Source organism: Enhydra lutris, unplaced genomic scaffold, assembly GCF_002288905.1.
Source record: "Enhydra lutris kenyoni isolate GAN:26980312 unplaced genomic scaffold, ASM228890v2 scaffoldscaffold17, whole genome shotgun sequence".
In the NCBI taxonomy this organism is placed as follows: domain Eukaryota; kingdom Metazoa; phylum Chordata; class Mammalia; order Carnivora; family Mustelidae; genus Enhydra; species Enhydra lutris.
In genome coordinates, this window is record NW_019154101.1 from 12334930 (window position 1) to 12458044 (window position 123115).

Genomic DNA, 123115 nt, shown 5'->3' on the forward strand with positions numbered 1-123115 from the left:
TTAGACCTTCCAACCAAACTGGAGAGAAGCCCTGTCAGAATTTATGCTGCCATAAATGAATATACAAGCAGACCCTTAGACCTTCCAACCAAACTGGAGAGAAGCCCTGTCAGAATTTATGCTGCCATAAATGAATATACAAGCAGACCCTTAGACCTTCCAACCAAACTGGAGAGAAGCCCTGTCAGAAATCTCTCTGAAATCCTGAGGGATATCACTAAATCTGTTGCTACGGCAATAGGCATCCAAGAAAAATCTTTGGACTCCCTTGTATGAGTTGTATTCGTTAATGGAATTGTTCTTGTTTCACTCTGAGCTAAACAATATGGGGTTTGCTCTGAGGAAAACATCTCTGGTTGTACTTGGGCAAACAGCTCTGACCAAGTAGAAATAGAGCTAGATAAAATCCAGGTGCAATCCAAGTGGCTAAGTGCAGTGTCCACTGATTCTTTTTAGCTGGCTGCCCTCAGGAATTGCTTCCTGGTTTAGGTCAATCCTCCAATTTGGAATCAGCATTTTGATCATTATTATTGGAATTTTTATCATTGTAAAACTTTGTGTCCTCTCTATAGCTTAATTTTATAAGGATACCACCCAGGTAATGGTCACTCAGCATTTTGCAATGATTTCTAAAGGGTCTGAGACATTCCTGAGGAAGCTCCAGAAACTTCAGAAGATATTTAGCTTTGACAGTAAAGCCTTCCTCTGCTCTCGCACTGATGTGGAACAGGGGGAAACTTTTCAGGCAAAAGAAATAGGATGTGCAATTGCGCTGAGGTAAGAAGGAGTATGGAACATTTCAGTGAATGAGAGAAAAATCAGGGTTACTAGGTTGCTGACCAGAAGGGAGAGCAGCTCCAGATGAAAATGGAGAGGTAAGTAGGCCAGGAGTTTTGATAGTTATTCTAAGAACGAGAAGAAACTTTAGGATTACTAGAGTCAGAGTCTAGATAGCTGTTTGGGCTGGAAATAAAGCAGGAAAACTAATGGACATTTTCTTAGGTCATTCTTTTCAGTTGCCCTTCTCCCCTAATATATCACTCTAGTTTTTCTTTCATTTTTGAGTCTATTCCAACGATTCTAATCTGAAGAGTTTGACTTCAAGGAGTTCCTGAACCAGCGGAAATTATATGAAACATTTTGTGTGCACAGACACATATATTTTGTGAAGGGTAAGGGTGCACAGATTTATGGAAGAGCTCTGAAATTCTCCCACCAAATTCTCCCACCAAATTGGGAGTGGGCAAGAGCTAAGGATTATGTTCTTCCATGAAGTTAGAAGTAATGACCAACATCTTACTAATTGGAAGTTACATCAATGTATAATACCAAAAACCAAGTAATCATTTATTTAAAAAGAGAGATACAGAACAAATGAACATTAAAGACTAACGAATATTCAGTTTATAGTCCAGACCATTTATGTCCCATCCTTTATACCTTCTTCAAGTTGGAGACTGAAAAATCTGCATTAAGTCATAGTCATTGTCATAGTCATGACCTTAAAATATTGCAGAATTATGAATTCACACTTATATTATCAAAGAGGGATTATATCATGCCAAAATAGTTTTAGAGTTCATTTGAATTTCAATCATTAGAAAACATGTAACCCATGAGCTGTATTATTTATGTAACATAACCTTCTACATTGCCTTCACTTTCAAGCTAATAATGTTGCCTACCCATCTGGCATATTCCATAAGAGGGGGAAGAATAAAAATCAGGACTTCCTTGTTTATCCTCCAAAGCCTCTCGAGTTTGGATGGCGCAGATGAGACATCTTTGCCTTCTAAGTGTGAGTCTTGGACATTCCTGGTCTGCACACTGGCTTCTCGTTCGCACCTGCATCTCGGGATTTCCAAGGTCTGTCGGTGTCTGTGTCTCTTTCTGTAGCACCACACACACACACACACACACACACACACACACACACACACACACACCCCACATTCACTCACTCACTCACTCGCTCACTCTGTAAATGCATTATTTCTCTACTAATGCCTGACCCACCCCTTTCCGCGCGACGTGAATCAAACTATCAGACCCTGAATGTTCTTCCGCGCTGGATCTCAGTTCCCGCCGCTCCTCTTCCTTTGTTATTTTGTATCCGCGGCGCCGGACCAGTTCTCAGGTTTCCAACCAAGACTGGTCAACTGCAGGTCCGATTGGCTGTGGCAGGAAAAGGAGCAAGAGGCTTCACCAAATCACAAACCTAGGGTTTTCATTTCACTTGGTCTCCTCCCTAGAATCCTGGCAACAGATGTGCGTAGTTTCTCTTCGAGGAAACCTTGCCTGGGGTTGCTATGGAGATAGGACGCTGCAACTTGCGGAGCCGCTAGTGCCCAGAAATCGCTTAGCCGACCTCAGCAAAGCGGCTACCCTGCCTTTCTATATCTGCATTCCCCCTTCATCCAGAACTTCGTTTTTCTTGACTCCTTCCATGGAAGATTTGACATCCCCGAAGCAAGACAAAGAAAACCAGGAACTGGGGGAAGCAAGGCGGCCATGGGAAGAAATAGCAGCTTCTTCCCAAGATCCCGAGTCTGGGTTATCTGAGCCCCTGGAATCGGAGCAGTGGCTGGAAACTGGACCCCAACCGAGAAGCAGCCCTCCGCAGAGCCCGCAGTCTAGAGCCAGCCCTCCTCTGGATGACGTCAGGGGACCAGGTGCACCATCTCCACCTTCCCCTGCTCCAGAGGCTTCTTTCATTCCTTCCACGCTGGCTCTGGCCGGACAGCAACTTGCGGCTCCGTGGCAGTCAGACAGAACCATTGATGTGAATCCCAAAGCTGAGACACCTCGCTCCCACCATTTGGAACAATCTGATCAAGGAGAATCGACTGCTCCTCAAACATGCCAATCAGAGGGAGACACTTTTCAACAGTCTCAGCAAACCGAACGTCACCTGTATGGACCAGAAGATGTGAGCGATAACAACTCTAAACAAAAAGAGCTGAGATTTAACATCTTTCAGGAGGAGGACTCAAACAGTAACTATGAACTGGATCACACTGAGTCTGGGGTCTCTGAAGGGGCCCCCAGCCTGCTTGAGATTGCCATTCAGAGTGCTAAGGCTTACCTGCTGAAGACCAGCAGTAAATCTGGCTTAAATCTGTAAGTCTTAAAGGGAAAACGGAGGGGGCAGTTGGCAAGGAAAAGGGGGTGTATCTTTGTGTGAGACTGTGTTTCTGTGGGTGAATGGAAACATATTTGAAAAGTCTGCATGAGTAGGAGAGTTAGTGGCTTATTAACTCTTTGCAACACAGAACTCAAAATAGGTCTTTGGTGGGGATTCTTTTAACTTCTTTAAAGACCCTTGGCACACAGAAATAAAACCTAGGAATTACGGAATCTTGGGTTTAAAAGAGATCATGAAGATAGTGAAGTCCGAGCATCTCTCCAAGGTGCTTATAAAAAGCAATTGTCTGCTAGTGATAGGGAGTTCCTGGCGTCTCATCTGGGCATCCTGGTGCTTGTCTGGCTTGATTTTGAGCTATCCCCTGTCCCCGCCCGAGGCCAGTGTGGGGGTGACCCACTATCTCAGGCACCCAGAACTGTCCTGATTTGAGCACTGGGTGTTTTGCATTCTAAAAAAAACCCTCAGTCTGGGGCAAACTAGAATTGGTCACAATAATTTTCATACAATAATTAGTTTTAATTTTAAAACTAGTATTTAATGTTAGAAATCTTCCACAAAACCTGAGATTGACAATTCAAAAGATTATTTCTAAAGTCCTGTTTTAAACTACAGTTTACTAAGCTTCAATGATGTGATTTATACTCAGTAGTGGATTCTACTTGAATTTGTCATATAAACTTATTGTCATAATTCTCTGGGTTAGATAATAAGCATGAATTTATAAATTGTGTTAAAATCCCAGAGAAGCTCATTATAAATACTTGAGAGTTCACTAACAATTTAAAACTGAACACAAAATATGAAAACAGAAGAATTTTCTTCACTGAATTATTTTGTAACTGATATTACTTAAATATCTAAATTTAATTTTTTTTTCCAAATGCTAAGTCTCTGAGGTCAAAAATTAATATATTCTAGAATATTCACTATTATCTTCTAAGTACTTTACAGCCTGCCTTTAAAAACTGCTCAGTAAAAACAAAAACAACAAAAAAAAAACTGCTCAGTAACAGATGACTTTAACACTCTTATATGCATATCTTATTTGACAGCCATGAAAAATATTTTTTGTTGTAATTAAAAGTCTTTTATTAAAATACAAGATCTGATATTGGTTTTACTCTGTTGAATAAAAAGTCTACAGAAAGAATTACTTCCTCATTTTCTGCCATTCTATTAAAACAAATTATTAAAACTTCCAAATTAAAAGCTATAACTATGCATTAAAATCTAATAATTATATTTTATATTTTGATACAGAGGCATTTTCAGGTTTGGAATTCTTAAAAAATACTGACAATATCTTGCTGGAAGAACTATAAATAAAGCAAATGCAGACATTATATTAAAATCTGAAAAATAAAATGAAAACTTGGACTTGGAGCCCTCCATTTAATGGCATGTGTGGCCTCTATTGGAGCAAATCAAGAAATCTAGTTGCTGTAGTATTTTTTCTTTTAGTAAGTTAAATATTCATATCACATTGGAGGCATTTCCTAAGGGAAGTTCTAGGGTAGGTTCTTTGTGGCAGTGATGCAGTTACTGTATTTCTCCACTTAAAATTTCTGAAGGCTTTGAGTTGTTGAAGTTTCCTAGAAACCAACTAATTGAGTCTGCAAGTAATGCTTCTTCAAAAGCTGTTTGACATGCATATTATCTGGAATTTTCTCTTTTCTGGTAGATATGATCATCTTTCTGATATGCTAACTAAGGTCTTAGATGAGCGTCCTGAAAATGCTGTGGACATCATTGAAAGTATCAGCCAAGATGTGAAGATGGCACATTTTAGGAAAAAATTAGATACACTCCAAAATGAGAATGAGATGCTTCCAATATATGAAACAGCAGAGAAGCAAAAGGCTCTTTTTCTCCAGGGAAATTTGGAAGGAGTCGACCAAGAACTGGAAGATGAAATAGTAAGTCATGGCTATCAATTTGAATAGTTTGATTCTAGGGTTTTATTTGAGATGAGTGGGTGTGGCTTGAAATTCTTATGGACTATCTTACATAGTTTCCTAAATAGTGTTTGCAACCTCATTTTGCACCATTCATTTCCTTGTTTAGAGTTTCTTATTTTTCACATTGCATTTAGTATTTCATAGGCTTGGTTGTTTGTTATATGTATGTGGGGTTGAGCTCCTTGATATCAGAGGAAGTGATTCCTTTATCTTTTATACTCTCCAAAGTACCTGGTATAGATGTGGGTCTAAAGCTGTTTCTTATTAAATATTTATTGAATGAATGAATTAACATCAGATAGTTAAAAGCTGGGCTTTAAAACAAGTTGCCTATCTGCCCCTTTAATTAACTAGAGCAACTGGAAGTATCTCTAATGTTATTTGGATTCTTTTCCAAGGTGACTTCCTCATATTACATCTTGATATTGTGCATATTACATCAATGGGGTATCATACAAGAGGAGAGGGATAAAATATTTCTTTTAATCACTATAGACAAAGTGTTGAAAATATTTACAGAGAAAGTTGGTGTCAGAGATAGAAAGCTATCATGAAAGAATAAAATTAGTTGTACCACAGGAATTTTTGCTCCAAATATCTTAAAAATAGCATCAAGTATTGTTTCCTGAATGCCCGCATGCTTGTAATTTATACTACCGAGTGATTTATACTATACATCTACTGAGCTTCCATGTTGTGTTACCACTAAGACCACTTAAAATCTGTCTGTATACTTGCAAATTTGATGTTTGGTGTAAGATATTTTCAGAAACCAGCAGAAAGTTCAGTCAAGAAAAACATAGGAGGGTAAGGATCTAGACAGCAGATTAATCTCTAGGGCTCCACAACCTTTGTGGGGAGACCAACCTGACACAGTGGGATACAGAGTACTCAGAAGGAGCAGGTGATATCTTGAAGAAACCTTCACAAAGTCACATAATTAGAAGTGTGTATATTTCTTTTCCTTTTATAAACAAGATAGAACAAAAAAAATCATCAGAATCATTTCAGCAAAAAAGATTTTTCTACCATTGTGGCAAGTTAAAAAATATATATAATGAAATGGAAGACACTTTAAAACCTGTTGAGTTTTTGTTTTTTTTCAATCTGTTTTTTTCAATTTAGTAACACCTCAGACGTGGAGCAGTCTTATTTCCAGGATCATCTTCCTCTTTGAGGGTAGAGGCTCTCTGGGTCTGGAAGGCTGCTGCTTCCCGTCTTGGGACTGGATACAAAACTGGCTGGGAAACCTGATCATGGACTCCCAATTAGAATTAGACATCTCCCTTCCCTGCAAAGTCTAGAAGCACCAAAATGCTTCTAGAAAGGGGGAAAGGGCAAAATGGTGAAGGGGAGTGGGAGTTACAGGCTTCCAGTTTTGAAATGAATGCCACAGAAATGAAAGACACAGCATAGGGAATACAGTCAATGATATTGTAATGCTGTCATATGGTGACAGATTGTAGCTACACCTGTGGTGAGCACAGCACATGCATAAATTTGTCCAATCACTATGGGTACACCTGAAACAAATGTAACATTGTGTGTCCACTACAGTCGAGTAAAAAAAAAAAAAAAAGAAAGAAAGAAAGAAAAGAAAAGAAAAAAGAAAAAGAGAAAGGAAAAAAAATACTGAGGGGTGCCACAAATGCCAAGCACGAAAGAGATGAGGATTGTAAACAGTCATTGTGCTTATTTTTGACACCAACATTATAATATAAACAAGAGCAGATCACTTTTAACAACAGAAAAGTGCTCTCAGTTTCTCTATCTTCAAGGTCTAAAATTAGTCTAAATTTATCTAAAATTTGTAAGTGATCCCTATCCTACTTAAGGTTAATCTCTACTTTCTCACAGATGTTTTCTTAGTGTTCACTTGAGACTTTGCTTTTTCACTTCTATTTCCCTTATAGAAACATTTTTTTATTTTCTTCCTTATGGTAAATCCAAAAGCATTTATTATAAGTAGGGGCAAACACCTGACTAAATTATGTTTTCAAGAGAAGTCATGTATGAGCACTTATTTTATTATATCTTCCTTTTATCCTATAAATTACCCTATATAGAGGGCCATATTGATTTTTATTCACCCTGTATTTTATCATATGTACATAATATTTATTACTAAGAAAACTATGGTAATATGTGCAAACATATATATACTTTCTTTAAATATGTATAGGGAGTTAGATTATATTTTATTATGACCACTTAAATATTTTTTATAAAAAGATGTTCAATTTTTATTATTCATAATAGCTAGTAAATTATCCTTAAGATACACACATACAACAAGGCAACTATTATATTGGTAAGTATAAGACACAATAGTAGAAGTTACATTTTTGGGTAATGAGAGAAAAATTGGAATACAGGAATTATTAGATCTAAACCTTTCAAGAAATGTCAAAGACATCATGGAGAGACGTAGAGCTAATACCAAGATGTTGAAAAAGGAAAAAGGAAGCAAGCAGTTTCTAACATTAACCACAGTGTTTCTATCCCTAGGCAGAAAACTCTCTCCCAAATGTAATGGAGTCAGCTTTTTATTTCGAACAAGCTGGAGTTGGTTTGGGTACAGATGAGACTTATCGCATATTTCTTGCCCTCAAGCAGCTTACTGACACCCATCCAATCCAAAGATGCCGCTTCTGGGGCAAGATCTTGGGTCTGGAAATGAATTATATTGTAGCTGAAGTAGAATTCCGCGAGGGAGAAGATGAAGAAGACGTAGAAGACGAAGATGTAACTGAAGAGAGGGATGATGGAGACAGCGACGCTGAGGAAAATGACGAAGATGAATTACCAAGGACGTTTTACAAGACCCCACAGGTTATACCAAAAGAGGAAAATAGAACGGGGGCCAACAAATACGTGTATTTTGTGTGCAATGAACCAGGAGGACCATGGGTGAAGTTACCATCGGTTACACCTGCACAAATTGTTACTGCAAGAAAGATCAAGAAATTTTTCACTGGGCGTTTAGAGACTCCCATTGTAAGCTACCCACCTTTCCCAGGAAATGAGAGCAATTACTTACGAGCACAAATTGCCAGAATTTCAGCAGGGACCCACGTCAGCCCTCTGGGATTCTATCAATTTGGTGAAGAGGAAGGAGAGGAGGAGGAAGAGGTAGAAGGCCGGCGAGATAGCTTTGAAGAAAACCCAGATTTTGAAGGCATCCAAGTGATCGATCTCGTGGAATCCCTTTCCAATTGGGTTCATCATGTGCAACACATTCTCTCTCAGGTAGGGGTTTTTCAGTTCTCAATCTATCAGCCAATCAGCAAATTTTTATTAAATTCTCTCTACAATGCACAGATATATACAAAACAAAGTTCTTCAGATCCTAGACAAAGAAACCATTGAAAAATCAAATAAAAGTGCAGAGGACTATGAAATTGCCAAGTCATGGAGATCTGGGATCTTTGAACAAATGTTTATTTCCAAAAAGAAATAAAATCAGTATTTCTATGGAGAATTTGACAAGTTATGTGAGGATTTAGATTAATGTGTGTTGTGAAATTGCATTTTATATGTTAACTATAGATAGGTGCATTCCTATTTTGGGAACAGTTCTTTTATTCTATTTCTATAATACATGGAGCTTTTATACCAAGAAAAATAAACTATTATAACCAAAACGAAAACAGGTAGTGCTGTATAGCATTTATTTTGCACCCCTTCTGCCAGGTACTCTTAATAGCACTTAATCGAATCGGTATTATCTCATGTAATCCTCACAACTGCATGGAAGACTAATATTATCTTGATTTTACAGATGGGGAAATCGAGGCAGAAAGCTTAGAAAACATGAAAAAGGGAATATAGCTAATAGGAAACAGAGTCACATGTGAATGGGCAGAATGGATCCTCTTAATCACCTGCTATTCTGCCACATCTGCAGGTAGAAAATCATTACACTTTGATCTACGGAAGAGGGACTCTTCTATGTCTCTGGATGAGGGTTACTCAAATGAGAAATAACTCCAAACCTAACTTTATTATCACATTTAAAAATTTGTTTTTGCTACTAATAATAGTACCTTACCACTTTCCCATAAATTATTTGTTACAAATTAATAAAGTGCATTATTTTTTTCTACTAAGGTTTTGCTGATTTCAAAATATAACTGTTCTGTAACTTTAGGAAGTTGGCAAATTTATGAAATAAATTATACCATTTTTTGCTCAAAATAAGCTAGATCAAAAACCTTGTACTTGGGATGTTGAATGCATAAGTGATTGATGAGATTCCCATACAGTAGGACTTCCTACAAATAATCGCTTTAATCCAAACAAATAGTCCAATATTTTAAGGTCCTCATTTGATTATTAAATCTTGCAATATTCATTTCCAGGGTCGCTGTAATTGGTTCAATCCCATACAAAAAAGTGAGGAGGAGGAGGAAGAGGAAGATGAAGAAAAAGAAGAAGAAAAAGGAGAAGAGCCTGAGTATATGGAACAGGAAGTGGGGCCTCCTCTTTTGACACCAATCTCTGAAGATATAGGTAGTTTTACACAAACTACATAATATATGCCATGTATATTATATACATATATAGATATTATGTGTATATAATACATATAGTATATATACTGTAGTGTATTTTTCATGTACATATGCTATACTATATATAGTATACATATATATTATAGTTTTTATGCTTGTATGTATAATATACTGTATATATTATATGATTAATAAATGGGAGTCGGAAACCTATTAAAAGTGAACGGGAGCCAAAATTTCATCCCCTTTCCCTTTCATGTGTTTTGGGAGAGTGGGAAATGAGAATATAGCTGGCCTCATCAGCAACTTTCTCAGACAGAGGGTGAAGGAGTGATGCTGGGAAGAAAAGTAAATTGGCTGCAGCTCTTATTGGAAATGCTGACAGCTGTCTTGTGTATCATTCTTGTCTTGCATTCTGCAGACCATAATCTAAAGCCATAAACATGTAAAATAGTTATGTGTTTTTTTTTTTTTAAAGATTTATTTATTTATTTATTTATTTATTTGACAGATCACAAGTTGACAGAGAGGCAGGCAGAGAGAGAGGAAGGGAAGCAGGCTCCCTGCTAAGCAGAGAGCCCATGTGGGGCTTGATCCCAGGACTCTGGGATCATGACCTGAGCTGAAGGCAGAGGCTTTAACCCACTGCGCCACCCAGGCGCCCCTAGTTATGTGGTTTTTTAACCACATAGGTATTGTGGGTTTTTTAAGTCCTCTCTTGTCCTCCTAGACTTGTTTCTTCCTATTCAGTTTTGGAGCAGTTTTGCTTGTAATCTTTGTTCTCTTTCATAATAATAATTTGATCTTTTATTTGGTCATTAAATAATATCCTCTCTACCACATAGTTCTCCTCTCCCTTAATAAAACTTTTCTGTTGCACAGATGGACACACCCATGCACACATACATGCATATAAATAATCAAATTTGTTGTTCCACAGGGTTCATAAATTATCCTTCTGACTTTATGTTAAGCTGCTGATGCTTGATTTTTCTTTATATGTCAAATTTGTGTGTTTTAAGATTTGTAAAAAGAAGTCTGATACATAGTATATCCTTGTCTATACAGGAGTTAAACTTTTGAATTTCTCTTTGGTTTGCAGAAATCCAGAATATACCACCTTGGACAACACGGCTGTCCTCAACTCTCATTCCTCAATATGCTATTGCCGTCCTTAGATCCAACCTTTGGCCTGGAGCATATGCCTTTTCCAATGGCAAGTAAGTATACAAAGCCATTATCAGGATTATTTAAGTGCTGGAAATTATAATTATCACTGGAATGTTCTGTTCTGTTTTTTTTTTTTTTTTCTTTTTTCCCTCCCTCACCTGCTTCCCCAGGTGATGCACAAGCCTGGGTGAGGCAGTTAGAGTAATCCCAGAGTAAGAGACAAGGCTGCCCTGGGTGGTTGTTCAGGGGAGCCACTCACAATAACCTGGAGTGAGGTCCCAGACCAGGATGGGAGGGGAAAAAAGAGTATGGGCAGTCTACCCAGATTAAGGGGTTGGGGGAGAGATACCTAGGAAGGACCAGCCCATGAGCCAGAAGTCATGTTCAGCACTTGTACTTACATCTTCTCCATGAGTTCTTATCACTACTCTGGGGAGAGATGTCCCCCATTTCATAGCTTAAAATGGGGCTGAGATAGAGAGCAAGAGGCTGGAGGCAGATGATAAAGTCCCCAGATTCCACAGTGGGTAAAATGTCACTGCCTAGGACGAGCTTCTTCCTGTTGCCAAGTTGACCACTCCCAGGGAACCTATGTCACCACAATCAGATAAGCTGTTTTCTCACTGGACCAGTTTTCCAGTGATGTGTTTTTGGAGCCAAGTCTGGTGCCAGGAATGCTAAGGAAGGAGGAAGGCGGGTAACTCATCTTGGCATGTCAGGTGTGTGTGCTGTAAGGTTCAGTCAAACAACATTTATATTACATAGTGAAGCATCAAATTTAGAACACTAGAGTAATTCAGACTTCTGTCCTAATATAGTTTTTATTCTGATTATTTGAGCAATAGACTTACTTATTTTCTAGGATTAATGGAGGTAGTTCTATGCAGTGTTTAGTTTGAATCTCACATAATTTTTCTTGGCTATCTTGATAAAAAGTAATTTAAAGTATGTATTATTTAAGCTATCACATTCAAGAGAATTAGGATCAAGAGGATACTCGATGTCCTTTTATCCTTCACCCAGAACATACACTTCCATTTGTCTTATGCTTCCATTTCTCATCTAAGAACCCAGTGTCAGAAGCTCAGCTAAGCTGGAGAGAGAGCTGAGCTGCCAAATGTGAGAGTTGCCATTGTAGCCACAAGCCAAAAGTGAGTTGAGCTTTTGATCATTTACTATGACAATATAAGGAGGAGAAAACTCTGACTGCTCCTGTCCCATTTTCCTTCCTGGAATGGCACACTGATGGAAGGTCATCTCACTGGGGAGTCCCCAAATATCAGGCTTCTGTAGTTTTATGGCCTGGAGGGTCCAGGAAGCTGGCAGAGGGTAGGGGGAAGGGCTAAAGTGAAAAAGCACTGAGTACTGAGAGTAGGGAGAAGTGTCTTTAAGGTATCCCCCTTCTGAAACTCCATAAGGAGGCCTTCAGCAGAGGCACCTGAAGACCTCTGCTGAAGGCCTCCGATAAGACCTAGAATGAAGGCAGCTGTGCCAGGAACTCAGCTATGTGAAGAGCATGGCAGGCTGGATGGGTCAGAGTCCTTGACTAGAACCTTCCTTAAAGACTGCAATGCACTGGCTGGGCATCAAGTATGGCACAGTGACAGCAGTTTTCCTGTGACGCCTTCCAGGTAAAGCCTGACAACTGTGTATATGTGGGCCCAAAAAACCACACAGAGGTTTGTAACCAATCACAAGCACCGTCTGCCATACCAATAATTTGCTAAATTGGCAACATTTTAGTTCTTCTTAATGCTGAAGAGTAACTGTTTAAATTAGTTGTTTTGTTTTTTCTGAAAATAGCAATTAAATGATTAAAGATGGTGGTCTAGGTGTAGCGTACATGTTGACAGTTTGGCCCACCTCTTAGCCAGCTTAAACGGTTTGGATCACAGTAGTGTGTCCTGTAGTAAAAGAATCATCGAGGGCTCTTTCATCCCTAGCACTTAAAATGTAATGTTTTGAAATTATGGGACCATAACACTGAGAGTGATCAGCTTTTACAGAAGAGAAGGATCCATTTTTCTTACTGAAAAATGATATAATGATCATCAACTTTCTTTTCAAATTTTATAGAAAGTTTGAAAATTTCTACATAGGCTGGGGTCATAAATATAGTCCGGACAACTACACACCCCCACCTCCACCACCAGTTTACCAAGAATACCCCAGCGGGGCCGAAATTACAGAAATGGATGATCCTAGCGTGGAAGAAGAGCAGGCTTCCCGAGCTGCGAGGGAAGCAGCGGTTCTTCCTGTTGCAGAAATGGGAGAAAGTGAGGAAGATGAAGATGAGGACGATGATTCTGACCAAGAATAGTATCAGCCCAGCCTTGTGTGAGACTGGTACACATATACTGTGTGTGGACTCTTGGTTTTACATATATAGTATATAGTACAGAATTACATAAAATTGGCAACTATTCATGTACAAAATGTTGTTCCTTGAAAATGTCCAGTTTGGGATTTCTTATGTTCAACCACTAATATGTACCTCTAGAAAGACATTCAATGGAATCTTCAGAGGCTAAATAACACGTTCCTGTTCTGTTGGCTACAGCTAATAGAATAATGTGCATTCTTAAAAAAAAAAAAAAGAAGTCTTAGGTTTAATTTCTAATATGGCAAACATGAAAAGATGTAATCCACAAAATCCTCTTAGGGACTTGAATATTTGTCAGCAGGTACTGGGACCAAAATTATTGATAGTCCCTCAATCAGAGCATGTATTTTTAACCAGTCTGTGAAGCTGTACACAAATACTGTGTATGTATGTGTGTGGGAGGGCTTGTTTTTTGTTTTGCTGGGGAGAGGATTTATAATTCTATCACCTGCTCAGAGACTGCGAGCACTCAAAATTTTTGACACTTTCGTCACTTTTTTTTTTTAAGATTTTATTTATTTGACAGAGAGAATGAGCACAACTAGGGGGAGAGGCAGAGGGAGAGAAGCAGGCTCGCCGCCAAGTGGGGAGCCAGACACTGGATGCAGGCCTGGATCCCAGGACCCTGGGATCATGACCTGAGCCGAAGGCAGATGCTTAACAACTGAGCCACCCAGGTGTCCCGCCTTGTTACTTCTTAAAAAATGTTCTCAATCCTGGAATCCAATCCTCCATCTGGCTCTTTGCTCTGCAGGAGCCTGTTTCTCCCTCTGCCTGCAGCTCCCCCTGCTTGTGTTCTCTCTGACAAATAAATAAATAAAACTGAAAAAAAAAAAAAAGTTCTCAGTCTGACTCCTTTATTCTACAGAGATTGGTTTGATCTGATTAGGGAAAAATGATCTGCACAGAGATGGCTAGCTGGGATATCCAAAGACTTCAGACCACTATTTTTCTACTACTGTTTCTCTAAAACTAGTTATTATCTCCATTCATTAAAAAAGTTTTTTTTTAAGGCCTCTATGTGTCAGGCACTCTGAAACTACTATTAAAAAGTAGGCATTGCTCCTGAATCCATTCAAGGAGGGAAATATGAAAAGGGAAATAGAAAATCAGAACAGTTTGCAACTTAGCAGGTATTGTGATATAAATGTCACAGGGTACCATAGAACAGGGTTTCCCACAGTCTGTGGCATACCAATTTAAAAATAAAAATTCTCATCCAATGCCACTATTTTGTGAAATAAAGTTATCACAACAATTCTGATTTCTGTAATTATCTTGTCACGGACTGGCAGTTGTCAGATCACTGATCTATCTATACTTTGAAAAAGACTGCTATCAAATACTTAAAATGTGCATTTAATCCAGACATGAGCCTTGCAGAAAGCATTTCCAAGAGGTAGAGAACTATGGGGAGATGGGTCAGAGGCAGCATCAACTGTTTTTTGGCAAAGGACTTTAGGCTGGAAGGAGTAGAACTTTGAGGGTGGTGGGAGATGAGCCTGAAGAGGTAAGCGGGGCCCAGGTTGTGTGGAATGTCTGGACTTTATCCAGTAATGAAACAATGAAGGCTCAACTAGGAAGTCACAAAATCACATCTGTATTTCAAAACATTTGGCCTATTTGTGGAAGACTGACTGACACAGGATCAAGACAGGGAGACCAGTCAGGAGATTATTATATTATCTAGATAAAAGGTAACGATGGCACAAAACAAGATAAAGTAGAAATCTGTAAAGTAGATCTAAAGTAGAAACAAGATAACATAGGTTACCTGTCTGAGAGATAGAGTATTAGGAAAGATGACTTCCAGAATTTTCCAATTGGCAGTATTGTTCACTCTTGGGAGTGCAGCTTTTACTATTTGATGGAGTAGCTAACATTTATAAAACCTTATTCAAGTATGTTCTTTTTTCATCGTGTTGCTTTTTGTTGTTGTTGTATAATATCCATTTCCTTATCTACCCTAATTTCAAGAAACTGCCTCTATCCCATGGCATAGTCTCATGCCAATCAGATGTGGCCTTTCTAGAATCTGAATTTTTTTTTTTTTTAAAGATTTTATTTATTTATTTGACAGACAGATCACAAGTAGGCAGAGAGGCAGGCAGAGAGAGAGGAGGAAGCAGGCTCCCCACCGAAGCAGAGAGCCCGATGCGGGGCTCGATCCCAGGACCCTGGGATCATGACCTGAGCTGAAGGCAGGGGCTTTAACACACTGAGCCACCCAGGCGCCCTAGAATCTGAATTTTGAACAGAGACAATTGACTTGGCTCCTAACCAGATAGTTCCACTATAAATCAGACCACATTCTCGCCTCCAGAATCGCCTTTGTTCCAGAACAGTTTCCTAGTTACCTGTGTATTCTCTGAGCTTCTGATGATCCTTCAATGAATTCCCTTCTGCTCAAATTGGCCAAAGTAGGATTCCTGCTTGCAACCCTACTTGACACATCCAACATGAATCTGAAAGTTTGCTTCCTACAGGACATGTGAAACATAGGTTCTAATTCACAATTGCATGGGTAAGAGTATAAATATTTAACAAAAGCAAAACCTCTTTTTAGAACTATACCTGTTAAATATTAAGGTAATTTCTAAGTGATGAGGAGGGAATTTCATTATATACGTTTTATAACAAAAGAAAGCAGAATGCTCAAATGTAAGAGCTTGGAAGTAAGACAGCCTGGGTTCATACCCTTGATTACAATCATTTTCTTGGGTGAATTATAAACTTTGCAGAGCTGCAGCTTCCTTCCAGGACTAACAAAATCTGTCTCACAGAATTGAAGATTACACTAATTAAAAATGGAAAAATACTAGGATACCTAACAGAAGGACCCAATAAATATTATATAGGACTACTACACAAAACCAGTTTCTAACACATATGAGGAATATGAGGATATGAGGAAACACAGAACTCATAATGCAAACAAAATAGTTTATTGAAATAGTTACTAAACAGTGAGGTACTTGAGGTATGATTTAGATGTTTTAGACATTAAATTATAAGTTGAATATTTAAATAATTTAGGTTCATAGCTGTATTAGGGACTTCAACATATGAATTTGGAAAATAAAGTAAAATTCCATGATCATTGAAATGCTTAATTCTTCAAGGAATCTTCTCAGCTGTGAAGACTTGAGAAGCTTGTCTCCTGGCCTTGAAAAGGAATTTTAAAGAACTGTTAATTTTAAGAAGTCCATTATTTAGAATTTATATTAATTATCTAATATAAAAAATAAAATCTAGAAAATTTTTTGAAGATAATGAAAATTCCTTAAGAAAAATTACAACTTCAAACTTAAGAAAATTAGAAATAAACTTTTTTTTTTTTTAAGTAGACTCCTCACCCAGAGTGGAGCACGATGTGGGGCTTGAACTTTGGACCCTGAGATCAAGACCTGTGTGAGAGCGAGTTAGATGCTTAACTGAGCCACCCAGGCACCCCAGAAACAGACATTTTTAAAGCCAAACCAAAAAAGAAAAAGAAAAAAAAAAAAAAAAGAAATTAAACAAAATACCAGGTGAAGACAAAACAGAAAAAAGTAAAAAGAAAATTCTATGTTTTAAGGAATAATGAGTCAAAGTAAAAATGATGGCTCACAGTCAGAAAGAGACATGTATAAACACAGAGGAGAGAGAGAGGGCTGTGAACAGAGAATCTTTAAGAAAATTATTTCCTTCATTATGGCCTTAAAAATTTCACTTTTAAAGACCTAGAGAGAGAGGGCATGCACAAGAAGGGGGAAGAGGGAGGGGAACAAGCAGACTCCCCACTGAGCAGGGAGCCTGAGGAAGGGGAGGGGAGGGTGGCTGGATCCTAGGATCCTGAGATCATGATCTGAGCTGAAGGCAGATGCTTAACTGTCCAAGATACCCACGTGCCCCTAAAAGACTTTTAAACATTTCTTCCATTTTCACAACTTGTGTTTACAAGTCAAGACATATTATACCAAGCTAATTTAAAACAAAGTTAAATCAAGTTAAGAGTACAAGGATTACATAATGGAAAACAAAGAATGCAGTGATACAATTTAACTACAACATGTCAACACATAAAAAGAATTGAGGAGAATGGCTATTAAATAGGTTTGTATCCATTACAACTGAACTGTATTAGGAGATACCTTCCAGCATAAATCCTTTCACCTAAACAAGTGGTCCAAAATCTGTAACAGTTTGGAATTATTAGATACTCAAAATATATTTATGGTAGAAATGTATTATGGTAATTACAGGACAGCTGCCAGGATGAAAACAGTTTTGTGAAAACCGATTCCTCTCCTTGAGTAAGAGCTGCATGATTATTAAAATATAATTAATTAACTCCAAATATGAGGAACAAAACATAAGATGCAGTTACAAATATCTACATTTTACAATACTTTAAAATACCAAATTTGTTCTGAAATTCCTACAATTAAAATTATAGTTATCACTTAGGAGGAAAAAGATATTTTAAAATGAGATATAAGAAAACCACCACCTGAAATAAAAAGTAAAGTCATTAATGCGCCCTTAGTTACAGACGCAAGTTTCTATCTGGTGATATGCAGATCACTCAATACATCAGTATTTGCTGAATTCCTATAATGTATAAAAGCATTGTTAAAAATGGCAGAATAACTATAAGACACAGTGATTAAAAAAAAAAAGGAAAAAACAAAACCCTGGGCTTGCAAGTGATATATGGAAACAATATTAACTGATGATTTTTCGTTTTTCAAAATATACTGTCCTATCTTTCCAATAAAAGTGAATTGTTCACATATAAGCTTACTTAGCAAACATGAAATGATGAGACTTTGTATCCTCCCAGAAGAAGCAATATAGAGGACGCTGGATGTAGATGGACTGAACTGGAATCCTGCCTCATATAACTTAGCAGCTGCATGACTTTAGAAATATAACAACTTATTGAACTTAGGTATCCTCATTTGTAAAATAGTGCCTACACTATGGGGTAGATTATATTAGTTAATATCTGTGTAAAATGCTTAGGATGGTGCCTAATACAAAGCCAGCATTATAAAGTACTACTTTATTAATATTACAATTATAATCACTAATCATATTGTTATTTCTTCTCTATCTGGCGGTATTATACAGTTAGTCAAGTCCTGATTCTTTTGGTTAAAGACACAGCTACCCTCCATGACTCAAAAAAAAAAAAAAAAAAAGTACAGTAGCATATTACATTTTTAGTATTCTACTAACACCAATGTCTCAGTTTCCAAAACCAGAAAGTTAACAACTAAAATGTTCAGCTAGGCTCCATGATAATATTTAATCTCACCTATGCTCTGCTGATGAACATTTATAACTACTAAAACTAACCTCTAACAAACAAAAGCAGACTCTTAATTATAGAGAACAGATAGCTACCAGAGGGGAGGTAGGTTCAGGGATGGGTAAACTAGGTGAAGGGGATTAAGAGAACCCTTAACTGAATAATGTATAGAATTGCTGAATCACTACATTGTATACCTGAAACCAATATAATATTGTATGTTAACAACACTGGAATTACAATAAAAATATAGGGACGCTTGGGTGGCTCAGTTGATTAAGCGCATGCCTTTGGCACAGGTCATGCATGATCTCAGGGTCCTGGGATCAAGTCCCATATTAGGCTCCTTGCTTAGTGGGGAGCCTGCTTCTCCCTCTGCTTGCCGCTCCTCTGGCTTGTGCTCTCTCTTTGACAAATAAATAAATAAAATCTTTAAAAATAAAATAAAATAAAAATATAGGGGCACCTGGGCAGCTCAGTCAGTTAAGCAACTGCCTTCCACTTGGGTCATGATCCCAGGATCCTGGGATCGAGGCCTACTTGGGGCTCCCTGCCCAACAGGGAGCCTACTTCTTCCTCTCCCTCCCCCTGCTTATGTGTGCACGCATGCTCTCTTGAATAAATAAAATCTTCTAAAAAATAAAATAAAAATATAAGTCTTTTTAAAAGTAATAAATTAAATAAATAAATAAAATTACTCTCTAACTTTGTGCAGCCAAATCAATGATAGGGTGCAAAAATTAATGTGATTTTGGCATTTATACACAACAAAGAAACCTTTAAGATGTAATTAACTGAAGAACTTCTGAAACAATCTTCACCTTTATAGTCCAAGTTGTAAGGCTGAAAAGATGAACTCTAGTTCTCTCTCTCATTTCAAGTGATTTTAGTGCTTTTTCTTGTAATCCTATTACTCTTCATAAACGCTCCTCTCTAGTCCTCTCTTTTCTCCTCAGAGGGAAACAAATCATGTGGAGTAGTCTGGTAGGGAAATTTCTTAAGATACTGAGAACTGTATTTTCTAGAATTGATATAACATTATGTAACTTCAGTTTATACCAAGTGGAGGGTTTTCTATACCTAGAAATTCTTCTGAATGTACCAGTCACCACTTAACTGTAAAGGATAAAGAGGCAACTGTATGAAGTTAAATTCTAGAACTGTGTCGTATATCCAGTAACTGCAGATGTGTAAGATAGAGCCACAATAATTATAAGAATCATACTTAATAAACCATAATTATTAAGACCAATACGCATTAGGTCTCCTGGGATTGAGTTAGGTTTTCTTACCACATATGTTGCCATTTTTCATCATTTGCCTGGCATTAACAATTACATTATATAAGATTAAACATTTTTATGAAGCTGAGTAAAGTATTTGAAAGTCATTAGGTAGTATTTGAAATTTAAAGATGTCCACTCCAGAAATTAAATGATACAAAACCAAAATAATGCAGAATGAGATACAAAGGGATAACACTGATTTTAACTAAAAATCTTAAACTTGTAAGTTCAACTTGTTCAAGCTTCACATAATCAAATATGTAGATACTTACAACTTTCTCCTCTGAAGAAAGGACACCCTCTACTGCCACTATCTGGTATTGCTTATGTTTTAAATTTCCCACAAATTTCCGAAGTTGCTTGAGATTGCTAGCCTCCATGTCTTGCTTTAACAGTTTCTGCATTTCTCGAGAAGGACATCCAGGATCAAATATTAGTAAACATAATGTTCGATTTTTTCTCTCTTCAATTCCAACAACTGTGCGACTATGACCTATCAAAAAAAAACCAAAAAAACCAGCTATATATGTATGTGTCCTATCTATTGCTATACATATAGACATGTTACTGAACATACACACACACACAGTATATATATTCTCTGCAGTATGTGCACATGTGTGTTTAGAATAGAAATACAGTCAGTCCCTGTAACAGGTACTCTCTCTCTCTGAAGACACAATAGTTTTAGTTCTATTTCCTAGCCTTCAGTTTTCATTTACTCAATTTTTCTTTTCTTAAAAGTTTCATTACAAAAAACTCTGTGTCTACTGTGCCATATTATTTTAGTTTTCCTTTCCTAATCCCTTGATCTTTCTTATCCAAATTATCTCACAAGAAAGCATTTGAAAATTACCTACCACAGAACAAAAACTCTCATGAATCCAAAAGGTTAACAAAAGTAAATTTATATATACTAGAATTTCAATGGAAAGGGCTTAACTTTTACAGCATGTATTCCTAAATGATGAAACTCCCAACATTTACTTCTCCTATTTCTGTTGCTTCAAATCATCCATTCAACAAAATTTATCAAATGTCCATGTGCCAGGTACTATTCCAAGCAGTTAGCTTATACAGAAGCAAATAAAACAAACATTCCTGCCTTCATGGAGTTTTCACTCTAAAAGGAAGGAATATAAACAAAGTAAATAAATAAGCATATTATTATGTTAGAAGCAAAAAAATAAAGCAGGGAAGAGAAACAGAAAATGCCAGCAGTGAGGGGTGGATAACAAGATGGAATTTCAAATAAGGTGATCAAGGAAGGCCTCACTGAAGTCTTAGGTGAAGACCTAAAAAAGTAAGGGATGAACAAGACAGAAGAGTGAACTGGGTGGCCCTGAAATAATATAAGGGATAGCACCCTTCACTACCCAGGAAGGTACCAATCATAAGGACAATGTAGCTCTGAAAATCAGACTAATGTCACAATACTCTCCTCTTCCCTATTACCTGAATCTTAAAAGAGCAAAAGTCAATTAGTTTTCCTGTAAAGGTATAAGCTATACTTATTATCTATGAGTTATACCAACCTTGATGCTGAAGATAGATTGGAGGTTTAGATGTACACATTACTTTTGGACTCCCTTCTCGGTCTGAAGAATAATAGTTCAATATCCATTCAAATAAACGAGGATGTGTACCCAAAGGACCAGTTGACTTATGAAAATCAACTATGTGGCACCTATAAAAAAATTAACAAAATGGACTGTTTGTAGAAGAGTTTTTAAAACTTTCACCAATTGAGTCATCAAATACAAAGAAATTTTAATTTAGAACTAATTTTATCTCATCAGTATTTTCTTTTTTTTTTTTTAAAGATTTTATTTATTTGACAGAGAGAGATCACAAGTGGGCGGAGAGGCAAGCAGAGAGAGAGAGAGAGAGGAGGAAGCAGGCTCCCTGCAGAGCAGAGAGCCTGATGTGGGACTCGATCCCAGAACCCTGAGACCATGACCTGAGGCGAAGGCAGAGGCTTAACCACTGAGCCACCCAGGTGCCCCCATCTCATCAGTATTTTCTTAAGAAGAAAATAAATATAAGCTCCATTATGTATCCAGAAAAATGTCATTTTATGACGAAATAATTATTCAAATAATTTCATAAGACTGATCACTGATCTAAAAGTTACATTTTCTGACACACATAATCCCCATGAACAGTAAATAAGGACCATACTTGGTTTTTAAAAGTCATCTACATGTAATGTGAGACACAACTTTCATTCTAAATTCTCTAAACCTGATGATCAATTAGAAGCTGACTTCTAATTTTAATTCCACAATAGCCATTCACATCTATCAAAAATATCCTGAGTATTTTTCCTGTTGGCTCTCACAAATTCCAATAACAGACAAGAAAAGAATACCTACAAAGATCTCAAAAAACCCTGTATGGACTTCCATCTATACATCTATCTATCTGCTACTTGGCACTAGACTACAGTGGTATTCCTTCCACAGAGGAAGTCAACCTTGAATAAATCAAATTATTTTAACCAGAAGCACTATTGACAGTTCTCAGCAACTATTTTTAAAAGGTCAGGTATAAGCAAGGGGCGCCTGGGTGGCTCTGTGAGTTAGCGTTCTAACACTTGATTTCTGCTCAGGTCATGCTCTCAGGGTTCTGGGATCAAGCCCCATGTCAGGCTCCCTGCTGAGTAAGGAGTCTGCTTGAGATTCTCTCTCTCCTTCTGCCCTTCCCCAACCTGTGCATGTATGCTCTTTCTCTCTCATAAAGAAATAAAATCTTAAAAAAAAAAAAAAAAGCTCGGTTATAAGCAATAGCAATTAAAAAGTTTTTCTTTCACTTTAAAGTATAGGACAGATATCCTGTCCTTCCTTGTCTCTCTTGACAAAAAAAGTCTCCCAATACACTAAAATTATAATGGTTGCTATCCTTAGCCTCAGCAAGTTTAGTGTTGAGGCTAACTTTCAATTGATTACTATTGAGTTTTATTTTTTTAATTTTAATTTTTTTTTAAGATTTCATATATTCATTTGTCAAAGAGAGAGAGAGAGAGAGAGAGAGCGCACACAAGCAGGGGTAGCAGCAGGCAGAGAGAGAAGCAGGCTCCCCGCTGAGCAAGGAGCCCAATGTGGGACTCGATCCCTAGACTGCGGGATCATGACCTAAGCCGAAGGCAGACGTCCAACCGAGCCACCCAGGTGTCCCTACTATAGAGCTTTAAACACTGAAATGAACTTCTGAATAAATTTTTTAAAAAGCAGGTACCTTTCAGGTTAGAAATTGACTGCATATTTAGATTTAGAATCTGAATAGTACCTACAAATATAACTCAGAGAGTGAAAGACATTTAAACAAGTAGTAAACAAATTCAGAGCACAGTATTAAAGAGGCTTTACTAAAAAATTAAACTGTTTCAAGCACCAACAGAAAAAGCTGGATATTACCAGGTATTTTAGACAGATATTTTCTTTTCCTTAAATATTATTTGAAAATTCAGTATATGATATATAGATGTAATCTGAAAATGTGAACAGACTGGCAAGAAGAAAAGAAGAAATAGTAAAGTTAGAAGACATTAAAAGTCCTTTTGATTTAAATAATTCAAGAAATTTATTAGACAAGGTTTTCCTATTTGTTTTCTTTTAAAGATTTTATTTATTTTGAGAAAGAGAGCATGAGTGGAGGAAGGTAGAGGGGCAGAAGAGAGAGAGAATCTCAAGCTGAGACTCCACACTGAGCAGGGAGCCCCATGTGGGGCTCAATCTCACAACTGTGAGATCATGACCTGAGCTGAAATCCAGAGTTGGACGCTTAACCAACTGAGCCACCCAAGCACCCCCAAAGTTTACCTATTTAAAACTTAAGAAATAGTTTTACCTCTGAACCTAATCAATTAATGTGATAAAAATGATATAAAACAAATATAAAGGAAAACAGAGCCATGAAGCTTAAAGGCAAACTTTCCCTTAAAAATGATCTTAAGCATCTATCTCCATTCCCTCTTGAAAGCCCAACATCATCATACTGAAGGAGAAAATGATTCAAACAGCCAAAGACAAAGAGAATGGAGACAGCCCAAATTGTCCTGTATTTTTGGGAAATGAAAAGCAGAAAAGGAAACATAAAAGTGAATGGAAAAAACAGACAATTGTCTTAAAATCCAAGAGATGCTGGAAGCTCAGAGGCACTAGTTATTGGGGAGAGTAGTAATGGGGCTATAACGTCAAAGGAATTGAAAACTTGCATAAGAAAGGCAAATTACTGCTTAACTAACCCACTCCATCAATGCAGGAGCTCCAGGCACGAGAGTGGAGAACTCTTCTCTGAATGGCTCCAAGAAAAGATCTCTACCTATATTAAAATTTCTGGAGTTCCCCAAACAAATAGCAAGCTTCCACCCAAAACTCTATAAATGGAGTCTGCTTATCTGCAAGCTCCAAGTAATCCTATAGGACCGCTGATCTTTTAGTGCTTCATCCTCACTCTAGGAATGGACAACTAAGGACTTAAAAAAAAGTTAGAAGAAAGACTTCAAAAGACTAAAATAAATAGATGTGAAAACAAATTAACATGGAAAAAACCCACAAAATGCAAGGAACAGAAAGAAAGAAAATGTTGGGAAAAAATTTGCAACCATAACAGACTATGATGCTATGAAATTACCCCTTAAAATTAAAAACATGATTGCTAAGATACAAATTTCAATAAAATAGTTGGGAGATAAAGCTGAGAAAATCTACATAGTAGAACAAAAAGCAAAGAGAAAAAAAAAAATGACCAATAAACTTAAAAAGTCAAAGGAGTTCAGTGGCCAACTACCAGAAGTTCAGAAAGAAGAACAAAGAAAATGGAGGGATTGTATTATCATTAACCTCTGAGCTCTAACTACATTCCAGCCATAGTTCTAAGCTCTTGATCATCTCAATATCACTGCAACTCTATGGAGCAGTTACTATTTACATGTTCTTTTTATCAATGGTGGGACTAGACTACAGACAAATTAAGTCATACAGCCAGCCAATATGCAGGAAAACTAGAATCAGTTGTAGGAAGCCTGACTCCGAAGTCTAAGCTCTTAATCACTACACTAGGATCTTACAACTCACAATTCTAGATTCAAAAGGAAAAACAAATGCCTAATACAATGAATCAAAGCCCCATGGTGAAATTTCATAATAGCAGGACTAAGAGATGATGCAAAAAACTTTCAGAGAAAATAAATAGGTTATACAAAAAGGAATGAAAATCAGATAACATCTTACCTTCTCAATAGTAACACTGATTGCTATAAGTTAACAGAGCAAAAACTTAATTTGATATGAAAATGATTTTAAATTTAGAATAACACAGCCACCCAAATGATCATTTAAGTATTAAGGACCAGGCACCTTTTTTCAGGAAGCTTATTAAAGATGTACTTAAGCAGGAGAACAATCCAAAAAAGATAGACATGGAATCCAGAAAAAAGTCCAGGCTCCACTTCAAGAAAAAAATGAAGAAATGCCACATGGTTATAGCTTTGAAGGGGATTTAGGAGACCAGAGCAAAGACAATAGAGAGCTTCAAGGAAGAAGTGTCCAGGATAGGAGTGCCTCAGATTACATAAGCGGAGGTTGTGAAAAAGTTTGAGACCATGATGTAGTCAAAGAGGAAAAAGGAAAGAAAAGACGATTCTTAACTCAAGGAAAAATTTTAAAAGCTTTTCGGGAAAGTAAATAAAATTAGCAATGAATAATATTAATACAGTCATGATGTAAACTCTGACTTTAGCAAATAAAAAGTGAGATTTAACCAAATTATAAGGACTGAGGGTGAACACAGGTGGGAAACGTGAGGGAAATGGAACAATGTCTAAAACTAATAAACCAAGAAAAGAAAAGGAAGAAAAGCCCTGAAAGCACATTATTCAGAAACAGTGGAAGTAACAGCTGCCTCTGAGAAATCAGACTTGAGAATAGAGAAGAACATGAGATAGGGACTGAATTGGTTTTTAGCATAAGCCTTTCAGTGCCACTTAAATTTTATTTTTTAACTATCCTTTGATAAAAGAAAAAAACAACATGGAAAACTTCCCATATAGGACAATAACCTTAACCTGGGTTTTCAGGTACATACTTTACCCTTAGGGAGGTCAGGAGTGTGTATACTTCACATGCTCCGATCCAGGCCTTTGTTCCCTGTAACCTGTTATTAAGTTGAGAGGCACCCTGAGGATCAAAACCTTCCTTCCATGCATCTTCAATCATAGACTGAATTTTTGGAATGCAAGGAATTGACATACCTAAAATTATACAAGCAAACATATTACATGACAGTTACTGAAGTACTATATATTACTTCATTCCATATTATATGTACAGTTGATCCTTGAACAATACAGGGGTTAGGGACACTAATTGCCTGCAGAGTCAAATATCTGCTATAACTTTTTGCTCCCCCAAAAACTTCAAACCTACTGTTGACGGAGAGCCTTACCAACAAACATAAAATGAAGAGTTGATTAACACGTATTTTATATGTTATACATATTGTAAACTGTATTCTTATAATAAAACTAGGAAAAAGAAAAAAGAAAAATTATAAGGAAAATACTTTTATATTAGACTGTAAAAAATCCATGTATATGCAGTGCACACTCATGTTCTTCAAGGGTCAACTATGTATCAGCAGACAAGTTAAGAGAATTATACTTCACATACCTTTCAGGCAATCGTCATAGGCATCATTTTGTAGTAATGATGAAAGTAGCATCTGGAAATTTCTATAACCACAACCCCAACCTTTGTCACCAAAAGATGAATGAAAGTGATCCACCCCTGTGGAAAGCCAAACGCGCCTCACATCTGTAGCAGCATTCTGATAATATCTATAAAGTGCTTCAATAATTCCTAAAATAAAAAAGAGACTTAGAAGATTTAGAAGGATAAGCTATCATCTTTTATGGCTGTCTCATATATTTCTAATATTAGTCTCTTCCTCAAGTGCCCCATCTAAATCCTGTCAATTCCATCTTCTTTATCTTTTTACTGTTATAACCTTAGTTCATGTCTTGTTACCACTATGCAAGTTTTCCTAACACTAGTGTATTACTTATACTAGGACAATGGTGCCTTGCTGTCTAAGTAACATGGTCTTAGCAACCACATTATATAATTATATAGGTTAGAAATCTTCCACAAAACCTGAGATTGACAATTCAAAAGATTATTTCTAAAGTCCTGTTTTAAACTACAGTTTACTAAGCTTCAATGATGTGATTTATACTCAGTAGTGGATTCTACTTGAATTTGTCATATAAACTTATTGTCATAATTCTCTGGGTTAGATAATAAGCATGAATTTATAAATTGTGTTAAAATCCCAGAGAAGCTCATTATAAATACTTGAGAGTTCACTAACAATTTAAAACTGAACACAAAATATGAAAACAGAAGAATTTTCTTCACTGAATTATTTTGTAACTGATATTACTTAAATATCTAAATTTAATTTTTTTTTCCAAATGCTAAGTCTCTGAGGTCAAAAATTAATATATTCTAGAATATTCACTATTATCTTCTAAGTACTTTACAGCCTGCCTTTAAAAACTGCTCAGTAAAAACAAAAACAACAAAAAAAAAACTGCTCAGTAACAGATGACTTTAACACTCTTATATGCATATCTTATTTGACAGCCATGAAAAATATTTTTTGTTGTAATTAAAAGTCTTTTATTAAAATACAAGATCTGATATTGGTTTTACTCTGTTGAATAAAAAGTCTACAGAAAGAATTACTTCCTCATTTTCTGCCATTCTATTAAAACAAATTATTAAAACTTCCAAATTAAAAGCTATAACTATGCATTAAAATCTAATAATTATATTTTATATTTTGATACAGAGGCATTTTCAGGTTTGGAATTCTTAAAAAATACTGACAATATCTTGCTGGAAGAACTATAAATAAAGCAAATGCAGACATTATATTAAAATCTGAAAAATAAAATGAAAACTTGGACTTGGAGCCCTCCATTTAATGGCATGTGTGGCCTCTATTGGAGCAAATCAAGAAATCTAGTTGCTGTAGTATTTTTTCTTTTAGTAAGTTAAATATTCATATCACATTGGAGGCATTTCCTAAGGGAAGTTCTAGGGTAGGTTCTTTGTGGCAGTGATGCAGTTACTGTATTTCTCCACTTAAAATTTCTGAAGGCTTTGAGTTGTTGAAGTTTCCTAGAAACCAACTAATTGAGTCTGCAAGTAATGCTTCTTCAAAAGCTGTTTGACATGCATATTATCTGGAATTTTCTCTTTTCTGGTAGATATGATCATCTTTCTGATATGCTAACTAAGGTCTTAGATGAGCGTCCTGAAAATGCTGTGGACATCATTGAAAGTATCAGCCAAGATGTGAAGATGGCACATTTTAGGAAAAAATTAGATACACTCCAAAATGAGAATGAGATGCTTCCAATATATGAAACAGCAGAGAAGCAAAAGGCTCTTTTTCTCCAGGGAAATTTGGAAGGAGTCGACCAAGAACTGGAAGATGAAATAGTAAGTCATGGCTATCAATTTGAATAGTTTGATTCTAGGGTTTTATTTGAGATGAGTGGGTGTGGCTTGAAATTCTTATGGACTATCTTACATAGTTTCCTAAATAGTGTTTGCAACCTCATTTTGCACCATTCATTTCCTTGTTTAGAGTTTCTTATTTTTCACATTGCATTTAGTATTTCATAGGCTTGGTTGTTTGTTATATGTATGTGGGGTTGAGCTCCTTGATATCAGAGGAAGTGATTCCTTTATCTTTTATACTCTCCAAAGTACCTGGTATAGATGTGGGTCTAAAGCTGTTTCTTATTAAATATTTATTGAATGAATGAATTAACATCAGATAGTTAAAAGCTGGGCTTTAAAACAAGTTGCCTATCTGCCCCTTTAATTAACTAGAGCAACTGGAAGTATCTCTAATGTTATTTGGATTCTTTTCCAAGGTGACTTCCTCATATTACATCTTGATATTGTGCATATTACATCAATGGGGTATCATACAAGAGGAGAGGGATAAAATATTTCTTTTAATCACTATAGACAAAGTGTTGAAAATATTTACAGAGAAAGTTGGTGTCAGAGATAGAAAGCTATCATGAAAGAATAAAATTAGTTGTACCACAGGAATTTTTGCTCCAAATATCTTAAAAATAGCATCAAGTATTGTTTCCTGAATGCCCGCATGCTTGTAATTTATACTACCGAGTGATTTATACTATACATCTACTGAGCTTCCATGTTGTGTTACCACTAAGACCACTTAAAATCTGTCTGTATACTTGCAAATTTGATGTTTGGTGTAAGATATTTTCAGAAACCAGCAGAAAGTTCAGTCAAGAAAAACATAGGAGGGTAAGGATCTAGACAGCAGATTAATCTCTAGGGCTCCACAACCTTTGTGGGGAGACCAACCTGACACAGTGGGATACAGAGTACTCAGAAGGAGCAGGTGATATCTTGAAGAAACCTTCACAAAGTCACATAATTAGAAGTGTGTATATTTCTTTTCCTTTTATAAACAAGATAGAACAAAAAAAATCATCAGAATCATTTCAGCAAAAAAGATTTTTCTACCATTGTGGCAAGTTAAAAAATATATATAATGAAATGGAAGACACTTTAAAACCTGTTGAGTTTTTGTTTTTTTTCAATCTGTTTTTTTCAATTTAGTAACACCTCAGACGTGGAGCAGTCTTATTTCCAGGATCATCTTCCTCTTTGAGGGTAGAGGCTCTCTGGGTCTGGAAGGCTGCTGCTTCCCGTCTTGGGACTGGATACAAAACTGGCTGGGAAACCTGATCATGGACTCCCAATTAGAATTAGACATCTCCCTTCCCTGCAAAGTCTAGAAGCACCAAAATGCTTCTAGAAAGGGGGAAAGGGCAAAATGGTGAAGGGGAGTGGGAGTTACAGGCTTCCAGTTTTGAAATGAATGCCACAGAAATGAAAGACACAGCATAGGGAATACAGTCAATGATATTGTAATGCTGTCATATGGTGACAGATTGTAGCTACACCTGTGGTGAGCACAGCACATGCATAAATTTGTCCAATCACTATGGGTACACCTGAAACAAATGTAACATTGTGTGTCCACTACAGTCGAGTAAAAAAAAAAAAAAAAGAAAGAAAGAAAGAAAAGAAAAGAAAAAAGAAAAAGAGAAAGGAAAAAAAATACTGAGGGGTGCCACAAATGCCAAGCACGAAAGAGATGAGGATTGTAAACAGTCATTGTGCTTATTTTTGACACCAACATTATAATATAAACAAGAGCAGATCACTTTTAACAACAGAAAAGTGCTCTCAGTTTCTCTATCTTCAAGGTCTAAAATTAGTCTAAATTTATCTAAAATTTGTAAGTGATCCCTATCCTACTTAAGGTTAATCTCTACTTTCTCACAGATGTTTTCTTAGTGTTCACTTGAGACTTTGCTTTTTCACTTCTATTTCCCTTATAGAAACATTTTTTTATTTTCTTCCTTATGGTAAATCCAAAAGCATTTATTATAAGTAGGGGCAAACACCTGACTAAATTATGTTTTCAAGAGAAGTCATGTATGAGCACTTATTTTATTATATCTTCCTTTTATCCTATAAATTACCCTATATAGAGGGCCATATTGATTTTTATTCACCCTGTATTTTATCATATGTACATAATATTTATTACTAAGAAAACTATGGTAATATGTGCAAACATATATATACTTTCTTTAAATATGTATAGGGAGTTAGATTATATTTTATTATGACCACTTAAATATTTTTTATAAAAAGATGTTCAATTTTTATTATTCATAATAGCTAGTAAATTATCCTTAAGATACACACATACAACAAGGCAACTATTATATTGGTAAGTATAAGACACAATAGTAGAAGTTACATTTTTGGGTAATGAGAGAAAAATTGGAATACAGGAATTATTAGATCTAAACCTTTCAAGAAATGTCAAAGACATCATGGAGAGACGTAGAGCTAATACCAAGATGTTGAAAAAGGAAAAAGGAAGCAAGCAGTTTCTAACATTAACCACAGTGTTTCTATCCCTAGGCAGAAAACTCTCTCCCAAATGTAATGGAGTCAGCTTTTTATTTCGAACAAGCTGGAGTTGGTTTGGGTACAGATGAGACTTATCGCATATTTCTTGCCCTCAAGCAGCTTACTGACACCCATCCAATCCAAAGATGCCGCTTCTGGGGCAAGATCTTGGGTCTGGAAATGAATTATATTGTAGCTGAAGTAGAATTCCGCGAGGGAGAAGATGAAGAAGACGTAGAAGACGAAGATGTAACTGAAGAGAGGGATGATGGAGACAGCGACGCTGAGGAAAATGACGAAGATGAATTACCAAGGACGTTTTACAAGACCCCACAGGTTATACCAAAAGAGGAAAATAGAACGGGGGCCAACAAATACGTGTATTTTGTGTGCAATGAACCAGGAGGACCATGGGTGAAGTTACCATCGGTTACACCTGCACAAATTGTTACTGCAAGAAAGATCAAGAAATTTTTCACTGGGCGTTTAGAGACTCCCATTGTAAGCTACCCACCTTTCCCAGGAAATGAGAGCAATTACTTACGAGCACAAATTGCCAGAATTTCAGCAGGGACCCACGTCAGCCCTCTGGGATTCTATCAATTTGGTGAAGAGGAAGGAGAGGAGGAGGAAGAGGTAGAAGGCCGGCGAGATAGCTTTGAAGAAAACCCAGATTTTGAAGGCATCCAAGTGATCGATCTCGTGGAATCCCTTTCCAATTGGGTTCATCATGTGCAACACATTCTCTCTCAGGTAGGGGTTTTTCAGTTCTCAATCTATCAGCCAATCAGCAAATTTTTATTAAATTCTCTCTACAATGCACAGATATATACAAAACAAAGTTCTTCAGATCCTAGACAAAGAAACCATTGAAAAATCAAATAAAAGTGCAGAGGACTATGAAATTGCCAAGTCATGGAGATCTGGGATCTTTGAACAAATGTTTATTTCCAAAAAGAAATAAAATCAGTATTTCTATGGAGAATTTGACAAGTTATGTGAGGATTTAGATTAATGTGTGTTGTGAAATTGCATTTTATATGTTAACTATAGATAGGTGCATTCCTATTTTGGGAACAGTTCTTTTATTCTATTTCTATAATACATGGAGCTTTTATACCAAGAAAAATAAACTATTATAACCAAAACGAAAACAGGTAGTGCTGTATAGCATTTATTTTGCACCCCTTCTGCCAGGTACTCTTAATAGCACTTAATCGAATCGGTATTATCTCATGTAATCCTCACAACTGCATGGAAGACTAATATTATCTTGATTTTACAGATGGGGAAATCGAGGCAGAAAGCTTAGAAAACATGAAAAAGGGAATATAGCTAATAGGAAACAGAGTCACATGTGAATGGGCAGAATGGATCCTCTTAATCACCTGCTATTCTGCCACATCTGCAGGTAGAAAATCATTACACTTTGATCTACGGAAGAGGGACTCTTCTATGTCTCTGGATGAGGGTTACTCAAATGAGAAATAACTCCAAACCTAACTTTATTATCACATTTAAAAATTTGTTTTTGCTACTAATAATAGTACCTTACCACTTTCCCATAAATTATTTGTTACAAATTAATAAAGTGCATTATTTTTTTCTACTAAGGTTTTGCTGATTTCAAAATATAACTGTTCTGTAACTTTAGGAAGTTGGCAAATTTATGAAATAAATTATACCATTTTTTGCTCAAAATAAGCTAGATCAAAAACCTTGTACTTGGGATGTTGAATGCATAAGTGATTGATGAGATTCCCATACAGTAGGACTTCCTACAAATAATCGCTTTAATCCAAACAAATAGTCCAATATTTTAAGGTCCTCATTTGATTATTAAATCTTGCAATATTCATTTCCAGGGTCGCTGTAATTGGTTCAATCCCATACAAAAAAGTGAGGAGGAGGAGGAAGAGGAAGATGAAGAAAAAGAAGAAGAAAAAGGAGAAGAGCCTGAGTATATGGAACAGGAAGTGGGGCCTCCTCTTTTGACACCAATCTCTGAAGATATAGGTAGTTTTACACAAACTACATAATATATGCCATGTATATTATATACATATATAGATATTATGTGTATATAATACATATAGTATATATACTGTAGTGTATTTTTCATGTACATATGCTATACTATATATAGTATACATATATATTATAGTTTTTATGCTTGTATGTATAATATACTGTATATATTATATGATTAATAAATGGGAGTCGGAAACCTATTAAAAGTGAACGGGAGCCAAAATTTCATCCCCTTTCCCTTTCATGTGTTTTGGGAGAGTGGGAAATGAGAATATAGCTGGCCTCATCAGCAACTTTCTCAGACAGAGGGTGAAGGAGTGATGCTGGGAAGAAAAGTAAATTGGCTGCAGCTCTTATTGGAAATGCTGACAGCTGTCTTGTGTATCATTCTTGTCTTGCATTCTGCAGACCATAATCTAAAGCCATAAACATGTAAAATAGTTATGTGTTTTTTTTTTTTTAAAGATTTATTTATTTATTTATTTATTTATTTGACAGATCACAAGTTGACAGAGAGGCAGGCAGAGAGAGAGGAAGGGAAGCAGGCTCCCTGCTAAGCAGAGAGCCCATGTGGGGCTTGATCCCAGGACTCTGGGATCATGACCTGAGCTGAAGGCAGAGGCTTTAACCCACTGCGCCACCCAGGCGCCCCTAGTTATGTGGTTTTTTAACCACATAGGTATTGTGGGTTTTTTAAGTCCTCTCTTGTCCTCCTAGACTTGTTTCTTCCTATTCAGTTTTGGAGCAGTTTTGCTTGTAATCTTTGTTCTCTTTCATAATAATAATTTGATCTTTTATTTGGTCATTAAATAATATCCTCTCTACCACATAGTTCTCCTCTCCCTTAATAAAACTTTTCTGTTGCACAGATGGACACACCCATGCACACATACATGCATATAAATAATCAAATTTGTTGTTCCACAGGGTTCATAAATTATCCTTCTGACTTTATGTTAAGCTGCTGATGCTTGATTTTTCTTTATATGTCAAATTTGTGTGTTTTAAGATTTGTAAAAAGAAGTCTGATACATAGTATATCCTTGTCTATACAGGAGTTAAACTTTTGAATTTCTCTTTGGTTTGCAGAAATCCAGAATATACCACCTTGGACAACACGGCTGTCCTCAACTCTCATTCCTCAATATGCTATTGCCGTCCTTAGATCCAACCTTTGGCCTGGAGCATATGCCTTTTCCAATGGCAAGTAAGTATACAAAGCCATTATCAGGATTATTTAAGTGCTGGAAATTATAATTATCACTGGAATGTTCTGTTCTGTTTTTTTTTTTTTTTTCTTTTTTCCCTCCCTCACCTGCTTCCCCAGGTGATGCACAAGCCTGGGTGAGGCAGTTAGAGTAATCCCAGAGTAAGAGACAAGGCTGCCCTGGGTGGTTGTTCAGGGGAGCCACTCACAATAACCTGGAGTGAGGTCCCAGACCAGGATGGGAGGGGAAAAAAGAGTATGGGCAGTCTACCCAGATTAAGGGGTTGGGGGAGAGATACCTAGGAAGGACCAGCCCATGAGCCAGAAGTCATGTTCAGCACTTGTACTTACATCTTCTCCATGAGTTCTTATCACTACTCTGGGGAGAGATGTCCCCCATTTCATAGCTTAAAATGGGGCTGAGATAGAGAGCAAGAGGCTGGAGGCAGATGATAAAGTCCCCAGATTCCACAGTGGGTAAAATGTCACTGCCTAGGACGAGCTTCTTCCTGTTGCCAAGTTGACCACTCCCAGGGAACCTATGTCACCACAATCAGATAAGCTGTTTTCTCACTGGACCAGTTTTCCAGTGATGTGTTTTTGGAGCCAAGTCTGGTGCCAGGAATGCTAAGGAAGGAGGAAGGCGGGTAACTCATCTTGGCATGTCAGGTGTGTGTGCTGTAAGGTTCAGTCAAACAACATTTATATTACATAGTGAAGCATCAAATTTAGAACACTAGAGTAATTCAGACTTCTGTCCTAATATAGTTTTTATTCTGATTATTTGAGCAATAGACTTACTTATTTTCTAGGATTAATGGAGGTAGTTCTATGCAGTGTTTAGTTTGAATCTCACATAATTTTTCTTGGCTATCTTGATAAAAAGTAATTTAAAGTATGTATTATTTAAGCTATCACATTCAAGAGAATTAGGATCAAGAGGATACTCGATGTCCTTTTATCCTTCACCCAGAACATACACTTCCATTTGTCTTATGCTTCCATTTCTCATCTAAGAACCCAGTGTCAGAAGCTCAGCTAAGCTGGAGAGAGAGCTGAGCTGCCAAATGTGAGAGTTGCCATTGTAGCCACAAGCCAAAAGTGAGTTGAGCTTTTGATCATTTACTATGACAATATAAGGAGGAGAAAACTCTGACTGCTCCTGTCCCATTTTCCTTCCTGGAATGGCACACTGATGGAAGGTCATCTCACTGGGGAGTCCCCAAATATCAGGCTTCTGTAGTTTTATGGCCTGGAGGGTCCAGGAAGCTGGCAGAGGGTAGGGGGAAGGGCTAAAGTGAAAAAGCACTGAGTACTGAGAGTAGGGAGAAGTGTCTTTAAGGTATCCCCCTTCTGAAACTCCATAAGGAGGCCTTCAGCAGAGGCACCTGAAGACCTCTGCTGAAGGCCTCCGATAAGACCTAGAATGAAGGCAGCTGTGCCAGGAACTCAGCTATGTGAAGAGCATGGCAGGCTGGATGGGTCAGAGTCCTTGACTAGAACCTTCCTTAAAGACTGCAATGCACTGGCTGGGCATCAAGTATGGCACAGTGACAGCAGTTTTCCTGTGACGCCTTCCAGGTAAAGCCTGACAACTGTGTATATGTGGGCCCAAAAAACCACACAGAGGTTTGTAACCAATCACAAGCACCGTCTGCCATACCAATAATTTGCTAAATTGGCAACATTTTAGTTCTTCTTAATGCTGAAGAGTAACTGTTTAAATTAGTTGTTTTGTTTTTTCTGAAAATAGCAATTAAATGATTAAAGATGGTGGTCTAGGTGTAGCGTACATGTTGACAGTTTGGCCCACCTCTTAGCCAGCTTAAACGGTTTGGATCACAGTAGTGTGTCCTGTAGTAAAAGAATCATCGAGGGCTCTTTCATCCCTAGCACTTAAAATGTAATGTTTTGAAATTATGGGACCATAACACTGAGAGTGATCAGCTTTTACAGAAGAGAAGGATCCATTTTTCTTACTGAAAAATGATATAATGATCATCAACTTTCTTTTCAAATTTTATAGAAAGTTTGAAAATTTCTACATAGGCTGGGGTCATAAATATAGTCCGGACAACTACACACCCCCACCTCCACCACCAGTTTACCAAGAATACCCCAGCGGGGCCGAAATTACAGAAATGGATGATCCTAGCGTGGAAGAAGAGCAGGCTTCCCGAGCTGCGAGGGAAGCAGCGGTTCTTCCTGTTGCAGAAATGGGAGAAAGTGAGGAAGATGAAGATGAGGACGATGATTCTGACCAAGAATAGTATCAGCCCAGCCTTGTGTGAGACTGGTACACATATACTGTGTGTGGACTCTTGGTTTTACATATATAGTATATAGTACAGAATTACATAAAATTGGCAACTATTCATGTACAAAATGTTGTTCCTTGAAAATGTCCAGTTTGGGATTTCTTATGTTCAACCACTAATATGTACCTCTAGAAAGACATTCAATGGAATCTTCAGAGGCTAAATAACACGTTCCTGTTCTGTTGGCTACAGCTAATAGAATAATGTGCATTCTTAAAAAAAAAAAAAAGAAGTCTTAGGTTTAATTTCTAATATGGCAAACATGAAAAGATGTAATCCACAAAATCCTCTTAGGGACTTGAATATTTGTCAGCAGGTACTGGGACCAAAATTATTGATAGTCCCTCAATCAGAGCATGTATTTTTAACCAGTCTGTGAAGCTGTACACAAATACTGTGTATGTATGTGTGTGGGAGGGCTTGTTTTTTGTTTTGCTGGGGAGAGGATTTATAATTCTATCACCTGCTCAGAGACTGCGAGCACTCAAAATTTTTGACACTTTCGTCACTTTTTTTTTTTAAGATTTTATTTATTTGACAGAGAGAATGAGCACAACTAGGGGGAGAGGCAGAGGGAGAGAAGCAGGCTCGCCGCCAAGTGGGGAGCCAGACACTGGATGCAGGCCTGGATCCCAGGACCCTGGGATCATGACCTGAGCCGAAGGCAGATGCTTAACAACTGAGCCACCCAGGTGTCCCGCCTTGTTACTTCTTAAAAAATGTTCTCAATCCTGGAATCCAATCCTCCATCTGGCTCTTTGCTCTGCAGGAGCCTGTTTCTCCCTCTGCCTGCAGCTCCCCCTGCTTGTGTTCTCTCTGACAAATAAATAAATAAAACTGAAAAAAAAAAAAAAGTTCTCAGTCTGACTCCTTTATTCTACAGAGATTGGTTTGATCTGATTAGGGAAAAATGATCTGCACAGAGATGGCTAGCTGGGATATCCAAAGACTTCAGACCACTATTTTTCTACTACTGTTTCTCTAAAACTAGTTATTATCTCCATTCATTAAAAAAGTTTTTTTTTAAGGCCTCTATGTGTCAGGCACTCTGAAACTACTATTAAAAAGTAGGCATTGCTCCTGAATCCATTCAAGGAGGGAAATATGAAAAGGGAAATAGAAAATCAGAACAGTTTGCAACTTAGCAGGTATTGTGATATAAATGTCACAGGGTACCATAGAACAGGGTTTCCCACAGTCTGTGGCATACCAATTTAAAAATAAAAATTCTCATCCAATGCCACTATTTTGTGAAATAAAGTTATCACAACAATTCTGATTTCTGTAATTATCTTGTCACGGACTGGCAGTTGTCAGATCACTGATCTATCTATACTTTGAAAAAGACTGCTATCAAATACTTAAAATGTGCATTTAATCCAGACATGAGCCTTGCAGAAAGCATTTCCAAGAGGTAGAGAACTATGGGGAGATGGGTCAGAGGCAGCATCAACTGTTTTTTGGCAAAGGACTTTAGGCTGGAAGGAGTAGAACTTTGAGGGTGGTGGGAGATGAGCCTGAAGAGGTAAGCGGGGCCCAGGTTGTGTGGAATGTCTGGACTTTATCCAGTAATGAAACAATGAAGGCTCAACTAGGAAGTCACAAAATCACATCTGTATTTCAAAACATTTGGCCTATTTGTGGAAGACTGACTGACACAGGATCAAGACAGGGAGACCAGTCAGGAGATTATTATATTATCTAGATAAAAGGTAACGATGGCACAAAACAAGATAAAGTAGAAATCTGTAAAGTAGATCTAAAGTAGAAACAAGATAACATAGGTTACCTGTCTGAGAGATAGAGTATTAGGAAAGATGACTTCCAGAATTTTCCAATTGGCAGTATTGTTCACTCTTGGGAGTGCAGCTTTTACTATTTGATGGAGTAGCTAACATTTATAAAACCTTATTCAAGTATGTTCTTTTTTCATCGTGTTGCTTTTTGTTGTTGTTGTATAATATCCATTTCCTTATCTACCCTAATTTCAAGAAACTGCCTCTATCCCATGGCATAGTCTCATGCCAATCAGATGTGGCCTTTCTAGAATCTGAATTTTTTTTTTTTTTAAAGATTTTATTTATTTATTTGACAGACAGATCACAAGTAGGCAGAGAGGCAGGCAGAGAGAGAGGAGGAAGCAGGCTCCCCACCGAAGCAGAGAGCCCGATGCGGGGCTCGATCCCAGGACCCTGGGATCATGACCTGAGCTGAAGGCAGGGGCTTTAACACACTGAGCCACCCAGGCGCCCTAGAATCTGAATTTTGAACAGAGACAATTGACTTGGCTCCTAACCAGATAGTTCCACTATAAATCAGACCACATTCTCGCCTCCAGAATCGCCTTTGTTCCAGAACAGTTTCCTAGTTACCTGTGTATTCTCTGAGCTTCTGATGATCCTTCAATGAATTCCCTTCTGCTCAAATTGGCCAAAGTAGGATTCCTGCTTGCAACCCTACTTGACACATCCAACATGAATCTGAAAGTTTGCTTCCTACAGGACATGTGAAACATAGGTTCTAATTCACAATTGCATGGGTAAGAGTATAAATATTTAACAAAAGCAAAACCTCTTTTTAGAACTATACCTGTTAAATATTAAGGTAATTTCTAAGTGATGAGGAGGGAATTTCATTATATACGTTTTATAACAAAAGAAAGCAGAATGCTCAAATGTAAGAGCTTGGAAGTAAGACAGCCTGGGTTCATACCCTTGATTACAATCATTTTCTTGGGTGAATTATAAACTTTGCAGAGCTGCAGCTTCCTTCCAGGACTAACAAAATCTGTCTCACAGAATTGAAGATTACACTAATTAAAAATGGAAAAATACTAGGATACCTAACAGAAGGACCCAATAAATATTATATAGGACTACTACACAAAACCAGTTTCTAACACATATGAGGAATATGAGGATATGAGGAAACACAGAACTCATAATGCAAACAAAATAGTTTATTGAAATAGTTACTAAACAGTGAGGTACTTGAGGTATGATTTAGATGTTTTAGACATTAAATTATAAGTTGAATATTTAAATAATTTAGGTTCATAGCTGTATTAGGGACTTCAACATATGAATTTGGAAAATAAAGTAAAATTCCATGATCATTGAAATGCTTAATTCTTCAAGGAATCTTCTCAGCTGTGAAGACTTGAGAAGCTTGTCTCCTGGCCTTGAAAAGGAATTTTAAAGAACTGTTAATTTTAAGAAGTCCATTATTTAGAATTTATATTAATTATCTAATATAAAAAATAAAATCTAGAAAATTTTTTGAAGATAATGAAAATTCCTTAAGAAAAATTACAACTTCAAACTTAAGAAAATTAGAAATAAACTTTTTTTTTTTTTAAGTAGACTCCTCACCCAGAGTGGAGCACGATGTGGGGCTTGAACTTTGGACCCTGAGATCAAGACCTGTGTGAGAGCGAGTTAGATGCTTAACTGAGCCACCCAGGCACCCCAGAAACAGACATTTTTAAAGCCAAACCAAAAAAGAAAAAGAAAAAAAAAAAAAAAAGAAATTAAACAAAATACCAGGTGAAGACAAAACAGAAAAAAGTAAAAAGAAAATTCTATGTTTTAAGGAATAATGAGTCAAAGTAAAAATGATGGCTCACAGTCAGAAAGAGACATGTATAAACACAGAGGAGAGAGAGAGGGCTGTGAACAGAGAATCTTTAAGAAAATTATTTCCTTCATTATGGCCTTAAAAATTTCACTTTTAAAGACCTAGAGAGAGAGGGCATGCACAAGAAGGGGGAAGAGGGAGGGGAACAAGCAGACTCCCCACTGAGCAGGGAGCCTGAGGAAGGGGAGGGGAGGGTGGCTGGATCCTAGGATCCTGAGATCATGATCTGAGCTGAAGGCAGATGCTTAACTGTCCAAGATACCCACGTGCCCCTAAAAGACTTTTAAACATTTCTTCCATTTTCACAACTTGTGTTTACAAGTCAAGACATATTATACCAAGCTAATTTAAAACAAAGTTAAATCAAGTTAAGAGTACAAGGATTACATAATGGAAAACAAAGAATGCAGTGATACAATTTAACTACAACATGTCAACACATAAAAAGAATTGAGGAGAATGGCTATTAAATAGGTTTGTATCCATTACAACTGAACTGTATTAGGAGATACCTTCCAGCATAAATCCTTTCACCTAAACAAGTGGTCCAAAATCTGTAACAGTTTGGAATTATTAGATACTCAAAATATATTTATGGTAGAAATGTATTATGGTAATTACAGGACAGCTGCCAGGATGAAAACAGTTTTGTGAAAACCGATTCCTCTCCTTGAGTAAGAGCTGCATGATTATTAAAATATAATTAATTAACTCCAAATATGAGGAACAAAACATAAGATGCAGTTACAAATATCTACATTTTACAATACTTTAAAATACCAAATTTGTTCTGAAATTCCTACAATTAAAATTATAGTTATCACTTAGGAGGAAAAAGATATTTTAAAATGAGATATAAGAAAACCACCACCTGAAATAAAAAGTAAAGTCATTAATGCGCCCTTAGTTACAGACGCAAGTTTCTATCTGGTGATATGCAGATCACTCAATACATCAGTATTTGCTGAATTCCTATAATGTATAAAAGCATTGTTAAAAATGGCAGAATAACTATAAGACACAGTGATTAAAAAAAAAAAGGAAAAAACAAAACCCTGGGCTTGCAAGTGATATATGGAAACAATATTAACTGATGATTTTTCGTTTTTCAAAATATACTGTCCTATCTTTCCAATAAAAGTGAATTGTTCACATATAAGCTTACTTAGCAAACATGAAATGATGAGACTTTGTATCCTCCCAGAAGAAGCAATATAGAGGACGCTGGATGTAGATGGACTGAACTGGAATCCTGCCTCATATAACTTAGCAGCTGCATGACTTTAGAAATATAACAACTTATTGAACTTAGGTATCCTCATTTGTAAAATAGTGCCTACACTATGGGGTAGATTATATTAGTTAATATCTGTGTAAAATGCTTAGGATGGTGCCTAATACAAAGCCAGCATTATAAAGTACTACTTTATTAATATTACAATTATAATCACTAATCATATTGTTATTTCTTCTCTATCTGGCGGTATTATACAGTTAGTCAAGTCCTGATTCTTTTGGTTAAAGACACAGCTACCCTCCATGACTCAAAAAAAAAAAAAAAAAAAGTACAGTAGCATATTACATTTTTAGTATTCTACTAACACCAATGTCTCAGTTTCCAAAACCAGAAAGTTAACAACTAAAATGTTCAGCTAGGCTCCATGATAATATTTAATCTCACCTATGCTCTGCTGATGAACATTTATAACTACTAAAACTAACCTCTAACAAACAAAAGCAGACTCTTAATTATAGAGAACAGATAGCTACCAGAGGGGAGGTAGGTTCAGGGATGGGTAAACTAGGTGAAGGGGATTAAGAGAACCCTTAACTGAATAATGTATAGAATTGCTGAATCACTACATTGTATACCTGAAACCAATATAATATTGTATGTTAACAACACTGGAATTACAATAAAAATATAGGGACGCTTGGGTGGCTCAGTTGATTAAGCGCATGCCTTTGGCACAGGTCATGCATGATCTCAGGGTCCTGGGATCAAGTCCCATATTAGGCTCCTTGCTTAGTGGGGAGCCTGCTTCTCCCTCTGCTTGCCGCTCCTCTGGCTTGTGCTCTCTCTTTGACAAATAAATAAATAAAATCTTTAAAAATAAAATAAAATAAAAATATAGGGGCACCTGGGCAGCTCAGTCAGTTAAGCAACTGCCTTCCACTTGGGTCATGATCCCAGGATCCTGGGATCGAGGCCTACTTGGGGCTCCCTGCCCAACAGGGAGCCTACTTCTTCCTCTCCCTCCCCCTGCTTATGTGTGCACGCATGCTCTCTTGAATAAATAAAATCTTCTAAAAAATAAAATAAAAATATAAGTCTTTTTAAAAGTAATAAATTAAATAAATAAATAAAATTACTCTCTAACTTTGTGCAGCCAAATCAATGATAGGGTGCAAAAATTAATGTGATTTTGGCATTTATACACAACAAAGAAACCTTTAAGATGTAATTAACTGAAGAACTTCTGAAACAATCTTCACCTTTATAGTCCAAGTTGTAAGGCTGAAAAGATGAACTCTAGTTCTCTCTCTCATTTCAAGTGATTTTAGTGCTTTTTCTTGTAATCCTATTACTCTTCATAAACGCTCCTCTCTAGTCCTCTCTTTTCTCCTCAGAGGGAAACAAATCATGTGGAGTAGTCTGGTAGGGAAATTTCTTAAGATACTGAGAACTGTATTTTCTAGAATTGATATAACATTATGTAACTTCAGTTTATACCAAGTGGAGGGTTTTCTATACCTAGAAATTCTTCTGAATGTACCAGTCACCACTTAACTGTAAAGGATAAAGAGGCAACTGTATGAAGTTAAATTCTAGAACTGTGTCGTATATCCAGTAACTGCAGATGTGTAAGATAGAGCCACAATAATTATAAGAATCATACTTAATAAACCATAATTATTAAGACCAATACGCATTAGGTCTCCTGGGATTGAGTTAGGTTTTCTTACCACATATGTTGCCATTTTTCATCATTTGCCTGGCATTAACAATTACATTATATAAGATTAAACATTTTTATGAAGCTGAGTAAAGTATTTGAAAGTCATTAGGTAGTATTTGAAATTTAAAGATGTCCACTCCAGAAATTAAATGATACAAAACCAAAATAATGCAGAATGAGATACAAAGGGATAACACTGATTTTAACTAAAAATCTTAAACTTGTAAGTTCAACTTGTTCAAGCTTCACATAATCAAATATGTAGATACTTACAACTTTCTCCTCTGAAGAAAGGACACCCTCTACTGCCACTATCTGGTATTGCTTATGTTTTAAATTTCCCACAAATTTCCGAAGTTGCTTGAGATTGCTAGCCTCCATGTCTTGCTTTAACAGTTTCTGCATTTCTCGAGAAGGACATCCAGGATCAAATATTAGTAAACATAATGTTCGATTTTTTCTCTCTTCAATTCCAACAACTGTGCGACTATGACCTATCAAAAAAAAACCAAAAAAACCAGCTATATATGTATGTGTCCTATCTATTGCTATACATATAGACATGTTACTGAACATACACACACACACAGTATATATATTCTCTGCAGTATGTGCACATGTGTGTTTAGAATAGAAATACAGTCAGTCCCTGTAACAGGTACTCTCTCTCTCTGAAGACACAATAGTTTTAGTTCTATTTCCTAGCCTTCAGTTTTCATTTACTCAATTTTTCTTTTCTTAAAAGTTTCATTACAAAAAACTCTGTGTCTACTGTGCCATATTATTTTAGTTTTCCTTTCCTAATCCCTTGATCTTTCTTATCCAAATTATCTCACAAGAAAGCATTTGAAAATTACCTACCACAGAACAAAAACTCTCATGAATCCAAAAGGTTAACAAAAGTAAATTTATATATACTAGAATTTCAATGGAAAGGGCTTAACTTTTACAGCATGTATTCCTAAATGATGAAACTCCCAACATTTACTTCTCCTATTTCTGTTGCTTCAAATCATCCATTCAACAAAATTTATCAAATGTCCATGTGCCAGGTACTATTCCAAGCAGTTAGCTTATACAGAAGCAAATAAAACAAACATTCCTGCCTTCATGGAGTTTTCACTCTAAAAGGAAGGAATATAAACAAAGTAAATAAATAAGCATATTATTATGTTAGAAGCAAAAAAATAAAGCAGGGAAGAGAAACAGAAAATGCCAGCAGTGAGGGGTGGATAACAAGATGGAATTTCAAATAAGGTGATCAAGGAAGGCCTCACTGAAGTCTTAGGTGAAGACCTAAAAAAGTAAGGGATGAACAAGACAGAAGAGTGAACTGGGTGGCCCTGAAATAATATAAGGGATAGCACCCTTCACTACCCAGGAAGGTACCAATCATAAGGACAATGTAGCTCTGAAAATCAGACTAATGTCACAATACTCTCCTCTTCCCTATTACCTGAATCTTAAAAGAGCAAAAGTCAATTAGTTTTCCTGTAAAGGTATAAGCTATACTTATTATCTATGAGTTATACCAACCTTGATGCTGAAGATAGATTGGAGGTTTAGATGTACACATTACTTTTGGACTCCCTTCTCGGTCTGAAGAATAATAGTTCAATATCCATTCAAATAAACGAGGATGTGTACCCAAAGGACCAGTTGACTTATGAAAATCAACTATGTGGCACCTATAAAAAAATTAACAAAATGGACTGTTTGTAGAAGAGTTTTTAAAACTTTCACCAATTGAGTCATCAAATACAAAGAAATTTTAATTTAGAACTAATTTTATCTCATCAGTATTTTCTTTTTTTTTTTTTAAAGATTTTATTTATTTGACAGAGAGAGATCACAAGTGGGCGGAGAGGCAAGCAGAGAGAGAGAGAGAGAGGAGGAAGCAGGCTCCCTGCAGAGCAGAGAGCCTGATGTGGGACTCGATCCCAGAACCCTGAGACCATGACCTGAGGCGAAGGCAGAGGCTTAACCACTGAGCCACCCAGGTGCCCCCATCTCATCAGTATTTTCTTAAGAAGAAAATAAATATAAGCTCCATTATGTATCCAGAAAAATGTCATTTTATGACGAAATAATTATTCAAATAATTTCATAAGACTGATCACTGATCTAAAAGTTACATTTTCTGACACACATAATCCCCATGAACAGTAAATAAGGACCATACTTGGTTTTTAAAAGTCATCTACATGTAATGTGAGACACAACTTTCATTCTAAATTCTCTAAACCTGATGATCAATTAGAAGCTGACTTCTAATTTTAATTCCACAATAGCCATTCACATCTATCAAAAATATCCTGAGTATTTTTCCTGTTGGCTCTCACAAATTCCAATAACAGACAAGAAAAGAATACCTACAAAGATCTCAAAAAACCCTGTATGGACTTCCATCTATACATCTATCTATCTGCTACTTGGCACTAGACTACAGTGGTATTCCTTCCACAGAGGAAGTCAACCTTGAATAAATCAAATTATTTTAACCAGAAGCACTATTGACAGTTCTCAGCAACTATTTTTAAAAGGTCAGGTATAAGCAAGGGGCGCCTGGGTGGCTCTGTGAGTTAGCGTTCTAACACTTGATTTCTGCTCAGGTCATGCTCTCAGGGTTCTGGGATCAAGCCCCATGTCAGGCTCCCTGCTGAGTAAGGAGTCTGCTTGAGATTCTCTCTCTCCTTCTGCCCTTCCCCAACCTGTGCATGTATGCTCTTTCTCTCTCATAAAGAAATAAAATCTTAAAAAAAAAAAAAAAGCTCGGTTATAAGCAATAGCAATTAAAAAGTTTTTCTTTCACTTTAAAGTATAGGACAGATATCCTGTCCTTCCTTGTCTCTCTTGACAAAAAAAGTCTCCCAATACACTAAAATTATAATGGTTGCTATCCTTAGCCTCAGCAAGTTTAGTGTTGAGGCTAACTTTCAATTGATTACTATTGAGTTTTATTTTTTTAATTTTAATTTTTTTTTAAGATTTCATATATTCATTTGTCAAAGAGAGAGAGAGAGAGAGAGAGAGCGCACACAAGCAGGGGTAGCAGCAGGCAGAGAGAGAAGCAGGCTCCCCGCTGAGCAAGGAGCCCAATGTGGGACTCGATCCCTAGACTGCGGGATCATGACCTAAGCCGAAGGCAGACGTCCAACCGAGCCACCCAGGTGTCCCTACTATAGAGCTTTAAACACTGAAATGAACTTCTGAATAAATTTTTTAAAAAGCAGGTACCTTTCAGGTTAGAAATTGACTGCATATTTAGATTTAGAATCTGAATAGTACCTACAAATATAACTCAGAGAGTGAAAGACATTTAAACAAGTAGTAAACAAATTCAGAGCACAGTATTAAAGAGGCTTTACTAAAAAATTAAACTGTTTCAAGCACCAACAGAAAAAGCTGGATATTACCAGGTATTTTAGACAGATATTTTCTTTTCCTTAAATATTATTTGAAAATTCAGTATATGATATATAGATGTAATCTGAAAATGTGAACAGACTGGCAAGAAGAAAAGAAGAAATAGTAAAGTTAGAAGACATTAAAAGTCCTTTTGATTTAAATAATTCAAGAAATTTATTAGACAAGGTTTTCCTATTTGTTTTCTTTTAAAGATTTTATTTATTTTGAGAAAGAGAGCATGAGTGGAGGAAGGTAGAGGGGCAGAAGAGAGAGAGAATCTCAAGCTGAGACTCCACACTGAGCAGGGAGCCCCATGTGGGGCTCAATCTCACAACTGTGAGATCATGACCTGAGCTGAAATCCAGAGTTGGACGCTTAACCAACTGAGCCACCCAAGCACCCCCAAAGTTTACCTATTTAAAACTTAAGAAATAGTTTTACCTCTGAACCTAATCAATTAATGTGATAAAAATGATATAAAACAAATATAAAGGAAAACAGAGCCATGAAGCTTAAAGGCAAACTTTCCCTTAAAAATGATCTTAAGCATCTATCTCCATTCCCTCTTGAAAGCCCAACATCATCATACTGAAGGAGAAAATGATTCAAACAGCCAAAGACAAAGAGAATGGAGACAGCCCAAATTGTCCTGTATTTTTGGGAAATGAAAAGCAGAAAAGGAAACATAAAAGTGAATGGAAAAAACAGACAATTGTCTTAAAATCCAAGAGATGCTGGAAGCTCAGAGGCACTAGTTATTGGGGAGAGTAGTAATGGGGCTATAACGTCAAAGGAATTGAAAACTTGCATAAGAAAGGCAAATTACTGCTTAACTAACCCACTCCATCAATGCAGGAGCTCCAGGCACGAGAGTGGAGAACTCTTCTCTGAATGGCTCCAAGAAAAGATCTCTACCTATATTAAAATTTCTGGAGTTCCCCAAACAAATAGCAAGCTTCCACCCAAAACTCTATAAATGGAGTCTGCTTATCTGCAAGCTCCAAGTAATCCTATAGGACCGCTGATCTTTTAGTGCTTCATCCTCACTCTAGGAATGGACAACTAAGGACTTAAAAAAAAGTTAGAAGAAAGACTTCAAAAGACTAAAATAAATAGATGTGAAAACAAATTAACATGGAAAAAACCCACAAAATGCAAGGAACAGAAAGAAAGAAAATGTTGGGAAAAAATTTGCAACCATAACAGACTATGATGCTATGAAATTACCCCTTAAAATTAAAAACATGATTGCTAAGATACAAATTTCAATAAAATAGTTGGGAGATAAAGCTGAGAAAATCTACATAGTAGAACAAAAAGCAAAGAGAAAAAAAAAAATGACCAATAAACTTAAAAAGTCAAAGGAGTTCAGTGGCCAACTACCAGAAGTTCAGAAAGAAGAACAAAGAAAATGGAGGGATTGTATTATCATTAACCTCTGAGCTCTAACTACATTCCAGCCATAGTTCTAAGCTCTTGATCATCTCAATATCACTGCAACTCTATGGAGCAGTTACTATTTACATGTTCTTTTTATCAATGGTGGGACTAGACTACAGACAAATTAAGTCATACAGCCAGCCAATATGCAGGAAAACTAGAATCAGTTGTAGGAAGCCTGACTCCGAAGTCTAAGCTCTTAATCACTACACTAGGATCTTACAACTCACAATTCTAGATTCAAAAGGAAAAACAAATGCCTAATACAATGAATCAAAGCCCCATGGTGAAATTTCATAATAGCAGGACTAAGAGATGATGCAAAAAACTTTCAGAGAAAATAAATAGGTTATACAAAAAGGAATGAAAATCAGATAACATCTTACCTTCTCAATAGTAACACTGATTGCTATAAGTTAACAGAGCAAAAACTTAATTTGATATGAAAATGATTTTAAATTTAGAATAACACAGCCACCCAAATGATCATTTAAGTATTAAGGACCAGGCACCTTTTTTCAGGAAGCTTATTAAAGATGTACTTAAGCAGGAGAACAATCCAAAAAAGATAGACATGGAATCCAGAAAAAAGTCCAGGCTCCACTTCAAGAAAAAAATGAAGAAATGCCACATGGTTATAGCTTTGAAGGGGATTTAGGAGACCAGAGCAAAGACAATAGAGAGCTTCAAGGAAGAAGTGTCCAGGATAGGAGTGCCTCAGATTACATAAGCGGAGGTTGTGAAAAAGTTTGAGACCATGATGTAGTCAAAGAGGAAAAAGGAAAGAAAAGACGATTCTTAACTCAAGGAAAAATTTTAAAAGCTTTTCGGGAAAGTAAATAAAATTAGCAATGAATAATATTAATACAGTCATGATGTAAACTCTGACTTTAGCAAATAAAAAGTGAGATTTAACCAAATTATAAGGACTGAGGGTGAACACAGGTGGGAAACGTGAGGGAAATGGAACAATGTCTAAAACTAATAAACCAAGAAAAGAAAAGGAAGAAAAGCCCTGAAAGCACATTATTCAGAAACAGTGGAAGTAACAGCTGCCTCTGAGAAATCAGACTTGAGAATAGAGAAGAACATGAGATAGGGACTGAATTGGTTTTTAGCATAAGCCTTTCAGTGCCACTTAAATTTTATTTTTTAACTATCCTTTGATAAAAGAAAAAAACAACATGGAAAACTTCCCATATAGGACAATAACCTTAACCTGGGTTTTCAGGTACATACTTTACCCTTAGGGAGGTCAGGAGTGTGTATACTTCACATGCTCCGATCCAGGCCTTTGTTCCCTGTAACCTGTTATTAAGTTGAGAGGCACCCTGAGGATCAAAACCTTCCTTCCATGCATCTTCAATCATAGACTGAATTTTTGGAATGCAAGGAATTGACATACCTAAAATTATACAAGCAAACATATTACATGACAGTTACTGAAGTACTATATATTACTTCATTCCATATTATATGTACAGTTGATCCTTGAACAATACAGGGGTTAGGGACACTAATTGCCTGCAGAGTCAAATATCTGCTATAACTTTTTGCTCCCCCAAAAACTTCAAACCTACTGTTGACGGAGAGCCTTACCAACAAACATAAAATGAAGAGTTGATTAACACGTATTTTATATGTTATACATATTGTAAACTGTATTCTTATAATAAAACTAGGAAAAAGAAAAAAGAAAAATTATAAGGAAAATACTTTTATATTAGACTGTAAAAAATCCATGTATATGCAGTGCACACTCATGTTCTTCAAGGGTCAACTATGTATCAGCAGACAAGTTAAGAGAATTATACTTCACATACCTTTCAGGCAATCGTCATAGGCATCATTTTGTAGTAATGATGAAAGTAGCATCTGGAAATTTCTATAACCACAACCCCAACCTTTGTCACCAAAAGATGAATGAAAGTGATCCACCCCTGTGGAAAGCCAAACGCGCCTCACATCTGTAGCAGCATTCTGATAATATCTATAAAGTGCTTCAATAATTCCTAAAATAAAAAAGAGACTTAGAAGATTTAGAAGGATAAGCTATCATCTTTTATGGCTGTCTCATATATTTCTAATATTAGTCTCTTCCTCAAGTGCCCCATCTAAATCCTGTCAATTCCATCTTCTTTATCTTTTTACTGTTATAACCTTAGTTCATGTCTTGTTACCACTATGCAAGTTTTCCTAACACTAGTGTATTACTTATACTAGGACAATGGTGCCTTGCTGTCTAAGTAACATGGTCTTAGCAACCACATTATATAATTATATAGTACATATATAATTATATAATTGTATAATACATATATAATTATATAATTGTATAATACATATATAATTATATAATTGTATATACAAATAAAAGAAAAATTTCCTCATAATAAAATTTTTTATCCTTAGCCCCTAAATCTCTTTAGATATTTTCCAATATCTTTTGTTAAATTATAATCTATTGTTGAAAAGAAATAATAGCTTTAACTAATAGCTGCTTCAATTAATATTTGCATAACTCACAAAAATAAAAATCTTTGCCACATAATCATTGAATTTCAAAGCAGTTTATAAAAAGGACATAGTACATAACAGAGCAGTATTCTTTAACCTCCTACAGATATATCAATATTATAACAGCTATACATACTCTACTACATTCTACAGTAATTCTAAAACATATGCACAAACAGAAATTAAAGGGTAACATAAATTAAAAACAAATAGAAACTCTAGTATTTTCTTCTTGTATACCCTAATAGCTCTTAGAATTCCAGATCGGCTGAATGTCCTATCCCACAGAAACCTTTTTACACAGAGACCTTTGAAGAAATATAAAGATGGCCTTCAGAAACAGACTAATGGATATGAAAATACACGGCACAGGGAATCACAGATAAGTGGAGAAAGTACAGAGTCACTTTCCTTTCTTATTGCTTGAGATGTATAAGCAATCTTATACATCTTATATAAAGTCTTATAAATAAGACCTTATAAGTACTGTTATAAATAAGGGGAAAAATTGAATCCACACCTTCCTTCTCTTTCTCTCTCTCATACATACATATGTACTAATAAATTCCAAGTGAATTAAAAGTAGAAATATGAAAAGCAAAGTATAAATGTTTAAAGAAAATATAAAGAGATAGTTTTATGACCTCAAAGTTGGGGGATTTCCTTGAACAAGACACTTAAGATATAAATAAAGACAAAGACAGAAATTTGATTATATTCAAATTTAAAACTAACTAAAGATACCATACATAAAATTTAAAGGCAAATTATAGATGTTGAAGAAGGTATTTGTATTTCATATAATCAACAAAGAATTAGTGTCCTGAATACTGAAGGAACTCCTATAAATCAAGAAGAAAAAGACAACTCAGTAGAGGGCAAAAGAAGGGAATAGGTTATTTACTGAAGAAACTAACTCAGGGGTAATGAGGAAAATGCACATTAAGTACTATCATTTCAAAAATGAGTGGCAAAAATTAAAAAGTGTCACCATACAAAGTGTGAGTGAGAATACAATGATGCAAATGTAGATTATGATCATTTTGGAAAACAATTCTGCAATAACTTTAACAAAGTTAGAGATATACATGCCCTTTAACCTTGTATTTCCAGTTCTGGTTGCATTACAGAAAAACTCTTAAAAAAGACCTCTTGAGGGGCGCCTGGGTGGCTCAGTGGGTTAAGCCGCTGCCTTCGGCTCAGGTCATGATCTCAGGGTCCTGGGATCGAGCCCCGCTTCCAGCTCTCTGCTCAGCAGGAAGCCTGCTTCCCTTCCTCTCTCTCTGCCTACTTGTGATCTCTCTCTGTCAAATAAGTAAATAAAATCTTTAAAAAAAAAAAAAAAAAAAAAAAGACCTCTTGAGAAAAGGGAGTAAACTGAGGGTTGCTGGAGGGGAGGTGGATGGGGGATGGGGTAAATGGATAATGGACATTAAGGATTAAAAGAAAACCTGTTCATAATTTGTAAGAGTAAGAAACTAGAAACAACCTAAATGTTTGTCAACATGAAAACAGGTAAATAAGTTGTGTATAATTCTTACAAAGGATATCAGAGTCAAAATGAAGTACAGCTATAAGAATCAACATATCTGAGGAGACCAAATAGGAACATATGTATACCAATTACACATATTTTAAATACATTAAAATATTACATATTTTTATGGATACCTACATATATGGTAAAAGCATTAAAATACATATGAGACTGGTAAATACCAAATTAAGGATATCGGTTCTCCGTGTGGGTGAGGAGGGATTAGAATCAGAAAGGGATGCACGTGGGATTTAAAATACAGATGAAAGGTTTACAGCTTTAAAATAGTAAGATTAGGAACCTCTTTAGTAGGAACAAAGCTGTTTCCATATAAATTTTTTTTACTATACTAGTGTACATTAAAAAAATACCTTAAGAAATATCAGGGAAAAGGCATTCTTTGGAGCAAGGCAGATTTGATTGTGAATACTAGCTGGGCCAGTAAGTAGCTATGTGGTTACAGTGAGAAAGTAATTTAAGCTATCTAAATCACAATTAACTAATCCAGAAAAATGTAACCGTATACAAGTGAATGTCTGTTTTGCAAGTTAAATGATGCAGTATATATAAAGGTCTTAGTGTCTAAAACTATACTAAAACAATATAGTAGCCACTATCTAAGTATGACTATTAAACATCTGAGATGTGACTTATCCAAATATAAATACTCTGTAAAGTGTAAAATACACATCGGATTTTGAAAAATGTACAAAGACTGCAAAATATTTCATTAATAGTTTTTAATACTGATTATATCACACAGCATTGATCTCAAACATAGTAAACACTCAAAAAAAACTTCTAAAAGGCCTATTTTCAAATGTCAAGTAAATGAACACAATATAAAAGTAAATTATTTTTAAGTGGATTATTTAATAAAAATATAAAAGTACAAGAGTTTAAAAAAAAATTTTTTTTAATTATTTGAACAGTCTCACCTAAAAGTATATAAACTATGGATTATTAAAGTTAAGCAAATTCAAAAATTTGCTTATTATTATTACTTCACTGTTATATGAAATACTAAAATAATGATTTTGATGTTTAAGAACTCACCAGAAGTTTTTGTTTTTCCGTCATCAATACCAATAGCTAGCGATTCCATCATATCAGCTTTTCTTCTGTGAAATTCAGATGGATGCATTCTTCCCCTATTGACTTCTATTTCCATATTTCGTAGTTGCTGTTGTTTGTATCCTCCAGAATTATCTAAGCCATATTGTCTCTATTGAACATAAAAATGACTTACTTTTCATGTCCCTTAACTTCAATGAGGATGGAAACTTACTACAATTTTATTTATTTGGAAATGTATTTTGAAACATTCTGCTTTATAGACTTTCATACAAGATTAAGATTTTTTTATTAGAGATTTTTATTAAAGATTTTTCTTAAGATTTTTATTAAAGATAAATAACACACATACACATACACAAATCCCTCAGTTAGTAACAGCCTTTCTCTGTAAACCGCCAGGGCAAGAGATTTGCTTTCATTGTAGTAGGAAAAGTAGACTATCCTGTCTTCCTACTAAAGGTACTAAAAAAGGCAGGTCAGTTCTGAACATAGAACTGATTTATTTAAGAAAACTTGTCAGTACTTATTATTTGTTCCCAGGCTAGCCTATTAAGGCCTACTTAATCCACAATTCATTCAGGCAGTAATTCTACATAGTAAATTAACTTTTTTTTTTTGCACACTGATAGAGAATCTCCAATTATAAAACAGCCTCCAAGGAAAAAGTTTTTGAGATCTAAAGAACTTGTGAAGTTACTTCACAAACGCATTTAAATACTGGAAACTTTTCGTATTTATAATGTTCAAAATTATATAAGACAAAGAAAACTTAGGAAAAGCCAACTTTTTTGCCTCCTCTGAATCTTGGTGGGAAAATGTTTTACAAAAAAATGAATCACTAAGGAGAAAAATAGCTTAAGTTAGATACTCCAAATAGAGAATTACATGGTCATGCGTGACATATCTGAACAGAAAAACTCAGAAGTGAGTCTGAGAAAATTATGATATGTACAATGCACATTAGTACATTAAAGGTTTCGAAAAATCTTGCAGTATACAAATGTATTTAACTGAATACTTTCAAACCTCTTCAATCATAAACTTTTTTTTCAAACATTATCCTATTAGCACACAGAAAGAGAGTAATTAGAAACTCTGAGTGTTATTAGCACAGTTAATAGTTCACAGAAAATTAGGACTGAAAAAAATAGAAATAATCTATTAAAAATGTACATGCACTGGGGCGCCTAGGTGGCTCAGTGGGTTAAAGCCTCTGCTTTCGTCTCAGGTCATGATCCCAGGGTTCTGGGATCAAGCCCCGCATCAGGCTCTCTGCTCTGCAGGGAGCCTGCTTCCTCCTCTCTCTGCCTGCCTCTCTGCCTACCTGTGATCTTTGTCTGTCGAATAAATAAATAAAATCTTAAAAAAAAAAAAAAGTACATGCATTAAAAATATATTAGATGCCACCAGTTTAGTTCAGCAGATACCAACATCAACCCAAGATAAAGTCTCAAATGTCATCAAAAATAGATTTTCCATTAAACATGGCTCTTTTTAAATGCTTGAATTGCAATCACTAAAAGAATTTAATACTCAGACAAGAGATATTAATTCTAAATTTCTTCTTTTAAGTATCTATACAAACGCTTAAATTCTTTGTTTCCTAATCTGCCCTATCAATTTAACATAGGTTTGAATCCAGGTTTTACCACTTAATATAGCCTGAACCTGAACAAGTTACTAGCTACATAAGCACTGTCTCTGCTTCCTCATCTGTCATTTAGGGAGTTGCTGTGAAGATCTTAAGGTACTATATGTGAAGTGCTTATCCCAGTACATGACCAGAATGAGTAATTATAAGTGGTAGCTGTTATGAACTATAAAATGTGTATGCAAAAAGAGTATTTTGTGTATCAACAATGACGAAAATAATAGGCTGTAGTCTCGACAGCATGTTTGAAAAATAAGAACTCTACCAAACCAAAATACTACGATTGTTATTAATCTTCATACCTGCAGTTTCTGAAATTCTTTCATTTCTTGTCGTGATTCCTCAGATCTCTTCTTTCTGTCTTCTTCTTGTTGAAGCTGGTGAGCCAACTCTAGATCTCTAGAACACTGGACTCTGTCTATGCCTAATATATATTTTTAATGTTTAGAATAAATTGACTACTGAATTTAAATCTCACTTATTATATGTTTAACTCATATCTTTTAAATGGAGTAAATGCCATTATTTTGATATGTACTCATGACTACGATGTCATGGAAACATTGTTTTCTAGCAGAACTTGAACAGCTTCTGTAAGGGTAGAACCTCCACTTAAATCACTAATATACACTGAATAGGTAGGCTGTGACAAGCATTTTTCATTAATTGTCTCATTTGATCCTCATGACACCCTTAGGAAGTTATGTATTATCTCCTAAGGAAAACAGAACTTAGAAAAATTAAGTAATATTCTTCATTGGTGCTCCTTATTAAAATAAATAAGGAAACCTGGCTTTTAAAATAAACTGGGGCAGAAAAGGAAATAATGAAGAGCATAAAAATATGTTTGCAAAGTACAGCTTAATTACAGTCTGGTCGCAAACAAATGGTACAACTTTGCAACATATTGCCCTGTTTCCTCTCTACCCAGTATCCCACAGATCCATTAGTCAGTGGCTTCTGGACAGGATCTGGTCTCCCTGACTTCCATTTTGATATTTGAATTATGTATTTGAGTATTCTTTCTCTTCTTTCAAATCTCCCAGTCTCTACTCCATCTTCCTATTTGGTCCCCACTTCCAACTGCCAAGGATAAACAAATTACAACTGATTTTTAGCATACTACTGACACTATCTATAGTGATTTACTCAGGCCATATCTTTCATTATTTACCATGGGCTTACAGAATAATTTATGTACCCATACAAAGCCTATTATAAACAAAAGAATTATCAGACATTCAGCTTCAGAGGGGTATTTTCCCACAGTAGTTAGCAGAGAATCACTGGAGAAGAGGACTATTCGATCTTTGCTCCAGTGATTCCCATTTTGGGATTAGACTGAGTGAACAAGGAATATTACTCATGAAGATCACTGACTGGTATTAGGATCATTAATACTGGATAATGAAGACCCCTGAATTAATAGGAGATATCAATGTACCTTAAGAAAATGAAATCCAGGAGAACACAATTGGTTTCTCTTAGGGTCTACTTTATATTTTTTTCATTGGGATTATGAAACTCACAGAATCTTTCCACTTCTAAGGCACGATAAGGATTACCTTATCAATGCCACTATTCAAAAACATAAGGGACAGAGAAAAAACTATATAGAGTCACTTACAAAATTAATAAGCAGTTAATATAAGAAACTGGACAAACTGGAAATGAACTTGAAAAACATTTAAATCATACAGTTCGTATATTCTTTAAAAATCATATGTGCCATACGGCAGCTTCCTGGTTCCACAACAACTTTTGCTGACCTGATGCTAAATCTAGTTATTTCTAGCTGCTGAAAGAATGGTCTCAACTTCATCAAACAGATTTCTTAAATTGTACAATTTCATTGTCTTCTGAATATTCGTGTTCTGGGGAAAAACTCTAGGGGCAAAACCACTAGTTTGGTTACTGCCCACAGTAGTTCATTCTATACAACTTTTCTGTGAAACAACTTCTAAAAAGAAGCTGAAGTCATATTATAATTCTTTAAAGGGACAAATTTATTTTTAACCAGTATGCTTTTTTCCCTCTTTATTACTACTCTAAAACTTAGATATAACCTAGGAAGCAGAAATTAAATCAAGAGATTCTTATTTTTAAACATATCAACATACCGTGTCCAAAGCTGCTTTCTTCCAAATGTAAGTCAACATGTTCCTGGAGAATAGGGTAATTTGTACAGATGAGCCCACACATAGGACAGTCATACAGAGGTTGATCATGGTCTGTTTTAGAGATATAATTCAGTTGTTTTATTTTTAAAACTTTTAGATTTTTTCACCCTAAGTCAAAGATTATCCACTGTCCACTAACCTTATTAAATAAGAAATAAGTAATAAGTAAATAAGTAAATAAGCTTTTCGTAGTTGGATTTAAAGCTATTTTCTACTTTTAGGGTCAAAATGGAAGACTGAGCAGAAGCACAAATCTCTCTTACCACTATAATAAAAGAAAAAACCAATAACAAATATGTGGATCTGTAGTTAAAGCAAGAAAAGGAAAGTATAAAGGAAAATCAAAATGGTAAGTAGGGGCCAGTCTATGCATGAATTTTAGGGGTTAAATTATCAGCACCCTCCTTCCAAACTAAGTGGTGAGGTACAAAATTCAGCATAAAGCCTTCAGCGTAAAGCTTGGAATTGGGATCGTACTGCCTAGTTGGAGCAGGAGATCAAAGAGCTGCACCCATCAAGCAACATGGCAAGCAGATAGGTGCAGCTTGCGCAGAACAGAAGCAGTACCTCTGTGTAGACCAAGACCTGACTGATATTGGGCACAGAAGAGGGACACTGAGCACTACAGCCGAACAATCCATACATGTAAGGTCTGCTCTGGAAGTGGAATAACTGTATTCAGATAGTAGCTGAGACTGCTAGATAGCTGTTTACTTCCACAAAGTGAACATGACTGGTCTCATTTTAGATGGATCAGCTGACCTTAACTGAACTAAGTTAATCTGACATGTTTGGAGAGACACCACAGCCAAAAGACTTAAAATTAGTTTATATATCCTATGGTAGTGAAAATGGAAACCAAGCTATTGCATTACCTACTGATGTTTTTTCCAAGGTAAAATTAATTCAAACAGAGAAATTAATTCAGCACTTTGGTGAAATCAGCCAGGACACAGGTAAGTACTATTTTGGAGATGAAGATACACTAAAGGCTTTGGAAGTGGGAGCTGTAGAGATTCTAACGGTTTATGAAAATCTGGATATAATGAGAAATGTTCTTCATTGCCAAGGCACAGAAGAGGAGAAAATTGTCTAACTGAAGAAAAAGAGAAGGATAAATCTCATTTCGTGACAGGACAGGAACATGAACTGATTGAGAATATGTCCCTCCTGGAATGGTTTGCTTAAAACCATCAAAAGTTTGGAACTACACTGGAAATAATCACAGATAGGTCATAAGGAAAGATCCTAGTTTGTGAAAGAATTTCGTGAAACTGGAGTACCTCATAATACTGAGTTGATTTCCATGGAATGGAATATCAAGGAAGAGATGATGAATTTTTTTACTTTGATGACTAGTAGGTAATTGACATGGTCCAGAAAATGTGCCTCACCTGCAGCAGTCAACTCAAGGAACATAGCTCTGGTAGAATCAAACAGATCCCTGCCTTACAACCGGGCCATTTTCAGAACTTAACCCAAGAACACTGGCTACTGAAAACAAAACCAAAACAAAACCAGATGCAACCCTATATTTGGTTTTGTCATGGTGTCAACATTGCAGCCTACGACTACGTTCCTAAATGCTACTTTGGACTAATTTTAAAAAGAAAGGCAGTTTTTACTTTTACTTGATGACCAAATTGAGTGCTCTTATATTTTATGAAAAATTTTTTTAACATTCATACATTCAAGCAAACATAATTTAAGTGCTATAAATCTTCAAAAACTAATAGAAGTGACATCCTTAAAAAAGAAAGAAATGTTAGAGCTCAAACCCTTGGGCTTATTAACAGGCTGGACATGGCTGAGGAAAGAATCTCTGAGTTTAAGGATATGACAAGAGATATTTCCCAAAATGAAATGTAAAGACAAAAAGATCCTCCCCAAACGTCCCCCAAACATAACAAACAAACAAAAAACAAAACAAAACAAAAAAACCCAAAACCCACAACCTACAAAAACTGTGGGAGAACTGCAAAAGGTATAACATACACAAGATGGGAATACCAGGAGAAGAATGAAAGGAAAAAAAGTATTATTTAAAGCAATAAGGTCTGTGAATATCCCCAAGTTAATGTCAGACATCAAACTATGGATCTTGGAAGGTCAGAAAACACCAAGCACAGTAAATACCAAAAACTACATCTAGGCACACTTTATTCAGACTTCAGAAAAATCAAAGATAAAAAATCTTGAAAGAAGACAGAGGAAAAAAACACCTTACCTATAGAGGAACAAAGATAAGAATTAAATACAACTTCTCGAAGTCATTCAGGTAATAGGAGAGAGGAGTGAAATATTTAAATTTTCCAGAAGAAAAACAAAACAAAACAAAACCCACCAACCTAAAATACTGTACCATCAAAATTATCCCTCAAAAATGAAGGAAAAATGAAGAATTTCTCAGACAAAAATTGAGGGAAATTGTTGCCAGTAGACTTGCTGTGCAGGAAATGTTCAAAGAAGTTCTTCAGAATGAAGGAAAATAATATTGGCCAGAAACATGGGTATCCATAAAGGAAAAGATCATATCCATATTCATAAAGGAAAAAATAAAAACTTTTATTTTTCTCATTAATTGATATAAAAGATAAGTTTATTCAAAATAAAAATAGAAATGTATTCACTTATATGCGTGTGTGTGTGTGTATATATGTATATATGTGTGTGCTTACAGTTACTTGAAATGAATGACAGCAACGACACAAGGGATGAGGGAGGAATTAGGAATATCTTTTTATGATAAGGTCCTTGTACTCACACAGTCATACAACAGTATTCAGAAGTAGACTTGGATTAGTTGTTAATGTATACTGCAAACTCTAGGCTAAGCATTAAAAAAGTAAAAATAAGCATAACTGATATGCTAAGAAAAGCGAGTATTGAGCAAGTGAAATCTTCTGCCTATATAACAGGAGTAGAAGTCCAAATGCTTCTTGATATCAGAATCACCATGGAAAACATAATGCAGTCAAGTGCCCGTCAGAACACTTTACTCATAGAAAACATAGAGGAACACACAGAGAAGAGAAAGACTGAGATCTTCCTCAGTATTAGACATTAATCTGCCATGGCCAATGGGTCCCTTCCAGCAGCCAACACAGGGTAATTGGTCTGTACACTCCTCTCTTGCCCAACACAATGAAGGATATCATCCCTTTCCAGCAGAGGACAGACCTAGCATTAAGGCTGTTCAGGTGCCATATGACACACATGCTTAAGCAAAACAAAAGAATACACACTACTGCCTGAAAAAGGGAAAGATATTTCCATACAAAGGCTGTGAGAACTCTTGCTAACGAAGTGTTCTACGCCCAAGGATCATTCTTATGTGGCCAAATAGCGTCAAAAAGTTACATGTACGAACTGTTTTCCCCCATGGAGAGAAAATGAAATCATACGAAATGCTCAATTAAACTGCAAAAAAACAGGAAAAAATCAAGGACAAGAAAAGAAGCAAAGAACAAGGGCAACAAATAGAAAACAATAACAAAGATGGTAGATACATTAATCTAACTATAGAAATAATCAGTTTTTTTAAAAGATTTTATTTATTTATTTGACACAGAGAGAGATCACAAGTAGGCAGAGAGGCAGGCAGAGAGAGAGGGGGAAGCAGCTCCCCGCTGAGCAGAGAGCCTGATGCGGGGCTCGACCCCAGGACTCTGAGACCATAACCTGAGTCAAAGGCAGAGGCTCAACCCAGTGAGCCACCCAGGCACTCCAGGAATAATCACTTTAAACGTCACTGCTCTAAACATACACATTAAAAGATAGATTATCAAGGTGGAGAAAATATAAGACCTACCTATACGTTGTCTTCAAGAAATCCATTTTAAATACGAATACACACATAGAGGGTCACCTGGATGCCTCAGCTGGTTAAGTATCCAACTTGGTTAGATCTCATGGGTTATGAGATGGAGCCCTGTGTGAGCTTTGCACTCAGTGGGGCGTTTACTTGAAGATTCTCTCCCTCTGCCTATTCAACCCCCCAAATAAATACATAAATAAAACAAATTTTATCCCTCTCTCTCTCTCTCTCTCTCTCTCTCTCTCTCTATATATATATATACATTAAAAGTGAAGGGATAAAGAAAGACACACCATGCTAACACTAACCAAAACCAAAACCAAACAAACAAAGAACCAGGAGTAGCTATATTATTTTCAGAGAGGGCAGATTTCAGAACAAGGAATGTTATCCAGGATTAAGTGGGGCATTACATAATGACAAAGGGTTCAATATTGCAAGAAGACATAAAAAACCCTAATGTGTATGGGCCTAACAGAGTGTCAAAATATGTGAGACAAAAATTAACAAAACTGCAAGAAGAAACAGATGAATCTGCTATTACATGGTTAGAGAAGTTTTAGCACTCCTCTTTTATTTTTTATTTTTTATTTTTTTTAAATATTTTATTTATTTATTTGACAGACAGAGATCACAAGTAGGCAGAGAGGCAGGCAGAGAGAGAGAGGAGGAACCAGGTTCCCCGCTGAGCAGAAAGCCCGATGCGGGGCTCAATCCCAGGACTCTGAGATCATGACCTGAGCTGAAGGCAGAGGCTTTAACCCACTGAGCCACCCAGGTGCCCCAACACTCCTCTTTTAGAAATGGACAAATCTAGGAGGCAGAAAATAAGTAAGGATATAGTTGAACTCAAGTACCATCAATCAACTGAATATACTTATAGACAAGTTCATCCAACAACAGCAGAATATACATTCTGCTTAAGCTCATATAAAATATTCACCAAGACAGACCACATTCTAGGTCATCAAACATAATCTAGGCCATTAAAACTTAGGAAATGTAAGGAATTAAAATCAAACAACATCTGCTCTCAAACTACAAAGGAAACAAACAAAAATGAAGAGAAAGAGCTGAAAAATCCCCAAATACCCGGAGATTAGATAAACATTTAAATAATATACCAAAGAAATCTCAAGGGAAATTTTAAAATATTTTGAACTAAATGAAAATTAAAATACTACTTAAAATTTGTGAAATGCAGCAAAAGCATGGCTTAGAAGGAAATTTATAACATTGAATACATATATAAGAAAGGAAGAAAGATCAATCATCTAGGTTTCCACTGAAGGAAACTAGAAAAAAAAGAACATGTTAAATCCAAGATAAGAAGAAGACATTTAAAAAAAAAAAAAAAAGAGCAGAAATCAATGAAACTGAAAACAAATAACCAATAGAGAAAACCAATGAAACCAAAGCCTCTCGCCAAGCTAAGTAAGAAGAAAAAAAGAGAACACAGATTGTTAACACCAGAAATAAAAAAGGGGATATCACAAGTCCTATGTACATTCTGAAGATAAGAAAGTTATATTACAAACTATGCCATAAATTTATAAACTAGATGAAAAGGACCATTCCTTGAAAGACACAATTAGGCAAATTAATACCAAAAAAAAAAAAAAGGGCAAAAACCTAATGAAATATATAACAAGATACACATGAGAAAAAATACAAAATTCTGATGAAAGAAATCAAAGAAAAACTAAGTTGAGAGATATTTCTTGTTTATGATAGGAAGACTCAATAATGCTACCATGCCTATGTTTCCCAAGTTGATCTATAGGTTCCAGACAATCCCAATAAAAAATCTGAGCAAGTTATTTTGTGGCTATCAAGTACCTGACTCTAAAATTTATACAAAGAGGCAAAAGATTCAGAATAACCAACACAATATTGAAGAAGAGCAAATTCAAAGGACTGGCTCTACTGTACTTCAAGACTTACTATAAAGTTAGAGTATCAAGACACTGTGGTATTGAAAAAAGAACAAACAGATCAGTGGAACAGAACAGAGAGCCCAGAAATGGACTAATAGTCTAGTCGACTAAATCTTTGACAAAGCAAAGGCAAAACTATGGAGGAAAGAAAATCTTATCAACAATGGAACACGTGGACATCAAAATGTAAAGAAAATGAATCTAGACTCAGACCTTATACCCTTCACAAAAAGTAACTTGAAAATGATCATAGGCCTAAACATAAAATGAGAAACCACAAAATTCCTAGGAGATAACATAGGAGAAAACTTAGATGACTTAGGATATTACCAAGACAACACCAAAGGCTTGGCGAAGTTACAAAATAAGTGATAAGGTGGACCTCATTAAAATAAAAAACTTCTGTTCACCGAAAGACATTGTCAAAGTGAAGACGACAAGTCACAGAATGAGAAAAATTATCTGCAAAAGATACATGTACTAAAGATGTTATCCAAAATATACAAAGAACTCTTAAAAATCAACAATAAGAAACAACAATAAGAAATCAACAGATTTAAAATATGGGCTGAAGACCTTCACAGACACTTTACCAAAGAAGATACACAGATGGCAATTAAGTATACAAAAAGATATTCATGTTATGAGAGAGCACTTCAAATTAAATTAAGATGAGATACCACAACAGAAATATTAGAACAGTCACAATCTGGAATGCTGACAGTACCAAATGCTGGTGAGGATGTGGAGCAACAGGAAATCTCATTCACTGCCACTGTGAAAGAGTCTGGCAGTTTCTTACTAAAATTAAACACACTATTATTATACAATCCATTAATCACATTCCTTGGTATTTACCCAAATGAATCGAAAATCTGTCCATATAAAAACCTGCATGTGGATATTTAAAGCAGCTTTATTCCTAACTACCAAAACTTGAAAACAAGCAAGATGTTTTTCATAGGTGAATGGATAAATATACTGTGGTATATCCAGACAATATAATATTACTCAGCTCTTAAAAAAAAAAAAAAAAAAAAAAAAAAAGCTATCAAGCCATGAAAAGACATGAAGAAAAGCTTAAACGCATATTACTAAGTAAAAGAAATCAATCCGAAAAAGCTATATACTGCATGATTCCAATGACTTTCTGAAAAAGGCAAAAATCGTAGTAGTAGAAAGATCTGTGATTGCCAGGGGTTAGGGTGTGGGAGGGGTGACTAGGTGGAGCACAGAGGATTTTTAAGGAAGTGAGACTATTCTGCATAACTAGTATGATGGGTAGTTGTTATTACACATTTGCCAAAATCTATAGAATATACAACACCAAGAATGAATCTTAATGGAAACTATAGACTTTGGGTGATAATAATGGGTCAGTGTAGGTTCACTGAATATAACAAATGTATCACGTGGTACAGATATTGATTGTGGAGGAGGTTTTTAGTATATGAGGACAGTAGGTACATGGGTATTCTCTGTACTTTTTACTTAACTTTGCTATGAATCTGAAACTGCTCTAAAAAATAACATTTATTAATTAAAAAAATGAATCTAGACACACTCTCCTTATACCTTTTAAAAAATTAACTCACAGACTTAAATGTAAAATTCAAAACTATAAACCTTCTAGAAGATAACACAGGAAAGATGAGCTTGGGTTTGGTGATGAGTTTTTAGATATATCAAAAGCATAATCCATGGATGAAGAAATCAAGTAAGTAGCACTTTATTAAAAGTTAAAACTTCTGCTCTGTGAAAAACACTGTGAAGAGAATGAAAAGACAAGCTCCAAACTGAGAGAAATATCTGCAAAACACGTATCGGATAAAAAACACATATCCAAAATAAAAAAATTACTCTTAAAACTCAATAATAAAGAAAAAGAGATGATTCTAAATGTACTGTATGCAAGAAAAACCGAGCCTCCAAATTCATAAAATATAGCCTGATAGAGCTGAAAGGGAAAATAGACGAATATGTAATTATAATTGCGGACTTCAACAACCGCCTTTCAAAAACTGGTAGAAATGCTAGACAGGAAATCAGAAAGGATATTGAAGACCTGAACACAAACAAAATGACCTAAATGACAAATTTAGAACACTCAAACCCACAACAGCAGAATATATCTCTCTTTCCCAAGTGTCCATGGAATATGTACCAAGACAGATCATATACAGTATCTTGGCAGATAAAACAAGTTTCAACACATTTAAAAGAACTAAAATCAGAGTGTGTTCTCTGATCATAAGGGAGTCAAACTCAGAACCACAGAAAATCGGAGTCCAAGACAGTTCAGATGCCATTGGGCTGGTGGTAAATAAAAGAACGCCCTCTGAAAAACGGACTCTAGGTATAGCCCTCCTCAGAAAGGTTCTAAAACTACTCTCAAAGTAGTTGAATTATTTATTAACTGAATCAAAAATTCTTTTCCACAACTGCATTTTTATAATAATAGTAAATGAACAATGTTATAAACTGAATTTAAAAAACACATTTGCTGGAGGCATAATATTCCACTGTATATATAGACCATATCTTCTTTATCCGTTCATCTGCTGAAGGACATCTTGGTTCTATCCAGTTTTGTGACTGTGGCCACTGCTACTATGAACACTGGGATACATATGGTCCTTTTGTTCACTACATCTGTATCTTTGGGGTAAATACCTTGCAGTGCAATTGCAAGGTCATAGGGTAGCTCTATTTTTAATTTCTTAAGGAATCTCCACACTGTCTTCCAAAGTGGTTGCACCAACTTGCATTCCTACCGACAGTGTAAAAGAGTTCCCCTTTCTCCACACCCTCTCCAACACTTGTTGTTTACTGTCTTGTTAATTTTGGCCATTCTAACTGTTGTAAGGTGGTATCTCAGTGTGGTTTTGATTTGAATCTCCCTGATGACTAAAGATGATGAACATTTTTTCATGTGTCTATTAGCCATTTGTATGTCTTCTTTGGATAAGTGTCTGTTCATGTCTTCTGCCCATTTTTTTGACATGAATACCCAACTTTTGTATCAGCATGGATGGGACTGGAGGAGATTATGCTGAGTGAAATAAGTCAAGCAGAGAGAGTCAATTATCATATGGTTTCACTTATGGAGCATAAGGAATAATACGAAGGACATTGGGAGGAGAGGAGAAGAGAGTTGGGGGAAATCGTAGGGGGAGACAAACCATGAGAGACTGTGGGCTCTGAGAAACAAACTGAGGGTTTTGGAGGGGAGGGGAATGGGGGGGTTGGGTGAGCTTGGTGGTGGGTTTTAAAGAGGCCACGTATTACATGAAGCACTGGGTGTGATACATAAACAATGAATCTTGGAACACTGAAAAAAATAAATTAAAAAAATAAAAATAAAAAAATAAAAAACACATTTGCAGTAATCTGATTTACAAACCAACTTTTAGGACACCACATATTAAACTGACACTACTGTTAATTATCACATAAAATGAGTATCTTACCTTCTGATGGAGTGTCTAAAAGATCAGCATGCTTTGTTTTCACATGATTTTCCATATCTTGACTACAATCTTCTATTCTTCCGCAGAATGGACATTCAGGAGAACTATACGTTGTTTCATAAATTGATCCTTTTATCTTAGATGGGTCACACTCTTTTTCCTTACTTTTAAGGAATTTTCTGGATTTAGTTAAGTTCTCCGAATAAAAGGTTTTATGTTTTAAAGTACCATCATAAGGCAGGCTTTGCGCTGAAATTTTTGGATGATTAGATGCACAAGCTGAATGGACACTAGAATTAACTTCCATTCTACACTGTAAGGTGTTGTCCTTCCTGTTATCTGAAGTTCTAATCTGTATTGTATTGATCCTCGCGAAGCTTCTTTCTAGTTCATTTTGCTCAAAATGAGCAGTTTCAATATGAAAACACATTTCATCATAATTCACACCTGACAACTTGCAAAATGGACATATAACTTCATTTTCCATGTGAACAATTAGCAGGTGAGCCTTCATGTCTGGTTCTGAGGTTACTGTTTCACCACAAATATCACAAGAAAGCATAGTACATCAGGTAGCTAGAAAAGAATACAATGTTATTTTAAGTTTGAAAGACTGGAGAAAAAATGCATTCTATAAGATGATCTGAAACAAATTTTTAACAAGTATCTATTTAAAACTGGATTATTTGAAGATACTTTCAATGTACTAAACTGTTCCTCAAATGTACAAACTTCATTATAAATCTCAACCAAAATTTCTCTACTGTATTTTGAGTTTATGGTTTCAATAAAATGAAGGCAATAATAGTTCAAATTAAAATAAATAATTTTAAATATATTTCAAAAAGCGTGTCTGGTGTGAGGTCGAGAAGAAAATAATGTTTATAAAATTGCCCAAGTATGGTAAGTCAGTTAAGAGAAAACTAAAAGAAATCTTAACAACTGATCTATCTAAATACAGAAACTTAAAGATGTTAACAATGGAGAGGGTAAATAAACACATCTTAATAAAATAAGTTAACAGTTAAAGAGCTTTAATTATATCGAAGTAATTTAAGTAGCATTATCATCCTCCTATATGGAGGAAACCCTCGCTCAGATAGGTCACCGAGGTCAGAAAATGGTGAGCCAAATGCTAACCCAGTCAGGCTCCAAACACTGTCCTCTCAACCCAAAGAATAAAAAGAGCGTCCATGGTAGCAAAGAGCACGGATTCCAGAACAAAGAGAACTGGAATGCAATCTCACATTTCAGAATTTACGTAAGATAGCTCATGTCTTTGAGGATCGGTCTATAAAAATCGGTCTATAAAATGAATTGTACTAAACCAGCAATCACTTTAGGGTTTTATGGACTAATAGAAGTACTGGGTACGGACAAAAGCAGATTTTGTTAAGAATTTTTAAAATCAATCACAGCCACAACCTTATGTTGTTCAGCTAAGGACTATTTAAAAACAAACGGGGAGGGGGTAAGGAAACCATTCCCATTATTTGAATAAATTTAGCTTTATAAGAACTTCCTACATTGTCCTTTATGTTTCTTATTCTCTTTAAACAAGTGAAAATAGTTTCTGATTTTAGAAGGAAACTCTCCCAAACCACCAGTGGAAAGAACGTCACACCCAGTTTCTTATTTTCCCGGGGCTAGACAGAGGGATACGCTTGAACTCCCAAACAATCTGATCAGGACAAGTGGTTGAGAGATATAAGGAGACTGACAGGTGCCAGGCTGAGCAGGCGGTGAGAGAAGCCATAAGGGCCGCATGCCAAAGGCCCACTCTGCCCAAGAGTCCGCGCAAACTTCCAGGACCCGAAACCAGCCCAGACACTGACTGGGTCATAGTCGAGGCCGGGGGAATATGGGAAGGGACCATTAGTTCCTACCGGCCCAAAGATCCGGCCGCGGCCACACTGCCTGATTATCCTGGGCTTCCTCTTCGGGTCGGCCGCCGACACCGTCTGGCTCTCCCGCAGAGAGACGTTCAACGTCGATTACCTTTCCCGGCCCCGCAGACTAGGACGCACAGGCCCTCTCTACACCCTGAGAGTCACAGTTAACCAAGAAACAAACCAGCGCCTCCAAAATACTTTCACTTTCATTCTCACATTCAAAAAAGCTTTTCCTCTGTACCCCCGGAAGGAAAAGGCTCCCAGCATGCACTGCTCCACGCTAGTCTGTGTTGTAGTGTTTTCTGGGAGTCGTAGTCTTTTTTGCATCATCGGTTCCAGGTGCTGACTCCTAATTTACTAGGAGACACACAGGGCTCTGAGAATTTTCAGAATGAATTCCTACGACGGAAGCTAGGACATTACAAGAGTACACAATACCCTAGGGCCTAACTGCCACGGTATGTCAAGACAGGGGCCAAATCATGTAGACTCTTATAGAGAACTATTGGAATATTTAAATAAGAGAGTGGCATAATTTGATAATGTACAGTATATTTGGGGTTTTGTGGTTCAACGCGGCAGACTGAACATGTACATCTATATTCCCTGCCTCTCAAAATCTACTAAAATGACATAATAAAAATAATAAAAATAAATGCTAATGAGATTTTAATAACATTTGAAAGCTAAAGAAAGGATGGATGAGTAGTAACTAACTTGGCTAAGAGAAGTCAAAAAAATAAATCAGTTTATATATCAGAATTCTGGAAATGTTCAAAAATTAAAGACCATATGCTTCTAAAAAACATATTAAAATTGGGCCTGAAAAGAGGAACACTTTGCATAAAAGTCTCAATAAGGAGCAGTTAGCACCCTACCTCCAGATTTCCTCATTACCAGCTTGCCAAGTGACTGATCTTTCCTTCCAAGATAGAAGACTATAGGTTTGGTTTCATAAAGAAAATTAATCAAAAAGACTATTAAGTCAGAAATGCACAGCTTAGAGTTGGGGAGAGGGAGAGTCAAGGTGTTGAAATATAAGTGTGAATAGTGCAAACTAAATACTGAATTATGAGGCTAACCACACACACCCCTCCCATCATATTCTGATGTCAGGAGTTTAGAAAATTCCTCTCCAGGGCAAATTATTGGTCAGAGAGAAAAGACCTACAGATAAAGACTTTTAGAAAGTCCTCCAATGAAACAACAGCTGGCAAGTAAACAGTCAGCAGATACACAAGTTTACAATAGTTTTCTTTAGTGTCTCAGTCTTAAATATGAATGGATACTCAAGGATCACTGGGCATTAGAGTATAGCTGTGGCAAGAAAGACGAAAGTCAAAATGATCAAAAAGGAAAAACACTCTAAAGAATCAGAGACTATGAACGGAGGAGAAAAAAAAATACTTAGAGGAAACTATAATATCTTCAGAGAGATATTAGAAAAAAGATTTAATTCCTGAATCAAAAATAAGAAATAGCTCTTGGGATTAAAAATACAATAGCAAAATTTAAAAAAATACAACAGCAGAATCTATCAATCAACCTATCTATCTATCTAATCCAGAGCTGGAATATAACCTAAGAAATTTCTCAGAAAACAAAAAGAACAAGAGATAAAAAACAGGATCTTCCTCAGGGCAGGAATCACGTATTACTTATCTTCTAAAAGACAAGTCTCTTTTCAGTGCTGTTTGTTGAACTCCAAGATGGATTACAAAGCTTATGTGTGTTATAATAATTTGGAATTTCTTATTTGGAATTATTTATTTCATATATCAATGACTACCTTTTTGTTAGAAATCCACAGATGTTATAGAATCCAAATTTTAAATAAATGGCAAATTCCAAAGCTTGAAATGAATGAGCAGGACATACAGGAAGAGGTTAATGCAGCTGAAGAAGAGCCTCTGTAAAGCTCCACGAGGTTGGAATTTTTCCGTTGTGTATGCTATAGCAGCTCTAATATCTAAAACAGTGTCTAGCACAGATCAGACCTTCCATCAATACTATCTTGTAGGATGAATGAATGAATAAACAAACTAAACCAACGAATGAGTGAATGAATGAGAGCTCGCACAGAGGGCAGTCTGACACACTGCAGACACGGCGTCGGCGCGGAATTAAAATTCCGGAGTCAGTGCAGGAGCCGGCTCCTCCTCCTTCGGTGGGTGGAGCTGCGACGCTCGCTGCTCTCCGCCCCTCTACCGGCGGGTGCAGCTGCCGCCGCCACCACTGCGGTCGCCGCATGCAAGGGCTTCTGGGAGCCGAGCCTCGGGGTCTCGGGGAAGGGGCGCAGGTAGCCGCCATCTTGAGCTGCGAACCTTGTCGCTACGTTCAACGCTAGGGGCGGAGTGGCGACCCTACTGTTACCTGCAGCGGACGCAGCAACCGGGAACTGGGAAGTTAAGGCATCGGGTACTGCCACATTAATGGGTAAGTGGGAGTGACACAGGCCAGTTTGGGTGAACCTCGGGCTTGGTCCCTTTGGGAGTTACTGGTTCCAGGGGCCACTGTTTTTATTTACTCCTTCTCTGCGAAAGCTTGAGGACCAGGCCATGCTGCCGGGTTTTTTCCCTCAGGTTCCCGAGGGAGACCGCGGTGGCGGGGGCGTGGCAGCCGGACCTGTTCCTTACTGACGCGAAGGTGCGGGGAATACAGATCCTGTAGGCAGCCAGGCTGGCCTTCGGAGGGATCCTTAAACGGTCGAGCTCATCCTCCTGCGGTTCGGCTTCTCCGTACCTTGGTAGTTCCTGTTCCCGGTACACGGGCTTGTCAGTCGTTCCCCTTCACTCCCTGGGTCTCAGCGTCTGTGTGAGCCCAGCAGCAGCGTATTAGTTGCAGTTTCCAGAATACGGCAGGGTGGCTCTGGGGCTGGGGGCGGGGAGGGCTACTTGTCGCACCGTCGCGGTCGCCCTCTGTCCTCCTCCACCTGGACGCAGGTGCCTCGGAGGGCTGTGTGGACGTCGGCAGGGGTGGGTTAATAACCTGTCAGCTCCCTTCCAAGATGAAAATTTAGTGTTTCCGCGGTAATCCATAAGAGATAAAGGATTCGAAAGCTGTGAAGCGGGATAGTGATACTTCAAAAATATACATCAGCATTTACTCTTTGGCTTTTAAAACGTTTTTTAAAAACAAACCTCTGACTTGATGTCTCTTAATTACAACACTTAGGATTCATATTCTGTAGGAGAGCGACTTTCTTCCTTGGTAAACAAGAAACAGCTCTGTCCTTTCTGTCTTTTAAGTACTAAGGGCTCACTCAGCACACTTACCCTTTTGTACCGATGTTACTAATAGGAACCCAAACCGTAGAAATGGAGACTTCGGGGCACAAGAAATTCCGTTAATAGGTACTAGAAAAAGTTCAAATTCCAGTTAGTCTCCCAGCCTCAAGACAGTTTTTCAAAAAGCTGAGTGAAAAATAAGCTTGTGACTGAAAACAAACAAACAACCCAACCCTTTTTGGGGATTCAGAGCATCTGAATAGTATTTCTTACATTTAAAATAACTTGTATGAGATGGCAACCTTTGAAATACAGCCTTTAAAGTCATTTTCCAGAAAAGGGAACAATCCTGTTGGGTCAGGCACCTTTAGAGATGATTTTTCTTGGTCTTTATGTCTGCTTTAAGGCAACTGCAGTGAGGATTGCAGGTGTTATTAAATGTACGACATCAGAAAAAGGAACAAATGATATATGAGCTGTTCAGAGTAGATTTTATTTGGTTAACATATTTATATTAAAGGTTTTAATGTGGTCACCTAAATTAATGGTTTTAGAAGAAGTATCCAGTGTGTAGGTTGTGGAGGCACAGGTAATTGAATCAGATATGGGGGGAAAGTATTAGAACTTGTTTCTTTACCTTTTAAAACTATTCCTTTCTAAAAATTTTCTATTTAATTAATTAATTTATTGTTACTTTGTTCAATTAGCCAGATTACAGTACATCATTAGTTTTTGAAGTAGTGTTCAACGATTCATTAGTTACATGTAACATCCAGTGCTCATCACAACACGTGTCCTCCTTTAATTTTATAATGGGTTAGATTATTATGCTAGTAATACTTACATATAAATAAACATTGAGGATGAATGCAGAAATAAATTTTGCACATGTGAGGATGTGTGATCACAAATGGTTAGAGAGGGGCACCTGGGTGGCTCAGTTGTTAAGCATCTGCCTTTGGCTTGGGTCATGATCCCAGGGTCCTGGGATGGATCCCCGCATCTGGCTCCCTGCTTGGCAGGAAACCTCCTTCTCCTTCTCCCACTCCCCCTGCTTGTGTTCCCTCTCTCTCCTTTGTCAAATAAGTGAATAAAATCTTAAAACAAAACAAAAACGGTTAGAGGCCAATGGCCTCGAAAAGCCTAATGTAAGTGGTAAGTATTAAGAGGTTTATTGCTGTAAACATTTCACTTTGCTAGAATATTTTATACTTATTGAGCATAATTCAGTTTGCTCTGCAATGAACTCATCTCTGTTATTCCCTTCCTAGAGCCTAAGTTGTTATTAATGAGACAGAATTTTTATATATGAAATACTTAGGGAATAATGCTGAACATTGTTATTAATAAAGTTAGATTAAGCTATTTCTTTTTTTTTTTAAGATTAAGCTGTTTCTAATGGTATTTGTAGGTCTACCCAGTATTGTTGATCAATTCATTGAATACTTTAAGGATATTATAAATATTATAATTATAATAAATATAAATAAGTATATTTTAAATATAAAAATATAAGCGTATTATAAGTATACTTAAATTGCTAGAATGTACATGTGTTAGGTTCAAAGGCACAAAGTACTTTTTAAATCATTCTGAAGGGTTCAGCCTATTCCATTCTACTTTTAGCTCTACCACTAATGAAATTTTTCTCCCTATCTTTACCAGTGACCTAATTATCCAGTCTTATGCCTCATGTGGTACTTGGCTTATTGTAGGCACTTATATTTGCTGGATGAATCAGTGAATGAATAAATTGAGTGGCTTATTTTTAGTGCTACTACAAATGAAATACTCCTTGTCTTTTGAATTCCTTTCTCTTTCATGACTCTTACTTCTGATTAGCTGACCACTTCTTTTTGGTTTCCGTTGCTTTTTCCTTTTCCCACTCAAATGTAAACAAATGTTCTAGAAATTTCTCCCCTAGCTCAGTTAGGACTCTTCCTGAGTTTTGACCCATACTTTTTTTTTTTTTTTTAAGACTTTATTTTATTTGACAGAGAGAGAGCCCTGGCAGGGGGAGTTGCAGGCAGCGGAAGAGGAAGAAGCAGGCTACTCACTGAGCAGAGAGCCCGACATGGGGCTTCATCCCAGGACCCTGGGATCATGATTCTAGCCAAAGGCTTAACTGACGGAGCCACCCCGTGACCCGTACTTTTAACCATCTATAGGTCTTAATCTCCTGTGTGTGCCCTAAGTATTATATAAGTATAATACGTTTAAAATGAAAGATACTATACATCTATTAGAATGGCTACAATTACCAACAAAATCTGACAATACCAAGTGTTGGCAGAGCATAGAGCAGCAGGAAGTCTTATACATTGCTGATGGAATACTTTGCAGTTTGGCAGCTTCTTATAAAATGTGAAGCATACACTTGCCATATTATCCATCAGTCCTAATTCTAGATATTTACCCAAGACAAATGAAAACTTATATTTACACAAAAACCTGTGCATGAATATTTGTAACAGGCTTATTCATAACTGCACTAAGCTAGAAGCAACCTAAATGTCCTTCAACTAATGAATAGACAAACTGTGGCATATCTATGCAATAGAATACTACTCAACAATTAGAAGGAATAAATTACCGATGCATGCCAACAGTATGGATCTCACAAATAACACTATGCTAAATAAAAGTAGCCAGTTTAAGACTATATACTGTTACTATTCCATTTATGTGGAATTCAGGAAAGGTCAGAACTATGAAGATAGAGAACCAATCAGTGGTTACCAGGTATTAAGGGTGGGAGAGGGATTAATAGGAGCAGCATGACCACATTTTTTTAGGGGTCATGGAGCTGTGTCTTGATTGTGAAAGTTTTATGCCTGTGCATTTGTCACATTCATAGAACTTTATACCAAAAGAGTGATTTTTTTTCTTTCTTTGCTGTGTGTAATTTAAATATAAATTGAAAAATAGGGATTCCTGGGTGGCTCAGTCAGTTAAGCGGCTGCCTTCCTGGCTCAGGTCAAGATCCCAAGGTCCTGGGATAAAGTCCTGCATCCGGCTCCTTGCTCAGTGAGGAGCCTGCTTCTCTCTCTGCCTGTCACTCTCTCTCTCTTTCCCTCTCTCTCTCTCTCTGAGAAATAAATAAATAAGGTCTTTAAAATTTTTAAAAATAAAACAATTCATTGTTTTCATCTCAAAAACAAGGAGGCAACCAAACAAAACCATCACTTTGATACTCCATCTTTATTCCTTGTCTTGGCTTATTTTGTTACTGTACTGAAATAGATCAAGCTGTAAAAACCTTGGAGTCATCATAAACTCCTTTTTCTTTTTCTTTTCTTTTCTTTTTTTTTTTTTTTAAGATTATTTGTTTATTTATTTGACAGACACACACACACACACACACACACACACACACACACAGAGAACACAAGCAGGGGGAGTAGGAGAGGGAGAAGCAGGCTTCCAGCTGAGCAGGGAGCCTGATGTTGGCCTTGATCCCTGGGATCATGACCTGACCCGAAGGCAGAAGCTTAATTGAGACACCCAGGAGCCCTAAACTCTTTTTTCTTCTTCACCACATTTTCCTTACGTTGATTTGGTCTCTAAATCTTATTAAATCAATTTCTGCAATGTTTCTGAAATCAACCAGTCTTCTATATTTCCAGTGTAGCTGCTAATTTAGTTCAGATCTTCATTAAAGTTTGAGACAATCTTCTCTTTTTTTCAATTGTTAACTTAGGATCACTTCCAAATTTCTCAACCTCATTGCACGAACCATGTGTTCTTAGTTACCTTTCTAGCTTTATCTCCTGTGTTTTCTCCCACAAATCTTGTTTAGGCACACTTAGTCTCTTACTGTTTTGTGTTTGTGCCAGTCTTCTGCAAGAACTCTTTGCCTTGACATATAGTCCTCTGCTTGAGATGCTTATTCCTTCCCGATTTTTCCTTTTCATCCTCTTCCCTGATAAATTATCTGCAAGAACTCTTTGCCTTGACATATAGTCCTCTGCTTGAGATGCTTATTCCTTCCCGATTTTTCCTTTTCATCCTCTTCCCTGATAAATTATTGCTCTTTTAAGATAACTTTCAGAACTCCCTAAAGCACAGTTAGTTGCTGTGTCTTCTGTGCTCTCACAGGATTTAATGCATATGTTTTAGTGTACTTTACTACTTACAGTATAATTTACCAGTTCATTAGTCTGTCTTCGACATCAGAGATGGCAGATAAATGCCAGCCTTTCCTTTTCTTCTTTTTACTTCATAAGTGTTAATTAATGACAACACTCTCTCTGGTTTCTAAAAGTAAAATTATATTATTTTAAATGTAAAGTGTTATGTAAAATATTGTAAATATACTTGTAAGAATATGTTTACATAAATATTAATGCTTTCAAATATATTTATAATAAAACTACTTAAAAATAAAGTATACAAGTATTTCAGTATTTATTTTTTTTAAAGATTTTATTTATTTATTTGATAGAGATCACAAGTAGTCAGAGAGGCAGGCAGGGAGAGAGGAGGAAGCAGGCTCCCTGCTGAGCAGAGAGCCTGATGCGGGGCTCGATCCCAGGACCCTGAGACCATGACCTGAGCCGAAGGCAGAGGCTTTAAACCACTGAGCCACCCAGGTGCCCCAATATTTCAGTATTTAAAAAGAAGTAATTATACCTTAGTATTGCAAATTAGTATTGCAGTCATGACTGAAGTCATGAGCCATGCAACCTTCGTTCTGAAGACAGCACCTTAAGTAAATGAAAGAAGCCAGACCCCCCAAAATATTTGAGGGATGCTTAATTGAAGCCTAATAATATATTCCATTGAAAATAGAGATACTTCACTCATTCTGGCTATCTTTTGATCTTGCCAAGAGCTGTAATTTAAAAGTTTTTTACCCAACTACTTCATGATTGATTATATCCTGGCAGACAGTGATTTTAAGATGCATCCCTCTTCCGAAAGGTTAAAACTCCAGGCATTGGGGAATGCATCTTAAAATGCATCCTAATGAAATTAGGATAATGACTTTATCTGTGTTTAAACCAAAATCTATCATTTGTTTGATAATTTAGTCCAAAATTTGGTTACTTCACTCTAATATTGATGTGGGAATGAGGGAATGTATTCTTTGTACATAATTTTCAGAATCAATTTTGTCAATCTGTTAAGCAGTAAGCATGAACTTAGTTTTCCTAGTAAACATCTCATGTTGTTTTGAGAATTATCAGTATCTGTTTTCTTCTCTCCTAACCTCAAGATGCAATGGCTAGTCCAGGGAAAGATAACTATAGAATGAAAAGTTACAAGAATAAAGCCCTAAATCCCCAAGAAATGCGTAGACGAAGAGAAGAAGAAGGAATACAGCTTCGAAAACAAAAAAGGGAAGAGCAGGTGGGTGTTTTAAAATATTTAAATCTATTTAACACAGACACATCATTATATAGATTTTAGAAGTTACATTATCATTGCTTATTTTTAGATAATTTAAAATGATAAAGTATCTTTAGGAAATTGAATATCAATCTATTCTTTATTAGACTCTAGGAATACTTCATGAATCAGAATCCTGTGCTGTTTTTAATCACTGAGAGGAATAGCTTTTCTGTTTTATTGATAAGCCTTTTATCTTAATCATATTTTATCCCAATGTTAAGAAATTTTTACTCTTAAGCCTATTTAGATCACTTCCATTTGTCACTACCAGATTTGCCCACTCCCCCCCAAAAAACCATAATGTTTATTTGTTGCTTTGTGGGTTTCCATAGTTCTTGCTCCTAAGTTAATTACAGTCCTCTACCTATGCTACTCATACTGTTCCTTCTATAGTTTAGCCAGCTAGCTCACTTAGCCTTCTGTTTTGAACTTCGTGTATGTGACATAAGGAATAGAAAAATCCTTTAAAAGAGTATATCTCAACATTTTTCATTCCAAGATACACTGAAATTTAGAAGTATTTATATTAAGAGGGTATAGTCTTCACACGCACAAATTAAAAACTAATGTGTAGAAAATACTAGCAATGATGAAAGTAGAGAAAGGCCTGTTTTAGAAATACGATTTGTCATCTTCCTATCTATAGTATCTAGCACATTCCCTACTTTATTACATTAAGGACTCAAAAAATCTGTTGGATGAATGATTAGAAGGAATTGTATATTGTTTGAAGAAGAGCAGTATTTCTTTAGCTATCAGAAAGAATATACCAGATTTTTTTTCTTCTCTATTTTGATATAGAAAATGTATCCATAAATTCCCCTCAGTGATGTTACTGTGCTTCACTCCTCCTCTCTCTCTCTCTCTTTTTTTTTTATTTTTATTCATTCCTGAAATAAAAAGGATAGGGCCATATTTCCTCAGAGATGTTCTCTGCTCCTTATTAATCTGTAATTTGTTTGTTAATATACCACAATATTTCTCCCATATAACTAATTTGCTTTTTTATTAAGATTTTCTTGGAAAAATTCTTAGACATCTCAGATACCACTGTGAGCATATGTACTTTTTCAAATTCTATTAAAAGTAAGTGTGTATTCTACTTATGGGACCGGCCATTGGTAAAAGACCTGAGAATAAGAATTGACCCGAAGTGGTCTGCTGGTAAGAGCTAACCAAGTCAGGAGAGTTTAACTTCTCAAAGATAATTTAGATCTTCATGGTATAGTGATTGAGAAATAGTAAATATGTAGAATTTTAAATGATCGTTTTGTTTTGTTCACATAAATGAAAAATATAATTCTATGGGAATTCAGTGTTTTATGGAAAGCCCAGTGTATAAAGTGATTTCTCTTTATTACAGTTGTTCAAACGCAGAAATGTCTCTTTGCCCAGAAACGATGAGTCTATGCTAGAAAGTCCTATCCAGGATCCAGATATCAGTTCCACTGTCCCCATTCCAGAGGTAGATATTACAAAAATGTATTTCAAATTATACTTCAACAGTATTTCATACAACAGTTATTCATGCAAAATATTAAGTGTTAAGTTATATTTTCTGTTTTTAGGAAGAAGTTATCACCACAGATATGGTTCAGATGATTTTTTCTAACAATGCTGATCAACAGCTAACAGCAACACAGAAATTTAGAAAGCTGCTTTCCAAAGGCAAGAATTATTTTCAAGTATGCTTATTTGATATTAAAAGGTTCTGAGAGTTTTATTTATTAGATATTTTTTATTTTAAGACATCATCATTGTCAGTAAGTCAGTAGGTCTTAATTTTTCTTGAAAATATACTTGTAAGGAAGATCTATTTTTTTATAAAGTGTATTTATTTATTTTAAGTAGACTCCATGCCAAATGTGGGGCTTGAACTCACAACCCCGAGATCGAGTCACTTGCTCAACTGACTGAGCCATCCAGGGAACCCTAAAGGACGTCTTTTTTTATCCTTTTTGTTATATAAATATGGAACACTAACAGAATATCCTAGAGAACCACAAGAGCATACTTTTTGTTGAAGCCAAGGGAGAAGGAAGAGTTGTTGGTACTTAGGTTGTCAGTAGCTGAAATATCTTGGTTTTAATTTTGCATATCTTTGTTTTAAAATTTCCTAGAGATTTTATGATTCTCAAAAGCCCTCTGCATTTCATGAAAATTTATGAAGAATCCTACATAGTCCAGTAGGTTTTCTGTGAATAATGAATGATACCCTCACAGAATAGAATATCATTTAGTTGAGAAGCATTAGATAATGGTTGATAGGGAAGGAGACATCTATGGAAAATGAGGTATTCTTATACAGGATTAGGGGGAAGATTATCTATCAGTTGGTGTTTTGAGTATTAGACTGAAATACTCCATGTTGTGAAGATGACCTTCTAAATATCCTTCAACTTAAAGTACTAAATATTTGTGTAGGCAGTATTTTAAAATTTTTCATACTATGATTAATGAAAAAGAATTTGCTTTCCAGTAAGGACTGCATTTTTGAGAATATTTGTTTACTTCAGTTAAACTCACCTGAGGCTTTTAAACTTGGTCAGTGAAACCTAGGAAAGAATTATTTTGTGCATCCTGTTAATTGACACAGGGACCAGGTTATTATCTTTCTGTGCCTATAAATAACTTAATTCTTTTTTAATTTTTAGAACCTAATCCACCAATTGATCAGGTTATACAGAAACCAGGAGTTGTACAGAGATTTGTGAAATTTCTTGAAAGAAATGAAAATTGTACTTTACAGGTGAGTTCTAAAGTTTTCTTTCTTAATCTCTTTCCAGAAATAACATATGATTAAAGTTTCTAGTGAACTTCTACAATACTAAATATATTGTAAGCATTCAGGAAATACTTGGCAATTAAAGGAAAAGGTAGTGCCATTCGTCTTGCCTTAGTCATGTTTGCAATGCTAGTTTTTTGTAGGAACTGTTTCATTAAAACAATTTTGGGAAAACTATATAAAATCATTCATAATGTTCATAAAAACTTTGTAGTTGTCAAACTTTAATAACTTTTTCATTTTAGAAAACCTCAAATGAAAAATGTTAATGGGTAAATTATTTTTTGGCTCTTAGCTAATAAGGGTTATAACTTTTTAGTACAAACTCTTTTACTTTTTAAAACATTTTTATCTGATTAGCTTTTAAAAAAAAAAATCAGTAAAATCAATTAAAATGTGACCAAAGTTAGGTTTGTCCAAATGAGCATTGCTTCTCAGCTATACTGTAATGACCCCTGTAAGATGTCTTCCAAATAATTGGCTGCTAATAGTAAATTACTGAATTTTGCAAATACCTTACTGTTTCTTTTTTTTTTTTTTTTAAGAAAGATTGCTTTTCCTGATTTCATTGCTATGTATATTTTTAAGTAGGAATACAATGTGGAATTATATCTATCAGGAATTGCGCAGGTGCTGCACCTAGTTTACCAGTGCTGTTGTCAGTAATGGAAGATTGTTGCTGGTATTTGAGTACTACTTGTTGAAATTACAACTTGGAATAGTGTTCCACTTATTTGAGTAATTTGGGAAAGCTCCTCACACTTTAGATAAGAAGCAAAGAAATGTGTTACACACATGAATATTACCTATCATGATTTTTATGCTGAAAAATTTTGAGAGTGTTTACAATAAGGATGTCTGAGGAAAAATCCACTTTGTGTTATATATAGTAATACTGTCCATTAGTTTTCAAGGTCTTTAGGTGTAGTCTGTAAGGACTACAGGTCATGATTTTTAGTTCATTTGCTTTCTATTTAAGCCTCAAGTCCAGACTAAAACCCAAGCCTCCTGATACTTAATTATTTGGCTTTTTAGTTATAAATGAATGAAAGAGGAAATGAGTAAATACAAATAAATAAAATCGAGTGTTAGTTTTAGCCATATATTGTGTGTAAGGCATTGTATTACAAAATTAAAATATTGTTTTTATTTACTTTTTAGAAATTTTATTTTTAATACATTTATTTTTATATTTTTATTTAAAATATTGTATTATTAAAATAACAAAATTAAAATACTAAAATTTTATTTTATTAATCATAGTGATATGTACCTTTCATGTGAAAAGTTGTCTGTGCCAAATATTTTTGAAGTTATGGTCACTCTTTAGTTTGCCTGTGGATTTATAGATCATTTTCAATACTTTGCCAGTTTACTGTTTGGGAGCCATGGGTTGAATTTTCTGTTTCTTCTGTTACAAATCCATCACATTTAAGTATATTCAGATTTAAGTGGAATTGATATGAATGACTTTTCAGAGGTTTTACTGCTTACAGGAATACAAGTCCTGCCTGTGGCTCTGCTAATAGTGAATTCTTTGAACAAATCATCTAAGTCTCTCTAATTAATTTCTTAAATGAGGTTGGAACTAGGTGATCCATCCCTAAGGAAACAAAAGTACCTTTTAAGATTCTAAGTTCCATAAATGCACTATTGCTCTTTTAAGTAGTGTCTCGTTATTTTTAAACTGCTTGCTTTAGGACTCCTGGCTCTCTAAATAGTAAGCATTAGGAGTTCTGTGAAATACAACTTCAGATGTGTTCATTTATTGTTCATGATTTTGAAAATTTTCATTACAGTCTCAGTTTTATTTTTCCAGATTGAGTCCTTTTTTTAAAACCAAGGGTTTTTATTTATGAAATCTGATTAATCTTATTAATAATAAATCAGTCTTTAAAGGCTTGCCCATCTAACTCTTTACTCCCTCTCTTCTTCCCTTTTTTTCTGACATTTCTTTGGTGCTTTCATTTATTCTACCTTTGTTTTTCCTTAGTTTGAAGCTGCATGGGCATTAACTAATATAGCATCTGGAACTTTTCTGCATACCAAGGTAGTGATTGAAACTGGGGCTGTTCCAATTTTTATCAAACTTCTTAATTCAGAGCATGAAGATGTGCAAGAGCAGGTATGTTTCTAATCTGAATGGTTATATTTACTAGATTTTAATGTTCTCTTGAGAGTTGCATGTGCATTGCATTTGTTAAAATACAGTAATTTCTCTTCAGTGTCAAATTAGAAGGAAGCCAGAATGCACTGTCTCAGGCATAATCCTGGGTTCCCTGTAGGTGTGATGTCAGGTATCAGAAAAAGCATACTATATAAAAAAGCATACTGAAACTCAGAAAAGTTAGTAATCTATTTAGTCACAGTGAATGGCTGAACTAAATTTTAAACCTGGGCTGGTCTGACTCCTTATTCTTTGCATGTACATAGATTATTTTGTTACTTCTTTCTAAAATATCAAAATTTTTTAAGCCATTAGTCGATTTGCTCTTTTATTTATTTTTATTTTTTTAAAATTATTTTTATTAGCATATAATGTATTATTGCCCTAGGGCTACATTTCTGTGAATCGTCAGGCTTACACATTTCACAGAGCACTCACCATATCACATACCCTCCCCAATGTCCATAACCCAGCTACCCTTTCCATACCCTTCCTCCCCCGCCAGCAACCCTCAGTTTGTTTTGTGAGATTAAGAGTCTCTTATGGTTTGTCTCCCTCCTGATTCCTAAAGTGACTTTTTATTTTCTTTAATTTTTATTTATTTATTTATTTTTTAAAAGATTTTATTTATTTATTTGACAGACAGGGATCACAAGTAAGCAGAGAGTAAGGCAGAGAGAGAGGAAGGGAAGCAGGCTTCCCACTAAGCAGCGAGCCCGATGCGGGGCTCGATCCCAGGACCCTGGAATCATGACCTGAGCCAAAGGCAGAGGCTTTACCCCACTGAGCCACCCAGGTGCCCCCCAATGTAACTTTTTAAATAGACATCATAAATTCTCACAGTTGTTACAAGAGGGAAAATTTAATCACATTTACTTTGTACCAATGAAAGAAAATAAAATGTTTTTGTTTTGAACTATTTTTAGGACAAATTGATCTGTTGATCTACCATCCATCTGTTTAGTTTTATATATATGTACATATATATGTATACACACACACACACACACACACACACACACACACACACACACACACGGGTTGGTTTTTTTCCCCACTTAATTGATATTGGTAGCCTTTTCTAATGGCATTAATCTTCCAAGAAAATTTTCCTGATTACTCATTATCTAGTCAGGTATGAACCATAATTTGTGATCTATTTCTCAGTTATATATTAGAGTAATTTCTGGCGTATTAATATTCTGATAAACATCATTATTAATCTATATGTGTATCTTGATTATTTCATTAGGAAAAATGACTTAACCCTGGTAAAAGAAAAATTTTTCAAGTTCTAATCATGTATTTCAAAGTTGAACTCCAAAGAAACTATACATAATAATTTCCCTACTAGTATTAGACTTCACAGAGTGAAAAATGTCATTACTTCAAAAGATTTTCTTAAGGTGGCTCTATGGGTTAGTTGGTTCAGACACATGTCTTGTAAAAGATTTTTGTTAAAAAATTGGGGCGCCTGGGTGGCTCAGTGGGTTAGGCCGCTGCCTTCGGCTCGGGTCATGATCCCGGGTCCTGGGTTCGAGCCCCGCATCGGGCTTTCTGCTCAGCGGGGAGCCTGCTTCCTCCTCTCTCTCTGCCTGCCTCTCTGCTTACTTATGATTTCTTTCTGTCAAATAAATAAATAAAATCTTTAAAAAAAAAAAAAAGATTTTTCTTAAAAAATAGAAAATAAACTTAGGCCTAGGGTAGATATTAAAAATACTAACTCATGTTTTAAATGTTAAAATTTTCCCAGTTGAAAAAGTAACTTATGTCTACTTTTGCACGTATTTGAAAAATGTGAAGTGAGAATATAATGAAATGATGATTTGCATTTGCATAATTTGTCATTTAATTGAAATTTAATAAGTGAATAATTTGATCTTTTACTTAAATTATTTAAAAAATTATAATGAACCTGGACTAATTCTAAGCTTATTTTCAGAGATCAATCCAAGCTAATTCTCATAGTAGCTTTACTTCACTTCTCTATATTTTGTCTCTCCTTCCCTTCTTTTATAAATCAATCCCTTCCCAGTGAGTGGAGTCCTTGGCATGGGAACAAACTTCTAGTATAGGTAATTGCAAAATTCACTAAATTGATATATTTTGTCTCTCCATGTAGATTCAGAGTAGACAGACTATCATCTTTGTTGAACAGAATAAACATTTCACCATGTGTAATGAAAAAAATGTTAATGCCCTATCCTTCAGTTGATTAAAAATATTAGTAAATGGAACTTTTAAACTTTCTTTACTGTCCTACTAGCATTTTTTTTTTAACATCTTGGAAACCATTACTTTGTTCATTCTGTACTAAAATCTCATTCTTAAGAGAGAGCATCTTATTTAAGATATTGTAACAGAATATTTTTTTCTCATTTTTCTAAGGCTGTTTGGGCACTTGGTAATATTGCTGGTGACAATGCAGAATGCAGAGATTTTGTTTTGAATTGTGAAATACTTCCACCTCTTTTAGAGTAAGTACTTTATCACAATTAAATTAATACTAGTTTTGGAAAAGAAAACTATTCTGCACTGTATTTCTACATACACAATTACGTTCTTCAGTGATGCTTTTAAATCTGGGGTATGTTTAGCTATTTCTGCAAGAGCAATAGCAAAAGCAAACCAATAAATTTTCCGGTTTTGTTTTGGTCTTTATATTTTCTTAAGCCATACTTAATAGTATTTATTGTGTGCTTGATGCTTACTATGCTGAAGTAATAATTCTACAAAATAAGGATATGTGGTAGTTTTTAGTACAATAAAAATTTAAGTTTTGCTAAAGGAGGAAATCTTTAGTACATGAACAGAGGATATATATAGGATATCAGGTTTTTATATTTGATATGGAAATGTTCAGAGAACAAAGATCATAAGAGATTTTTCTTTTGGAATTAGAATTAAATGATTTATTTAGTAATTTCTTTTTAAAATACATTATATATTTTTAAAAAAGAAATTACCCTATAATGTAAGGACCTTTACAGAAATTACATAAAATTATTTGAAAAGTAGATTCCTTTATTCATCTTGGTTATCATTCACTAAGAGGGTCTTTTTTTTTTTTAGGCTAGATGCCACTGGCATGTAGTGAAAAAGAAAAAAGTAATTGTAATTGAGGAGATGGTAAAAGGAAAAATTTTATTGTTTCTCTGCTATTAGCCATCCTCTCCAAGCTAAAGAATTGAAAGGAAGAATAAATTTTTAGTTATTAGCTTGCAAAAGGTATTTTATTCTTTTAGAGAGAGTAACTTTCCATGGACAGAGTGATTTCACAGTGTTTCAATCAACAAACATTGAATACTTAACTACGTGCAGGGCACTGAACCACTTACTATAACTTTGGTCTTATTCAAAGTTAATGTTCCAAAGTATTTAAGAATTTAGCTGAGTTATAAAAGGAAAATACTGATTTAGAGTTCAATGTGGTTTTGATTTGCATTTCCCTGATGTGGTCCATATACACAATGGACTATTACTCAGCCATCAGAAAGGATGAATACCCAACTTTTGCATCAACATGGATGGGACTGGAGGAGATTATACTGAGTGAAATAAATCAAGCAGAGGAAGTCAATTATCATATTGTTTGACTTATTTGTGGAACATAAGGAATAGTATGGAGGACATTAGGCGAAGGAAGGGGAAAATGAAGGGGGGAAATTGAAGTGGAAGACGAACCGTGAGAGACTATGGACTCTGGGAAACAAACTGAGGGTTTTAGAAGGGAGGGGGGCAGGGGGCTGGGTGAATCTGGTGATGGGTATTAAGGAGGGCACGGATTGCATGGAGCACTGGGTGTTATATGCAAACAATGAATCATGGAGCACTGCATCAAAAACTAATGATGTACTATGATATACTGTATAGTGACTAACATAATTTAAAAAAAAAGAAATTCATACTATTGAAAGTATCTCTTAAATTTTCAATTTGAGATTTGTCTGGCCTCATTATATGGTTCATAGATTAACTGAGCACTTTGTTTCTTTTTACTTTTGCTCTCTGTCTCATTTTCTTATTCCTATCTCAAGTTGCTAATTGTTTCTGAATTAGTAAGTAAACATTTCTTAGGTCTAATTCCTTTAAATGGTCTAAGGAGCTTTTAATCATGACCAAAGAAACCAAACTAAAAACTAAGCTCTAATGGAGAAAAAGTACCCAGCTATGTAGTGCTAGTTATAAATATAATGAATTTCAGAAAATAAGTAGGCTTAAAAAGTTAGAAAGTTTGAAAGTTTCATTAAAAAATTGAGAAAAATAGCAAAAAAGAATTTATGTCAACCTAGCTACCAGATACTCTCACTTTTGTTGGGCAAAAGAAAGAAAGTTATTGGCTTTTATTAAGATTATGGTTTATCTGTTGTTCACATTGAAATTCGTGTTTTAGCTATTGCTTAAGTAAATGTAAAACTTCTATTAATGTATGGTTTTATCAATTCTGTTTGAGTTTTAATTTTATTCTACTTCCATTTGATTCTCAGTAAACGTAACTGTAGTAAACATAAATCAGCAAACATAAATCTTACTACTGCGGGTTTCATATACTGACACATTTGCTGTTTTAATTTAATTTGACTTTAATGATTATAATAACCTCATTAATATAGATAAAGAATAGTATACAACACAGCTTGGCCAACTACAGGCCTCAAGCCAAATCTGGCCTGCTTCCTGTTTTGTAAATTAAGTTTTATTGGAGCAATGATTCCCATTTGCTCACTTAATATCTATGGTTGCTTTCATGCTACATCAGCAGAGTTGAATAGTTGCTACAGAAAAAGACCTGCAAAGCCTAAAATATTTACTGAAAAAGTTTTTCAACTCCTGATATAGAAAGTTAGTGTAATTATTTTACTTTTAAGTGAGTTATGGTTTTCGGAGGTTTCAAAGACTATAGGAAAACCTGTAGAACAGATTTTTTTTTGTATATGGTAAAATATAACATAAAATTTATCATTTTAACTATTTTAAAATGTACAGTTCACTGGCAGTGTTTTATACCTATCACCACCATCTAGTTCCAGACAGAAATCCCAATACCTGTTAAGCTATCATGTCCCATTTCCTTCTAGCCTCAGCCCTTGGAAGCCACTAATCTGCTGTCTGTGGATTTGCCTATTCTGGATATTTCATATAAATGGAATCATACATTGTATGACTTTTCATATCTGGCTTCTTTCACTTAGCATATTGTTTTCAAGGTTCATCCATAGTATAACATGTATCAGTACTTCTTATTTTTATAGCAGAATAACATTCTCTTGTATGGATGTACCACATTTTGTGCACCCACTCATCAGTTGATGGTCATTTATTTTCTCCCTGTTGATTAAATAGTATTCCTCTGAACATTCATGTACAGGATTTTGTTTAAATAGCTTTTAATTCTTTTTAGGTATATACCTATGAAGAGAATTGCTGGGTCATATGCTAACTCTATCTTTGACTTTTTAGGAACTGTTTTCCATAGCAGCAGCAGCATTTTACATTCCCATCAGCAGTGTATGAGAGTTTCAGTTTCTCCATGTTCTCACCAGCACTTGTTATTCTGATTTAAGCCACCCTCGTAGGTGTGAGATGGTATCTCATTTTGCTTTGATTTGCATTGAACATCTTTTCATGGGTTTGTTGACTATATCTATATCTTCTTCTGAGAAATGTCTGTTAAGTCTTTTGAATAATTTTTAATTCAGTTACTTATCTTTTGTTGCTATGTTGTAAAAATTCTTCATATATTCTGAATACATTCTTATCAGACTAATGATTTACAGATTTTTTTTTTTTTTGCATTTTCTGGGTTGTTTTCACTCTTGATAATGTCCATTGAGTCACAAAGTTTTTAATTTTGATGAAATCCAGTTTGTATATTTTTTTTCCTTTTGTTGCTTATTCTTTTGGTGTTGTATTTGAGAAACTGTTGCCAAATCAAAAGTCATGAATATTTGTCCTTATGTTTTCTTCAAAGAGTCTTATAGTCTTAGCTCTTATATTTACAGCTTTGATGCATTTTGAGTTAATTTTTTATATGATGCAAGGGCATTCACTTATCACAGCATAATTTGTTGAAGAGAGTATTCTTTACTCATTGAGTGGTACCATATTGTTTTGGTTAGAGTAGCTTTGTGATAAATTTTAAAATCAGAACATGTGAGTCCTTCAGTGTTTTTGTTTGTTTTTGTTTTTGTTTTTGGTCAAGATTGTTTTAGCTATTTAGGGGTACCTGAGTTGCTCAGTCAGTTAAGTGTCTGACTCTTGATTTCAGCTCAGGTCATGATCTAATGAGTTGTGAGATCAAGCCCCACATCAGGCTCTGTGCTCAGTGGGAGTCTGCTTGATATTCTCTCCCTCTCTCGCCCTTGCCCTCTTCCTTTGCCCCTCCCCCTGCTCGTGCATGCTTTCTCTTTCTCTCTCTCAAATAAATAAATCTTTAAAGAAAAAGATTGTTTTACCGATTCAGGGCTCCTTGCTATTCCATATGATTTAGTTTTCAATGTACAGAATTGGTTAATTTATTCCTAAGTATTTTATTCTTTTTGACACTATTTTAGATGAAATTTTTTTTTACTTGTTCAGTGGTAGTGTATAGACATACAATTGCTTTTTGTGTTTTAATCTTGTAGCCTGCACCTTTGTTGAATTCATTCATTAGCACTAATAGGGTTTCATTGTGGATTTTCTTAAATTTCTCTATATAAAATTATGTCATCTGTGAATAGTAATAGTTTCAGTTATTGCTTTCTAATTTGGATATCTTTATTTCTTTTTCTTGCCTAATTGCTCTAGCTAGAGCTTCTAGTATAGTGTTGCATAACAGGGAAAAGCAGATATCTGCATCTTGTTTCTGATTTGAGTAAAAGGTTTCACTTTCACCATTGAGTATGTTGTTAGCTGTGGATTTTTCATAAATGTTCTTATCATGTTGAGGTAGTTTGCTCCTTTTCCTAGTTTGTTGAGTGTTTTCATTATGAAAGAGTGTTGGGTTCTGTTAAATGCTTTTTCTGTATCAATTGACAGGATCACACATTTTTCCACCTTCATTCTGTTAATGTATATTATTTATTATTTGTACATTGAACTATCTTTGCCTTCCTAGGTAAATTCCATTAGGTTATAGTATACAACCATTGCTGGATTCAGTTTCTTAGAATTCTGTTGAAGATTTTTGCATGTGTATTTATTAGAAATACTGGTCTATACTTGTGATGTCTTTGGCTTTGGTGTTAGGGTAGTGCTGGCTCATAAAACAGGTTAGGAAATGTTCTCTTCTATTTCTCAGGAGAGTTTAAGAAAGATTCAGTTCTTCTTGTATTTGGTAGAATTCACCAGTGAAGCCATCTTGTGCTGGACTCTTCTTTATTATGAGGTTTTTGATTACTGATCAATATCTTTAATCCTTATAGGCCTATTTAGATTTTCTATTTCTTCTTGAATCATTTTGGTAGTTTATATATAATTTCTAATTGTTCATTTCTTTTTTTTTTTTTTAAGATTTTATTTATTTGTCAGAGAGAGAGAGAGGGAGAGAGAGCAAGCACAGGCAGACAGAATGGCAGGCAGAGGCAGAGGGAGAAGCAGGCTCCCTGCTGAGCAAGGAGCCCAATGTGGGACTCCATCCCAGGACGCTGGGATCATGACCTGAGCCGAAGGCAGCTGCTTAACCAACTGAGCCACCCAGGCGTCCCTAATTGTTCATTTCTTCTGGGTAATTCAATTTGTTGGTTTACTCCTGCTCATAGTACTTTTTTTTAAGATTCTATTTATTTATTTCAGAGAGCAAGAAGGGAGCATGAGTGGGGGAGAGGCAGATGGAGAGGGAGAGGCAGACTTCTCTGCTGAACAGGGAGCCTGATGTGGGACTTGATTCTAGGACGCTGGGATCATGATCTGAGCTGAAGCCATATACTTAACTGAACTGAATGAGTCACCCAGGCACCCCCATAGTATTCTTTTATACTTATATTCTTATTTCTGAAATATCAGTAGTAATAGCCCCACATCTTTTAATTTTTTTTAAGATTTTTTTTTTTTTTTTAGATTTTATTCATTTGAGAAAGTGTACATACACGTGTACCTGTGCTTATTCCGGTGGGGGAGAGGGGGAACAGAGGGCAATGGACAAGCAGACTGAATGCAGGGCCCAATGAGGGGCTCAATTCTGCCAAAATCAAGAGTCAGATGCTCAACCGAGTCACCCAGGCACCTGCCCCTCCCCACTTCCATTCTTAATTTTGAGTCTTTTTTCCTTTATCAGTCTAGGTAAAGGTGTTAACTTTGTTGATTTTTTTCCCCAAAGAATCAACTTTTGGTGTAGTTCATTTTCTCTAGTATTTTTCTGCTCTTTATTTCATTTCATTTACTCTTATGCTCTTTATTATTTCCTTCCTTCTGCTAGCTTTGGGTTTAGTTTGCTCTGATTTATGTAGTTTCTTAAGGTGGAAGTTTAGGCAATTGACTTGAGATCTTCTTTCTTTAATGCAGGTATTTATAGCTATAAAATTTTCTCTGAGCATTGCTTTCACGGTATCCCATTAAGTTTAAGTATGTTTGATTTTATTCTCATTTATTTTAAAATATTTTCTCATTTTGTTTTTTGTTTTTACCCATTGATTGCTTAAGAGTATGTTTTTTAAAATTTCTGCATATTGAATTTTCCAGTTTTTCTTCTATTAGTGATTTTTAGTTTCACTGTGGACAGAGAAGATACTTCTTGTGACTTCAGTCTTTTAAAAATATATCAGATTTGCTCTATCATCTAATATACAGTATATCCTGGAAAATGTTTAATGTGCAATTGAGAAGAATATATATTCTGCTGTTGCTGAGTTGAATGTTGTATAGGTGTCTTTTATGTTTACTTGGTTTATCATGTTATTGAAGTCCTCTTTTTTTCTTACTGATCTTCTATCTAGGTGTTCTATCCATTACTGAAAACAATGTACTGAAGTTTCTAAATATGATTGTATAACTGTGTATTTCTCCCTTCAGGTCTGTCAGTTTTTGCTTTGTGTATTTTGCTATGTTGTTATGTCTTCTAAGTTTATGAGTGTTAGAGCTTCATGATGGGTTGACTTTTTTATCAATATATAATGTCCTCTTCATCTTTTAAAATAATTTTTGACTTGAAGTCTATTTGTCTGATATTAGTATAACTATGGGTTATTATTTGCATGGAATATCATTTTCCATCATTTCACTTTCAGCCTATTTGTCTTCAAATCTAATGTGAGTATCTTGTAGGGGCTCCTGGGTGGCTCAGTTGTTTAAGTGTCTGACTACTGGTTTCAGTTCAGGTCATGATCTCATGGGTTCTGAGATTGAGTCCCACCTGGGGCTCTGTGCTCAGCATGGAGTCTGCTTGAGATTCTTTCCTTCTCCCCTCCACACCTCCCTTGCTCTTGCACATGCTCTCTTCCCTCTCTCTAAAGTAAATAAATCTTTAAAAAAATAGTGAAGTGTCATGTAGAGTATAGTATAGATGGCTCGTCGATTGTTGTTTGTTTATCTAGGGGTTTTTAAAAATGTATTCTGCCAGTCCCTGCCTTTTAATCCAAGAATTTGATCCATTCACATTCAGTATAAATACAAGGAAAGACTTCCACCATTTTGTTGTTTCCTGTGTTTTATATCTTTTTCATTTCTTAATTCCTTATTGCCTTCTTTTGTGTTTGATTTTTTGGGGTAAGATATGGTATTGATTACCTTCTCATTTCCTTTTCTGTATATTTTTTAGTTAACTTTCTTAATGATTAGTCCAGGGAGTACAGTTAACATCTTAAACTTACAGTAATCTTGTTTGAATTAATACCAGTTTAGTTGCAATATTATGGAAAAACTCTGGTCCTGTACATCTCTGTTCTACCACCTTTAAGTTATTGTCAAAAATAACATTATACATTGTATGCCAGTTAAGATAGATTTATAATTATGGCTTTATGTATGTTGTTTAAATCATAGAGAAAAAAAGAAAATTACAAATCAAAATTACCACCTTTAGATTTATCTGTATAGTTATTTTTGGTGGTATTCTTTTTCTTCTGGTTTTGAGTTATTGTTTATTGTCCTTTCACTTTACCTGAAAGGATTCCTTTCAGTTGCTCTTGTAAAGCAGATCTACTGGTGATGAGTTTTTCTGCTTTTGTTCTAGGAATCTTTTGCTTTCTCTTTGATATTTTGAAGGATAGTTTTGTAGGATATAGAAATATTAAGTGACAGCTTTTGCTTTTAGCAGTTTAAATATAATCTCATTGCCTTCTTTTCTTCATGGTTTTTATTAAGAATTTATCTGTTGATCTTAATGAAAGAGTTCCCAGTTAGACAAAACAAAGGCAGGCCCCTTGCATTAGTCCATCAGACAGCACCCACACAAATCAAAACAGACAAACACAATTCCTTGGAAACAAGTGTCCTTAGCTCCTTTTTGGAACCAGGAACCCACAGTAGGAATTCTAGCTTTCTTCTTTAAGACTGCTGCCAGACTTAGGGGGGAGTTGGCCAAGGGTAAATTATACTGCCTGAAATCTCTCCTACCACATCACAGCCCTTTCCTAGTTAAAAGTTTTCTTGGTTACTATAAACTATTGGCTATCTTCGAGAGTTCTGATAAAGTCGACTCTGACAAAGTTTACAAGGTTTTTTTGGTTGTTTCTGGGGTGCTGACAGGCTGCCAGAGTTACCATCTCCGCCATTTTTGCCACGTTCACTACAGAATAGGGATTTTTTTTTAAACCTAGTTTCTCCATACTTGTAATAGGTTGCAGATCGAAAATACTGACAATCTGTTCAAAACAAACACCTCTTCTCAGTAGCTGATCTTCATTCGGTTTGACCCTGTATTCTTTACTTCCTGAAATGTATTATTTTCATCGTTTAAAACAATGTAATATAATATTCTTTTTAAAATATAGCAAATAATTTTAATTAAGCACCAAACCCAATGTTTTGTATCTTTTCTTTTTTTTAACTAAGATAATTTGGCCTTAATTTGTAATGCTTAGGCTACTTTTGATAAGACTTTAATCCATTCCCTTTTCTGCTCCTCAGAAGTCCCAGTGTAAAGATTTCATATTCAAAATTGTATTATCTGTTACTTTATATTGTGACTTAAAAACAATAAATCTGTCAAGGTTTAAAAAAATAAAGTATATAGAAATAAACAAATCAGTTTTCCATGACCCCCTTTATTTTGGACATGTTTTGTGTCTTGTAAGGATCCATTGAGATCATAGATTCAGAATTTTAAAAATAAAATATATATATATATAATTTTTTTAAATTACCTTTTCCTACTTTACCACATTGACTGTGTTATAAATATATTGAGAATTTTTACATTTTATGATATAAAATAGCTAAAGAGAAGAAATGAATGTAAAGTGACAATTTTCTTTTTTCTTTTTCTTTTCTGTTTTTTTTTTTTTTTTTTTTTTTTTTTTTTGGCAGGTTATTAACAAATTCAAACAGACTTACAACAACCAGAAATGCTGTATGGGCCCTCTCAAATTTATGTAGAGGCAAAAACCCTCCTCCAAACTTTAGTAAGGTATGAGTAAAATATACAAATTAAGGAATCTATGTATGTAAACTTTTGAGTCTCCTTATAATAGACTTTTAGAGATTGAAGGAACTTTATGGTTTTTTAGTAATTATTTATTGACTATACAATATTTGCACATACTCAAAGTCTAGAGAATATACAATAGAAAGGAAGTTTCCCTTCTACCGTTACTTTAGGTCGTGATTGCCTCTTAGCAAACAGTGTCACTTGATGTTTATGTATGTTAGTGTTGACTTTAGAAATCTTCTAATCTAGTTCTTCTCATTTATTTCCTATAAGCGAAATTGAAGCCTCCAAAAAGGTTAAGGTAATTCATTAGTTGTAAAATTGGAAAAGCTATTAGTCCTATAAGTTGTAAAATTGGAAAAGTAATTAGTCCACAGGGGCTTGTGCTTTCCCAGTGTACTTTTTATCTGTTTAGAATATCTGTTCCCCCGTCTGCTCATATTCTGCTGCTAAAAGAATAGATTATTAATAAATTTCTAACCTAGTTCTATTTTCTTAACCAATAAGATGTTAAAAAGATAGAATGTAGGTAAATTTCTGGGCTATCATCATACTTCTTTCTAATTCAGTATCTAGGAATGAAAGGGAAATACTGATCATAGCACTAAAGAAGTGCTCAAAATCTGGTGAGGATTTAAAAGTTGCTGGAGGCAAAAAATAATAAATTCCTAATTGAAAAATATGATGCATGAGTTGGTATGCCTTCTCATTTATACTTTTACCATTTCAGTTTGAAAAATGCATGATTTTAGCCACATTTCATCTGAACCACCAACATGACTTTAAAATCTCATTGGTATTATCATCTATTGACCTTTTTTTTTTTTTAAGATTTTATTTATTTATTTGACGGAGACACAGTGAGAGATGGGACACAAGCAGGGAGAATGGGAGAGAGAGAAGCAGGCTTCCCACTGAGCCTGACTCAGGGCTTGATCCCAGGACCCTGGAATCATGACCTGAGTTGAAGTCAGACACTTAAAAACTGAGCCACCAGGAGCCCCCATCAATCTATTGATCTTTTCCCATACCCCGTAGCATGTATGGGTTTAATCATAGTTCATAAAATGTTTCTGTAACCATCTATGCCTATTCTATTCCATGTTTATTGACAAGTACATAACATAACTAAGAAGCTAGTTTAAAGTATTATAAAGTATGCTAAAAATAAGTTTGTTTTTTTTTTTTTTTTAAAGATTTGTATTTCTTTGAGAGAGAGAATAGAAAAGGCACACATGCATGTGGGGAAAGAGGCAGAGGGAGAGAATCTCAAGCAGATCCCCGTTGATCAGGGACCTCCCACTCCCCACCCATGCAGGGCTTGATCTCATGACCCATGAAATCATGACCTGAGCCAAAATCAAGAGTCAGGTGTTTAACTTACTGAGTTACCCAGGCACCCCCAAAATTATTATTTTAATCAGAAATTTGGTTTAATAGATATGTATCTTAGAAAAGTTTTGAGTAAACTATATACCACAACTCCCCAAGGAAGGAAGTTATGAAATAATGTTGCACCAGTGGCCTTAGTTAGATTAAAAGGATTTTTTATAATTTTAACTTTAATAGTAGAAGGACAAGGTATGAGTATTTGACCTGGGTATAATACAAGGAAAAGATTATTTATGTGGTACACAGTACCCTTCAATGACATTTTAAAATATTATATATAAAAACATCATTTGGCAATGATTATTATAAAATTGAAAGGAAAGAAAATGTTCATATTTTGTCTGAGGAGGTAATAAGGGTTAATTCAACTGATGATGGTGAATCCTTCACCAGCTATTTGTAGGTTTAGACTTGCATATATAGAATTGGCTTGCTAATTGTATATATATTCATGGTTTTAGCAATCATAGTAATCTATTTTACCTTTTATTTATTTATTTATTTATTTTTACTGTGTCATCTTAATCGCCATACAGTACATCATTGGTTTTTGATGTAGTGTTCTGTGATTCATTGTTTGCGTATAACACCCAGTGATTCATGCAGTCCGTACCCTCCTTAATACCCATCATCAGGCTCACATATACCCCCCACCTCCCTCCCTTCTGAAACCTCTCGTTTGTTTCCCAGAGGAGTCTATAGTCTCTCATGGTTTGTCTACCACTCCAATATCTCCCTCTTCATTTTTCCCTTTATTTTACCTCTTAAAAAATGGTATGGGATAACTATATTTTTATTGAGTTTTTACCCAGTGAACTTTGGTTTATGCATTGCTTTTCATTTGAAATTTCTTTCTTTAAAATACAAAGTCCTTTTAAGAGTTTGGAGGTTTTTTCCCCTTTGCTTTTAAAATAGCATGCATCTGTATGTGTGTATGTTAAAATAATAATTATGTGATAATAGTTGTAAATATATAATTAGTTTAAAATGCCATACTTCATTGTTCCTTTTTTTCTGCTTAACACATTTTTAAAAAAAAAGATTTTATTTATTTATATGAGAGAGAGAGAGAGATCACAAGAAGGCAGAGAGGCAGTCAGAGAGAGACAGGGAAGCAGGCTCCCCGTTGAGCAGAGACTCCAATGCGGGGCTCAATCCCAGGACCCTGAGATCACGACCTGAGCCAAAGGCAGAGGCTTAACCCACTGAGCCACCCAGGCACCCCAGTATTGCATTTTTTTAAGGCATTGTTTAAACTTTGAGATCTTTTAGTGTTCTAATTATATTACATGCTTTTTAGAGGGTTTTTTTTTAAGATTTTATTTATTTATTTGACAGAGAGATCACAAGTAGGCAGCGAGGCAGGTGGGGGGGTTGGGGGGAAGCAGGCTCCCTGCTGAGCAGAGAGCCAGATGCAGGGCTCTATCCCAGGACCCTGGGTTCATGACCTGAGCCAAAGGCAGAGGCTTTAACCTGCTGAGCCACCCAGGTGCCCCAAAGGACTCATTTTTAAAAAGTTTTTCTCATAGAGATGCTTTTCCTGAAGAATTTGCTTTTATGAAAGATACTGAAATTTATAAAAGTTATAATTCAGAAAACTGATAGTCTAAAACACAGTTTTCTAAGCTTCCTTTTTAAAAATGATTGCCTTTATGAGACATCTAATGGAGCATTAAGGACTTTGAGAAGTTATATGAATCTTGAGAAGCTATGTGGTTATCTGAATTTCAGGCCAATTCACATTTATAATGGCAAATAGATATTTTAACAGCTAGCCAAAAAAAAAATAGGATTTCTCAACTAGGAGACTGTTTCTTATTTTCTCTTCCGTCCTACCTCTACTTCTTTCTCCTTCCTTATTCTCAACTTACGACCCTGCTTCTTCACTGAGAAAATTGAAGAGAACTTCCATAGATTACTACCATCACTACATTTGCCATCTTGTCATTTGTACCATTATACATTCCTGTCATTGTTGGTTACTTTAGCCATGCTGCTTTATAAAGTTAATTCATCTGTTTGAACACAACATAGCTTTCTGTTTTCCCTTTTCAGGGTCATCGCTCCAGGTCCATCACTCCTTTCCTCTCCAACATTAGTAATTTATTTTACTCTCTCCTACATCATTCTCAATACTATAAAAATATACTGTTATTTCTCTCATATTAAATCTTTTCTTAGTCCCTGAAAGCCTTATTAGCTTCCATGTTTATTGCCATCCATTTCTTTGCTTTCTTTTATAGTAAAATTCCTCATTTGTCTAGTCTCATTGTCTCCTCTCTCTCCTTTCATTCTTGTTGAAGCTTCTTCAGTCGGAATTTTCCCTCAGTGACTACACTGAGTCTGCTTTCACTAACTGCACATGTGTCTTCACATTGTGAAATCCAGGGGCGAATGTTTAGACCTCGTCTTAAATGACTTGCTACATCACATTGATTTCTCAGTCTTCATCTTATGTGATCTATTGCCTTCATATGATGCATTCGATCACTTCCTTTTCCTACGTAATTTTTTTTCACTTTGTTTTCAGGCCACTTCTCTCTTAAGTTTTCCTTCTACCTCAATGATTGCTCTGTCTCAGTTTCATATATTAATTCCTCTTCTTCTCTTTTTCCTCCTTAGGTTGAGAGTACAAAGTGAGTGGTTTTGGCTTTTTCTTATCTTTATCTGCATTCAATTCCTTATTGATATTCCCTTTCTGTGACTTTAAATGTCATCCACATGCCAGCAACTTTCAGATTCTACTGGTTGGCTCAGATGTTCTTTTTGACTCCAAACTCAGCATCTTTATTTGGATATCTAATAGATATCTTAAACTTAACATATTTAAAATATAATTCCTGTTCTTTTCCCCCAGAACCTTCTATGCCAGCAGTCTTTCATATCAGTTAATAGAATTTCCATCTTCCATTATTAAATGAGGTACTTTAACATTTTTTGCCTGCTTTCTCTTTTATCTCATTCTCTGTAGTCACTCCATCAGTAAATTCTGTTGGCTGTACTTCCGAAGTATATTCAGGTAGGGGTTCCTCTAGCCAAATTTGGTACTGTTTGAGGATCAAGATGAATTAAGGAAAGGAAATAATTTGGACATATTGAATAAAAAGAATCTGGGAAGCTTGGGTAGCTCAGTTGGTTAAGCATCTGCCTTCAGCTCAGGTCATGATCCCAGAGTTCTGGGATCAAGTCCTGCATGGGGCTCCTTGCTCAGTGGGGAGCCTGCTTCTCCCTCTATATGCCACTTCCCCTGTTTGTGTGCACACTCTCTCTCTCTCTGACAAATAAATAAATAAAATCTTAAAAAAAAAAAAAATCTGTGAGTCTATCCTAATACTAAAAATGGGGAAAGAAAGCTCTTTTTTACAGAAGGATCCCAGTTAATACTTGTAGAAGGACTTCATATTAGAAAGGTTAACCACCATGCTAATAAGTGATTTAGGCAGGAATCATCAATGAGTTCTAAAACATTTAGGTGAAAGATTGTTGGGGAACAAAATATTGATGTGGTTTGGAAGTATTGCCCTACAGAATATTTATTAATTACAAAGGAGATGGGAGGGAGTTTTATTTACTGTTGAGAATTTACTGTTGAGAATTTATTTACTGTTGAGAATTAAAATTCTTTAATCACCTTAACCAAATGATTAAGTTCAACATTACTAATGAAGGGAAAACTGATATTATGTCCCTTTAGATGGGACATGACTAAAAATAACACCTCATCACCTATGTAACACCCTGGCTAGAAATGTTTAGTTTCAATCTAATAATGAGGTAACAGTAAGACAAATCAGAAGTGAAGAATGGTTTGTGAAATAAATGTCCTGGACTCTTAAGAGTATCAGTGGTGTGAAAGCACACAAATAGACTGAGGAGCTATTAAAGATTAAAAAACAGTAAAGGCAGACATCTATTAGAATGGTTAAAATCTAAAAAGCTAATAATACCAAGTGCTGACAAGATGGATAGCAACTGAAGTTCTTAAACATTGATGGTAAAAATGTAGAATGGCACAGACACTTTAGTAAGAAGGCAGTTTCCTATTGTGCTATTTAGGAATATGGTATACTTACCCAGGGAATAGGACATAGTATGTCTACAAAAAGACCTGTACATAAATGTTTATGAGAGCTTTATTCATAATCACCAAAAATTGGAAACAACCCAAACGTACATCAGCTGGTACATGGATAAACAAATTGTGTTTCATTCATAAGGTGGACTGTGATTCAACAATAAAAAGGAAGAAGGTTTTTCCTTTGTACATGCAGCAATGTGAGTGAATCTCACAAGAATTAAGCTAAAGAAAGAAGCCACACACAAATGCTACGTTTTGTATGATTTCATTAATATAATATTTTGGGGAAGACAAAACTATGAAACAAAATCAGATCAGTGATTGCCTGAATGGGACAGGAGGGTAGTTTCAGAGATTGATAGAAGTGTTCTGTCTTGTGATTGGGTGGTAGCTATACAACTGAATGTCTTTGTCGGAACTCTCACTAGAACTGTACACTTAAAAAGAATTATTTTTACTGTAATTTTTACTTCAATAAACCTGACTTTACTTTTAGGTACTAATGAGATACAACAAGTAAATGCAATGTTTAATTACTGATTAGATCATGGATCAAAATTAAGTCTTAGCTTAAAATATTTAAATTTGCTTTAGACCTTAGAAATATTATTGTACCAATGAAAAAATTTTGGATGTGACAATTATATTGTCTTAGAAGAATGTAAAGAAATGCCATTTTTCTTAGGAGACACATGCTGAAGTTTTAGGGGTGAAGTACCATGATAATATCTGCAGTTGGTTCTCAAATAGGCCAGTAAATATATTTTCAAAATGTATTTTATATGTATGTGTGTTTGTGTGTGTGTGTGTATATGCATATTTCCCATTACATCTCACAATGTCTTCAAAAGACATGTATTCAAAAATAGAGAATTAATAAAATTAGTACTTTTTATTGCTTCTACAAGGTAAATTCTTAAATGAAACAGGCATCATCCCCCCACCCCGCCTCTTTGCAAGTTTGTGAACATAAAGAATATAAAGATCTGTGGTACATTTTGGTATCACTGCCTTGATTTATGCTGAGTTTTACCCACCATTGCTTTTGTAGCTTTAGTGCAAATATCAACAAAATGAAAAAGACCAATTATGTGTTAGTATAATTATGAAAATGGTTCTGGCATCTTCCCCCAAGGTTTCAAGAATCCTTCAGGGGTCCATGGACCACACTCTGAGAACTACTGGCCTACAACTTAATGCTTAATATCTGCTTAATATCTGCATAATTTCCTCATCTTCTGTAAGTGCTTGCTTATAAGTTACCTTTTCCATGAGCTCTACTGCGACTACCCTGCATAATAATGTAATCTCTTACTACCCCAGCCACTGACCTCCACATTTTACTCTTAACTTTTTTCTTAGTAACTTTTAATATAATACATGTTTTTAAAAATGTATTATATGGGCTGCCTGGGTGGCTCAGTTGGTTAAGCCTCTGCCTTAGGCTCAGGTCATGATCTCAGGGTCCTGGGATCGAGCCCCGCATCGGGCTCTCTGCTCAGCAGGGAACCTGCTTCCCCCTCTCTCTCTGCCTGCCTCTCTGCCTACTTGTGATCTCTGTCTGTCAAACAAATAAATAAAATCTTTATAAAAAATGTATTATACATTTAATTTTTTAAAAAATCTTTCTTCCACTAAAATATAAATTCATCAGTTAGGAATCGTTGACTATTTATGTATTCCAAACTTACTGTAATTCACATTAATAAGGCTTAAGACTTTTTTTTTGATAAATTTTCTGTGATTTTCTGAGTTTTATCATTCACATTTTCTTGAAATTTTTATTTTCACAATCATTTTCAAGGATTTTTTTTGTTCTCTGATTACTCATCTTTAGATGGAATTTTTCTGTATCGGTGTTACAGCTTTTTTTATGGACTCAGCAAATTATCTACCTGAGGATTTATAATTTTTTTGAAGTTTTCTTTTTTCTGGTGTCTGCTTCTCTGTATGTTTTTGTTTTGCTTATGGTTTCTTTGTCTTAGTCTCTTTTTTACTGGGAAATCTCACATAACTGGTGATCCCGGGCACTCTGGACATACTTAGGAGGCAGATACTAAAAGCTAAAATGAAAAATAGAGAGGTGAGTGTTTAGATTCGTCATTTCTTGGGCTTCATTATAGAGTAATTGGGCAGCAAAACCATGTTTTCTATGAGGAACTCAGAATTTCTGTGTTTTCTGAGACCATTCGTTTCTCCAGAGACCGATTTTCCAGTGTTCTGCTGGAAAGTAAATAGATTGGGTTGAGGTTTAAAATAGGTAATACTACTAGAGAGGGGCAAGCTGGACATTGGAAGAGGACTAGAGGCTTTCATCCATCAGTATGTAAACTTTTACTTAATCTGTAATTTCTGGTCTCGTGCTTTATTTCAAACTCGTGTATATCTGATACCCCAAAGTTCAGTTTCTATAGTTCACTTCTCATTTTTCAGTTCCTTAAATCACTTCTCATTTTTCAATTCCTTAAAATAAACCTCTAGTCTTTGGTAGCATTAAGAATATTAGACACCTACCTATAGTCTAACATGTTTCTCATTTAACCTTTTAAAGTTTCTTTCTGTTTTAGCACCATTCCTCTTCTGTGCCCTCTGTGATAACTGGCACTTCTGATTCTTTAGGCTCTTTGAAGTGATTGTTGCAGGATAAATTAGCTTTCTTCTTCTTCTTTTTTTTTAAATTAGCTTTCTTCTTATTGGTAGTTCCCTCTCCAGGCATTGAGGTATCCCCTTTCTCTTCTCATAATCCTGTCCACAATATATTGTGGGCATGATTACAGATGTCTGCTGTATTCCTTAGAAATGGGATTTATATTTCACTTTCTTCTTTTCCTTGTTTCTGAGAAGACAGTGGTCAAAATGGTTTTATTTTGCTCCCTTAAAACTAGAAATCTGTAGTGCTTCATTTTTTAAATCAGTAAAAAGATACAGATCTGTATGCTTATTTTTTAACTCAAAAATTTATATGTGCTTTAAAAAATGATTCTCAAATTTCTCTGTTCAAGGAAGGAGGAGGTCATTGACAAGGGTGAAAGCATGATTGTTTGGAAAGGATCTAATGTACAGATTTGTTTTATTAACTTACAAACACATCTATTACAAAATTTTTTTTTAAACGCGAACTTTGTTTTTTGTTCATGGGCCCTAGTGTCATCCTGACAGAAGGTCCCAGGGAAAAGATAGATAAGTATTTTTAGAAGGTTATAGTTTATGTACTGGCAATCTTTAAAGCAGAGGTAAAGAGAAAATTTATCTTAAGTACTGGAACCTTAAAAAAGCTGTCATTACTCTTTATTTGTGGTATATCTAAATTTCATATACAGCTCTTATCTGAGGTATACTTTAGGTTGCTGTTAAAAAAAAAAAGTGGGGGGGCGTGCCTGGGTGGCTCAGTGGCTCTGCCTTCAGCACAGATCATGATCCCAGGATTCTGGGATCAAGCCCCACATTGGACTCTGCTCAGCAGGGAGCCTACTTCCTCCTCTCTCTCTGCTTCTCTGCCTACTTGTGATCTCTGTGAAATAAATAAAATCTTAAAACAAAACAAAACATGGGGCAGCTGGGTAGTTCAGTTGGTTAAGCATCTGACTTTGGCTCAGGTCATGATCCCATACTTCATCCTCTGCCTCTGCCTGCTGCTCCCCCTGATTGTGCCATTTCTCTCTCTCTGTCAAATAAATAAATAAAAATCTTAAAAAAAAAAAAAAGCTCTATAAAAAAAACTTTAAGGATTGTAGTAGAATCAATACTGATCATGGCAATAAAAAGAGCTAATATCTCTGTGCTTACTATATGTCAGATACTATTCTAAGATGCTACATGCATTCTTAGTAATTTAACAATATTGTTTTATCCCTGTTTTGTAAATGAAGAAATTGTGTTTCAGAAATGTTAGATAATTTGCCCATGGTCATACAGCTAGTGAATCTAGGACTGTCCGGTTTGAGAAAGGAAGGATCATAGAATTCTCTAATTCAGACTTTATGTCACAGATTTGGAAACTGAGTCTCAGAGAGGTGAAGTGATATGCTCATTTCACAACTAAGTAGTTGTAATATTAATGCTAGAGGGATTAAAATCTCTTGTCATGTATGTGGTTTTCCTTTTTTGTAATTAAAAATTCAGGGTTTCAGTACATTAAGAAGTACAGTTTATTAGTGACTTTGATTTAAAAACCTTTCAGATTTCTTTTTGTATTTTCTACACCTTTAGTCCTCAACTGATTATTAGATTTGTTTCTAGTAATGTACATGTAATAAGTAGGGTGAGGTTTATTTTAGTTAGATCATATTTCATGATCATATTAAATACTTAAAAAATTAAACATTTTTAGTTAACTAAAACATTTTTACTTCTCTTAATTTTGGTATGCCTTTTTTGGGTATGTTATGTGTGTGATTTAAAAATAGGGATCTCAAACATGTATTTCGTTACTCTTAAAAGTTTTAAATTACACATATCTAATGTAAGATTAATTGGAGGGGCTCCTGGGTGGCTCAGTCGGTTAAGCGTCCAGTTCTTGGTTTCAGGTCAGATCATAATCTCAGGGTCCTGGGATCAAGCCCTGCATTGAGCTCCCTGCTCTGTGGGGAGTCTGCTTCCCTTCCCTTTCTCTCTCTTTCCCTCCCCCAGCTCATTTGTGCTGTCTCTCTCTAAAATAAATAAATCTTTTTAAAAAAAGATTAATTGGAAACAATCAGTTCCATGTTCTCATATATGATCATTATTTTTTAAGACAATAGAACATTTCAATTTTTCCGGCATTTTTATAGCATTGAACTTTTATTTTAAAATGGGTTTCTGTATTTTTCCTAAAGAAATTTGGTCGTAAACAGAGAAAATTGTTAAATATTGGCTCTTTTCTTTTCTTCCAGGTTTCACCTTGCTTAAATGTCTTGTCACGATTGTTGTTTAGCAGTGACCCAGATGTATTAGCAGATGTATGCTGGGCCCTTTCTTATCTTTCTGATGGACCCAATGATAAAATTCAAGCAGTCATTGATTCTGGAGTCTGTCGAAGATTGGTGGAACTTTTGATGTAACTATAATTTATGATTAATAATTGTATGATTGTGTATTAAATTTAGCAGTTAGAGTAATGGCCTTATAAAGATCTTAAAAGTGACTATCTTCAGGAAGTATTGAAAAGCCATCAGCCTCATTTTTCAGAACAGCTATAATGTGAAGAGTTGACCTTCTTAAATTTGTATCCCATCCTTAGCTGGAACTATCATTTTGTGAATGTATTTCACTGGTTTTAATCTTTTTATAAGACTGGCAGGGACTTAATTCAACAGGTATATATGGAATGCCCATTAGCTCCTAGAGTATTGTACAACATATTATTAATGAAGTATAGAACTTGGTATCTGCTTGTACAGAACCAGTAATCTAGTTAATTGTTCATTACAGTAACTATAATTGTTCACTACAGTAACTAATTCCTGTAAAAGTCCCATTTAGTATTTCACTTGTTTTAGTAATTTTACTTGCTAGACTATTATTGCTACCTTCTTTAAAAAGAACAGATTTTTTTATAAAAGAAGTTAAAAACTTGTAAGAGAATTTATTTTAAAATGATAGTTTCTTTATCTTTTTCTTTAAAAAGACTTATTATACGACTTCTTTTTGTCAAAAAGCCGTTAGGTAGGCTCAAATGAAGCAGATGGCACAAAGAAGAGAGGTCTGAGAAGGGGTTGTGGCTCTACTCCAAAGACAACATCTGAGAAGGGTAGGCAGGCAGGTCCAATGGGGGGATTAGGGCTCAGGCTTGAGGATGGCACCCACTAGAGCAGAATAACAAGCAGGCTGGAGCAACACATGATGGATAACAGCCTAGCTGGATCAGAAGCCAGTTTCTTATTCTAAGAGAATGGAGATACAAATATGGAAAGGAGGAAAGCCAGAATAATCTTGTGGTATTAGATTAGAACTGGAGAATGTGAACTCATGGCTTTCAACATAAAGAGATAGATGTAGAAATAAATGTGTGTGTGTGTGTGTGTCCTCTTAAAGGGCGTGGGAGTAGTGACACATCTATTCTAAAAAGCTGAACACACCAGGTCTTGGTTTTTAAATGCTACTCTTCATTAACAGGAACCAAAATTCTTGGATAAATGGCTGATTCTAGGGCTGGGATTGAGAAAAAATAAGATGAACCCGGAAAGTAGTAAGTGCTTAAAGAGTGAAGAACTATCAAAAGAACACACAAACCCGCTTGCAGGGACTCCTGCTGTTCCAACTTCCAAGCTTCAGATGATTTGAGCATTAAAATAAATTATAATAATATGTTATAGCATTGAATAAAATAGGAATTCACGAGCCCCACTAAAATAAGTAGGTAGATCAATAGATAGACTGAAAAGCATGTAGTTGGAATGATGGTATTATTACAGAATTATCATTGGCAACAATATTGATTATTCAGACAATACACATCAAGAGGTGGTGAAAGTAGTCATTGGTGAAAGTGGCATAAGGAATGGGATTTAACATAGTCTAAAAGTATATCCTCTCAAAAATACTAATTATAAAGGGAAAAACAGTAATATTGAAGTGGAGAAATCTGACACACCATTTTAAGTGACTGGAATTCAGTGCCACTGTTGTTGACAAAACAGGTATCAGATGCTATCCTATGTATTGAAAAGATGGTTGCATTTGTGATATCCTAACTAAGAGTATATCATTTGTATCTTAATCATGAGGAAACGTTGGACAAAACCTATAATTGCTTTATGATTATTATAAATGCCAAGATCATGAAATAAAGGAAAAAATAGAAACTTTTTAATTAGAAGAGACTAGAGACATAACAACTGGGTATAATACATAAGCCTGGATTAGATTCTTTATTACAGAAGTTATTACTGGCATAATTAGTGAAACTTGAGCAGGATCTCTGGGTAAAGATATATAGGACTATTTTGTATTATTTTTGCAATTCTTTTGTAAATTTTAACTCTTGCATAGTATGTGAGTTCATGTTTTTATTATTTTTAGGCATAATGATTATAAAGTTGTATCACCTGCATTAAGAGCAGTTGGTAATATTGTGACTGGTGATGATATTCAAACACAGGTGAGTTCAGACTTTAATATGATAAATTGTTGAGATAATGGATTTTAAGAAATTTATTTAGTTTCATACGACTTGGTAACATATTAATCAAGACTTCAGTATTACCATAATTATATAAGCATCTATAATGTGACAGTGAGCATATTCTTGATAATAAGTGATCAGCCTTGAATAGCTATATGTGAAAGCACTGTCCTAGATCTATATCGATACAAAGAAGTACAAGATTGTAGGTTGGCTCTTGAGGGATTTAAAATAAAATTGAGGAGAAAATATATATTAAAGCAAAGCAAATTACCTATCAGTGTATGTTTCTTGAGAACTGATTGGTCAGTAAATGCTATAGAACTTTAAAAAAGAAATCACTGTGCTGAGAAATCTTTGTAGATTCCATAAAGAAGTTGTAATTAAAGCTATATCCTTAAGTTGGGGAAGAACTTAAGTAAACCAGAAGAGATTTATGTGAACATAGGTGTAGAAGCAGACATGTTTGAGTTGTATTTTTTTTTTTAAAGATTTTATTCATTTGACAGAGATCACAAGTAGGCAAAGAGGCAGGCAGAGAGAGAGGAGGAAGCAGGCTCCCTGCTGAGCAGAGAGCTGGATGCCGGGCTTGGTCCCAGGACTCTGAGATCATGACCTGAGCTGAAGGCAGAGGCTTAACCCACTGATCCACCCAGGTGCCCCGTGTGAGTTGTATTTAAGAGTCATTAAGCTTGACTGGAGAAGGACCTGTTAGTGAAAGGGTGATTGATTATAGTTTAAGCATGGGGTTGGTTGGAAATAGGAGGGCCTTTTATAGCAGATTGAAGACCTAGATTATGAGAATGGAAGGAAAGATAGCAAGGAAATACTTTCCAGATTTGTAACTATGTGTGTGTTTGTGTGTCTGTCCTTCTGTCTTTTGGAAAATAGTGAGATACCAGAAATGGTGTGATCACAATTGACTTTAGATCTGGAGCAATCTTTCTTGAAGATAGGAACTGAAACTCTGTAACACATTAGATTTTCCTTTGTTTGCCACCATAACTTAAACTTTATTTTAATTTACATGTTACCTTTCAGGTTTAATCTTTTCAAGTCCTATTTAGGTATATTAGTTATTAAACAGTTGATCCTTAGTAATTGATAGTTATTGATTTAAAATAGCTCTTTAAATGAGAATGCCCTTCTAAACATAACACTTTACAGCAGAATTTTGGTACACTGCTTCATACATTCTTCACCAAGTAAATTTAATGTAAGTCATTGTGGGTATTCTGAAAATAGGAACATAATTAATTATGCTGTGGAAGGAAGAGTATAAAGATGTAAAGGAACAAAGTAGAACATACTTCCTTTTTTTTTTTTTTTTAAGATTTTATTTATTTATTTAAGAGAGAGAGCACACATTAGCAGTGAAGGTAGGGACAGAGCGGGAGGAAGAGGGACAAGCACACTCTTCACGGAGCGTGGAGCCAAACTTGGGACCCAATCTCCACAATCCTGAGATTTTGACCTGAACCAAAACCTTGGTTTTGGATCCCTAACCAACTGTGTCACCCAGGCACTCCCTATGTTTGAAATTTTATTTTATTTTTTTTAAAAACAAAGTATTTTAATTTTTTACTTTCACTTTAATTTACATTTTTAAAAATTTTATTATGTTTTGTTCATTACCAAATAGTACATCATTAGTTTTTGATGTAGTGTTCCATGATTCATTGTTTGTGTTTAACACCCAGTGCTCCATGTAGTCCGTGCCCATCACCAGGCTAACCCATTCCCCCCACTTCCCTCCCCTCTGAAACCCTCAGTTTGTTTCCCAGAGGAGTCCATAGTCTCTCATGGTTCATCTCCCGCTCTGATTTCCAAAATCCCCTCCATCTTTCCCTTCCTTCTCCTAATGTCCTCCATGCTATTCCTTATGTTCCACATACAAGTAAAACCATATAATTGTCTTTCTCTGCTCGGAGCATACTTCTTTAGTATGTTCTGAAAGAAAAGCAGAAAAGTAAAAAAAGTTTAATGAAAAAATTGACTTATTCTGTACGTTGAGGTTTCTTACCTATTCTGAGGTCAGGTACTTTGAAAATGTTTTTTTTGTTTGTTTGTTTTTTTTTTTTTTTTTTTTTTCATTTCATTTGGTAAAACTAGAGGTTGGATAATGATCAGTCACTAAATCTCTCTTGAAGTGTCGTATCAGTTGAATTCTGGAGTGTATTCATAAATATGAGGACACACTTCTCAGTGTCCTGCTTATTCGCATTTTAGTGGTTTGACAGAGCACTTTACTGCAGCATGTTTGGTGAAGTGGGGGAGTAGACGGTAGCAAGCACCTAAGTTTTACTTTGAGCTGAATTTCTTTTTTCTTAATTTAGTTTTTCAAGAGTGATTTTTGTATTTCTATAAATCATTATCCTATCTTTGTGTAGTTTTTTGCTATAAAACTTTGTTACCATTCCTGATTTCTGTTTCAGGTAATTTTGAATTGCTCTGCATTACCATGTCTCTTACACTTGTTGAGTAGCCCAAAGGAATCAATCAGAAAAGAAGCCTGCTGGACTGTTTCTAACATCACTGCTGGAAATAGAGCTCAGATTCAGGTAAATCCTTCCAGATCTAAGAAAGCAGCAAGATCTCTTAAGTCAGTTTGGACAAAAGTCAGCATTTTATGAATGATTTTTTTTTTTTTAGTGAGTTACTTAAAAAAAATTATTGAAAAATATTTTACAGAACATGGTCTTTTGTCCTCTAAAATAATAACATTCATTTATAGTAATCTAGTGAGGAATTGAGTGTGTGTGTGTATAAAACTGCCCACAGTGCTGCATGCATAAGGCTAGTCTTAAAAAGGGATTGATTTTTATTAGTTTTAAATAAGTTTGGTAATGATCTTCCTCTCAACTTTTAAGTAATGATTTATTAGGGTCCTATCAGGCTTCTTGAGTCAAAAATTACCTATCCATTTTGATCAAGTATTTACCTTGTGCTTTATCATCTTTTTTTTTTTTAACGATTTTATTTATTTATTTATTTAGAGAGAGAGAATGTGAGTGGGGTGAAGGACAGAGGGAGAAGCAGGCTCCCCATTGAGCGGGGAGCAGGATGTGGGGCTCAGTCCTATGTCTCTGAGATCATGACCTGAGCCAAAGGCAGACCCTTAACCAACTGAGCTTAATCATCTTTAAAATTAATATTCTGTTAATATATTTTCCAATCTTGAAAGTATGTGAAAGTTTGTTGGAAGATTAGAAAGATTTCCAAAGTTATTTCCAAATAGTCATTTTAAAGCCGATGGGTCTTATATTTTCTCTACTTATAACATTTTTAAAATAGCATTGGGACTGTCTATGTTGTATCATTTTTCCTCCTCAGGCTGTTATAGATGCAAATATTTTTCCTGTTTTGATTGAGATTCTTCAGAAAGCAGAGTTTCGCACCAGGAAAGAAGCAGCTTGGGCTATAACTAATGCAACATCAGGAGGTACTCCAGAACAGATAAGGTGTGATACAGGGTTTTTTTATATTTATTTTTTTAAATGCACATGGAATAAAATGAAGTACTACATACTTTTTATTTGTTGATGAAACTAAAATATTATTTCTAAGTCAGTTTAAAATGCATTTTTAATGTTAAATGAAAGCATTTGTTATATCAGTTATATTATTCATTCACAGTAGTTTTTTGTTTTTTATGTTTTTCAGTAAAGGATCGTTAACATCACTTGCCTTGGCAGGCTATTTATGAAAAATCAGAGATTAAAAATCTGAAAAAGAACAGTTTATATTAATTTGCAAAATATACTCTAATGGACATTAAATATTTTTTTATACTATTAGAGTCACATGCATATAACTGTATTATATAGAAATGGCTAATGAATTTGAACATCCACTTATTTAAAATAATTTTTAAAAATAAAATAAAAGATAATACTGAAATAGACATTTGTTAATATAGTAATGTTCTCCTAGTCCGTTGTTAGCCTTACCTGTGAATGGTATCTTTTCTTTCCCTATAATTGTTTCCTTTTTTTCTTTTTCACAATAGCTTTTTTGTTAGGCCTTTTGTTGTTTATTTACTTGTTTCTTTTACTAACAACATAAATACTAGGTACACGGGCTTTGAAGTCAGGCTGCTTTCAAATCCTGTTCTTTCAGTAAAAGTTGGGTGGCCTTGACAAAGTCATTTTACCTGTCTGATCCACAGTTTCTTCATTTTTTTTTTAAGATTTTATTTATTTATTTGACAGATAGAGATCACAAGTAGGCAGAGAAGCAGGCAGAGAGAGAGGAAGAAGCAGGCTCCCTGCTGAGCAGAGAGCCCAATGTGGGGCTCGATCCCAGGACCCTGAGATCATGACCTGAGCTGAAGGCAGAGGCTTAACTCCCTGAGCCACCCAGGCACCCCAGTTTCTTCGTTTTTTAAGTGAATTTGATAACAGATAATACCTTATGGTAGTCTCCTGATAATTAAATGGGATTCATACATTTAAAGCACTTAACATGGTACCTAAACATTAAGTTCTCTACTAAGATTAGCTATTATCATTGCTATTTGTAATCATCACAACTTTTATGATCAGAATTGATTCCTAAATTTCTTTTTATCTTGTGCTTTTTACTCTCTTTTGCCCCATAACAAGGTTCTACTTTGCACTTGCATAAAAGCCTGACTTCCTAACGAATCTTCTTGTTCTATGGATTTGTCTGTGAAACTCAGCACTCTTTGGGTTTCTTGAAGTGACTGTTTAGGAAGTATTTTCTAATGAGTATTTAATTTATGTCTTAATTTATAAAACAAGCAGGCGGCTGCTAGCTATTTTACAAATCACTGAGAGTATTTTGAGATAACCTGTTGTGACAGCTTTGCCTTATTGCCTTCGTTTGTGCTATTATCTTGTGTCTAAGATTTATATTTTTATATATTGATAACATCTCTTCCATTCTACCTCTTTCCATTACATTTCCATCTCATTATGTTATGAATATAAAGAATAATAAAACAAGATCTTCCCCTTGTTCTAGCTTGCATTTTTTTTTAATTTTTAAATTTTTTTTATTAACATATAATGTATTATTAGCCCCAAGGGTACAGGTCTGTGAATCACCAGGTTTACACACTTCACAGCACTCACCATAGCACATACCCTCCCGAATGTCCATAACCCAACCACCCTCTCCTTACCTCCCTCCCCCCGGCAACCCTTAGTTTGTTTTGTGAGATTAAGAGTCTCTTATGGTTTGTCTCCCTCCCAGTCCCATCTTGTTTCGTTTATTCCTTTCCTCCCAAACCCCCCCACGTTGCCTCTCAACTTCCTCATATCAGGGAGATCATATGATAATTGTCTTTCTCTGATTGACTTATTTCGCTAAGCATAATACCCTCTAGTTCCACCCACGTCATCACAAATAGCAAGATTTCATTTCTTTTGATGGCTGCATAGTATTCCATTGTATATCTGTACCATGTCATCTTTATCCATTCATCTGTTGATGGACACCTAGGTTCTTTCCATAGTTTGGCTGTTGTGGACATTGCTGCTATAAACATTCGGGTGCACGTGCCCCTTCAGATCACTACATTTGTATCTTTAGGGTAAGTACCCAGTTGTGCGATTGCTGGGTCATATGGTAGCTCTATTTTCAACTTTTTGAGGAAAAAAGTTTTCCTCATGCTGTTTTCCAGAGTGGTTGCACCAGCTTGCATTCCCACCAACAGCGTAGGAGGGTCAGCTTGCATTTTTTTTAATCAACTAATATTATTTTTATCTGCTTTGGGAACCAAAGTTTCTTTGTCTAATTATTTTCATTATTAGGTCTAGTCCATATATTATTACTTAAATTTATTGGTGTGAATCAAGTGTCCAAACTGAGATCATTATTTCTTCTAACCATTTTCACCATTTCATTAATTCTACATATATGGGAGGAGATCTTGATCGCAGATTAGTTTCAGCATGCATACCGCTAATATTTATTGAATGTCTGATATTGCCAGTTGTTGTGCTAAGTCATTTCAGTTATTAAATGCCAAAGGTGTATCCGATACCTTCGTGTATTTTATGTCCTTTAACTTCATACCTCTAAGAGATATTCAATCAACAAATATATTGATTAGCTATAGTATATGGCAAGTGAGTGCTCTAGTGAAGGTATGTAATTTAAAAAAAAAAAAGGAGAGTAGAAACTAACTTTTAGGGGTTCCTGGGTGGCTCAGTCATTAAGTGTCTGTCTTCAGCTCAAGTCATGATCCCAGGGTCTGGGATTGAGCCCCGCATCAGGATACCTGCTCAGCAGGAAGCCTGCTTCTCCTTCTCCCTCTCCCCCTGCTTCTGTTCCTCTCTCACTGTGTCTCTCTCTGTAGAATAAATAAATAAAATCTTTGGAAGAAAGAAAAAAAAGAAACTAACTTTTATTGAATGCTTAACTGTATATTTGTAGCAACTGTCTGAGCTTGGTACTGTTATTATCCCCATTTTAAGATGGAGAAACTGAGGCACAGGGCAGTCACTCAAAGTCACACAACTAATGAGGAGTGGAATCGGGACTTGAAGCCATGCAGTCTGGCTTCAAGCAAGTACATGTTTTTTTCCTTTAGCTTTAATGGACTTTTTGCCAACTAAATAAATCAGTTACTTTGTTTATATTATAGAGAATGGAAAAGAGGTAATAAAAACTAGAAAAGAACAAAGCATTAAAAAATGAATGGAATAACTTTGTGAACATTGTTTATTAAAATTATTCACAATGTAGTATTCAGTATTGCTTCTGAAACATAGGTGGTGTTTTAGAGCATCAGCTATGATTGTTTTTGTGAGAAATTTGATTTAGGTATCCCTTCTCCCTCTTCATTTCTGCCTACTTCCATATGACCCCAGTATGTGCACATAGACTCACCTTTAAATATTGGCACCTTGAAACCACTGTTACTCTTAATACTATTCATATGCCATGCAGAAACAGCCCAAGTAATGATTTACTTGTATGTGTATTTTTGTAATATTTGTAATCTCATTTATTGCTAATTATGTTAAATGAAAATAGAGTAAAAAGTTTTCAGGTTCCTATGTAAGAGAAAATTTAAATATTTTAATGTCTGAGTTTGTATAAAGATACTTTTCTTAATTGTTTATTGAACAGTTCACTGAAGAATATTTACTATAAATAATATTTAAGTCTTTCTAAATTTTTTTTTTTCCCTCTACTTTTTTTTTAATTACTCTGAAGGTATTTGGTAGCCTTAGGTTGCATTAAACCACTTTGTGACCTGTTGACTGTTATGGACTCTAAAATAGTCCAAGTGGCTTTAAATGGACTTGAAAATATTTTACGTCTTGGAGAACAAGAATCTAAGCAGAATGGAATAGGCATTAATCCATACTGTGCTCTCATTGAAGAAGCATATGGTAAGCAGTCAGTTCAAAATGTATCATTACAGTCAAGTCTTCTTTTTAACTGACATATAACATTACAAGTTGCCCTCAGGTATACAACATGATGATTCCATGTTTGTATATGCTGTAAAACTATCATGATCACCGTAGTAAGTCTAGTTAACAACCATTACCATACAGTTACAAAATGTTTTTCTTGTGATGAGAACTTGTAAGATTTAACTTTCTTAGCAATTTATAAATACATAATACAATATTATTAACTCTAGTGCCCATGCTGTACATTATTTCTCCATGACTTATTTATAACTAGAAGTTTGTACCTTTTGACCTCCTTCACCCATTTTGCCAACTTCCCCCACTGGCAACCACCAGTCCATTCTCTGTATCTATGAGCTTGGTATTTTTTGTTGTTTGTTTTTGGATTTTACATATGTGTGAGATTATTTTCTCTCTGTGGCTTATTTTATTTAGCATAATGCCATCAAGGTCCATCCGTGTTGTCACAAATGGCAAGATTACATTCTTTTTTATGGCTGAATATTTTATTGTATACATATGTACACGTTTTTTTTTCTTTTTATCCATTCATCTGTCAGTAAACAGTATGTTGCTCACATATCTTAGCCACCTTAAATAGTGCTTCAGTGAACATTGGGGTAGCAGATGTCTTTTCTAGTTAGTGTTTGCATTTTCTTTGGATAAATACCCAGAAGTGGAATTGCTAAATTATGTGATAGTTCTGTTTTTTTGGGGGTAGTTTAATTTTTGAAGAACCTCTGTACTGTTTACCATAGTGGCTGCACCAATTTACATTCCTACCCAAAGTGCACCAGGGTCTCATTTGTTCCACATCTACCTATACTTGGTATGTCTAGTCTTTTTGATAATAGTCATTCTAACAGATGTGAGGTAATTATTTTCATTGCAGTTTTTATTTAAATTTCCCTAATGATTACTGACGTTGGACACCTTTTCAGGTGCTTGTTGGATATCTGTCTTCTTTGGAATAATTTCTGTTCAGGTCTTCTGCCCATATTTTAGCCAGATTGCTTGTTTTTGGTGTTGAGTTGGTGTTCAGTTCTTTATGTATTTTGGGCATTAACTCCTTAAGGTATATGACTTGCAAATATTGTCTCTATTCTGTAGGTTGTCTTTTCATTTCATTGATTTTGTTGATGGGTTCCTTTGCTGTGCAAAAGCTTTTTAGTTTGATGTAATCCCACTTGTTTATTTTGACTTTTGTTATATTTGCTTTGGGTGTCAACTCCAAAATATTGACAGGACCAGTGTCAAAAGTTTATCACTGATGTTTTCTTCTACTTTATGGTTTCAGATCTTACATTCAAATAAGGTATTCAGGGTTTGTTTTTGAGTACAGTATATGTTAGTGGCCCAGTTTCACTCTTTTGTGTATGGTTGTCCAGTTTTCCCAGCACCATTTTTTGAAAAGACTGCCCTTTCCCCATTGTATGTTACATTCTTTGCTTCTTTGTAGTAAATTAATTGATTTTATATGTGGGTTTCTTTCTGGGCTCTCTATTCCATCGATCTGTTTTTATGCCAGTAAGTTTTTATTATTACAGCTTTGTAATACAGTTTGAAATCAGAGAGTATGATGTCTCCAGCTTTGTTCTTTTTCTTAAAGTTGCTTTTGGCTATTTGGGGTTCTGTGTGCTTCAATAAAGGGGCACCTGAGTGGCTCAGTCAATTAAGTGTCTACCTTCAGCTCTGGTCATGACCCTGGGGCCCTGGAATCAAGTCACATATCGGGTTCCCTGTCCAGTGGGGAGTCTGCTTCCCCCTCTCACTCTCCCTCTGTGCTCTCTCTCTCTCAAATATATTTATGTTTATTTTAGGATTATTTGTTCTATTTCTGGAAAAATGCCATTGGTATTTTGACACAGAGTATATTGAATCTGTAGATTGTTTTGGGTAGAATAGACATTTTAACAATATTAATTCTTCCAACCCATGAGCACAGAATATCTTTCCATTTATTTGTATTGTCTTCAGTTTCTTTCATTATAGTTTTTAATGTACAGGTCGTTCACCTCCTTGGTTAAATTTATTCCTAGGTAGTTTATTCTTTTTGATGCACTTGTAAATGGGATTATTTTTTAATTTCTTTTTCTGATAGTTTGTTTTGGATGTATAGAAATGCAATAGATTTTTGTACTAATTTTATTTGTATACTGCTACTTTACTGAATTCATTGATTAGTTTTAAGGTTTTTGGTGGAGGCTTTAGGATTTTCTATATATAATAGCATGCAAATGGTGACAGTTTCCCTTCTTCCGTTTTGAATTAGATGGCTTTAATTTCTTTTTGTTGCCTAATTGCTCTGGCTGGTACTTCAGTACTGTTCTGCGATGATACAATTGAAGACGTTTACCTGTAATTAAATGAAAAATATATTCAGCATCACCCAGACTTAGTGTAGATTTTTCTTCTTGTAGGCAATAAAATAGAGTGCTCTAGATTTTGTTAATTTTGTAAAAATAGGCTTTTTCAGTTTCACTAATAGGTTGTACTTTTGTGATATTATACAATAGCGATATCGGATTTGTAAGTAATACTCATTCCATATTGATCTCCTCGGATTCTATCTCTGAGATAATGTGTGTATGTTAGTTTGCTCACCTTTTGTTTCTTCATTTGTGTTTGTTTTGATGCTTTTCCTTTTTTGTGCTTTTTATAAATAGCATAATTACTCTGGAAAGGGCATGTAGAGTTACATAATCTAAAATTGAGAAATTGATTTTAAAATTGAGAAACTAAAGTATAGAGAAACCAAACTTAATTTGGTCAAAATCACACAGCTAGCAAGGTAGAGTCTATGATCTCCTCATTCCCAGGCTGGTGCTTTTACCACACTGCCTTATGCTGTCATTCTTGAAGTTTAAGACATAAATTGTGTTGGCTCTCAGTATGTGCAAAAATTAGATAGGAACAACAGCCCCATTGCTGATAGACTGACAGATGCTATGGATTCATTATTTTGGTTCACATATATGATGAAACTTGAGTAACAGTTTTCTTTATATATGTATATATATGTAAAACAGGTCTGGATAAAATTGAATTTCTGCAAAGCCATGAAAATCAGGAAATTTACCAAAAGGCTTTTGATCTGATTGAACATTACTTTGGTGTAGAGGAAGATGACCCCAGCATTGTACCTCAGGTGGATGAAAGTCAGCAACAGTTCGTGTTTCAGCAGCAGGAAGCACCAATGGAAGGATTTCAACTTTAACTTGGTGGTGTAAAAATTACTGGCGATGAAGGATAGTTTCAGAGATCTCTTCTTTGTTACAATATCAATAGGAATGTTTGCTGTGTTTTTACTTAGAACAGAAAAGGAAAAAGTTGATGCACTTTTAAAAAGCAAAACAAAAGAAGTTTCCATCAGATGCAATCTTCCATTATAGGTTTTTTTATTTTGGTGTACGTATATTTGTGTTTTTATTGTCTTACCTATTTTTTGTAACGTGAGCAATTAAATATATATGAAATTATTTAATAACTTAAGCTTGAAAAGGAGAACTTGGATAAAGTATTATATATAATAGTTCTGAGGTTTTTTTCTCGCATCTTGGAAACTGCACATTGGCAGTACAGCTGATAATTGCATTTTGGCAGTAAGTCTGACATGCCCAATCTACTAAATCTACCTCTATCTTGAAGCAAAAACAAAAAAGCTTCAGAAGCATGAAATAGTGTAAAAGCTAAATTAGAATGTGAAAATATCTGTTACCTTAAATTATAAATCACTGTGCTGTAGGTTATACTTTGCAAAAAAAAAAATTACAACAGAAAACCTGTAAAATTTATTTATAAAACATAGAAGTATTGTACTGATAATCAATTAAAATGTGGCAATTGTGAAGAGAAAAGCTGTTCTTCATGTTGAACACATTAAGATGATTACACAACATTTAAATATTTGTGTTTTTAACATGTAAATGCTATTATATTAGTATATTTTGTATTTTGACCAAAAATGCTACCATTTTTGAAATAGTGTTTTATTATTTTTTCACTCTTCATTTTAAAAAGCATCATGATAGAGATGCCATCATGAATCTAAAGTAGTGCTGCATAGCAAAAATAATACTGTAATCCTTTCTCTGATTTTTTTCAGAGCAATCATTGTAAAGTTTCACTTTCTGTGTAATAATAAACTTAGGTACTTGAATGACAAAATTATCCTGAAGAAATCACCTTGTTACGTGTTAAATTTTATTAAATGGACTTAATGTTTGGACACTAAAGGATGACACTAATGAAAATTGCTAAGGACTCTTTAATATAGTTGAACTCTGTACTAGGAATTTTTTTTCATTTTTCATAACACTTGGAGGGCCATACTGCTGCTTGTTGTAAATCTGTATTAAGTTACATTTGTATCAGATTGGTCAACATAGTGTACATGTTTTATGTTTTAACAGCAAAAGCCTCTTCAAACCATGAAGCTTTTAAAAAAAAGTTTCAATAGGAAAGTATATATATATTTATTTATAGATACATATGTAAATGGTGTCTGTGTGTTATTTTCACAGTGATGTACTTGGTAGAGCTTTCTAAGCAGATGTGGTACTGTTGAACTCAGTCTTTTCATTTATAGTTATATGCAGGCTATTTACACTTCTAATTATATACCTAAAATACTTACTTAAAAATTAGTATACAACTGTTTTAAGATGGGAACTAGAGCATTTTTGATATGATTCATAGTCTATTCTGTAAAGAAAGATTTCATTTATGATAGCATTTATAATGTTTCTGCTGGAAATCAGAGGCATGTTACAAGAAGAAACTGTATATAGGAATACTTTTAAATAGTATGACACTTTGTAAATTATGTATCATGAAACTATGCTTTTGGCAAGACACTTAAAACCTACAGCTATAAAATACAGGTTTAAATGGTGTCCATAATGCTGACTGTATCTGCCAAACCCCTTTTTATATATTGTTAAGTAGAGGATTGTATCTGTGCCCTTTTTATTGTAGTGGAAGTTAGAAAGTTTAGTATAAAAAGTTTTTCTCTTGTGTTATGTATAGTCAAAAGAACAGGGTAGTTATATCAAAGATTATCAAATTGATGGTGAATTTATGAGATAAACATTTTTTTGTGGTACAGATGGTTCTAAGTATCAGGTGACAGGGTATTACACTCTTTCTAATCAATTGAACTTGATAATCCAGCATAATTCATAAACTAACCAGCTGTGCCTGCTTTTATTTTGAGGACCCTGTAGTCACATTAATAAATAAGCCAAGTCTTTCAAACAAAATAGTTCTTATAGAAGGAAAAATAATACATATGTGTGTGCATACCCACACACATATAAAACGATTTTTGAGGAGACAGTTTTTAAATTTTGCCAGTAAAATCTTTTATCTCTAACACAGAATATGTCCATATTTTAAACATCTAAATATAGAATCATATTTAATTTCTTAGATCTGTTATTTGGGTAATTAATTTGATTAGATTTGAATGTAAGAGGGAGTGAGTATCTATCTATTAGTTGGGACCAGCTATGGACATGCTGATGACTTCATTGAATCAAGACTAGCAAATACTTCATTACTAAAATTTTTTTTTATATGACTACACTTTTCAAATAAAATATTTAAAATGCTCCAAAATGTATTTTTATTAATCTTCACTTACCCTTATGGAAAAAAATCTCTTTTTTTAACTTGCTCTCCTAAAAACATATATTTAAATTCAAGAGCAACTGTGCCAAAAAAAAAAAAAAAATTAAAACATTTTGTAAAAGGGAAGTGCATGCAACATTAATGGAAAAAAAGAAAACACTTGAAAGAGACTTTTACATTTATTTAATTAAATTCATTGTTTTATTTTGTCTGAATTTGAATTTGTACTAGTTAATCTATGCAATTATGCTTACTTGTTTTATATTTGTAAGTACCTGACTCACTAGCCTGGTTTTCTTTAACAGGTTTTATTTTGAAATGTGTTCCTAGAACTTTAATTTTTAGTGTCATTTTGTTCACTTAACTGGTAGCACCAGAACAAGAAAGCAAAAACACAAAAACAACAACAACAAAAAAACAAACACACACATAAAAAGTCTGCTGGCACAGAAATAACATCATTTGGTAACTGTAAAACTTATTTGCAAGGTAAAGGTTGATTTGTTGAATAAAGGACTAAAAGAAGCATTACCTTTGCCTCGTATTTTTTTCTTAAGGAGCATTATGGAAAAGGTAACTCTAATTCAAAGTCTTAGTGAATTTTTGTTGCTGTTCTGAATTCAGCAATCTTCTGGCTGCTTTATGAAACTGTGAAATCAAAGTAATTGTTGTTAACCTTTACTCATTTTAGTTCATAGCATTACTACTTTACAAAATGTGACTTTAGGAGCCAATATAGTAGGGCTCTACAAGGATAATGTGTCTAAATTCTGAATTGGGGAGTGGGATGAGGGGAGGATATTCTTCCCTAACTAAATAAACCAACATTTGAACAGTATGCAATATTATGAAATGTTACAGCACTATATTAAAAATAATAAAATACTATTTTACAATTGCATTTATATAAATGTCTCTATTTCATTTGTTCTCACTTAGGATGGTGTACTCCTAATGGAACAAAAATAGGTGCCCTCATTGATTATAATTCCATTCACTTTCTAAAACCAGTCAGATTGCTGTTTGTAGCATATCCGATAAAGCATTGTGTTGCTTTTATTTTAGAACTTACATATTGTGCTATACATCAAATTTGTCTTTGTATTTCAGATTTGGCAGTTAGCAGACATGCACATGTTTTGAGATTATTTTTTCCTTTTCTGTTATTTTAATGCAACATAATGCATTTATTTAAGGGGTAGAGTTTTAAACCTGGTGAACAGAAATCAAAGGGAATGTCCGATTTAATTTATTAATGGACTCTGGGATACATGGTCCACACTGTAGCCAAGCCTAAGCCTCCTTAGACTAGTATTTTTGTTCGCTGCTGCTGCTCTGTTTTTTGCTTTGCCTGGTTTCCTTTCCTTCAGTATTTGAAACAGATTAATCACAGAATAATGAAAGTAATTGGATGTTATTTTTAGGGTACCTTTCAATAAAGCAGTCTGCAATTCTAGTGACAAGTGAATTCCTGAAAATACAATGTACAAGTCAAACAATAGGCAAATATGCAGTGGCATTCCCTTCCCAGAAATTCCTAAGTACATCCTTTAATGATATGTTTGCTCAATTTTATATATGTTCTTTTTTTTTAAACTTTTAAACATTTTTTATTTAAATTCAGTTAACATATAATGTATCATTGGTTTCAGAGGTAGAGGCCTATGACTATTAGTCTTATATAATACCCAGTGCTCATTACATCACATGCCCTCCTTAATGTCCACCCAGTTACCCCATCCCACCACCCTCTCCCCTCCAGCAGCCCTCTGTTTGTTTCCTATGATTAAGAGTTCTTTAATTTTGGCGGCGCCTGGGTGGCTCAGTGGGTTAAAGCCTCTGCCTTCGGCTCAGGTCATGATCCCAGGGTCCTGGGATCGAGCCCCGCATCGGGCGCTCTGCTCATCGGGGAGCCTGCTTCCTCCTCTTTCTCTGCCTGCCTCTCTGCCTACGCGTGATTGCTCTGTCAAATAAATAAATAAAATCTTTAAAAAAAGATTTAATTTTCTTTCATATTTGAAGAGTTGACTAAGTTCAATGAGCACATTGAATTTAGCACATTAAATAATTTTTTTTTAAAGATTTTATTTATTTGACAGAGAGAGAGATCACAAGTGGGCAGAGAGGTAAGCAGAGAGAGAGAGGGGAGGAAGCAGGCTCCCTGCAGAGCAGAGAGCCCGATGTGGGACTCGATCCCAGGACCCTGAGATCATGACCTGAGCTGAAGGCAGAGGCTTAACCCAGTGAGCCACCCAGGTGCCCCCAGCACATTAAATAATTTTTATATTTGTTTCAGTAGCTTATTTAGGAAACATACATCATATCGTTATTAATAGCACTTTAACATATCAATTTTCCATTCTGTTATGAAATAGAACTTTCAAATAATTGCACTGGCTGTAAAGCACCACCAGAACTAAAATGTCAGTTGGGGGGCAACCCCATGAAATAACGTGGAATGCTCAGTAGTTAATGCACAACCATTTTAATTTGGAGACAATAGGCAGTTGAGGGAATTTAATGTGTAATGCCCAAAAATGCCTGTTATTTAAAAATTGAATATTTTAAACATAGATTACTTTTGAGGGATCTCTCCTGTTCTTTTTCAGTTATGGTTAACATGTTTTTAAAAGCTAAAATAGCATGACAAAATTTAATACACTTTATTTAGGGTTTTGACACGACTCACTATTTTCTGAGCATTCCATCTTTTAAATTGTTTTATTATAAAACATACACAAAGAGGATTGTAAGAAGACAGTTTGAATAACAAATGCCTATATATTCACCACCCAACTTAAATTATCAGTCCTTTGTAACCATTACTCTGGATTGTGTTCATAATGCCTATGCTTTTCCTCATTTTTTTTTTTATATTTTGTTTATTTGACAGAGAGAAATCACAACTAGGCAGAGAGGCAGGCAGAGAGAGAGGAGGAAACAGGCTCCCTGCAGAGCAGAGAGCCTGATGCGGGGCTCGATCCCAGGACCCTGGGATCACGACCTGAGCTGAAGACAGAGGCTTTAACCCACTGAACCACCCAGGCACCCCTTCCTCATTGTTTTATTTCATGTTTATGAATCCCTAAAATAGTTTCACTTCCCTGTTTTTGAAATATATAAAATGGGATATTTTACATATTCCGTAATTTTTTTTAGCTCCATGTTAACATTTTTTGAGATTCATTCACATTGATGCATGTGTCTGGTTCATTTTCTTTGCTTATACTATTCCATTTTGTGACTACGTGATTATCTGATAAGGCAAGTCTGCTATCTTGTTTTTTCTTCAGGATTGCCATAGCTCTTTGCATTTTCACATAAAGAATTCACTTCACAAATTCTGTTAAGAGCCCCATAGGGGTTTTGGATGAAATTAATCTAGAGGACAATTTTGGAGGAATTAACAACTTAATGATACTCTTACTATCCATGAAGAAGTTAAGACTTGCCATTTACTTAGAGTTCCCTTACTGTATTTCAAAAAATAAATTTTGTAGTTTTCTTCACAAAGATCATTCACGTTTTTTTTTTAATTTCTTTTCAGTGTAACAGAATTCATTGTTTACGCACCACACCCAGTGCTCCATGCAATACGTGCCCTCCATAATACCCACTACCTGCCTCCCCCAACGTCCCACCCCCCCACCCCTTCAAAACCCTCAGGTTGTTTTTCAGAGTCCATAGTCTCTCATGGTTCATCTCCCCTTCCAATTTCCCTCAACTCCCTTCTCTCCATCTCCCCTTGTCCTCCATATTATTTGTTATGCTCCACAAATAAGTGAAACCATATGATAATTGACTCTCTCTGCTTGACTTATTTCACTCAGCATAATCTCTTCCAGTCCCGTCCATGTTGCTACAAAAGTTGGGTATTCATCCTTTCTGATGGAGGCATAATACTCCATAGTGTATATGGACCACATCTTCCTTATCCATTGGTCCATTGAAGGGCATCTTGGTTCTTTCCACAGTTTGGCGACCGTGGCCATTGCGGCTATAAACACTGGGTTACAGATGGCCCTTCTTTTCACTACATCTGTATCTTTGGGGTAATTTTGGGACTTCATCAAGATCAAAAGCTTCTGCACAGCAAAGGAAACAGTTGACAAAACAAAGAGGCAACCCATGGAATGGTAGAAGATATTTGCAAATGACGGTACAGACAAAAGGTTGATATCCAGGATCTACAAATAACTTTTCAAACTCAACACACAAAAAACAGATAATCATGTCAAAAATTGGGCAGAAGATATGAACAGACAATTCTCCAATGAAGACATACAAATGGCTATCAGACACATGAAAAAATGTTCATCATCACTAGCCATCAGGGAGATTCAAATTAAAACCACATTGAGAAGGGGGTGCCTGGGTGGCTCAGTGGGTTGAAGCCTCTGCCTTCGGCTCAGGTCATGATCTTGGGATCCTGGGATGGAGCCCCGCATCGGGCTCTCTGCTCAGCGGGGAGCCTGCTTCCCCCTCTCTCTCTGCCTGCCAC

At 35.3% G+C, this 123115-nt stretch overlaps 5 protein-coding genes across 10 annotated transcripts; 3 read left to right on the top strand and 2 right to left on the bottom strand.

Annotated features, from left to right (window-relative positions):
- Positions 1-2237: 2237 nt before the first annotated feature.
- LOC111147817 (radial spoke head 4 homolog A) lies at positions 2238-13373 on the top strand. Of its 2 annotated transcripts, XM_022504066.1 has the most exons (6): positions 2238-3120; positions 4827-5061; positions 7612-8352; positions 9465-9615; positions 10720-10837; positions 12864-13373. In XM_022504066.1, the coding sequence occupies exons 1-6, from the start codon at positions 2267-2269 to the stop codon at positions 13105-13107; spliced, it is 2343 nt and encodes a 780-aa protein (XP_022359774.1). In that variant the 5' UTR covers positions 2238-2266; the 3' UTR covers positions 13108-13373. The 2 variants fall into 2 exon arrangements, with proteins under 2 accessions (XP_022359774.1, XP_022359775.1); XM_022504067.1 differs by lacking the exon at positions 9465-9615 and having other exon boundaries at positions 2447-3120; positions 12864-12886.
- Positions 13374-16100: 2727 nt separating this feature from the next.
- LOC111147613 (zinc finger with UFM1-specific peptidase domain protein-like) lies at positions 16101-26780 on the bottom strand. 2 transcript variants are annotated; one of them, XM_022503770.1, is made up of 5 exons: positions 26424-26780; positions 25840-26005; positions 21288-21439; positions 20025-20245; positions 16101-16335 (listed from the first exon to the last, which is right to left on the bottom strand). In XM_022503770.1, the coding sequence occupies exons 1-5, from the start codon at positions 26473-26475 to the stop codon at positions 16288-16290; spliced, it is 639 nt and encodes a 212-aa protein (XP_022359478.1). In that variant the 5' UTR covers positions 26476-26780; the 3' UTR covers positions 16101-16287. The 2 variants fall into 2 exon arrangements, with proteins under 2 accessions (XP_022359478.1, XP_022359477.1); XM_022503769.1 differs by lacking the exon at positions 16101-16335 and having other exon boundaries at positions 19180-20245.
- Positions 26781-27968: 1188 nt separating this feature from the next.
- LOC111147738 (radial spoke head protein 4 homolog A-like) lies at positions 27969-36574 on the top strand. Its single transcript, XM_022503959.1, has 5 exons — positions 27969-28262; positions 30813-31553; positions 32666-32816; positions 33921-34038; positions 36065-36574. The coding sequence occupies exons 1-5, from the start codon at positions 27969-27971 to the stop codon at positions 36306-36308; spliced, it is 1548 nt and encodes a 515-aa protein (XP_022359667.1). The 3' UTR covers positions 36309-36574.
- Positions 36575-39301: 2727 nt separating this feature from the next.
- Positions 39302-68125, bottom strand: LOC111147697 (zinc finger with UFM1 specific peptidase domain). 3 transcript variants are annotated; one of them, XM_022503928.1, is made up of 10 exons: positions 67873-68125; positions 65987-66562; positions 56703-56813; positions 54885-55006; positions 52911-53079; positions 49624-49812; positions 49040-49205; positions 44489-44640; positions 43226-43446; positions 39302-39536 (listed from the first exon to the last, which is right to left on the bottom strand). In XM_022503928.1, the coding sequence occupies exons 2-10, from the start codon at positions 66546-66548 to the stop codon at positions 39489-39491; spliced, it is 1740 nt and encodes a 579-aa protein (XP_022359636.1). In that variant the 5' UTR covers positions 66549-66562; positions 67873-68125; the 3' UTR covers positions 39302-39488. The 3 variants fall into 3 exon arrangements, with proteins under 3 accessions (XP_022359636.1, XP_022359635.1, XP_022359637.1); XM_022503927.1 differs by lacking the exon at positions 39302-39536 and having other exon boundaries at positions 42381-43446; positions 67873-67948; XM_022503929.1 differs by lacking the exons at positions 39302-39536; positions 43226-43446 and adding an exon at positions 43456-44076 and having other exon boundaries at positions 67873-67948.
- A 1978-nt stretch (positions 68126-70103) lies between these two features.
- LOC111147814 (karyopherin subunit alpha 5) lies at positions 70104-118576 on the top strand. 2 transcript variants are annotated; one of them, XM_022504061.1, is made up of 14 exons: positions 70104-70314; positions 76324-76457; positions 77863-77964; positions 78068-78167; positions 79154-79248; positions 81278-81409; positions 83840-83928; positions 92897-92996; positions 103359-103522; positions 105487-105565; positions 108025-108150; positions 108923-109050; positions 112778-112956; positions 116013-118576. In XM_022504061.1, exons 1-14 carry the CDS (start codon positions 70311-70313, stop codon positions 116198-116200), a joined length of 1620 nt encoding a protein of 539 aa, XP_022359769.1. In that variant the 5' UTR covers positions 70104-70310; the 3' UTR covers positions 116201-118576. The 2 variants fall into 2 exon arrangements, with proteins under 2 accessions (XP_022359769.1, XP_022359770.1); XM_022504062.1 differs by lacking the exon at positions 70104-70314 and adding an exon at positions 70495-70524.
- The last annotated feature ends 4539 nt before the right edge of the window (positions 118577-123115 follow it).

Excerpts from the sequence above, each read along its gene's own strand:
- LOC111147613 (XM_022503769.1), bottom strand. The coding sequence starts at position 26,475 with ATGCTACTTTCATCATTACTACAAAATGATGCCTATGACGATTGCCTG. Across the intron at positions 26,006-26,423 it reads CTATGACGATTGCCTGAAAG|GTATGTCAATTCCTTGCATT; the intron begins GTATGTGAAGTA and ends GTATAATTTTAG. Across the intron at positions 21,440-25,839 it reads CTGACCTCCCTAAGGGTAAA|GTGCCACATAGTTGATTTTC; the intron begins GTATGTACCTGA and ends ATTTTTTTATAG.
- LOC111147814 (XM_022504061.1), top strand. Across the intron at positions 105,566-108,024 it reads GTGATGATATTCAAACACAG|GTAATTTTGAATTGCTCTGC; the intron begins GTGAGTTCAGAC and ends TTTCTGTTTCAG. Across the intron at positions 109,051-112,777 it reads GGTACTCCAGAACAGATAAG|GTATTTGGTAGCCTTAGGTT; the intron begins GTGTGATACAGG and ends ATTACTCTGAAG.
- LOC111147697 (XM_022503927.1), bottom strand. The coding sequence starts at position 66,548 with ATGCTTTCTTGTGATATTTGTGGTGAAACAGTAACCTCAGAACCAGAC. Across the intron at positions 49,813-52,910 it reads CGGAAAAACAAAAACTTCTG|GAATTATTGAAGCACTTTAT; the intron begins GTGAGTTCTTAA and ends TTTTTATTTTAG. Across the intron at positions 43,447-44,488 it reads AATCTATCTTCAGCATCAAG|GTCATAGTCGCACAGTTGTT; the intron begins GTTGGTATAACT and ends TTTTTTTGATAG.
- LOC111147738 (XM_022503959.1), top strand. The coding sequence starts at position 27,969 with ATGCTTCTTCAAAAGCTGTTTGACATGCATATTATCTGGAATTTTCTC. Across the intron at positions 31,554-32,665 it reads TGCAACACATTCTCTCTCAG|GGTCGCTGTAATTGGTTCAA; the intron begins GTAGGGGTTTTT and ends ATTCATTTCCAG. Across the intron at positions 34,039-36,064 it reads TATGCCTTTTCCAATGGCAA|AAAGTTTGAAAATTTCTACA; the intron begins GTAAGTATACAA and ends CAAATTTTATAG.
- LOC111147817 (XM_022504066.1), top strand. The coding sequence starts at position 2,267 with ATGTGCGTAGTTTCTCTTCGAGGAAACCTTGCCTGGGGTTGCTATGGA. Across the intron at positions 8,353-9,464 it reads TGCAACACATTCTCTCTCAG|GGTCGCTGTAATTGGTTCAA; the intron begins GTAGGGGTTTTT and ends ATTCATTTCCAG. Across the intron at positions 9,616-10,719 it reads ACCAATCTCTGAAGATATAG|AAATCCAGAATATACCACCT; the intron begins GTAGTTTTACAC and ends TTTGGTTTGCAG.